We start from the raw sequence: 144,179 nt of genomic DNA, 5'->3' as shown, positions 1-144,179 counted from the left end.
TAAATTATTTTTCCAAATGCAGTTACACACAGCCTTCCCTTCTGCGAGCGAGAGTTGGATTGTAATGGCTCTGGGGCGGAGGCTATTATTGTGGCCATTTCCTCCCACTTGTCGCAGTTGTAGCTGGCTAGCAGAGTGGTGTTGGCAATTCTTGCCTGATATGCTGCCGAGGTGGCAACCTTCCTACCGAAAGTGTATATTTTTTTGCTTTCCTTTATCGAGGGGGGCCTCTAATGAGGCGTTAACGCCCTTTTTCTCGTGGTGGTAACGGCCAATGAGTCTGACTTTAATTGACCCCTAATGTAGAGGGGGGTCAGAGGGCGCTAGCTGGAAACATTTTTCAATACATGGGTTTACCGCCCCTGTTAGGTTAGGGGTTACCAGAGAGGGTTGTATCCGCCTTTGCACAGATTGTAATAAGGGGATATATTGGGTTGCTGCTTTGTCACCAAATAGGTCTTCAACAAAATCTTTGTCGACATGACTTTGTGTCAGAATTTGGAAGTGATCAGCTGCCTTTAGGAGCATGTCATTGAATTGGATCTGGTTATCTACCGGTGAGTGCCACCAGCGGTTCTATATGGTCTCGAGACGGTATGACAAAATACTTCATCATTATATTAATGGTCCACCTCCCCTATGTCCCCCGGATCCTCGGAATCCGTATTTGCTCCAGTCTCCCAGAAGCTTTAGTTGTGGTCAGAGTTCAAACTGGTCTGGGTCCTGTTGGGGGGTGTCTGCTTGAAGGGTATCTGGCTGGGCTTTTTTGGCAGGGGCGTTGTGACAATGTCACCCCCACTAGCCGGTGGCATGTTCTGGAGGTTTTCTAGAACTTGAGGGTGACTCTCGAAAAAATTGGCCATAAAGGACATGCGCTTCATGACTAGGTCTATATCTTCAGCAGACTACTGTGACTAACGTGGGATAGTTGGAGTGGAAGGTAGCATCCATGCCTGGATGATGATTATACATCATCATCCAGGCATGGATGGCCATACACGGGCTATGCCTGAATGATGATAAAACTGAACTCATCCTAAGCGCCTCCACTACTCTAAAGAAACTAAGCCCTGCGTATAGCTCCTTCCTGATCGATGGGAACAGCATCAAAGTGGGACAAGAAGTTAAAACACTAGGCTTTTACCTGGACTCTAACTTCACTCTCAAAAGACAGGTAAACTCCTTGGCCTCCTCCACAGCGTACACGTGCAAATTGAGCCGCACTGCCAAACCCTTCCTGTCAGACACTAGTTGCCTCACCATCGCTAGAGCCCTCATTCTGTCCCGCTTGGACTACTGTAATGCCCTCTATCTGGGATCCTCTAAAGCCACCACTAGCAAATTACAAACTCTTCAGAATAATGCTCTTAGAGCAGCCCTGGGCATCTCTAGAAGAGAGCACATCACTGAACACAACCAACAGAACAACTGTGTCTCTATCAAAGATACAATGACCCTAGAAACGGGGTCCCTCACTCAAACCCCTTCACAACGCCGCCCCTACCTATTTATCTGACAGATTCCATAGACAGTCCTCTGAAAGACCGACAAGAACAGCTTACAAGGACCGCCTCTCTATCTCTTACTTTAAACGTTCTACAATAGGGGGAAACAGTTTCCGAGTGCAAGCAGCTAAATTGTGGAACTCACTACCGCCTACTCTCAGAAGGGACCTGCCTTATCAAAGCTTCCGATCGAAGGTAGTTTCATGGTTGAAAAGTAAGCCTCAAACTCATGCTGGTGCTTAACCTGCCCCTTTACCCGTGCCTGCTGCACACTCTGTAACCAACTGTGCTTACTTGTATATATGTACATTACCTTGTGTTTTTACTTTCATTGTGTTTATGTATATCTTTGATTGCTGCAACTAAGCTTTGCATATCCATGTAAAGGCTGCGCCCTGTTACCTTAGGGTATGTTCGCGCATTACAAATAAACAAGCTCAGGTGTAGGCTGCCTCTTGTGCTTTATAGTTTCAGACATAGTTCCCTCTCCTTGGGTAACTCCTTCTCCTTATGGGATTTGTGGGTCTTCGATGTCTGGTGTTTTGAAGTCCGCCATTTCAGAAGTCTTCCTGGGACATGTTAACAAGATGAGAACATTTCGAAGTCTGCTTAGCCCAGCGCTTAATTTTACAGTCCTTTAAGGTTTTGGGCTTAAAAAGCTTGCAAGCTTTACAGTGGCCCTCGTTGTGATCCTTCGGAAGACAGGTTGCACACCCGGTGCAAGTCCTTACAGGGAAAAATGTTATTACAAGTAGGACAACATTTAAAAGGTGTATTTTCCTATTGGAAGGGCAGATTGGCGAATAGATAGGGTAGAAGGGGAAATATGCATTCTCTTAGCTCAGCTAAAATATGTACCACACCAAACTCTCCCTACTGTGTGGGACGAGGCCCAGAGCGGCCTTCCGAGGCTGTGTGGAAGTTCGCCGAGGCAAGTTCTGCAGCCAACGAAGTTTGTCCTCGAAGCCGTTGTCGAGGACCGGCTATAACAGGACAGAAAGAGTAACTAGCTCTAATTTTTTGCTAATAAATGGCGTTAGCAAAAAAAAGGAACTCCGCTTTCAGCATCCGACAATGATAGCGGAAAAAACAATCTGAGGGACCTTGACGAGTGAAGGACCATAGGTACATAGGACATCACACTAGGGATAGTATTACTGGCACGCCCGGTCAATGTCCCTTTGAGTTTCGAAAACAAAAAATGTAATACTCTGCGGCTACCACTAGATGTCAGCCTATGCATAGCATGTGACTAAGCAGATACAAGCCTCAGAAATACGATTACGATGAGTAGTGTTTGTAATCCTATTTCTGAGGCTTGTATCTGCTTAGAGTCACATGCTATGCATAGGCCGACATCTAGTGGTATCCGCAGAGTATTACATTTTTTTGTTTTCGAAACTCAAAAAGGGACATTGACCGGGCGTGCCAGTGATACTATCCCTAGTGTGATATCTCCTGTACCCATGGTGCTTCACGTGTTGATAGCCCTCGGATTTTGTTTCTGCCATGAGGTAGCATGAATTATAGCGCAAGTACAGATGTAATAAAGCAGATAAGAGTAGGTAAAGCCAGAAAACATCTATGCACCTTCTACTCCTCCACAGGGGAGAAAGGGTGGGCGCATGTGAATCTAAGTAAATACAAGTATCAGAAAAATTATTATGGTGAGTAATGCATCCCTTCTAAGGCTTGTGGATCTACTTAGATCACATGCTATGCATAGACTAGTGAGCAGTGTCTGGAGAAAAAGGTGGGTTGTGAGAAGGTTCAGTGGCAAATAGATGTTTTAGCACTGCTTGTCCCACCTGTGTATCTGCTTTAGAGTAAAAGTATGTATGGAACTCCATGTAGCTGCTTTGCAAATGGTGTCTAGATGGAAGTTTGCAATGAAGGCCAAAGTAGCTCCGGTACCTCTTGGTGTGAAAGGCAGTTGTTTAATAGGGAGTGGCAGATCTGCATGCATTTCACTATCCATTTGGAGATGGCGTTTTTAGAAACGTGATCACCTTCCCTGCCATGTGCCATTGAGACAAAAAGTTGGTCTTATTCTCTTAGCGGTTTTGTCTCCTTTATATAGTAAAGAACCACCCTCCTTACATCCAGTGTATGGAGGTTTTTCTCTGCGGAGTTTGGAAGATTTTGAAAGAAAGCGGGTAGTTCAATAGATTGGTTAACATGGAACTTGGATATGAATTCAAGTGAAAACCTAGCGTGTGTTTTTACTACCAACTTGTTGTAGAGAAGGAGCCAAGTACCCCCACCTCAATCACTTCGCCCATATTGCTTATCTGCTGGAAACCAGAATATGACATGTACAAAGCCATTTGAACTACAGATACCAAGGAGAATCCTGGAAGCAAGGCTCCCATTGAGACAACCATACCGCCATATGAGACAGTATGATGGCTGTCCGAGTGATAGTCCGGAAGAAAACAGGACAGTTGCAAAGCAAAGAAAAATGATTACATCACACAAAGTAGACCTGACGTATGAAGAAAGGAGATGCAGAGACCATAGAATGAAGGCAATTCTATAAGGCATCAAGAAAGTATCAAGATCACTGACATCTTGGGATCAAGATGAAGAAACTTATGCTACAGAAATAATGAAGATATCAAGCTATTTCACATGTGTTATTATGCAAAGAAACTCAAGCAAACTAGTATTCTTGAGGCTAGCTTTATAGTAACTAGAGTGCGTCATGCGCGTGTATATATATATCAGTAAAAGATGGATGTTCCCACTACGTAAGATAGAAGTGCTGAGCAAAAGAAGGAAGGCCGCTTTTTCATTTTCAAAGTGCGGCGCAGTTAGAAAAGTGAATTACAGGTGAAACTCGGAAAAGCGAGGTTGGATGAGCCAAGACCATAATCAAACTGGGGTGAGTTGACATTGAATACAAATCATGCCATAGAACGAAGCACCTGTTCAGAAGGCATGGACAAAAACAAGACAACGTCAAGGGTCTATTAAAGAATAGCATTTTAATGCACAAAGCTCAATTTCGTGGTCTTCGGTCACGTGGGGAGAAGACGTTGAATGAGCATGATGGTCACACCCATGCACGAGGGCAGACTGTGCCTTCACTCCCCTGAATTCTTCAGTAGCTAGGAACATTTCCAAGGACGGGTTCAAAGCCCTAATTGACTGCAGACCACTGAGGTGATGGATGGTCATGATAATTGGTGGGCAGCACGGTTAAGATGAGCTCCTCAGCACCTGGACGCTCAGCCTGTCTGCTGCTAAACGTAGGTTGGGAAGGTACCGACGGAGGTTAGAAGCTAACCAATGATAGAGGACCGCATGATCAAAGGTCCTATAGTTACTTAGCCAATAGAACGTCGTATATTTAGGGACGTTCATAGTGACATTTTTGGGAAGGGCTTAGTTGCCGCACCTGATGTTAAGAAGCCGATCACTATTTCACTGCCCCAACGAGTATGGCTCGTATACTTAGAAGATCCGTTTAGACCCCATCACATTCACTCATAGGTTTTTAAGTTTTGGCACGTAGGAGGACGTAGTGGTACAGAGGTTAACATAATCAATGACGAATATATACACTATAAAAATGTGATTTTTTTATGACATGCTTTGAGATCGTGATGAGACGTCTGCTGATGTCCGTTGTAGATAATTGATATTCCAGTTATCCTTTTGTCAACTACCTGAGATGTTTAAATTATTCATGTTTGAATAATTTCTGCATTCCCATCTATCTTAAAGGTATTGCTATTTCATCTTAAAGGGCTGGGAGATCCAGTTCTTTGTCTTTGTGGATAACAAAGCAAGGGTCTTGCACTGACACAGCTTGTAGCGCACCAACCCTTCTTATGGAGGTGATGGCTATAAGAAAAGCTGTCTTGTAGGTTAGGTGTTTAAGGCTGAATTTGTGCATCGGCTCGAAAAGATGGCCTATGAACTTTGAGTGTACCACATTGAGATCCCACCCTGGAGGCGGGTTGGAAATGGGGGTGGGAGGTAAAGTCTCTACTCCCTCGATGAAAGCCTTAACAGGGACTTCCCACCAAGACACCCGATTTTGTCGTCATGTGGTGTATGCGGACAGAGCCGATAGGTGAACCTTGATTGAGTTGAAAACTAGGCCAGAGTCTAGTAAGTGGAGCATGTAGTGAAGAATGTGTGATGGAGTACAGTCAATAGGGTTTACCTTTTTTTGACTGGCACCATATTACAAACATTTTCCATTTGTTGAAGTAGAAGTGTCTGGTGTTAGGTATACGTGCCTCCTTGAGGATTTCCATACACCTTTGAAGTCATTTTAAATGTCTAAACTAGGACTTCAGAAACCAATCTGCCAAGTTCATAGAACTGTGGATGTGAGTGTAATGTTGTCCCACCGTGCTAACTGAGCATGTTGAAGGGGCACAGGAGCTTGATTGGTTTGCACATCGCCAGTTTGAGCAGATCCGGAAACCAAGGCCGTCTTGCCCACATTTGAGTCTAAAGGAGGATAGCCCCAGAGGGAAAAGATCGAGACTAAAGTTGCCACTCGTGTTCTTTGGGTAGGGGATCTCTGCTTGGAGTCTGCCAGAGAATTGAGTTCCCCTGGAAGGTGTTGAGACACTAGGAACATGTTACACTTGAGTGCCCACTTCCAGGTTTTTTTGGGCTAGCCTGGACAGACATGGAGTGTGCCTCCCTGCTCGTTTATGTAAAACCTGGCAGTGGTGCGGTCTGTGAGGACTTGCACTGTTTAATGCACCTGAAAGGCTTTCAGGGCCTCGAGTACAGCTAATAGCTCCAAAAGGTTGGTGTGATTTTGGGCTGCGAGCTGTGTCCACAGGCCATGTGCTGTGTGGTGAAGGTAATGGGCTCTCCATCCGGGAGTCAGATGTCTGTTGTGCCTACTGCTTGCACTGGAGGATTGTAAAAGGGTTTTCCTTTTAACATTTTCCTTTGACCACGTGCATAGCACTTGTACTAGCGTTAGCAAAACAACCAGTAGATCGTCCCACTGACTGCTTGCCTGAGACAAACAAGTTACTTACCAACTGGTAACTTCCTTTTGATTGGATGTTCCTCCAACGTATTCCACATCTTTGACATGCAATGTCCACAGCGGTGTACTTCGGAATCTTTTTCGGCAGAGGGCGTCCTGCGTCGATGACAGTGGGTCGATGTCCCTCGAAGGCCTCCGTCGAGGGTGACGTCACCGGATGTTATAAATTGGACGCACGGCGCCCGTAGCCTCAGTTTATGTTTTTTCCTCCATAACGTGTGACCTGCACATATCCAATGCCTGTTTGACTGCACATAGCCTTGCGAAAACTTAAGCTGCAATCGCATAGGAAACTCTCTAGAGGGGTAGGCTGGGAGGGCGATGTGGATTACGTTGGAGGAACATCCAATCGAAAGAACGTTACCAGTTGGTAAGTAACTTGTTCTTCGAATGGATTGTGTCCCCCAACGTATTCCACATCTTTGACAGACTCCCAAAGCAGTACCAGAAAATGGAGGAGGGAAAGAATTTAGAATACCCAATCAGATGGCGGAATAAAGAACTGCCTTTCCAAAGGCCATATCTTGACCATGGATTGTATCCAGGGAGTAATGTTTAACAAAAAGGTGTGGATAGAAGCCCATGTGGCTGCATCACACATTCCTAATAGGAAATCCCTGCTGTAGGGCTGTGGAAGTAGCCACGCCCCTAGTGGAATGAGCTTGCAACCCTTGAGGAGGACTCTTACCCACCAATCAGTAACATTCAGTAATGGTGAGAATAATCCACCTGGACAAGGTCTGTTTGGTAACAGCCTGGCCCATCGGTGTCCAGCATATTCCACAAAGAGTTGATTGTCCACTGTGACCCTGGACATCCTAGAAATATAAAAGCTCAAAGCTCTCCTAGAGTCCAACTTCTGGAGTCACTCCTCTTCCTTACCAGGATGAGGATAGAAAGACGATAGAACCACTTTCTGGCTTAAATTAAATTCAGACACACCAGTACAACCCGATCCTTGTGAAACACAGTAAAGGGCGGCTTAGATGAAAGTGCCTGCAATTCACTCACTCTGCGAGCAGAAGTAACCACAACCAAGAACACTGTCTTGAAAGACAATCTCAAAGGGCAAGAGTACAAATGTTCAAACGGAGCACCCATCAGGAATTTCACAACTACATTCAAATCCCAAACCGGCACCTGGAAAGGGGACGGCAGGAACACAGTGAACCCTTTAAGAAATTGGGACATCAAAGGAATCTTAAAATAAGAACATTATTCAGACGAGCGCTTGAAGATGGACAGCGCAGCCAGGTAACCCTTAATGGCATGGTATCCACTTGAAGGCCCCTGTGGGCCAAAGAAAGCAAGAAAGACAAACCCACTAATGGAACACTGTAAAGGATCAACATTTTGTCCTCTGCACCATTCGTAAAACTTACGCCAACGGCAACAAAACAGGGATTTTGTTGCTGGCCTCCTGGCCAAAAGCAATACCTCCATCACATCATCCGGGAGGACCCAATCCTTATACCTCAACCTTTTGGATACCAAGCCTGAAGGTTGAGGGTCCTGACCTCTAGATGGAGAACCTGACCCTGAGCACCCCCCTTACCCCTTCCCCAGCATGAGAGCAGATCGTCTCGGTAGGGAAGACGGCGTGGAGGGCCGATGGCCATTTCTAGAAGGTCTGGGCACTATGCTCTCCAGGCTCAACACAGACCAATGAGGATCATGTGGGATCCGAACCTCCTTAACACTTGAGGAATGACGGGGACTGGAGGAAACGCGTACAGAAGTGGTAATGACCAATCCACTACGAATGCATCTCCTAAGGCTCCTCTCAGTGGAAGTTACCTTGAGCAGAATCTCTCGCACTTCCAGTTGGCACTGGTGGTGAAGAGATACACTTGTGGGGTTACCCAAAGGTCGAAGATCTCCAGAAGGACTTCCTGAGCCAACTCCCACTCGTGAGAGATCGTGCTCTGCCTGCTCAGAGCGTCCGCCGCTGTATTGTTCTCTCTGGCCAGATGACCTGCCGAGAGAGAAATATCCTGCTGGATTGCCCAGAACCAGAGCTGCATTGCCTCTCTGCACAATGGGAGTGAACCTACCCCCCCCACTTTATGTTGAGTTAATGCATGGCCACTGTGTTGTCCATCATGATCAGGACACTCTTCCATCGCACAGGCGGCAGAAAAGCCTTCAGGGCCAGCCTGATGGCCCTCAGCTCTAACAGGTTGATGTAGACTTTGGACTCCGACGGAGAGCAACGACCGCTGGCGGTCAAGTCTTCGGCATGAGCTCCCCATCCCGTGAGGGAAGCGTCCGTCGATATAGTCACCTCCAGCCATGGTTGCCAAAACGGCTCCCCCTTCATCAGATTTCCAACATTGGCGCACCACAGAATATCCTGGGAGACCAAGATTGGAATCTGAACGGGATCATACATCATGCCTGAGAACTGGGACCACTGCATCTTGAGGACCCATCGCAGGGATCATCCTCAGCCTGGCCTCTGGCACCAGAAAAATGCAGGCTGTCATGAAGCCGAGCAACCTTAAGAATTTGAAAGCCGGGAGACTCTGGGCATGTTGAAACTTGTCCACCATCTGCACAATGTGATGGAGGCAAGCACTTCCAAGGACGTGTCCAACACAGCCCCTATGTACTTGAGCTGTTGTGAAGGAGTCGGATGCGACTTCTTGAAGTTGAGGCAGAAGCCCGGCTTGTGGAGGGAGCGGCAGGTGATACTGAGATGATCCAACGCTTGCTCGGGAGAAGGCGCACGGATCAGCCAGTCGTCCAGGTAGGAGTAGACGTGAATCCCCCTGCTCCTGAGATACGTTGCCACCACCAGCACCACCACCACCATTAGCATGGTGAAGAGCCTCGGGCGGTGGTCAATCCGAATAGCAGGACCCGAAACTGAAAGTGAGAGTCGCCAGCCGCAAACCTCAGGTACTTCCCGTGCTTGGGATGAATCGGCACATGAAAGTAAGTATCCTGTAGGTCCAGAGACACCAACCAATCCTGAAGTTGAAGGGCCTGGAGGACTTGAGAAAGAGTGAACATCTTGAACTTGTCCTTCCTGAGAAGTTTGTTCAACAAAAGCAAGTCCAGAATGGGTCTCAATCCCCAGTCTCTCTTTGGAATCAAAATATATGTGGAATACCATCCCTTGTTCCTCTCCGCTACAGGCACCAGTTCTATAGCGCCTTTCTCCAGCAGGGTGAAGATTTCCTGCACAAGGAGCGGATCTGGAATCTTCAAAAAGATTCCTGGGTGCATTGTCGTGAGGCCGCTGTAGGAAGGGAAGGCAGTAGCCGTGGCCTATTGTATCCAGAACGCTTGCATCCGAAGTAATAGCTTGCCATTCTTTCGAGTTGCTGAGACAGTCTGCCCCCAACCGGCGAACCATGGGACAAGGCCTCATGACTGCATTGGAGCGGCAGCGCCTGAAGGCAAAGAAGCAGCTGCCTGAGCGGCTTTGGCACCTCCATTTCCCCCTCCACGGGTACTTTTACGTTGACCCCTTTGACTGGCAGCTCCTCTCGTTCTACCAAAGGAAGAGTAGTAACGAAAAGAACCTCCCTCCACTGCTGTTCCCTAGGACGAAAAGGTGGAGGTTGACGCACAGCTGCGCTTAAAGATTTCGCTGCAGCTTTTGAGGTCTGCAACCTCTCAAGGCCCTCGTCATCCTTGCTGCAAAACAAATGCGCGCCATCAAAGGCAGGTTCAAAAGATGGGCTTGCACATCCGGAGCAAAACCCGACTTCACAACCACACAAATCTGCGTATAACGGTGCTCGCAGCCATGGACCGGCTAACACGGTCGGCTGTGTCCAAACACGACTGAAGGGATTCAAACATGACATCCTTGCCATCTTGCACGAGAGCAAGGAACCCATCCCTTTCTTCCCCTTCGGGAATATGCTCAGCCGCAAGAGAAACAATTCCACATAGTTTGTGAAAATCTTGCCAAGGCACAAGGGGAATTGGCTGATTTCAGCACCATACTCCCAGCAGAAAACACCTTGCGTGCCCAACCGTCGAAGTGATTGTCGTCCCTATCAGGAGGGATGGTAAGGTACGCCACCTGCCTCGAGGTGGCCATAGCCGCCTCATCCACCAAACTCTGGGAAGTGTGGTGAGATGAAAGGTAGCTGAGGTTGCTACCGAAAGGGTAGAATTTTATTGTTAACGATTTGTTGACTGCTCAAAGCCAAGCAGCCACTACCCTTTTGTGCAACATCAAATGAAATGTTAACACCAGGTCGGAGGACGGACCTTGATCCAAAGTATCCGTTAAGTCATCTTGAATAAAAGCTTCAGGAGCACTGGGCCAACCAAGGTATTCAGTTACTCTAGCCATCAGTCTCCTGTAGGGTGACTCAGCATGAGCCCCAGGCTCAGGCCTGCCAAATTCCACCTCAGGAGAAGTGTCCAAACCACTAGCATCATGAAGAGATTGCTTCAAGTCTTCCAATTGGCTATCCCCTGAAAAGAAAGGAGCCACATCAGGCTCAACTGTCATGACCCACATCCACATGGGCCAGGAGGGGTCTCGACTCGGGTGTACAACAAATTTAGGCATCCTTTGCCTAAGCCCTCTTGGGGCCAGTCCGGGCGCCTTTGGCGCCAGGCTCATACTTAATAAAAACTTGTGTTTAGGGAACTACTTTACTTCAAGTGCCAGCCAACATGGAGGCATCCACATAGCTTGGCTCCTTGGAACCAAGGTATGCGGTATAGTGTTTTGGATGTGGTACCCTAGGAACTACTTTACCTGGACTACTTTCTTGAAGCTATTCAAACCACATCCGACTTGGATAACACGCTTCGCGTTACTTTGCAATCCTGCAACGTGATGCTCATCGTGTTCAGCTGTACCCACGAACCTCGGAAGAACAGCATCTGTAAAGAGACAAAATGACATCGTTGGCAGCAGCAGCTTACCTGTAGTTTTCATCGTTAGCTGCCCACAGCTCCTGCCAACAGCATCCTAGGATCAGTGTGTCTCCCGGACCGACTGATCTGCAAAAAAGGAAGAAACAAGACAGACACTTCAACATAACGAACTGTGCCGAAAAGCTTACCTCGCAAGTCGCCCCTCGACCAGCATTGCCTCGGGATTTCATACACCGGGTGACCACCGCGATCTATGGGAAAGAAAAGACAACAGGTTAGCAAAGGCAAGGCATCATAGCACTGCGCATAGCGCCTACTTACCGCATCATAGGGCTCTTTATTCGCCACCATTTACCGGCGAGACCCAATTCAGTCAATGCATCACATTGGACTTCCGCACACCTAAGGAAGAGAAAGACATTTATTAAACCAAGAAAGGCATGCAAGAATAACAACAATATACAACAGCAATAAGACCTACCTGAAAGACTCAAAGCGGGCCGGCATCAGTGAAGTAATTAGATCGCATTCGCCCCCAAAGGACAAAGCGCCCCTGTCAAGAAGGCAGGACAGAGAGCACACCAGAATTAACAACAAGGTGAGGAGAGGTCCAGAGGGGCTGCGGGCATACGGGGTGGTGGGGGGGCTGCTTACCCCAGTTGCCCAGTCTTGAACATTTGTCTTAGAAAATGTCTCACAAGTTGCGCTCTCCCCCACGTTTATGTTGGAGGTGTTATTAGCATAGGTACATATACTGTTTATGCATACAGGTAACCAGAAGCTATATACATAAGTATAGTCTCCGTCAGATAGTTTTAGAGGTTTAAACGCCCGGAGGTCGGCCCAGAGAGGGCTGAAACACGTGTTGGGCGTGTAGTGTTTGTGAATAAACCTCTAAAACTATCTGACGGAGACTATACTTATGTATATAGCTTCTGGTTACCTGTATGCATAAACAGTATATGTACCTATGCTAATAACACCTCCAACATACACGTGGGGGAGAGCGCAACTTGTGAGACATTTTCTAAGACATGTGTACACTTTTTTGGAAGGGATACCGGGAGAATCACCCTTCTTTGCCTCACTATTGCAGCTAACCTCTCGGACTAATCCAGTTTCACATTAACTATTTAAATTAGTGCGCAACCACCCATATTAGGGACTTCTTCCCGGTTTAGTTCACTACTGTCTTGAACATTGCCCACCTGTATTCCAGGCAGAACTTCCCCGCTGGTCACACCTGGGAACCGCAGAGAAGGATACCAGAGTCCCTACAGCTGGGTGGCGTCCCCATGGATACCAGGTGAGCGTAACATCAACGGGGTCAAAATCCAAATCTTGACCTCTCCTCCAGAAGGAGGTAAAAGCCTCGTCTCGGGACAGCCGAGGGTCTGAGTCCGTAACAGGCTTTACAGACTTTGAAGTAGCCTTCCTTGGAGGATCCACAGTTATAGGCATTTCCAATGGTAAATTTCTGCCAAAAGGGCCCAAAGGCGCCGATGGCTGTGGCGTCGAGAGCGTCAACGGCTTTGGCGTCAACAATAGCGCCGAGGGCTGGTACGAAGGCAAAGCTTCGACGTCCGTATCTGACCTCGAGCCCTTAGCAGGTTTCTGCGGTCTCGCTGGGGATGAGGACCGAGACCTGGAAGCAAGTTTCTTGCGACCATCCTGAGCCTTGTCCGAACGGGACCTCAAAGGTTCCCGATGAGGATCGCGTCGAGGACCCAAGCCCGAAGGCGCACGAGCCACAGATCGAGACTGTTCCTTGCCGGCTTCATCAGAAGGCGTGGACAGAACTGTGCCTAGGATTGGAAAATCGCCATCATCTGCTCCCTGACGGCAACCCCTTCCTCTGGAGTTGAGGACTTTGTTGGACAAGCCACTTTCCTTGCGGCTCCATCCTCCGAGGAGGATGGGGAAGGCGACCAGTGACAGATTCCATAAATGCCGAGACGAGGATGACGAATGGCAGGAACCACTCCGGGACCGAGATCCCCGGGACTCCCGACGCGGAGCGTTACCCCTCGAACCATCGGTGGACATCCCCTTAGACTTACGGGACTTACTGGGTTTAGAACCCCTACCTACCTGAAGCTTCCCCTTACGCTCCCGCTAGGCCTTAGCAGTCAGCAACGGGCATTTGGAACAGTTGTCGCTGTCGTGACTCTCGCCCAAGCACCACAAACAAATGCAGTGCGGGTCGGTAATAGACATCTTAGACTTGCAGTCCCGGCAAGTCTTGAAGCCAGAACGCGGAATCGGAGGAATCGAAGACGACATTCACGAGGAATACACACGGCGTGCCGAGTCTCTGAAGAAAACACGTTTGCGGAAAAAACGGAATTGAGGCTACGGGCACTGTGCGTCATATTTATAACATCCAGTACCTTCGCCCTCGACGGAGGGCTTCGGGAGACATCGACCTGATGCCATCGACGCAGGACGCCCTCTGCCGAAAAAGTTTCCAAAGTACATAGCTGTGGACATTACATGTTAAAGATGTGGAATACATTGGAGGACATAATCCATTCGAACATTGTTTTGCTAACCACTCTTGTATTGGGAGCATACGCAGCCAGGTAAAAGCATGAAGCCATCATCCCGAGCAGGCGCATTGCAGATAAGGGTATACTGGTATTGATGGTATGCGTAAGTGCACCACTAATACCTTGGTGAATACCCTTGGAACGGAGGCAATGCCGAAAGGTAGCAACTTGAATTGGTAGTGTTGATTTGCTATTTTGAAGCGCAGGAATTTTCTGTGCGCTGAGAACATTGGACATGAAAGATGCATACTTTCATATTTCAAAATTTCCATGTAGTCCCCTTGCTTTAGCAGTGGGATTACTTCTTAGCGTAGTCATACAACATTTCTGTGGCTTGAAATACGTGTTCGCAGGGCACATTGTAAGGTCTTTCTGTGGCACAAGGAAGTGCTTTGAAAAGATACCCTTGTTTACCTGGTTTGCCAGGACGATTTCTATGGCGTCCTTAGTAGCAGTGCTTTGACCTCTTCCAGCAGAATGCGCTATTCCTCCTGCATCGTTGGTCTTTGTCGTGGTGGGTGGTTGGGTAGTTTTTGTATAAATTCAATGCAAAAGCCTCTCGTCACGGTGGAAAGTACCCACTTGTTTGACGTGATCGCCTCCAATACGTGGGTAAAATGAGAACTGTGACCTACTTGAGGCCGGGGGGTGGGTGGGAGTCAGAGTCCTGGAGCGGGTGGTCTTTGCTTTGGTGGGGTGGAGCCTCTGGTGGAGGAGGAGGATCGGCCTCCACTTCTTGAACTTTTGTGCCCCCTTTGAAAATTTTGTTGGGAGGATTGCCCCTGCGAGGAACCCAAAGAAAAGGCACGCCTGCCCTAGTTGTAGTTGGAGGACCGCTGGGAGTTTTGTCCTCTAAAATGGTGTGCATTAAATGTGCCTCTCTGCACAAAGGGTTAGTTTGTGAGCTGTCCCAGGGATTTGAGTGTGTGTTGTACTCCTCTTTAGCATTTTTCAGTGCGGTCAACCGCTTTCCCAAATAAGGCGTTAGGGTCAATTGGCATATTTAAAAGGGTGGCTTGAGTTTCCAGCTTTAAACCGGATTGACGTAGCCATGCATGGCGCTTTATGAGGGTACCCTCAGCTACTATCCGACCTACATTATCTGCTGCGTCCAGATTCTTTCAGGATGCAGCTTGCCACCAGTTTACATTCGGCTACCGTTTTTAAAAGCTGTGTTTTTAGGGGCTCTTATTTGTTGCGAGATCTTGTCCCACTTGTGGCAATTACAACTCGCCAGGAGCGTAGTGTTATTGGCTATCCTTACTTGGTAAGCAGCAGAGGAAGCTACTTTCCTGCCCAGTGTGTACATTTTATTTGCTCGCCTGGTCTGGAGGGGCTTCGGCAGAGGTGAAAGGTGTGCCTGCTCTTTTACCTGTGGTGGTCACAATGAGAGAGTCTGGCTTTAGTTGCCCCTTGATGTACAATGGGTGTGACAGGGCTTGTCTGAACATTTTGTCAATACGAGGGTTGACTGCCCTTGTCAGGTTGGGGGTAAGTAAAGCAGGCTGAATACGCCTTCGGATCGATTGGAGCAGTGGTATGAACTGTGCTGCATATCTCTTATCCCCGAGGAGGTCGGATAACCAGGAGGCACAAGTCGACAACGACTTTGTAGAGATTTTAAAATGTTCTCCAGCTTTTAAAATAAGATAATTATACTGTAGCTGATTATTCACATGGGAATCAGCCAAAGGCAGGTCAAGATTGTATGATGTATAATATTGGTCTGTATCATCTATGTCCCCTTGGTCCGTTATTGAGGCAGGGTCCTGCGAACCTGAAGTGTTAAAATAGTATAGATCGTCGGGTATGTTTTGAGAGGTACTAGGCTGGGTAGTGTCTGGGTGAGGCCTTTTGGTGTTGTACTGCTTGTTAGCTGCTTCGCCTTAAAGGGCCCTTGGAGGCTGGACAGTTGATCAGGGTGTTGATCAAAAAATTTAACAAAAGCTAGACATTCTCCTCATTGCTTAACAAATTGTTCAGAGGTCCATTGAGTGGGGTTTAGTAAAACTGTGGGAACAGGGGTAGGGAAAGCTTTTGATGTAGAGGGTTGTTTGTGGTGCATTGCCCCTGAAAGCAGAGTGCTCTTTATCCTTCAAAACAGGTGTTTGAGGATGGGGTTGTTGATACATGTTTTTTAATGAGTACTCATTTTTGAATTATTAGAAAGGGCCGTTTACTCATCTTTCAACGCATGGTCGCCGGCACCAGAGTACTTGTTGGATTTGCTTGCAGTGTCAAACAGATTTCAGCGTCGGTTTTGGGGGCATGTCATGTGGCGATTGCGATGGCCCAGAGGACAGGGACTTTTTGGACCTTCCCTTCAACACTGTGTGTGTGTGTGTGTGTTATCGGTCGACGACACGATCGACTGTCGCCCGTGGGGTGTGTGTTTTGTATAGTGTGCAGTGTGGGTGCTTGAGCCGCCGGGTGTCATCTCTATAGCAGAGTCGCCGGACTGCCTGTTGGAGTTGGGGGCTTGCAGCAGGAAACCGTTGGGTCCAGATTGCGCTCGGCGTCACTAGGATGTCGATGCTGCCATTGCTGGAGGCTCCCTAAACGTCCATGGCAGCCTCTGCCTGCATGACATGATGGGCCCAGCATTTAGTTTTCGGGGCCTTTAGTGCCTTGGGCTGAAACAGTTTGCAGGACTTGCATTGTTTTTCGGAATGGTCACTAGGAAGGCAGAGATTACACACACTGTGCAAGTCCTTCCAGGGAAACTTCCTGTTACAGGCAGGGCATCATTTAAAATAGTGCGTCTTCCGTAGTATGGAGAGATAGCAGCTCAGTGATGTAAAAGTAAGAATAGGGAAATAGGCCTTCTCTAAATATTAATTATGACCTCCCCACATTCTACTGTGCAGGGCCGAGGCCCTTTGGGGCCTCGGTAGGCCACAGTTAAAGTTAGTCGAGACGGAGGAGTAGTTGTCAACTAATGATCTGGTCTTCGAAAGCCGTCGCCGGAGTTCTTGCGGTTTACGGCCGTCGAAAGGATAGAAAGAAAGTCTAAATTTAAACTTTGTAGAAGTAAAGGAGTTAGCTAGAAGAAGAAACTTTGCAACTTGCGTCAGACTATGATGGCGGAAAAAAACCATCTACGGGACCTCGATGCGTGAAGGACCATGGGTACAGGAGAAGTCACACTAGGGATAGCATTACTGGCACGCTCCGTTGACATCCCGTTTTGAGTTTCTAAAACAAAAAATGTAATAATCGCGGCTACCACTCGATGTCAGCCTATGCACAGCATGTGACCTAAGCAGATCCACAAGCCTCAGAAATGTATATATTCAGTCGAAGAACTTAAGTTGCACTAATAAAAACCTAACAAACGCAGTCATTTAAATGTAGGGAATGGTAAGCTTATGCAGTTGGCTCCTGCAGGTTTGAATTCAGAAAATAAACCTTTCAAGGATTCTTGCACTCTGCTCTGAACACGTGTTTGTAGTCTTCTCAGAAGATGGATGTACAGCTTTCACTGAACACGTGTGGGCAATTTCCAATACACATGTAGGTGCTGGTTCTAGTCTATATATCTGTGCAACTATCAATTGATGTATGCACGCACAACTTTAAATGTGCCAGTGTATACTTTTTAGTCTACATGTGTTTTTGGACTGGAGATTTAATCCTCTCCAGTAAAATTAGCATGCTACAACCCCCTACCCTTTCACATTACATTCCTGCATTCAAAGACCAGGGACTGCAGGTTTAAGATTTTTCACAGTTCTCCAAGAATTGAATGCAATCAGAGCGAATTCTGGCCTTCACAACATGACATTTAGGGCTAGATTCACAGCAGGTTCAAATTTGCATGAGAATGCAACAGGCAAAAGTGGGTTGACTACACTACGGCCTGTATGATTCTATGCTGGCACGCATAAGCCAGGGATTCTAGTTGGCAGTGCATAAGTTTACAAAAAACAGCCTGCATTCAAGTTGCACGAGAGGGGCAATTAACTCCTAATGTTAAAAATTGAAATTTTGTTTTCTGTACATATGTTTGGATTTGAATGTGTGAGGTTAATAAAATTATCATATTCTGTAGATCTGTGTGCAGGATTACATGCGTGAAAGATCAGGGTGTGAAATATTTCTGAGATAAGATTTTTCCCAAAATCTTTCATAAACACTGCACAAAGAAAATTTCATCCCCCACCACCCTCACACATTCTATCTACGTTTTGCAACTGGTCCAGTGTTGACATGAGCTTGCACCACACAGCTAGGATTTTTTGTAATGATTTTAAAGTTCAGACAAAAAAAAATAACTTTTCCTCCATCCAAGTGTATGCCGACTTCAGCCATAAAATGGCACTGTTGATACATGGGAAATGGGCTCTTGTCAATTTTTGATGAACATAGAAAGCTCAACTGGGCTTTTTTTCTTAGCGTAAACAACCCTTTAATTCATTAGAGAGACACCAGCTTAAACAGGATTCAAGTAAAGAAATCTTCCATGAATACTGTAACAAGGCTTAGCTCATGAGCAGGTCTCATGATTGGATTCCTAAGGTGGGGGCAACTTGGATTCCTAAAACTGGAGTGATATAATATGGCATTTATAACACGCCTATACACAAGTGTTTCAAGGCGCGACGAGGCAAGGGACGGGAAACCGAGGGAAGACAGACAATTTTACTAGGCCAGGTGACATTGAGGGTTTATAGTCATAATGTAGAAAAAAAAATGTCGATTTACAAAAATGTAGAAAAAAAAATGTAGAAAAACAATGTCGAAAACCTATACATATAATGAAAAGAGGCAATTTTTAGAAAAGAAAATGTTGAAAAAAAATGTCAATTAGCACTATCAATAAATAAACAAACAAGAAGAGTATCATTTACTAGGGGGGTAAGGGAGGAAAGGAATAATACCTCTGAGGAAGTGCAGCTAGAAGTGGGACTTCTTAGAGACATCTGTGATGTGAGGAGAGAATTGAGTCGAAGATGACCCCGAGGTTTTTAGCCTCGCAGCTGGGAGCAGGAAGAGGGCCAAGAGAGGCCGCCCAGAGTGTGACAGGAAAGAAGGGAGCAGGTGTGCCGATGAGGAGAATCTCAGTCTTACTGGCATTAAGGCAGAGATCATTGGCGGCACACCACTCCTGGATAGCAGACAGGCAGCCAGAGATGCGAGGAGAAGAGGTGGCTGAAGGGAGCCTGAAAATTAGCTGGGTGTCATCCGCATAGCACTGAAAGTTGGGACAGAGAGCGGCAATGCATTGGGCAAGAAGTGCCAGGTATTGGTTGAACAGCCAGGGAAAGAGGTTAAACCCCTGGGGAACACCACAGGTAGAGAGAGGGATAGAAAAGAGGAAGGATCCAAGTTGGACCTCGGAGGGTCGATCAGAGAGGAAAGAAGTCATTCAAGCCAGGGCCTCACACCGGTGATACCCAGGTTATCACAGAGACGGTGAGCAGGATGCCATGGTTGACTGTGTCAAAGGAAGAAGAGAGATCAAGTAAGATGAGGACACAGGGGGTGTTTGAATCAAGGTTGGAGAGCAGGTCTTCACGGATGTTAAGCAGAGCAGCTTCCGTGCTTCTGGCAGCTATGAAGCCAGACTGATGGTCATGAAGACAACCAACAGATTCAATGTGAAGATTAAGCTGGGAGATGGCCAGCTTTTTCAGGAGTTTGCCCAGGAAAGGAGTGATGGAGATTGGGCAATAGTTAGCCAGGCAGGACAGGTCGGCAGACGGTTTAAGAGGGTGCACAAGGGAGTGCTTCGGGGGGGGGGGGCAGACTCCAGTGGCAAAGGAGTGGTTGAAGTCGGCCAGAGCAGGAACAAGGGGGTCAATATGGTCCTTGATGGTTTTGGAGGAACAGGGATGAACCGGTTTTGATGAGATTTTCATAAATCGGACTGATCTAGAAACCTCATCTGGGGAGAATAGGGGAAAGGCAGAGAAGGAGGGAGGAGAGGTGGCTGAAGAAGGGCCAGAAGAAGAGCAGGGAGTAGAGGGAGGAGGGAGAAGAGGAAGAGAGGACAGGATGTCCTGAGTTTTGGAGATGAAATGCGAAGCCAGCGCCGTGCAGAGGGCCTGGGCGGGGACAGGAGAGGTAGAGACTGCAGCAGGATTGGCCAGTTCTTTGCAGTGAGGTGAACCTTGAAGTTCCCCCTAGCAATAATAGGAATATGTCCGGTCCGGTTACCCTTTAAATACATCCATCTATGATTTTTGTATAGCGCGACTCACCCGAAGGCCTAAGAGCGCTCACATGACGTACAAAGACACAGATTAAACCAATAGGAACGCCTCCTTAGATTTTACCTTTATCAAAGAAGGTCTTCAGATCCTTCTTAAAGAAATAGTGACCGTTTTGTCCTCGGCAGGACAGGCAGTGCATTCCACAACGGTGAAGCCCAGACAGCAAAACTGGTACCTCCAAGCAATTTCAGGTGGAAACGTAGACAGACCAGAAGTGCGTCTTTGTTGGATCGCAAAGTTCTTTTAATGGGATTTCTTTTAATCCGAGTGCATAGGTACAGAGGGGCGTCACCTGTCAAGTACTTGTAGACAAGGGAGTTTGCCTTGTGCTGTACTCTATGCTCTACATGGAGCCAGTGCAGCTTCAGAGGGGCCTCTGACACGCGTGCTCGCTTACTGAATCCACATACTGCATGAACCGCTTCATTTTGTACAGTTTCTTGATATTAGCCTGTGAGGTACTGACCAGTAAACTGTTACAGTAGTCAAGCTTTGCGTCGACAGTGGCATAAGGCACTATCGCCCTGTTCTGCTCAGACAGATACGGTCTAAGATATGAACAAATTGCTGTGGCCGATGAGCGGATGATCTCAGATGTGCCACATGCTTGTTTGATGATAATTGAGAGTTTAGGTAGACTCCCAATGTTTTAATGTGCTGGGAAACTGGAATAATGTTGCCTGCAATTAGGAACTGACAGAATTGGGGGTCCATTTTCTTTAGCATAGTACCAGTCCCAAAGATTAGTAGTTTAGTCGTCTCATTGTTAAAAGGTAAAGAGTTAAGGGCCATCCATGACTAGATTGCCAAGAAGACTTTGTTGACCATTTCCACATCTCTGGAGTAGACCCCGACAGTTCAAGTAGAATCTGGGTGTTGTCTGCATAATTAGAGAACTTTAGGCCCAGACTATCCAACAGGTCACATAGGGACTGGATATAAACATTAAACAGCGGTGTGTCTGGTTGTCATTTTTGAATAATCTCGCTTGTCTGGGCCCAAGAAAGTATCAACCATTTAACAGTAGTATCCGAGCATTTCCCAATTGTGACAAGCCGATCAATCAGCAGCTCATGATCCGCCAAGTCAAAAGCGGCTGCCAAATCAAGTAACCGGAGCAGTATTACCTTACCTTTGTCAAGACTTGACAATGATTGTTTTTAAATCCAGCTGCGCTGTTTCCGTACCGTGTTTAGAGTGTTCTTAGGAGAATTCTCATAAATGTGCTAATTCCCTTCACTTTAGAGACCCCCAGCAACTTTGCTGGATTTTGAGGACTTGATTTTTTTTTACCTAGAAAGAGTGAGCATTTTTTCCCACTCCATGTATTTTGATGTGTGTTTAACTCTTGTGTTCTTTGATTATGGAGTTTTGGATAACTCCATAGGCATCATCTTTTCATGTGTGTTACGGTAACACAAGGATGTCTCTTTTAGACTTCCAAAAGGTTTAAATACCTTCTCTGGGATAAACTACTGTTTTCCAGAGAATGCAAGGTTAAATTGACTTCACTAGTCTTTAAATTCCTACACACAGCACACACTATCTTCCTATAGAGTCCTGGAGGGGTGTAACGCTCACCTGGTTCCCCCGGAGGCGCGGGTCTTGATCTGGCGAGGATACTGTCTTCAGTGTTAGGCGCAGGGTTCGTTTTGCTCCCGGACTGGGCCCCCTTCCCACCGACAGTTTAAGCTGAAGAGAGAGATGTCTGCAAGGGTAAACCAAGGTATTAGTGTTTGGAAGGTTCGGAAAGTTCCTAGCCCCTCTCGCCCTTTTTTTCCTCGTGGAACTGGGTTGATATTGCGCTTACCTTATATAGGTAAATGCCGGGCTCTCCATCCTGCGTCTTATGCAGGGGCGCTGGATCCAGTTGCTTCACTGGATGCGAGCTCTGCCTCTTGATAGCAGAGGATTTGCTGAGAGCGAAGACGCCGTTAATGCACGAGCGTGCCTTGTAAGTATTAAAGTTCCTTTTGCCTCGTTTTCTTCTCTTTCAGAAGTCTTAAAAGTCTATGTCTTTCCCTTTTCAGATGCTGTGACGATGAAGATTATCCTTCTAATGGCACGTAAGTAGAAAGACTGCACTAGCGCTGGAGAATGCTCCGTAATGTCTCTTTTGTCTTTGCAGGTGCTGAGGTGCAGCGCGAACAGATTGAAAGCGAGCATAACACAGGTAAGCAGTCTTGTAACTAAGCGTTACTAACCGATGTATCTTGCCTTGCAGGTGCCGGAATGCAGCGCGAGCTGAGTTGGAACGGGCGTAACACAGGTAAGCAGAACTTGTAGTTGAATATTACTAACCGATGTTCTCTCTCTTTGCTGATGTCGGATGCCGGAAGAGAAAGGCAGAAAAAGGCGCCTTGGATGCTGCCGTTGGATTAGGTAATTAGATTCACTGCCTTTACTTAACCTAACCTGTGCCTTTGTTTTGCAGGAGCTGCAGAAGACTGAAGAAGACTGCAGATTGGATTCCAGCAGGTTATTTCGTGTTCACAGGATCTGGAGCTGGAGGTTTCCTGGAGCTGACACGGTGAGCGTCCTGCTGCAGATGCAGAATAACGCGAAGCACGTGAAACCAATCGGGTGTGGTTTAAATAGCCTTCTGTAGTGCTTAGAGGTCTCCTTCCACGGCCCCACCCAGGTAAGAAAAGAGTTCCAGATTTCTAAAAGAGTTCCTGTGTTCTGCTTCCAGGGAGTGGCTCCTGCTCCACCCAGACAGAAAAAGTAGTTCCAGGCAGAGAAGGATCAGACCACCAGTTAGCTGGTAAGTAAGCAGCATGGTCTGCTACAGGTAGGTCCACCAAGCACTCTTATCCAATATGAGCCCGGCGCTTCCTGTGCCGGGACCAGTCACCATCATGAGCCTGGCGCCGCTGGCACCAGGACAAGGTCCAGAGGGTCCCTATAGGGACTGGCTGGTTCCTGGGATCAGAGTCATGGGCCTGCTTCCAAGGTCGTGGGGCAAGTCCTGACCCCTTGGGAGCAGGGATCATGACAAGGGGTTACCTTGTATCCCCTGTAGCAGTCAAAGGCTACCCTTTCCTATAGAAATGGCTGGTGGCAGTGGTTTTACAACGAACACCGGTAGCTAAAAATCACGGGAGCCATGTTTTTCCAAGATGGCGCCTTAAGCCCCTTTGTTTAAACAGGCCCTGGTCTTTTTTCACCATTTCTTTTTGGAAAGGTCCTTCTAGAGTGTCTGTGCGCCAAACCAGGTTTGGTCCCTTTGTTCTTACGCCTTTGGCAGGCTTCAGGACTGAATACCGTCTCTGGCGCCTGAGTGTCTGGGGTGAGCAGGAAGTGAGGTAGGTGCCCGAAACTCCCGGTGCTTAGTCTCCTAGGAGACCCAAATGCACTCTGGCGTGATTGGCTGGCTGACTGACCGGGAAGGACAGCCACCCTGCTGGGTGAGTGACAGCTAAACTGGAATGAAAGGGAGAAAACTGTTTAAAAGGCGAGTCTCTTGGCTTGGAAAGCAGAGTCGACCACTGGAACGAAAGAACTGAAGACTAGCTGGAAGAGGACGGCTGCTGCAACTCCTGGACCGTTGGTTTGCCCGGTGAAGCTGCAGGTCCGAATTGCCAAGTTCATCTCGACAGAGAAGCCCCTTCAAGGACGATTTCTTCCTTTCAGTTGGTGGGACCAATCAACTCGTAAGCCACCTGGATACCATTCTCTGAGCTGGTTAGGATTAACCAGGGGGGGTGGGGTGGGTGACGGACACCAGCTTGCTACTCGAACCGAAGATCTTCCCTTTTGCAGTGCAGTGCAAGAGTACCCCGATGTCATCCCTCTTGTCCCCACGACTGAGGCACAGGAACAGTGAGATCTGCAGGAACTGCCAGGAACTAACGTCTTCAGCTGCATCTTTTCTTCATATTAAAGGTACTGTGCCAACCCAATTGAGAGAACTTACCTCTCGCGGAGAAAGTTTGTGGAGCTTGTCCCACCTTGCAGGCCTTATCAGCTTCTTTCCCAACATATGATTCTTTTTCGTACAAACTACTTCTGAGAACTTTGGCAAAGACTTTACCCTTCACTACAAGAACTGCTCTTTCCTATCCAAGACACTAGCCCATTGACCTTGGCCTAGGCCTATTGAACTGAATCGAGTCCTCTAGTGAACTAAAACTATTTGCACTGCCTAAGAAAGTATTTGTGATCTATTTTATTAACTTGTGCCTTTGTACTCCCATTTAAAGTGACTGAAATGCCTTTTTGCTCCTATTTCAGGGGAGCTTAATTTACTCAGAAACTTATTGGTTTGGTACTGAAGTGTGTTTATGTATATTAAGTTGCCTCCTTCTAGTGAATGATTTCTAAATGACTAATAAATTAATAAGTGTTTTATCAAGAAACCTTGAGTGTAAGTGTCTACTTTAACCCCTGTGATTGTAAGACCTCTGTGTAAAATAGTTTACTGCTCACATTCCCTCTTTTGATAAGCCTAGCAGCTCAGCTCGCTACCAAAAACTGTAGGACAGACTTATATCAAAGGTTGGTTTTGCTTACAACTGTGGAATCCTGACTGGCTCGACCCCAGTATTTTATGAAGCTCACTGAATTCATAATGCTGTTGATAGGCAATTTTGGCGAGGATTTTCAACAAGAAAGGTACGTTGGTTATAGGGCGAACATCGGTGGTGAAAGTTGGATCCAGGTTAGCCTTTTTGAAGAGCTGAGAAATCCAGGCTTCCAACCAACGGTTTGGGACCCGGGCTTCAAGAAAATATGTACTGATCAATTTTGTAACCCATGGAAGCAGTGGGAGCATACTGTCTTTAAACAAGGAAGCAGGGTGTCACATTTGCATGAGACTGGTTTCAGTGTTTGCACAATATTTTGAACATCTAGCTCTTTGAAGGAAAAAGGTGCAATTAGGTCTGGCGATTCTTTCATAGCAAACTGCAATTGGTGTTTAACCCCTTACTGTCTCGTCCCCCACCCCCGCAGCACAACGAGCTTGGCAATAGCATTTTGATGACAGGGAACTTCGGAGGCAACTCCTCCTGAATGTTTCGACACCATCCATCATCAACCGAGAAACTGGGGTTTGTGTTTTATCCCTCTAGTTCATGCAGGATAGAGAAAGGTTCACGCGAGCTGGATTTAGCAGTAGCAATTCTGTCATTGTAGTTCACGTGTTTGGCTGTCAGAATGGCTTCAATATATTTTTTGACAGCAGTCTTATAAACTGGAGATGTGGAGGCACAGGAGTTCCTTCTCCAGCTCCTTTCAGCTGAGCGTAATATTTCCTAAGAGCATTTATCACAATATTAAACCAATAGTTCTGCTTAGATGCCTTTTTTGGTAGGATTATACATCGTGGGGCCAGGGTATCAAAGGCACTATGAGTGATTGTTCTGAAGTATTTAGTAAGGTTTTCCAGAGACGAGTCGTTAGGTATACTTGCTAGACGAGGCAGCAGCATGGATGAGGAAGCTGCTGAGGGCACTTTACTGGTATTTCTACCAAGGAGAGGTTTGGTTTCCTACTGGGAGGAAAGAGACAGAGTGGGCAGTAGAAGATCGAAAGTGATACATGAGTGGTCAGACCAAGCACAGGCATCCACCCTAACAGGTTGGATGCTGACATTTCTGCATGCTGACAGCATTTCTCTAAGTGAAACCCATGCAAAGGAAAATACTTCTGTAGGGGGACTTTTTACTTTATTTTAGTTAAAATGAAACATATGCTAATACAATCATAAGATACATCACAGGTTCATAATTCACAAGTGGATTTTTCTTGAGGTTTGAGCCCTAAACAGGTCCTTAAGCCTACTGAATTCTCTTGGATGTAAAGGCACTCCAAAGATCTAAAACTTGTATTTATACATATGTACTGTTCGAACTTTCCCGTGCATTTTGCATTTTTCTGCATATTCCTAGATACTAATGTGGCATTAGTTAAAATGTGCAAACTGCAGTTTTATCTTTAAAGCATAAAATCAGGTCTTGGAAATGGTTGCAATCCGAAATTCACACTATAAAAAAAGATTCTTGGGCATGGGCACATCTCGCACTTTTCAGGCATCGTTTTAATAATGACAGCAAGCAAGATGTGCAATGCAATAGGAAAGTATACTTCTGCAAATAGCACCTTTCTTGCCCTTTCAGAAAGGCTTTTCTCTGTTCCCTTTATTTTAGGGCATTATCCTTTACTATAGTTTTCCCTTACAATAACCAGGAAACTTTATTTGATTTAAAATGACCATAAAGAACAAACAATATAACAAAATCACATTTAAATAAACTTAACTCATCAGCAGCTAGATTGACTCCCTCAGCTACTCCCACTCAGGATTTCTGTGATCTTTTGACAATCTTATTACAAAAATTGAGACAATTCATATTAATATTGCGAAGGCTACTACTACTGGCTCTAATACTGCGATTGAAACATATGCTTCTATGAACCAGACAGCCTCAGAGGGTTGGTCTTCCTTCCCGTTGTTCACAGAGTCAGATGTTCTCACCTCTATTCATCGCATTAAGTCTAAGTCCCCCTCAGATGCTATTCCCCTAGCCGTTAAAGGACATTTCTCTTCAACTGCTCTGAATTTACTAGCGCGGTTAATAATTCATGTCAAACAGGCAGTATTCCGTCTGATCTTAAGGCTGCCACAGTGATTCCTTTACTTAAGAAACCTTCGCTTGACACTCTGGTGCCTTTGAACTATCGTCCTATTTAACTACTTACATTCCTTATGAAACTTGAGTCTTTTGTCTCTCCCATGTGGTCATCCTATATGGAAACAACAAGGCTTTTGGATCCTGCCCAATCTGGTTTTAGGCCAGGCCGGGGGACAGTGTGTGTCCTGGTCTTAGTTTTTGACAATATGGCCAGGCTGGTTGATGTAGGAGGGGTGGGTGTCCTGTTTCTATTCGATCTTGTCAGCTGCATTTGACAACTTGGACCACCCCATCCTGCTTGGCCACCTGGCTCAAGTCGGAATCTCGGGCCAGTTGCACACCTGGTTTACCTAATTACTGGCCAAGAGAACTCAGACTCTTTCACTTGCACCGTTTCTCTCCACTAATTTCTCACTTCTCTGTAGGTGACGTTTTTCTCTCTCCTTTTTCAGCACCATGATGCTCTCAGGAGAATGAACGCTTAATAAGTTTACTTAACATACCATAACAAAAGGAGAATATTGCCATAAAAAATTCTGGAAATAATTAGTTATTGGACCTCTTGAGACTGAATGAGAAGCGAAAAACAAAATGGCTCAAAATCAAGTTGTTGGCTCCAGAAAATCCCCTTCGTTTTACAGGGCACTTCACTGTAAGACAAAGGCAATTTTCTGGCGCAAACTTACTTTTTAGCTAATGTGCATACCCACAATGCTTTGATGATGTGCCTTAGAAGTGGAGGTGAACTTTCAGCAATGGCTACTAGCTGTTACTGTGGAGTGTGTGGCTTGGCTAAAATGGACTAGCCTACTTTCATATTTCAGGTGAAAGGGTTTTTCAAGCCATTTCAAACCCACCACACACACACACACACCCATCAATTTGGGGATTTGATTCCATCCCATTAATTTGGGCACAGATTTTGAGCCCTTGCCGCTAGAATAATCTAACATGATTTGCCAATTAAGCTTAAGTTTTCTAGCATCCATAAAATAAATTAGAGTTAGGTTTCTGGCAAACCATAGGTGTGTGTCCTGGGAGGACGCCTCTGCATACAATAATAGTGCAAGTTACTTGTCAATGTCTTTAGAAGGGATAGTTGCTGCTAATTGCAACACTTTCCATCCACGAATAGGAGGATTAAATATAACCATTACCAAAAGACAGGTCAGGCATACCCCCAGGGAGGAAACAGTTCAATCCTCTCCCCTCGAAGCCCAGACCAAACGGACTCAAAAGTTCATGAAGATCTGAATTATAGTACTTCTAAGGAATTCTGCAACCAGTTTTTAAGAAGCTAGTCCCACAAAATTGTTCTGCCCACTTAACTCAATACGGTGCTCCAGTTCATAAACATTATGTACAGTCTTGCTCATGGCAGCCTAGCCCATTTCTTAATCTTCAGGTACAGATTAAAATGCTGCTCTACGATTTCCAACTTTGTTCTAACCCCCATTGCACATCCAGTACACTTGCTTCAATGGACCCAGTTTCCAACATTCCATGCAGAAATGTCCCCATTATTCGGTCCTAAAGAGCCTAGAAGATTTAAAGGGATGGAATGCTGCAGATTAGTGAGCAATGATGAATACAACAATGATGAAACATACGGTCTCTATGTTATATATTGTTCTGAAGCCAGGCTGGCAGGAGTCGTGGAGTTCTCTAAAACATTATTCTGGAGCTTTGTTGTTTTGCCTCAGAAATTGCTGGTTGGAGTGAGGTCCAAAATATCCTGCCTTGGCTGGTGCTAGTGTTGCCTTTAAGACGGATTAGATTTACCGCTGGAGCTCAAGGGATGATCACACGAAAACTGGCGCAATTTTCAGCAATTGCTATATGTGCGCATGCATGAAGAGGAATTTGAGAGGCAGCTCATGCCCCTGGTGTGTGACGCTGGGCACAAATCAAGGCTGTAGTGCAGAATCTTCATTTTGAGCATGCCTGTTAATTAGTCCTTTGTGCTTTGCTGGAGAAAGCAGTATAGTTTGGAGTTTGGTTCAGGATTATTTTAATTTTTTTGCTACACTAAGTGCGTAATGTGTTTCTGAGCAACTGTTTCATGCCATCTCCCCGATCCAGCTATTTATCCTACAACATGACTGATAAAAAATGTAAAAAATATGCATCCATGAATGTTGAAATTGTCTCAAACGGGATAAGTTACTGCCATTATGGCCTCGAAGCGCTGTAAGAAATCACATATTTAAAAAAGTGTTCAAGCATTACCTTTTCAGAGCCTGCACTCGCCTCTCTTCTCGTTCACTGGCAAGTCTATCTTCCTCTGCACTCAGTCTCCTAAATGAGGAAACATGCAAAGAATTCAAACAAAACCTTCAGCGAGTTAAAGCCGTTGTTCATTTACATTTTCCACTAAATTAAAAAACATTCAGCATAACTTTAACTAATAAACATGGTCAGTAAAACAAACCTATATAATCTCTAACACAAATGACTTCACATCAGAAGACACTGCATAATTGACGGTTTCTATCTTTGCCATGATAGCTCTCAGGTCCTGCATGGGTGTGAATTCTCTTTTTCATGAACTGCTTGCAGAGCACCTTGTGAAAGCAATCAAAACTTTCGAATGAACGTTTTCATTTCATAAAATTGCCTACTTGGCTAACTCCTACCATAAGCACTTGGGTAGCGATGGAACTGGAAAGGGAGTCCTAAGGGCTCGGCTCGGCCACCTCCGTGGTCGAGGAGAGAGGGTTGTGTTCTATGCTTCAAGCCCAAGATAGAGGGCCTCTTCCTCCATCTTTCATGGGCAGCTGGTTGAATTGTTAAATGGGCCCTTCTATATGTATATATGAAGAAAACTTTTCAAAATTAAAAAATAGGGAACAAGGTACTTCAAGAGAGGCATCGGTTAACTTTTTGATCAAGGAGGGAAAATTACAAAGGAAAGGAGCTCGGTATTTACGAATGGGATCAGGGAGCCTTCTGGTGTATGTGTCACCTTTTGCTCCAAGGAAACTGAGTGAGAATTGATGAAGACAATGAGAACAGCAGTCAAAGCAGGGATAGCCCACGGTGCTCACCCGGTCTATTGCTTGGACGAAAAGAAGGGTTACACATGACATTGCCTGCAACTACATCGGTCTGTTAAAAAGAGCTCACTTTAGATTGGGCATTTAGATTGCGTCTATACACAATGTGTTTCAAGTCAACAGCATGAGAGAGAAAAAAAAAAAGTACTGAAGTACTTGTCAGCAGGAAATGTGTTTTCCACCAGGGATGTGCTGCCGTGTACGCCCCTGTAGGATTTGTAAAAAACAGTTCTATATGGAATATGCTACTTCAGAAACACATGAGTGAACTTTGATGAAAAAAAAAAAGAAAAGGACATTTAGTAAAAGGAAAGAACATGCAAAAGAAAGAAAAAGAAAAGTTAGAATAAGGAAAAGACAAAGCAGATGGAGGACACGAAAGGAAGATACTAATTAAGAGTGAGTTGCACGCTGACAAATGCTGACTCGAAGAGCAGGTGTGTAGCCCGTAAAAAGCCCAACAACCTAGTATGAAAAAGGGGAGAGGAATTGAGCAGTCCATCGAGGAGGTGGACCAGAGGAGCGGCCCTGACAGAGCCTGCCTGACACAGAAGAGTGAAACACAGACAATGGGTGAATGATCAAACTTCTCTGCCAAGGTGTTCTGGGGCCTTTTACTTCACATCCCGAGGTGCAGCTTGACCGTTTGGAGGATGTTCCACTTTCTACTGAAGTGCTGGACTGGAGCTCTACTCGCCCTGCTTTATGCACATGTCTAGCTCTCCCTCTTGCTCCACACATCACAGCGTCCTCAGCCTACATTACCCTGCACCAGCACTTCAGATTTCCCAGTTCCATTCTGCCTCACCAGCCATCGGCGTAGATGGGTTCTCTTCCCATTCCACACGGGTTCTTTCCCAGTCCCCCTCCATGCTAACTTGCCGTGTAACGGGCTTTCCACAGATTCTCTGGACTCCACCGCCGTTCTCAGATCATGGACGGTTAATCTGGCGACAGGACAGAACCGTTTGGATTCACCCTTTGCCGATGGCGCACTTAGCGCAATACCTGCGCACAGCTTCTACACCCAACTAAGCCACCCTTTACCTATGGCTTTTTCATTTCCAGAGGTCACAGTGCTGTAGAGCTCATCACCTGACTGCAGCCAGGGACAACAAACATCGCTCAACCATTTATCCATGTTAATTAATCACACATCCCCCTCCCTTGCCTTTGCCATCTCGCTTGGAGTGTAGAAGCTCACTTTTGCAGAGTCCACTTTGGTCCGCAATATGGTTTATTTGCTTTACCTCATTGATCCCACTGCTCCAACCAGTGTCAGCCACTGCTTATACTCCCCTCCTGGACTACCATGCTGGTCGCGGTCTGTTTTGAGACCCATCTCCAGCAGCCTTGATGTCACAGTTTTAAGGGGTGTTCAGGATTACACCAAGATCTCTGTAGTACGGCTCGAAGTCTAATCTCGCTGGTAGAGACTACAAGGTCTCCTGCAAGGTCCTCTTCATCCATCTTGTGGCTTTCTGGGCCCAAAACAGATTGCACGGTTAGGACTTTAGTTGGTTACCTCTCTCCTGGTCCATCAGCGGCTCTTGCCCAGGTTATTGCATAACATCTGCATGTGTTGGCACAGGCTTTCCTCGGAATAACCACCATCTGCTTAATCGTCTGCCGCAAAGTAGAGTGCTTATCTACCAGGGTAAGCCTCCATCCCAGAGACAACATATGTTCAACAGTCTACTGCGTGTGTTGTGAGGTCAGATTCCAAAAGGCATTAGAATGTAATTGCAGGCTACAATAGTCGTGCTGGACCAGCCTTAAGTTATTCAGCCAAATTCATGTCTTCAAGAAGCAGACACAAGTCCTGTTTTCTTCCTGGGGAGATTTGAAAAATCATGCCATGGCTTGCTCAGACTATTGCCTCCCAAGCTAGTATTTATTACTCTCCGAGAGCTGCCTTTCCAAGTTATTCTCCTCATCTTGCAATTTTAAGGACTCCTCATCACAGACCATCAACCCCATGCCCCCCAGATGCCTGCATTGCAGCACCTCGGTTTTCACCTGCGACTGGCCAGTTTCCATGTCTCCTGGCAATCAGATTAGTTTCCTTTACTTAATGTCCTTCATGTGGATCACAGGATATGTCCTCTGGCGAGAGCTCAGCTGAAGCTGCAAGGTGATGGTTGCTAGATTCCTTGTCGATTGTCTTACACTGGTTGAGTATACAGGGTTTGTGACTAGTATTTTGTCAACTACATTGTAGAATCATCCCTTTTCCCCATCCCACAATCACCCTGGACAATACACTTGCCCAATGTTGGGGTATACCGCTCACTGCCACTCAGACGGTTGGCGAGTTCCTGCGTCTTGCTCTGCTCCCTCGACTAGCTCCACTTCGAATAGCGCTGAGCATACTTCCCTCAGACCCATCGTTTGAGTCTTATTGCAGGTCATCATCCCCCCCCTTCCATTCTCAACACCTCAATGTCAGATATCCAGTGGACCCGCTTGTCTCCAACTGGCTCCTTGAATCTTCCATGTTAGTTCTGGCAACAGGACAGCATCACTTAGATAATATGGAAAGACCGGCGTCTCATTATGTTACTCAGTTTATTTCCACTCCAAGAAGCAAAAATTTATCAAAAAACAAACTCTCCCAACAACCTTAATGAGAAGCGTAGTTCAGACCAGCAACAGTAAAAGGACCACCATTCATCCTCCGGCTTCCATAATGAAATCAAATCCTGTCGCTGCGCAGTTCCATTTCTTTGCTGCTGGGAGCACAGGTATGTTTTCTGTGAACCCTTCTGGTGGTTAGGGTAGAATGTGTTAGAAGAAGTTGCGAGATATTTTGGCACTTACTGTGCAAAGAGTTAGTGAAGAGTAATTGGCCTGCTGAATTATTTAGCTTCCCGACAGCTTTATGTTAGAGGGAACTCCACTCCAGTCATGATGCATACCATTCTTGGGGGGGGGGGGGGAGAGGGGCTCACAACTTTAAAAGCATATTTTGGAGCTCTGTTGACTGTAAGTACATAAAGCAGCCTCTCCGAGCCTGGGGCCAGTACAGCAGAAGCTACTCTCCATGAAGACCTTGCTCAATGCTTCACCAGGTCCTCAAAAGGTAAGGCATGCCGAGTGCCTTATCCTTTCTCTAGAGGAAGTCTATCGTGCAAGGGACCACTCAAAAGGGGACAGAGTGGAGACACTAGGCGACGAAGGAGGCATCACTAGGACACCCGAGCTGGAATAAACATGCAGACTCGTGAGCCCCTTCCTCAAGTAAGTAGATGCCTATGTAGCAAGCAAGAGAGGAATACAGACAAAGACCCTCAACCTGGAGGAAGAGCAAGAAGTGCAGCAGAAAGCAGAAGAGGCGAGAACTCCCCCTGTAGCAGATTGGTTTCCCTCCACTGCCTCATCACTAGAGGCATCAGAATCTGACAAAGACAAGGGCCTGCAGTATGTGATGGACAAGATAGCATCGGGGGGCACCAAGCACCCTCAAGTCTTTCCACAATGAACTCGAAGTGTCAACGATTATGGAGAATTATTTTATTCCAGAGGACATAGTCTACCTACTCATCTTATTTGGGCAAGTCTGAAAGAAGGGCGGAATAAGTCAATGCATCTGCATTAATGCTTCAGCAAAGAGGCGAGTGCAATACAAGTCAGAGTGTGCCATATCACCCATTTGGAAAAAGTGACCCCCCGCTCAAGAGCTGGACCTGTGAATGCTTGCCTTCACAGGAGACTTCATCAAAAGGTCAGATAGGCAGGGCTCCAGATAAGGCGAATACCAGGCCTTTTTACACATGAAAATCTTGTAAATACGCCAGCTTTATCATTTTCGTGGGTACATTTACACACAGGTTTAGAGCAGAGGGGCAGTGGGGCAGTGCAAATGTCAGGTTACTTGACAGAAACCAGAAGGCTTCTTGTGATTTGTATCTGCATGGATGTAATTGCAAGCCACCTCTGAAACAGAATGCATTTCTCTGAAGCCTTTCAAAAAAATAAACTGCACACTGATAAAACGAATGGTTTCTTTCCATTCAGCTTCAGAAGCACTGTGCAAGTTTTCCTAGAATTATTATTATTTTTTTTTTTTAACAAGTTATGCTTTTTTCCAGTTAAAACAAACCAGTATTGCACAATTGTATTTTTCAGAGTTCCGGTGCTGTGTGCAAAATCATGCAGAGGCAGATCATTGTTAGACTTCTAATTGAATGTCTAATTATAAAAACAGTGTGTAAAATGACGACTATGCAGTCTAGTTTACATCCATTCAACCTTGCAGTCAATGGGGTACATTACTATAAATGGTCAGTGGCAGCAGTCTTTGCTCAAGGGTGAGTAATTGTCATACACTGATCACAGGTGTTCTAGCCTCTCAAATCTTCAAGACTACAAATAAAACATCCAAAACCTGACTCAAGAAAGTGCAAGCGCTGTTCAAACACAAACAAATTAAAGTTACATTGGTAATTGAAATAGAAACTCAGCAAAACCTCTCCCTGTGATAATCCAGATAGGTATTTAACTTCATGTAGCGCTTCATTAATGGTTTGTCATACATCTAGGTACTGTGATCATTATACCTCAGTCGATAACTCAGTTAACCAACCTCTGAAGGATGTTAACCAATAAGATAGCTCAGCCGGTTGAGCACTAGTTGCTGCAATCTCTGCGTGATCTGTGGGTTGCGGGTTTGACTCCCGGCAAGTCCAACTCAGCCTTTCATCCTTTTGAGGTTGATAAAGGAGTACCGGCTTTGGTTTGGTGGTAATTGTGATAAATATGTTCTATGTACAGCGCTTTGCCAAAAGAGCTATATAAATAACCATTTGACCACTATATTAGATATAGAATTTAGCATGGAGTCCTTGCCTCTCTGCACTGTTTTATCATAACATTGGCAAACCATTAGGAAGCAATAGCTCCAGGAAATTAGGACTTTCATTAAACATCAAAAGACAATTCTGCTATCGAATCTCAAAAACACACAATACAAATTCATGTATGCTTTACTATATAATTGGCTAGGTTTTTGTGATTTCAACATTTAAATATATACAGGAGAGATGAAATGGCCAGAAATAATGAAAGGTTTATTCTGTCACAATGCAGAAAGCTGCCGCATAGCAATGATTTCCATACAGTTTTTTTTTCACACGTCGGCTGGATGTCGCATACATTTTACTCTCTTCCGAAGGAGAAATGTCATTTCTACTCTTAAAATCACATTTACTCTCAAAGTTTGAAAATAGAGTAAAATACTCCCACCTCAAAATCGTATCTGGAGCACTGCCGATAGGTCTTGGGGGGCCCGTCAAGACACATTTCTTGAATTGGCCTCCAGACAAACATTCTGGCCAAAAAAGTTGCCCATAGAGTTAGGCGCTCTGATCATCTTAAAAGTCTACCCGGGTGGGCCCAGAGATCGGTCTGTTTATTGGGGAATTCTAACCGTGGCCTCTGCACAGAGAGGAGGAGCATAATAATTTACATAGACTCCAAATTACTGCACCCAACGGTCTCAGAGTCAAGGCCGAAAGTAGACTGATTTACTCGTTCGGGGCCCATTTTCTTTTTTTTTGTTATTTTTTTTTTTATTGTGTATGGTTACAAAATTAACCATTCACAAACAAACAGGACAACATTTTTTCCATACAATAAATAAAAACCAAAAACACAATTTTTCCTTAAAATAAATCCAATACTAAAAAGAAAAGAGCTTCCATAAATGGTCAGTTGTACACAATTTGGCCTTTCTACAAGGGAAACGTGTCAGACATCTGGCCCCAGGGTAACACTTGCCAGAAATTACAGGTCTAACTTACAGTTCTCCAGCAACTTAACTACCGCAATAGTCTTTTGTTGGGAATGACCATCAATCAAACTTTCCCAAAAGTGGGCATGTACCCAATGCGTTGATTCAGAGACAAACCTGCTGAAGAACTGTGGTCTGGCACCTCTCGTACCTTCACACTCCATCATCAGATGTTTGATGGATTGATTTTCTGGGTTAGAACAGGTCTGACACAGATTTGACGCTAGGGCCCCCATCCCTCTTCTCGCTAAGATTTCCCCCGTATGTAAAATATTTAATCTTAAGCTCAAGAATGTGTTCCTCAGTCTCCAGTCTGGGAACTTAAATATTTTTGAGGAAACCCAGCTTTCTTTCCAAATTTATCAATAGGAAAGCGTTGATCCCAGTGATAAATCAGAGTTCAACAACTAGGTTTTATACAGACACTCCAAGAAAGAGGGGCTCCACCTACAAGACGTAGACTAACTGGTCTGCGAAACTCAATCTGAAGAATGCGTACCTCACAAATTTGATCTTCCTGCTGGACAGCAGCTTCCTTCAAATCCTTTGGATGGAAGAATTTTGTTATGTTTGTCTTCCCTTCATGCTTTCCTTCCTTTTTCCAGGTGCTTCAGAAAAACCACAAAGTAGTGGTCGCAGCCCAGTGAAAACAGACCATTTGCATGATGATGTACTTGAACACTTACCTACGTGTGCCAAGACAGAGACTCTCCAGTGAGGCGTGCACTGCAGTAATTCTGTTGAGCCTTGGTTTAATTGCAAACCCAAAGAAGATACAGCTGGATCGTTCTTGTTGCCATGAGTTTCTTGGCAGCATGGTGGATGCAGTGTCCACTTCGCTCCGCCTGTCGGACCTTAAAATTAGAGCAATCACCAATCACGAAGGATTCACGATCTCCTTGAGCAGGCGGGAATTTTGTGAAAAAAATACTTGCGTTAATCTGCTGGATTCACTCTTGAGCCTGTGACCTGTGCAGCAGCAGCCCTCATTTCTACTCGTTCTCATTCTGAAAAACGAGCCGCCGGAGGCTCCTACAGCCACGGACTTTCCACACGCTTCCTGGAGGAGGCGTGTCCTACATCACGTGACTGTATCACGTGACTCAACAACACCTGAAAGGCCGGAGGCTACCACCCTTGTGGCTGTAAGCCCGGTGGAAATAAGCCCACTGGCTGTTATACGGCTGTTGTGCGCTGGTGGCGCGTAAGTGGGTGGGAGACTGCGGAGGCAATCGCCTCTTTGATCCCGGCCCGCGGCAAGCCCTGTTAGCACCGGGACCCGCATTGACGCTCCAGCATCCCGGAGGCCCAACTCCAGTTTAGCACCACCCAACACCAAATGACGCTAACAGCTGAAGGACCACAGACTAGAAAGAAAACTCTCCAACACCGTCGCATGCTCAACCCTTGGACAGGGATGAAATCAACAACTAGCACAAAGGTAAGCAAAACTGCTGGCCGAGTTCTGCTTGCATCTCTTACCCTGCCAGCTGCTATATCCGCAGACCACTTGGAACAACCCTCTGCCTGTCAACTACCTAACACAAGTCAAGCGGTATTGAGACACGAATGCACAACCGAAGATCAACCCTCCAGGCGCTCTTGTTCCAAAGACCTCGTTTCAAATACCAACTTAGCCACTGCCACTGCAGTAAACCTACTCGTGAAGCAGATTCATCAGGGAACGCATGGGCAACCAGTATACTCATTGAGTCAAGAGCATCATGACGCCATTAGCAACGATGTTCTAGAAATCCCCGCGCCGGCTGCTTCTTCTCCCGTCCCTGTTGTCACTCCACTGCCTTTGCAACTAACCAACAACAGGAGCGAAGACACGCCAGCTCAGCCTGCCAGTGCTCATCTTGTTGCGACAGCGCATAACAAGCTGAGCCTGGCTACGGCCACCGAATACCTAACCTCGGACACGATTTGTGATCCTCTGATCCATCTAGCTCCTATAGCGCCTGATGCATCAGTATTCCAACCCCAGCAGCACTTTATGGTGAGCGACGACGAACTTTTAAATTTGCCAAACGTCGAGGTAGCGACCCGCTCTTCATCCTGCACACACGCTGTGAATTCAACTGACTTATCTATACAGGAGAAATCTACGACAACGGTCTCTACAAAAAACCTGCTTCAAACTCTACACCCCTCAAGACCTGCACCCAGTCCTTTTATCTCCTTGCCCTCATCCAACGTGGCAGCTATACCTGCTAAACGCTCATCAGAGCACCAGGGCCAAGGAAACTGTAGTAGCTATGCATGCCAAGCCCCTGAAGATCCAGAAACGCTGAGACCTCCGAATAGACTTCACCCAACCTCGTCCGCACCAGTAACAACACAAAAGCCATCCGGCTCGGAGTGTAGTTCGCTCGCTAGAGCAAGACGCCTACAACGAATTGCAGAATTAAAGGCAAACCTTCAACAACTGTCACCATTACAAGACCAACACACTGCCCAAGTAAGCACTCCATTCTCTACAAACAAGTCTTCCCATGGCGAAACTTTACAATCTACTCTACCTCGAACTTTGTCACCTATTAATTCGAAGTTTCATCTGGATTGTTCCATTTCATCTTCAATTGAACAAGACGCCACCTCAGCAAATACTTTGCACGCAAGCATCCTATCCGACGTCATTACGCAAATCCACAACAACGTCCTTGCAGCATCTGCTGTTGCGTTAGCGCCCTTTACCAAACTATATGAAACTCTACAAACCCAAATATCCGACCAAGGTGCAATGATTCAGAATCTGGTAAAACAAGTAGACAAATTTGATCACTTTACAGGCTTTCTCCAAACGCAAATGGAAAAAAACGTTGACCAGACAACAAGATGGCAAGAACGGCTCGGCGATTTGGCCGCCAGACACCACTGTCAAAATGACACACTTACAGAAGGCCTGCTGGACGCAGTAAAATGGATGAGGAAAAATGTCAACTCGAACTCCACACTGCATACAACGTCATCGTGTTTAAAATGTTCCTCTACGGCCTCAAAGGATCTCAGATATCAGCCCGAAGAGCCAATCCTTGTGACAACTGATGCAAACGCCCCTTTAAAACCAGACGTCTCTGTCGTTGCTCCAACTCCACTGGCGCACCTCACGCATGACCATCAGACCGATCAACTAAGAAACACTTGTCTTACAAACTCTCAAGGAAAAGGCGTCTCTCTCCTGACGAAGCGTGCAGCAAACCCTGCGGAATCACTTGTTCCAGTGAGCTTTCAACCTTCCTCATTTAACATTTTTAGCGCTTCTGCTAAAACAATTACTATGGCGAATTCAAGTAAGAAAAGCTTAACTACCGATAAACAGAAACGTTCTGAAGACGGTCAAAAGGAACCCCAACAAAAAAAAAAAAAAAGTCAGAATGTAAAAAAATTCATAAGAACTCTGACCACTCCAAAAAAAACTGGTTTCTTCGAACGCAAAAATGATCATCAACAACCAACTTCTTCACAAACTCAAGCGCCGGCCCGGCAAAAAGAACAGAACAAAGTCATGACTAAACAATCAGCAAAACGACGACGCATAGACTCGAATACTGAGAGTCCGGTTCATTCAACAAATGAATCTTTTGTAGACCTATGTGATCTCTCTACATATTTAACTGGAAGTGAAACAAACAATTTTTCCTTTTATGAAGCCACGCCAGTAAAGGTCGCCAACAACCTGGCGCCGAAACAAACTTCAGTGAACGAAAAACTACATAATCAACGTCCTTGCGAAATTCCAAAAAAGCGTCCCCCAAACGTTGAAAACACTTTGCCTTTATCTGTCAGCCAAAGACTAAATCCAAAGCTAACATCAAACCAGAGAAAAACTGATTTACACTTTCGCTCTAGAGTCCACAGTGACACGTCAAAACTTGCAGCAACCCCATGGAAACTCCGACTTCAAAACATTCTATCTGACGAACACGAATTAAACCTAAATAGAGCTAACGTTCTAAAACTGTTCGCTTGTGTTCCTCAACTTCGGCCCATAAAGACTGATGACATTAAAATCGTTGAATATGCAACAGAAAAATCCACCGACCAAGTAATCTTACATATAACCTCGTGCTCTGCAAAAAACATCTTATTGCAAGCTGCCGAAGAGTTACTAGCCTTTGGTTTTGACATTACCTTGGAACCAGATCTGATAAACCAAACTAAAAACCCGATCAGGAAGAACAACGCAAAGAAACCTGAAAGAAACATCAGTCGAACGCCCCTACGGAAATCACTATCGCTTCCATTTAGATCTCGACAAGAGTCGGTTTTTAAAACAAGATACGACGGAGGTGAACAAGAAGTCAGCAGAAGAAACGATCATAACCAACGGCAATGAGCGACACAGACACTCCTCTGTCTGATCTCCTGGAATACCCGTGGTTTTATGCATCTGTTCAACGATTCTGTAGAACTCTCAGATGAGGTTTTCATGATCTGCCTCCAAGAAACATGGCTCCGCGAAGCACCAACCAAAGATGGATTCAGTATCTTTTTGAACCCTGCGAAAAAAAACTCCAAAGGCCGTCCTTTCTCAGGACTACTAACTATGGTTAAAATTTACAACTGGATGTCTCCAATTGTTACAATAAATCCGAACCCCTTTGTGCAAGGAACGATTATCCGTTATGATACGAAAACTCCAAAGACTTACAGCCACTTACTTGCAATTAACAGTTATTGGAACCCAGCAAAGATCTCCACAACAAACTTTATTGATTCAGTCACAACTCTAATTGACGATGCCTTTCTTAATTTTACTGACCTATCGGTAATAATATGCGGTGACTTGAACTGCAGCTGGTTTCAATTTAACCCTCATAACATGGAGAACAACCCCATACCTGAATTCGAAGTATGTGAACGAGGCAAACAATGGTCTCGAGCACTTGCCTCACGAAATTGTCAAATGGTCAATGGAAACACAAAGGGCGATCAACCATGCAGCACAACCTGGAAGCGACTCCAATGTAGGAAAACACTGGATTATATTTGGGCCTCTCGAAATATATTCGAAAGGGTGGAATCACTCGAGGTAATCCCGAAGGCCGCTAGTGACCACGACATGTTATGCTTAGCATTACAGCACGAAACTCCCTTTCCGGCTGAGACTTACGAATTACCTCTATCGATAAATGCTGCTGGAAATCGGCTTAAAACCAATGGCCCGAAAATCCTGAAACTAGTCTCCGACCTTGATGATTCTAACAACGTCGAATATGTTCCCCTGCTGGCCGCGTTCCTACCAAAACACTCAAATTCAAGAATTCATGGCAACGTTACAAAACATCTTTACAGCAACAAAATAGCTGCAGCAAAAAAATCATTAAGGAAAGATATTCGGCTGATAAGAAAGTCCAAACACGATCTAAACGACCTACAAAAGGAGATAAAAACGCGTCGCCAGGCCTACAGAAACTGGCTTAAATCTCACTCTGTGATTATCGAACAAGACAGAGCCGAAATCATGTTAAAACTAATAATCACCAAAAATTCTCGCGACATATGGGCCATACTAAACAAAGGAACCACAAAAACTAACCCAAACATGTCAAATGAAATTTCTAGCGCAAAGTGGGTCGATTACTTCACAAAGGTATATGAACAGCCGCTTCAAGACACCCAAAGATCTTATAGCTGCCACTTCTGAAGCCTGGGAAATAACACCTTCACAGGAAGATCTAGAAATAGCAATTGGAAACCTAAAGAATTCAAGTGCTGCCGGCCCAGACCACATCTCCAACATTACATTAAAAAAACATAAACATCATTGGGCCAAATTTATGGAAACTTTATTTCGACAAATTTCAAAATCTAGAAAAACGCCTGCATCATGGGCCAAGGCCATAGTTGTCCCAATCTATAAGAAAGGCAGTCGAGATGAGCCCTCAAATTACCGGCCCATTGCCCTACTAGACATGATGGGGAAAATATTCGGATCATTTCTTCGCTTGAAACTGACGGCCTGGGCTACCAAAGAAAAACAAACAGATTGTCGACAAACAGGTTTTGTCGAACAAGTTGGTGTTGATGTAAATCTCACCCTGTTATCCATTTTAAAACTAGAAGCCCTAAAAGCGAAAAAAAAAATCTTTTTTGCATTTGTTGACCTCAGACAAGCATTTGATGCAATAAATCGCAGCAAACTTTGGTCTAAACTACGAGGGTGGAACTGCCCAGCACAACTTCTAGACCCCCTCATCGCGTTACATACTAATACAACAATACAAGTGAAGGTGAACTCTCAAGGAACACTCACAGAGCCGATTCCAACGCATAAGGGGGTCAAGCAAGGCTGTCCCCTTGCTGCAGAACTATTCAAACTCTTTATCTCCGATTTACCGCATTGGCTTGAAACTGTCCATTGTTTCTCTCCAAAAATAAATGGATCTTCTATTAAATGTCTTGTATATGCCGACGACATTGTACTGATCGACCTAACCCAGATTGGCCTACAACATCTATTACTTAGCTTGAACACGTACTTAGAAGCCAACGACCTGCAACTAAATACAGACAAAACAAAGATCATGTGTATTGGAAAAAGTCTATCGAGGAAAGACAAGAACTTTAACTGGGTAATCGAAAAAGCAGAACTAAAAATTGTATCATCTATAAGATACCTGGGCATCCTGGTTAACAATTCCATCTGTGAATCTGCATGGACAAGCGATCTTTTAGAAAGAGCAGATAAACTAGGTCGCCAAGGAGCCAAAATTAACAAAGACTTTGGGAAATTCTCAATAGTTCCACTACTAACATTCTACTTGCAAAAATGTATCCCTACCATAACTTTTGGCGGGGCGACAGGCTGGAACATCAATCATTCTCTGTGGCAACAACTCGAAGGGAGGTTCTGGAGACGAGCTTTGAGTCTTCCAAAATACATTTCAACTGTAGCTCTGAGATACGAACTGACGCAGAACTCCCTCTATATGACAATACTATGGCAATCCCTATCATTTATGAGGAAAACACTACTTGGTTCACAAATTCCAGCTTATGGAATTTTTGCAAAGGAGTCTAAATATTCACAATCAAACATATTTCAAACATGGAAGTGTAAAATAAAAACCATCATGGAAGCCGCCAACATCTCTATAGACGAACTGATCAATCGTCCTCAGCACGCAAAAAGAAAACTCGAAACCTGGGACTGGATATCAACTTATGAGCTTCGTGCAACTCGGAAAACCACCCTCCCAGACTTGACGAGCATGTTGAAACTACACTCCCCTCCGACGTATCTTACATCATGTCCATCTCGCTACCACAGGAATCAATTCCTGAAATTTAGACTGAATGTTCTGAACACCAGAGAATCATTATGTCAACGTCGATCTAAAGTCACTCTCTCAGATAAATGTAGGTTTTGCAACTCAGGTGAAGTAGAATCATTAAAACATCTAATAACATCATGCACTGACCTAACCATTACTCGAGAACTACATCTGCACTCCTACAAACCCATCTTTTATGACCCAGACGAGTGGTGGGAAACAGTTGCTACCGGCCAAAACATCAAACTTACATGCAGTATAATAAACTTCCTAGACGCAATCCTGAACACAGATCAAATCTGAGGCCAAGAGACAAGAGTTCATTATGCATGAAGAAAAAGGATAAAGAAATAAGGGAAGCGGAAATGTCAACATCAACTTAAATTTTAATTGGTACACAATAGCTAAAAGGAGACGCTCTTGTAACAAAAGTTTGATACATGTATTAAACTGTAGTTTTACAAAAAAAAAAAAAAAAAAAAAAAAAAAATCTGACAAAGTCTTCCATACAGGTGAATTCCTGGGGCACCTTCACTATGCTCCTCAAAAGGCTCAACACCCAACATCCAAGGCGAGGTTTACACTACGATCATCAGGCTGATAGAAGAGATATGGTTGGAGAAGTCCTGGTGTATGGATCGCATGGAACGGGCGAGCGATCTTTGGGCGATCGCCGGAACTAGTGATAGTCCGAATTCAGTCAGTGCCCTGGCGACAGGTGGCAAAAGGTCTCCAAAGGAGACCAGCATTTCAATCACTTGGACTCTTATCTGGTTCCATCACAGTCTATGTTGGCAGTGGGCAAAGAGCAAAGCTGCTTCATGTTACAAATGGACAACATATCCACAGATTACCCACTTAGGAGATAGAGTACTTGAAAAGATAGCAAAAGGGTTTTGCCACTTCAGCCTTCGCTGGCATATCTCATCCAGACAGCATCTACCCGTGCCTGGTCTTTCAAATAAAGTCACCAATGGGCACGCAGATTCTGGTCATATTATAGTGACTGGTGCCTGAAAAGACAACTATTTGAGGAGTTGGCGAGAACGCGAGGGTCTCTGATCATGGATCTGTTTGACACCAGATTCAATTGTCAGCAAAGTGGGTTCTATGGAGACTGGACCAGAGTGGCAGCAACAGACACCTTTGTCCACCTTTAGGAAAGAGATCAGAGTATGTATTTCATTCATTCATCATTATGCCCAGGACAATAAAGCAGCCAAGGAGACAGAGGGTGAGACTAGTGCTGATCTCCCCCTGGACGACTCGTGCATTGTTTTCGGATCGGTTGAAACAGATTCTCCAACCCTTGCTTGCCATAATTTTCTTCTTCAATATCCTGACCCCTGGATTCAGTCACATTCTGCGGCTAGTGGCCAGGAGGATTTCAGGCAGTCCTGGGGAAAGCCATGCATTTCGAAAGAAGCCGTTAACTTCCTCAGCAAGTGTTGGGTGCCCGGTACAGCCAAATCTCATAAAAACAGCCCAGGCAGCCTGACGTAGCTGGTGTCTTGAATGGCATTTGCATCCAGATTTGGCAATCGTTTTAGTAGTGAATTTCTTATCCCTACAAGCGCTTAGGATAAAGTGTACAGGACCATCAATATCCACAGACATGACCATGCCCTAGTCGGGGAGCATGCCCTGGTCTGGAGGTTGCTGAAAGCTATCAGATGTTAAGCCACCACAACGAAGTACTACACGCTATGAGAGGTCAATAATGTGTTTAACTAGTTTACCGTCTAGCTGGATAACCGGAACATAAATTGACAAAGCTCCTCTGTATCATCTCCCGTAAAATAGTTTGACGTTAGAGTCTGAAAAGGATAAATTAGGTCTTTCATAAAAATGAACTTTGGGTTTTGAGACATTGGAATCTGTATCAAGGGTAACCACTACCTTTAGTAGAATGCAACATGAAGCACTTTAGAAATCCCGCCTGTGCCGGATCATGCTTTTCAACCCAAGGCAGGATGCCCATAGATATATGGTTTAAAGAGAATGACCAAATATGGTTCACCTACAACGCTTCACTTTGGGATGATCAGAGCATTCAAATACAAAATAAAAGTCTGCATTGGTTAAGCTGGATTCATCAGGGTATCTTAAAAGTAGGGGATGTTGTGAGGGAGAGCAGAGTGTTGGGGTTCGAAGAGTTGCGATTACATTTTGGGCTACACAGAAATGACTTGAACCGTTACAGAGTAAAGGCACTGCTGATTGCAAGAATAAGTATGCTGCATAGAACACTATAGCCAAGAACCTGTAACCTATTTGGCAGAATAGAACGTAGTGTGTCCACCTACATGAATATAATGCCCATGGAACCTGTTCATTTAGACTTGGACAACATTCAGGGAAAAATGGGCAGAAGATATTCGTTTGCAGATATCTAAGAAGGTTTGGGATGAATTACTCAAAGTTGGTCAAAAGGCAAAAATTGATTCAGGGGTGAGATTAATAAAACAAAGTTATGGGGCGCCTGTATTGGACTCCGGCCCGAATGTATAGATTAAAGTTACTTGAAGAGGACTCGTGTTGGGGCGAGGCGGGGTGGAATAGGGAGAGGCACCTTCTTACATCTACTTTGGAGTGGTTCATGAGTATGCACGTATTGGAGGGAGATACTGGATTGAATAGATACGATTGTGGGTATTACTTTTCCAAGACCAATTGAGCATGTCGTTTTATTAGTGGGTGATGGGAGGGGTTCAGTTGCGCGAAAGTTTGACTGGATCGATAATGCGTTGATTGGTATAAAATGAATTCTAAGTAGAAATGCTAGTATTGTCTAAATATGAGAAAGTAATGATGATGAATAAGGAACGTGAACATCTAGGTCTCTTGTCAGGGAGCCCCGTCAATAAGAACATGAGTTTTTTTAGGGGGTTTGTGTTCCTTTTTTTTCTACTGCTGTGGTTGTGTGTACGGTGTTCGTCCACCGTTTGTCTGCTTATGGATTAGAACATGTTGACAATTATTACCTTCATAATTAGTACATATTTATATTGTTATATCAAAATAAACTGTGCTATAAGATACTATTTATCTCATGCCTTAAGAACTTGGAGTTTGTATTGAAATTATATAGTTGATGGGTGTACGAAAATCATAAAATAACTTTTTTTAAATAAAAGAAATCCCACCTGTGCCAGATCATGCTTTTCAACCCAAGGCAGGATGCCCAGGGATAAATTTTTGTTGACTACTACTAAATAGTTTCCAATGGATTCCTACTGCTGCCATAGGGGTATTTTTACATTTCCCGGACCGCTATTCACACATTTCCAGCAGTGGGTACTTATTTTCCCTGGCTGTGTAATGCACCACCCACTCTCCTTTCCCTGCTGCTCCTCGTCCACATATCTCAGGTGCACATAACGCTCTGCTTTCACTCTACTTTTACCCCAGTTTCCGAGGCTCTAGCTGCCACCCCCCTCCCCTTCACTTGTAGACCAGCGCAGGAAATGGGCCGGAACAAGACAGGAGCGCCGCTCCATCCCCAGACCCAGGGGCTTGCCCATGACACTCGCAGATCTGCTTTGAAGCTGTGCTGTTACACGGACGTACAGCCTGTGCTTCAACGAGAAGGCTGTAGCGCTGCCAAGCCTGCTCATTGAAGCTCGATAGTGTGTGGTGTGTCGAGAGGGGGGGGGGTGGGTGATTCTCCATGAAAGCCCAGTTATCACATGCACGGGCAACCCACGATTCAACAGACACACTTTCAGTAGACTCGGCACAGGAACCAGAATGCAGAAACAACCAAAGCCGCACATCCTTGTAGCAGCTGTCCAAACTGGCATGTACATCCTGCAATGTCAGAATTTGTTTCCGGTGTGAGTAGTGTGAGCAAGGAAAACTGCAGATTCCAACTTCCATTGTTTGCTCAATAGGGTTTCTTACCAAATCACTAGAAGACCCGTTTCAAATTTAAAAGTGTGGATATTCTTATGCTCCTATAATGCTCTTTGCTTTTATGCAAATCGACAGAATTGGGTTCTATGAAGAGATACTGTATTGCAAGACCTAGCCTGGGGTCACGCCCCTCAGACCAGCGCCCCTCCTCCTCCCCCCGGCCCCACCCTTCTCCCGCGGCCCCACCCCTCCAAGGACGAGTGGGTTCCCCCTGTAAATGTTGACCGTTTGCAGCACTGCCGTAGACCCTCAAGGTCAATAAAAACGTCTGTCTTTACGAATACATCTTTTACGTAAGCTTCCTTGTTGTACCTCGTTAGTATTCAACAGCCGCCGAGTGCATCCCCGGACAAATCACACCCTTAATAACAAAACGAAATTTTCTTCGGATTCACACTTCATAATCAATGACTATGACGTCAGGTGACGTCACTTCTCAGAAACATTCAAAATCATGATGGGGACGCAAGGTTTCAAACTCTCCTTTCCCGATATTCTTCTCAAGAAGAACGTTTCTCGGGATGTTTACCGAGGATCCTTCAATAGATTCTAAGCATCTAAGAAGGATTTGAATATAAAAAAGTCAAAACATGGCATAAAATGAGGCTAGGCATGCAGAACTAACAGGGTTGCCAACAGCGGAGCTTCATTTGTTCGGCTACGTTAATATTGCAAACCCTTTCACTGAGCAAACCACGTTACCGATATGTAAAGCCCATTAAGTGAAATATACGGAACATACATCGACTTTTTATCATCATCACACATGTTTACTGACGTTTGAATCATGTTGTAGTGCTGGTTTACTGTCAGATGCGGTTATACAGGGAAATGGTGACATCTAGTGGTGAGCAAGCAATCATCTAGGAACTCCTGCAGTTTATTATTTTAATTCTGAATTTTAGCACACTTACAAAGTGTTGAATCACCATGACTTGCGGGAGCTAGTGAACTTTTCATTATATGAATTTTGAATGAGTAAGTATAACGCAAATCTTCTATATAAATAAAAAACAAAACATTACCAAGTATAACCGGCACTCTTGCACAAAACCTCAAATGATAATTATTTATTTTGCTCCTAAAAGAACCTTTACAAAAACAATAGTATACATATGCAATATTATATCGGATACATAAATTACGCAACAATCAATACATAACTATTTCCCGCACATTGTTAAAATAAGAAAAGGTCATCCTTTCTTTATACAAACTTAGTTACAAATTAAGGACTTACAGTACCTACAGTAAAAGTAATGGAAATACACCAAAAGTGCATTAAGGGTGAACATAATATTGAAATAAGTGAATAGATAAAATGCAAATTTAAGAAAGAAATTTGATGATTTCATAATGTGTTTCTCGATTAAAATGTGGGTACCAACCCAAATTAGCAAATAACTTCTCGTTTAGGACGTCAAACTTACAACCTGCACCTCCCAATTAAAGCTAGCTCTGTATTCTGTAACAAAGTGGACCTCCAGTACTTCAGGTAAGTTACAGGTTCCTTTATTGTCCATGTCCAGTACTCTTCCTCAAGACACAGGGATGGTAGGGGACACAAGATGACAAGGGAAAAACACCGGGCTCACCCCCACACCCATCTTCTCAGCTCACTCTTCTCCTCTCACTCCAACCGTCACTCACAGAACCCTCACACCAACATTCCACCTCAACATTCCAAGAGGTGATGTCACACACTGAAAGCAGATTACTACACATCTCCCCCCCTTAGAAACACAAAAGCCAAATACTACGCCAACGCTTTACAGGGAAGACAAAAAGGAATGACAAGGTATTGTGACCCACCCTGGACAGACCAGGCACCTACGACCATATCACACCTCACTCCAATACACCTAACCTGAAACCACACAGGTAGATGCAACCAAAGGTCAAAAGATCGACAACCACGCAACCATAGTGACCAACCCTAGCACAACCAATGCCAGGCACTAAGAACCCAATGCAGTTGAAAACACATGACCTCAGATGCGCCAGAACACTTGCACGCACCCATACCGTGCACTCTCGGACCAAACACTGATAACATTAACCATACATAACATGACATAGCAACAAGCATTAATGCAGGCATCAAAAAATACAATTCAAGATTGAAAACATTGCATAACACATGTTGAAAACATTGTACACAACATGTTAATAAATTAATGATGACCTCCCCTGCAAAGTCCTCAGATGTAAAATAGCACTAAAAATATGTGCGTAGACAATGTCACTGTTGCTTGCTTGAAATCAGAGTTCCCAATGAAAGTTGACAAATGGACCACCACCCTCAAGTCCATGAGAATTCAAAACCCCACAATTTACTTCTAAGTAAGAATGCAACCCAATCTATAATACTAGGATTTAACATAAGTCCCAGTAACGTTCCATCCAGCAGGCGAAACATTAATATAGCTCTGGCATTTACAATCACAAAAATGGTTAATCAGTACACTTCCGAGGAGCATTTAATTACAAACCTCCCACACCAACCCTTCAATTTCAGAAAGGGACCACCCCGAACGCCCTATGCTAGGGTACAGATTTCCCACAGGGCCACAACACAGTGACACCACAGGAAACAAACAACGGCCTCAATAACATACTAACTAAGGGCACCCCACAGGATTAAACTAAGGCGCTTGATACCCTACAGGTTACATGGGCCACTACACATAACATGCACCCATACTCATGCACACGGCCCAAAACACTAACCTGACCAAGATAAAATGTCAGATAATATGGAACTCCTGGACATCACCACCAAAAGGGGCCGGCATAACAGCTGTCAGGATACATGTTCTCCTCTCCGGAAGTACCTCCCGGCACAGACTTGTTGTTTTTTCTTTTTTTTCCCTTACAAGTATGCAGCTGTAGCCACGTCCATTCGGCACTCATATGTGCAACATAAGGCAGTTCATAGGCATCCACGTACATATGGGGTGTTCCGAACACACCCACTCCCTGGCGAGTTCCTGCTTCCTTAGGGCCCGCTGGAAACGAGGCTTGTAACGCAGGAAACCAACGTCCGCGACCTTTGGTTGTAACTGGGCAAGCCTCTTCCAGCTGAAACGTCACCATTACTGTTTGATCGCGCAGGCACAACAACCAAGGATCACGTGACTGCTGTAGGAGCAGCGCCCCCAACTGTGACGTCACCACAATAAAGGAAGCACTGGCCAGGCAACACCTCGGGGACTGCTGCCTCACCGAGATCAGGCGCATCCTGAATGGAGCGCAGGCAAGTGCTCGATCCCTCGACTGAGACGGGACCGCCTCCTCCTCCTTCCTCCAGACCGCGACCACGGACAGCTGTCCACACGCCGGATGAAGAGCGGGATCATGACACGATGCCGCTCCGCCCACCGACGCCGCAGCAGGAGCCGGCACCGCAAACAACACGAACCACGGGAACATGTCCTGCCCACACATCAAGGGAAACACCACTACAAATTCGCCGCCGTGCCATAAGGGGGAACAGCGGGGAAATAATCCTCTGCGCCACGCTGCCGAACGCAGCCTCCTCCTCCGCAGCTCAGCGCCCACGCTTTGGTGCTCTTAGGGAGCCGCTTCCCCCTCCTGGACCAACGCAACACGGCAGGGCCTCCTCCAGCCCGGACTGAGGAACGCTCCTTCTCCTGCCGATTCTGCAGCACAATAGTCGCGCTCAGAATGAGCGGCAACCACCAACAGCCGGGCCCGCTCCTCCGCATTAATACTGTCCACAAACTAACGAGACGTCACAGGCGCGGACCTCACCGATGACAGCAATCTCGACTCTCGGCCAAAGGGACACAGGCCCGCCTGGGTGTGGGGGGACTCACGGGGGCGGTGTTCCCGAAGTGCTGCACCCCCCCCCAGCAGCGCCAACGTGAAGGCAGTCCACCTACCATCCCATCCTCGTCGCCAGTGTAACAAAGTGGACCTCCAGTACTTCAGGTAAGTTACAGGTTCCTTTATTGTCCATGTCCAGTACTCTTCCTCAAGACACAGGGATGGTAGGGGACACAAGATGACAAGGGAAAAACACCGGGCTCACCCCCACACCCATCTTCTCAACTCACTCTTCTCCTCTCACTCCAACCGTCACTCACAGAACCCTCACACCAGCATTCCACCTCAACATTCCAAGAGGTGATGTCACACACTGAAAGCAGATTACTACATATTCCATGGCTAGGAGCCGGCTTTTGGGGTCGGATTTAGATTTCAGATACTATTCACCTCTCCTTACAAGAAGCTGACCTTTCAATGATACCAAACCCAATTCAAGTCTTGGATACTCTACCAGAGTTGAGGGAGCCAGTTTGAAGATCTTTTTTCCAGAAGTTGCCCTCCAGTATATTAAGTCAATTGAAATCACAGCTATTTCCTCAAGGCCATACAACACCACAGGGCAAAAACGTGGTTCACACAAGAGGATTATGCCCTCAAGGAATAGCCAGCAGTTGTTCTTGCATATGTATCAACCATATGCGTTAACCGATGGGCCTTCCTGTGAATAATCAGTACAGGCACTCAATTTCAAGGCCAAGATAGACCTACTTCTGTACATACTCCAGAGTGCCCAGGCTTGTCGTGAAGACTGGGCGGTTCACCTTCCTAGCAGCCGCCAACATGACCTTAGTTTTATCCATGTTGATCAACAAGTCGTGGTCTGCGGCAAATGGTGCAAGCGCCTCAAACCCACCCTTCGCACCACAATAGGTATGGTTGAGCAATACTAAAATGTCTGCATACAACACGCAAGGCACAGTAACTTCACCAATTCATGGGCTACATCCAGTTACGATAGTAAAACGCAATGACAGGTCGGCCAAATAGATGCTAAACAGGGGAGCCAACACACAACCTTGCTCGACTCCCCTGTTGATCGGCACCCAAGCGGACATGGCACCAGCGTTGTTGAGCTTCATTCGCCCCCCACCCCCACACCCCCCAGTGTTCGAGTGCAGGCCCTTAAGGATGCACATTAGCCACCTCGGGCATCCCAGACCCACCATCTTACGCCGCAACTCATCACGGTTGACACAGTCCAATGCAGCACGGACGTCTACAAAGATGGTTTATAAAGCAGGCCTTCCTTTAGTTACTGCTGACTGGATCAACCTGTCCAGTCCAAGGCCCTAATCCAAGGCCCCAAGGTATGTCTTCAACAGAGCCACATACTCTCTTCATCATTCAATTTCTTTCTCATTAATCGTTTGGCATCGTGAATAGCGATAGCAAACGTATTTATGTGTTGATTATCCGTTTCCACCAGGTACATTGGTTTACTGGAACCCGTTTCGATGGCAAAGTTTTTTTAGCCATTCCTCTATTTCATTTGCCCTTAATGCTGCCAAACAAGACGAGTCACCGACAGCAAACTGAGAAGAGAGGAGAGGTTGCTTTTTGACTATGGCTAGTGGTTCAGCGAATACAGTTACCAGCGTGGTTTGGATCAATACCACTACAACCTTGGGGTATAATGCTGAGGCACAGCCCGTCATATCAACGTTAAAATAGTACGATCACAGAAGGTACTCTGGAGTAGGTTTAACTAATAACATTCTCCATACATGCGTTGTTAACGAAAAAATAATCTAATGTAGATTCCCTGCTACCCATTGCCCATGTAAATTGCCCGAGACAGCCCTTAGTTCTTCCATTAAGCAATGCAAGGTCCCAATCCTTCAGGAACTGGACCCACTGCCTGTCTTTACTGTTACCTTTTGTTGCAACGTAACACTTTCCTGATCGATGTTCTGAAAGAGGCACACTTTTCATCATCCATGCAAGGGCATTAAGGTCGCCACTAAACAGAAGTATTTCATTATGAGGTATCCCGAGCCATTCCGCATACATCTCCTCCAAGTATCCATGTATGGTTTCAAGGAGAGAAATATCCGGGTTGATGTATACATTCACTATTAGCATGTTACATTTCAACTGTCAAATCCACTGCCAGAACATTACTGTTAGTAGTAGACACAGCAATACTGCGCGATTCCAGTTTTTAGCTGACCCCAATACCGAGGCCCCCATATTGTCTACCACGTGGACCTTTGCCTGCCATTACTTGGTACAGGTGATGACCATCAAAACATATTGACGAATCAAGCCAGGTTTCTTCTAGCAAAAACATGACGTACGCAGGGACATAGAACCCTTGCCATACAGAAAATGACACTGCCCCCTGGCATTTCAGCTTGCAACACTAAGTTCATTTATTACCAGCCGGCTGTTTTGTAAAACTACCCAAATTCAGAGTTTTAGACACCCATCATAAAGTCTCATTTTCATTCATATGGTTGTCATGCAGCGCGACTGATGTGCAGGGCCCTTCTGTGTCCTTGGGGCTGTGTACCCCCACATCTCTCATCCTGACCACTGTCTTTCTAACGCACTTACTTGGCTCACGCACATCTTGCGCCTTGAAACACTTGTGTATAGGCGCGTTATAAATGCCATATCTTATCAGTGGTTGCACTTACGTTCTTCTCCTCTTAGCACTTACCCTGAGCACTTCTCCATTAGCATCAAAAGCACCTTTCCCTCCCCCTGCACTTGCACGCGCTGAACACTCATAGTAGGTTCGCCCCCCACTTCTCTTTATTCTCATTATTTGTTTGTACTATTAATGCATTTATTTATCCTTCTGTAATTCATTTTCTTCCACTGTCCCCACCCTGTTTGCCCTGTGGGTGCTTTGAATCAGTTTTGCTAATTGTACAAGCGCCTAATAAGTGACCAAAAAATAAATAAAACAATTAGTTGCTGAATACAAGGACGGATACCCATTTGGGCATGCCACCAAAGGGTTAAATACCTTATTTACAATGCTGAGCGTATGGGGACGCAGATTAGCCTCATCTGCCCTAACGGGCTGCTTACAGCAAACCATAAGTTTGAATCCCAGTTTCAGCAGTACTCCTTCACAAGTACAAAGCAGCGATGCCTCGGCAGGCGAAGCAAATTCGATCAAAACCCAATTAGTGGAGCTATCCCATTTGGGAAGTTCAATGTTTAGAAGCTCCTTACTGCTAATCATAGATAGCCAGGGGATATTTTTCCACATGGCGAGTAAAAATAAAGGATTGAAAAATGAGCTGTCCACGTAGGGGATAGCTCAAATATCTTCACCAAGTTACCCAACATAGATTCAGGAGTATATACACAACTTGAGTTATGATGACTTACTACATAGTGCCCCCGACAGTAAAGGATTCAAGAGGAAAGGCGTGTCAAACACACTCACAGTATTACAATCTCTCGGTGTAAATTCCCCACGAGACAAGGAATTTAAAGAACGAGGGGCAGCAATGTTCGATCCTCTGATTTAGATCTACAGTATTTTTACTGGAATCGGGTCTAGACTCTGGATTCACTGTATTTGTATTTATTGTTTTTATAGAGCGCTTTAATCCAAAGCGCTTTACAGTTTAACAAGAATACATAGAACATGGAACAGTAGAAACAACAACAATATATATGAATCAAACCAGTAAAACAGTATGTAGAACAATTTGCCTACGAGGATGAAGGGAGGAGGTGGCGGAAGGAAAGAAAGAGGGAGAAGGTGAAGGGAGTAGAGTGAGTTTGTAGGAAGAAGGGAGCGTTAGGCGAGAAGGGGGGGAAGGTAAGGAGAAGTAAGACAGGGGTACAAGAGGGGAGAAAGGGGAAGGGCAAAGGTGTCAGGGAGGAGAGTGAAGAAGTAGTGATTTGAAGGAGGAGCAGAAAGAGGAATAGGTGGGGATGGAGCGAGTAGAAAGCAGTAGGGAGTTCCAGTGTAGGGGAAAGAGGAGCGGAAACGAGAAGCACAAGGGGGAGGGAGAACAGAAAGTAAAATGAGATCGGCAGATCGAAGAGAGCGAGAGGAGGTGTAAAATGAGAGAAGAGAGGAGAGATATGGAGGGGCAAGATCATGAAGAGATTTAAAGACAAGACAGAGAAAGTTACATTTCAATTGGGAGTGGAAGGGAAGCCCGCCTAGGTACGAGTGAGGAAAGGACAAATTGGCAGAAAAATTCACGATCCACAGCGCTTGTAAGTATAAATTAGACAAAGAGGGTCAAGGCTGCAGGTATCTGGGTAGTGTGGATATACTGCCAGTATAATTCCACTGAGGTAAGTACAATTGCAACACAAACAAGTCCCAGTTTCACTGCGCCAAGTATAGCAAAATAAAAATCGGGAGTCCAAGTGAATGTATGAAAGAACAGCCTTTAAAGTTCAAGGTTTAGTACAAGCAACAGCCCAACACGTGTTTCGAGCCTTCCACGGCTCTTCATCTGAGGCTTAATAGGGATACAGCCTGAAATTTAAGCTGAAGGGACAATGCCCAAAAAGTACTCAGAAGGCTTCGCAATTGCGGTTAAAGCTGGTCGGCTGTTGAGAACGATTGAAGAAATCAATGCGCAGGTAAGAGGGAGTTCGACTCATGAGGAGAGAGAAGACCGAGGGTACGGATGGCAGAGTGGTAGAGGGATTTGAGTGGGGCGAGATGGGAAGTAGGGAGTCCAAAGAAGAGAATAGAGGCGAGAAAAGATTAGGGAGGAGATTAACAGTTTGGTAGCATGGAAGGAGAGAGCAGAGCATACTTTACAAATATTGAAAATGTGGTGGCGACATGAGCGAGAAGGGAGGGAAATATGAGTAAAGGAGAGGGAAGAGTCAAAGTGAATGCCTAGATTACGAGCATGGGCGGAGATGGGAAGATTGGGGGAAAATGAATATGAGGGGAAGAGGGAGGAGGAAGTGTGTTAGAATGTAAGAATAAGTCTTCAGTCTTGTCAGTGTTAAGAGAGATAGTGAGATGACATCCAGTGTTTAATGGCGGTAAGGCAGGAAGAGATTTAGATGCAAGTCAGAGGTGAACGAAGAAAAGGAGAGGAATAGTTGGGTGTCATCAGCATAGAAAAGGTGAGAAATCCCAAAGGAAGAGATGATAGGGGCAAGAAGGGAGATGTAAACAGAGAAGAAGGGTCCAAGGACACAGCCTTGTGGAACGCTGTAGTCCAGAGGGAGAGTATGGGAGGTACGACCACCCCAAGAGACAGCAAAAGAGCGGTGGGAGAGGTAAGAGGAGATACAGTTGAGGACAGAGCCCTTGAAACCAAAGGAGGAAAGAGTAGAGAAGTAAGGGGTGATCTACAGTATCAAAGGCAGCAGAGAGATCGAGGAGGATGAGGATCGCTTACACTAGCGAGCGGTTAAGAGGGAGTTAAGAACATGAGTGAGAGCGGTCTCAGAGGAGTATTTAGGGCGAAAACCAGATTGAAGGGGGGTGGAGGGGAAGAGTGGTTAGTGACAAAGGTTGAGAGCGGAGAATAGGCTAATCGTTCTAGTAATTTAGAGAGAAAAGGTAGAAGTGAGATTGGACGAAAGTTGGAAGCAAGAAGAGGATTGGCAGAGGGTTTCTTCAGGATAGGGACAATGGTGGCATGCTTGAAGGCATAAGGGAAGGTGGCAGATGATGGACAAGTATTGAAGAAGGAGGTTAGGTAGGGAATGAGCAAGGGGTAAATCTTAGGAATAAGAAGGGTTGGGATGGGATCAGAAGGGGCGGCGGTAGGATGGGATTTGGTCAGGAGGAGGGAGACGTCGGAGGGAGTGATTGGAGAGAATTCAGACATGCATGCCGAAGGGGAGAGGAAGGAGCGGGGGTGGAGGGGAATAGGAAGGAGAGCAGTTCATTTTTTTGCAGAGAGAAAAAAAAAAAAATCAGCCAAGTCAGAAGGAGAGAGAGGAGACTTAGGAGAGGTCAGGAGTGGGAGGTGAGAGAAGACGAGAAAGGGTTTGCAAGATGCATCGAGGATAAGAGGCTTGGGAGTGAAGGAGGTTAGAAAAGTAGGAGCATTTAGCAGAGTTAAGGCAGGAGTCAGAGAGTGATAAGAGAAGTAGGTGGTTTGGTTAGAAGGGGTGGGGGATTTGAGCCCACATCGCTCAAGGCGACAAAGGAGACGACGCATGGACAGGAGGGGAGAGCCAGGGTTGGGAAGATTTGCGAGTAGGGCGGAAGGATGAGAGGGGATAGAGTTGATCGAGACTGGTAGAGATAGAGGAGGACAGAGAGGATAGGGAAAGATCAGCCGGGAGAGAGAAGTCAGAGAGGAGGAAGAGAAGACCAGGTATCAAGAAAGAGGGAAGAGTTAAAATTACGGAGGTTGCGTCAAGTAAAAGATATGGGAGAGGGTAGCTGAGTGGATGGAGGGAGACAGGGAGTAAGGGAGAAGGAGAGCAAAGTATGGTCAGAGAGATAGTTAGGTAAAGAGGAGACAGTTGAGGAGTAGGTGGAATTAAAGATGAGATCAAGGGAGGAGCCAGAAGAGTGGGTAGGAGAAGAGGGGAGAGAGAAGGTAGGAGCCGAGAATGGATAGAAGAGGTGAGGGCTGAGGGGGGAGTAGGAAGGTGAAGGTTGAAGTCACCAAGTACAGTGAGGGGAGAGGGGGAGATAAGAGAGGAGGTTGTCATGGACGTCATAGAAGGAAGAGACGGGACCAGGAGGTCTATAGATAATTAGAAAGGAAATAGGGTGAGGGAAAGTAAAGGATTTATACAAATATTCGAAAGAAGGGAAGGTAGGAAGGGACAAGGAGGAGGTAGATTAAAGGTATTTAGGGTGGAAAAGAAGACCAACGCCTCCATCACGACCAGAGGAACGAGAAACATGAGAAGAGGAAGGGGTGGTGAGAGGCAGGGACAGTAGAGATGTGAAGAGGGATCCAGGTTTCGGTTAGACAGAGGAAATGAAGGTTAAGGCGGAAGAACATGTCCATGACAGCTGCAGTCTTATTGCAGAGGGATCTGGCATTCCAAATAGCTATGTTGATTAGACTGGGGGGGGGGCAGGGGGGGTGGGGCACACCATCCAGCGAGTGCAAGTAGATCCCAGGAGGATGACGCCAGCTGGTAGTATGACGAAGGTGCTCCGGAGCAGCCAGCAAAGGCCCAGGACGCACGCTCTGGAATGGAAGCGGGGAGGGCTGCCAACGAAGAGGTGCCTACAGAGCTGGATGGAGTCCGAATCTCGGCGAAAACTTGATCCAGAGGTGCTCGGAAGGTAAATATGCAGGAACGGTAAGCAAGACAGCGGGAGAAATTGTTTTAAATGCCGATTTAAGTAGTTTGATTCAGCCCGATATGTGGAGATGTCGGTTCAGGCAACCGAGCTTCAATGCCCCACTGCAGACACAATATGGTTAGCAACAGAATTGGAAGGGTCAAATGCACCATTTGATGGATTATGTTCCGTATTCTGACAGCTCATTGTGCTAGGATATATCCATTTGTCTAGCGGCCCTCTCAACGACACTTGTCTCAACGACCCGTCACTCGGAGGCGACGCTGACAGGCTGAAAAGGTCCGGGTACCAAATCTGCCTCGGCCACGCCAGGGCAATGAGTATCATCCTGCATTGGCACTGTGAGTGTGTTGCCTCGTAGCAGGACAGGAAACGCATACAGGAACAGGCCTTCCCACGGGAAGGAGAATGCGTCCCCCATGCTCCTTGGTTGGTGGAATCTGCTGGCAAACCTCTGGCATTTGGAGTTCACCGCTGTCGCAAACAGATCGATCTGATGCCTACGCCACTTGACGAAAATGCGATGCAACCAGTTCTATCGAAGTTCCCACTTGTGGCAGGAGCGCAACTCCCTGCTGAGGGAGTCTGCAATGGTGTTCTTGACTCCCACTAGGTGAAGAGGAACATCTCTTAACCGACGGCACAGCGCCACAAGTCCTGCGCTTCCGTGGAGAGCACTGGGGATCGAGTGCCCACCTGTTTTTTGATGTAGAACATTGTGGTCGTGTTGTCTGTGAAGATCCTCGCCAAACGACTTGAGGGCCCAGAACACTGCCCGTAGCTCCAGAATGTTGATATGGAGATCACCCTTCTCTGGCAGCCACAGGCCTCTGGTGTACAGATGTCCGGTGTGGGCTCTCCAGCCTTCCAGGGAAGCGTCCGTAGTGACAGTTTCCTGGTAGGGGGGGGGGGGGGTTTAAACCCTGTTCCCCGGGCAATGTTGGCGCGGATGCCCCGAAACACTATAGCCCGAAGGAACTCTTAGTCGATCAGGATCTCCTCCGTGAAGCTTTCGGACACCTGTATGCAGCGAGAATCCAGGAACTCCTGAAGAGGATGCATCTGTAACCTGCAGAGCTATATGCAGGATGACATCGTGCAGAGCAACAACTTGATGGTTCGCACCGTGGTGGTGATCATCGACAACAGCCCCTGCACCTTCCCTTGAATGGCCGCTACCTTCTCCTCCGAGGGAGATGCCAGGCAGGACACCGTATTGAGCCTGGCTTCTAGGAACAGCACGTTCTGTGATGGTGTCAAGCAGGACTATGGATAGTTGATGGCAAATCCCAGATCCGTCAGCAGCTGGACGGTCGCCTCGGTGTGTCTGATGGACAACTCTCACGAGTGGGCCTGGATGAGCCAGTCGTTGAGGTATGGGTATACGTGTATACCCTGTAGATGTAGATGGCCAGAGACCGGTGGCCAGGTACTTTGTGAACACTCTGGGGGCCAACTTCAATCCGAAAGGTAGGGCCTTGAACTGGTAGAGCTGGCCCTGCACTACAAAAACGCAGAAACCTTCGATGTGCCTTATGAATGTAGACATGGAAATAGGCATTCCTTCAGGTCCAGCAATGTCAAGAAGTCTGCTTACCTCCAGTTGGTCGAGCACGTGCTGCAACGTGACCATGCTAAACTTTTGGGACATGAAGTATTGGTTGGGACGTCGCAGGTCTAGGATAGGTCTCCATCCCCCGGTCTTCTTTCTGACCAGAAAGTATCTGGAATAGTCCCAGAGCCGTTGGGGAACTACCTCCATCACCCCTTTCTGCAGCATTGCCCACACCTCTTCCAGGAGCTGAAGAATGTGCTGCTCCTGACAGGCAACCAGAGGGATCAGCAGACACTTGCGTTGAAACTCCAGGGTGTGTCCCTGGGCAGGAGCGTCCAGCACCAATCTGTCGGTGGTGATCTTGCACTCGCTGACGAACTTAGTCGATCAGCCACCCATCAGGGTGCATGCATGTGGGCCCGACGTCCTGGCCGGTTCCGGCCCGTTTTGGAGCTAGCACCTGGGCCTGCGGGCGATGGCAACGCTGTCCTCTGCTATCGTAGACCTGGGAAAGGTCTCTGTAGGCTTCCTGGGCCGTGGATCTGGAAGGCCGACGGTACAAAGAGGAGAAACCCTTGGAAGACCTGCTCGACTTTTCCTCTGGAGGAACAAATAGAAGCTACTGGAGAGTGCCCAAGGAACGGCCGTCTCCGTATCCACCTTGATGGCCTGGAGGGACTTGACGACCTTCACAAACAAGTTCTGCGTAGAAAGGCATGTCCGACAACTTTGTCTGGACTTCCTGCCGAAAATGTGTGGCCTTCGTCCAGCCTTTTCCACAAAGGCAGACACCGCCCCACCCCCTCCCCCTTCCCCCCCCCACCCATCTGCCAAAACCCCATGTTGTGACATCCAACGTCACTGTAATGGTGTGATTGCCTCCATCCTCTTATCTGGGAGGAACTCAAGAATAGGGCCCAGCATGTAACACAGCTCCCGGTTGTACCCGGCTAGGATCGCCAGTGCGTTTGTCGCCTTGATCATGGACTCCGCGGTGTTAATCACCTTCCTTCCCATGGCGTCCAGCTTTTTCCCCTCACGGTCCAGAGGGACCGAAGACGAGGACAGGTTAGTTCCTCGCAGCAGCCGACACCACCGAATCCGGCGATGGCTATGACCTCAGGCACTTGGGTGCGAAGTCGGCACCGGGTACTACTACTTCAGCCTATCCTGTTTGGCTGGTGCCATGCAAGGGATTTTGATGAAGTCCAGGATCTCATCCCACACGTCTTCCAGAAGGGGTACTGCCATGGTGGTCTTCCTCCTGGATCGCCATCACCATGGTGTGGAGAGTCAACAGGATGCCCATGGATGCGTCCCTTGGTTGTGTAGGGAACAACGGAGCACTAGGCCCTGAGCCATCGTCGTCCTCGTGGACCGTATGGCCAGACTCTTGGTCGTCTGTTGGGGAGAGGTCCATTGGTTGAACGCCAACCTTGGAGGGCTGTTTTTGGAGCCTACTCGCTACCCCCGCTTTTCTTCCCTGAGGGTTTTGAACCAGAATCTTGACCAGCGCCTCTCCCTCACCACCCCAGGGGCGCTTGCAGCTTGTGCTGCCACCTCAGCGACTGTCGAACCTTGGAGGCAGGAACACCGTTTGGCCATAGGAGCCACCCTCTCCGGACCGGCAACCTACCTCCGTTGCAGTCGTCACAGCAGGTGTCGACGAAGTGGTTGACAAGGACTTTGACTATGCTGGTTGAGCCAGCTTCGGCTGCGCAGCCGCCTTCTCCTCCTCCGTCCTGGGTCTTATCCGATTTCTCCCGTAACTTGGCCAGGGTGGACGACTTCCTCTTTCAAGAGGAGCTTGATGGTAGGCTGGCTCCTGAGGAGAAAGGCGATCCAAGCTTGGATCTGCATCAGCGGAGAACCCATTGATATCGAACTTTAGGTTCTTCGCCTCATCTTGGACCCCCCACAGATGGGGCGACATCAAAGGACTTTGACCTCTTCCCAGAGGGAGACTGCTAATCAGACTGACCGGTCCTGGGCGAGGTATGACCCTGCTCGGAGCCTGTGGCAGAGGCCTTGTTCATCCTTTTAACGCCTGTGCCAGATACCAACTCCTTGGCAGAATAAAGCAGTCATTTGTTTTGTGGCATTAAACTCAAATGCCATGGCCCTCTGTAGGTCTACTGGGGCAGCAGTCTCCAGTCTCCAAAACGTCTGGTGGCCATTTTACATGTTCGCCATGTTCTTTCTGTTGGTTTGGTTTGCAGTCCTTTTTCCTCCCTTCCTGGTTTACCGTTTCTGGGTAGGAGACTTAGATAAGGCAAGGTTTTCTACCCAGTTGCGACATTTGACTTGTTTTCCCCCCTACTTTTTTGGAGGGCAGTGTAAATCATGCTATTTGTCTTTGTAGCTGCTAAATGTTGCCAGGGTGCATCGCTACAGTTCGATATCAAGTTGAGTGTGGGGAGGTGCTTTTATTGAGGAGGCTCTCCCAGTCACCGACTGGTTACTACCGCATCGATCCTCTTTCCCTTGCGGAATAGGAATGTTGTGCTATTGAAGTGTGTGAGTAGTTTCTCTGTGGAGAAAAGATGGTACAGGGATGGCGTTCTCCCATAGTTTTTCTGAATCTGATCAAGTCTTTACTGGGCCTTGGGGTGTACCGATTCTCATCTCCAGATACAAGGCAAAAAGGTCCCATTGTGTTGCAACTCATTATCCCATAGCTTCTGGCCTTCTGACAGCCCACCTCAGATAAGAATTTGAAGCCGAGTATTTAATAGTTGAAGTATGTGCCAGTCTTAACAGTAAAAACAGCTGTCATGCCACGCACCTATAGGGCTGTTGACACCGATGCTCCGAGTAAGGTCACAGCGGGAAGGCGGTGGAACTCTGGGACTGGATGGGAATGTCAGATGGCGCTGGAATGAGATGCAGATTATCACCACAATTGTTCTTTCTGGCACTAGAGACCTGGTCCATATCAGTATGGAACAGAGGTTGTCATCAAAAGACTACAGAAAACAGGACCCTGTCTTACTAGAAGCCATCCATGCATCACCTAGTGAGGACAAGCCGCACCTTTAAAATTTCTTCCAAGATGTACTGGCTGAAATGCAAAGCTATGTGGCTGATGTACTCGGTGTTGAAGTGTGTTTTAGTTGGACCTTAATCGCGGTGGCTTGATGACCACCATGAAAAACTCCATCTGTCGCTAAAAAGACTGGAATATGTTACAGGAGAATATGTCACCTTTTGTGGGAAATACAAAAAAATTCCTGGCCTCTTATCAATCATACATTGACAACATCCACCTTTACATTCAAATCTCTGTAGGGACCTACTTGAATGCTCTTAAGTATTCTGGATGGCCAGCAGTGATCAGCAAAACCTGCCCTGGGAACAACTAATCTGGAATCTCCGGTTCCCCTTCCACATTTAACTGCAAGTCTTTCTACACCTTCTATCAACATTTGGGCTTACCGAAAAAAGAAGCTGGCTAACTAATCTTTGGCTGCAGTAAAATCTGTCCTATCGCTGTTGGGTGACCAGACGTCCCAGTTTTGCCCAGACCGTCACAGAATTAGGCGCTCTGTCCCTTCGCCATCAGAGTTTTTTTTTTTAAACAATTTTTATTGATTTTAACAAACAAAACCAGCAAAAGAAACCAGCCAGTGAACATTAATCATAGCATTGAGTATTATGTACAGCATCATATGTCCACCGCCTCCCAGTTACCCTCCTCCCTATCCTGAGCTTACCCCACGTCACCATCTTCCCTCGCTTTATCTGGGGGTTAACCTCCTCTGCCCCCCCACCCCTCCCAAGGAATCATTGTCTTCTGAGCAGGTTTGGGCAGACACAGTCAGTGTAGCCACTAAGTGCCTCCAAGCCATCAATGTCTCTGCTTCTTCACCGCCCCCCCACTCTGTTGACTGCTTCGCTCCACATCACTGTTTCCGCATCCACCCATTTCTACAGGTCGTACCACCAAACTTCTACCTTTGGTCTATTGTTTGCTTTCCAGCCCATGGCAATTCTGCGCTTGGCAATTATATAAGCCAAGTCTGAGTTTACTCACATGTGCCAACTTGCGAGGCCTAGAAACCCCCCCCCCCACCATGAACGCCCACAAAGATTCCACCTCCAGTTTAATTCCCTTCTCGGTCAAAGGGTGGGTGACCTCCCCACAGAATCACCTAATTTCCGGGCACGCCCAGAACATATGCATCATTCCTGCATTCACTTCTGCTCATTTAGGACATGTTTGTATTCCTGCATTCTTGAACCGTGCAATCCTCTGAGGGGTCATATATGCCCTATGCGCAATATATTACTGGATTTGTTGCAACCTCGCGTCCTGGACACTTATCTCTGAACCCTAACCCACAACCCATCACTCAGATTCCCTGGCTTCCTCTTCCCAGTCCCATCTAACTGGAGCACCTCCTTTCCTACCCTGGACATCAGCAGTTCGTAAATTCGGGAGACCTCATGGCCTCCGTCTGATATATCAAATTGTTTCAATGGCTGTGTAGGGCTGACCCTCTAGTACTGTTTCTAACCACGTGTCTTTCACTTTCCACACCAACCTAGTAGGAATGATATACTGTCCCCAGTGTAGACTGGTATCACCTACCAGTGTGTCAAATTCCACTGCCTTGACATCTTGCCATGCATCCCCCTCAATGTTGCTATAACGATCGGTTCCCAATGCCTCAGGATTATCTTCAATTGCTCGTCCACTCTAATCAGTGCCACTAGCGGCATTTGTGGGGAGCACGGGGGTCGGGTTCTCCATGACCTGGCAGGCCCTCTGCCAAATCTTCCATCCCAATTCTAACATTCTTGTGCACCCATTTTGTTGCGATTTCGGCAACCATATCCACTCTTAGAAAAACGGGGCACATTCAGCACTCAATCTGGACTCCGATGTGGAGTCTTCTGATAGCCACCTGGCCACATATTGTAGTTGGCTGGTCAGATAGTAAATCTCGAAGTTGGGCAATTTAATGCCCCCTGCCACTCTCCCCATTATGGTCAAAGGGAGCTTTGCCCAGAACCTCATGCTGTTTTCAATGTTAGCCACCGCCTTCTGTGTTTTGTTTGTATTCGGCTTCGACCGTGTGATATATATCAATCCCCAGTTGTCTAAAGGTTCTCGTCTCCCTATGTATTTGTAATACCGGCAGTTCCTCTTGTGGTATCCCTCTATATCTACCTAGGGAAAATATACATGATTTCTTGGAATTCATGCCTGACAGCACCGCAGATCACTCCATTATTTCCGGAATATATTGTAGGTTCTCTTCAGGATATCCTAAGTGCAACAGCATATCATCAGCATACATTGATATCAGCAAATCAAAGTGGGGTCTGGGAATCACTCCACGAGCACAAACACAGCCCAATTACCTGTTCTTGGGTGAATAACCCCTGGGAGAGACTACCAAGTCTTTAGCTCACTGTCCCTTTCACAGAGAAGAAATTTCCCCGCATATCAGTCTTTGTCCTGCCCAGGGGCAGTCCAGCACCGAAATGCTAGGCAATTCTCCTCTGAACAAGAATACCAACAGCAACCCCATACACGTGTTTCAGCCTTGTTGGGCATCATCAGTGAGGTGAAGCTGTGCCTCTCTAAGAACAGTGAGCAAGGGGTCCACGTCTGGATCGCCCTGGTAATTTAGGGTGAGGCCCAAAGTTAATTTATGCAAAACAAAGGGGTGGGTGGGGGTTCTGTGGTACTCTTGTTCAGAGGAGAATTGCCTAGCATTTCGGTGCTGGACTGAACCTGGGCAGGACAAAGACTGATATGCGGGGACATTTCTTCTCTGTGAAAAGAACAGTGAGCTAAAAAGACTTGGTTGAGACACTCCCAGGGGCCATCCACCCAAGAACAAATCAATGGGCTGTGTTCGTGCTGGTAGAGAGTTTCCCAGACCCCCTTCTGTTTTGCATACATTGATATCACGTGTTGCCCTCCCTTCGTGCTGATCCCCACTTCTCTGTATTGTTGCCTCAGGTATATCGCAAGGCGTTCCAGTGCTAAAATAAACCGCATCGGGGACCACTGCATACCCGTCTAGTGCCCCTACCGAGTTGCCATCGATCTGAGATGGTCGCTCCTGTCCTGACTCGGGCCAGCGGTGTACTGTACAGCAGTTGTACCCACCTCAAGTACGTGGGCCCAACCGCATATTCCTTCAAGGCCGCCAACAACCAAGGCCATTTGACAGAGTCGAAGGCATTCACTGCATCTAATGAAATAATTGCAACTCCTGCGAGTCCATTTCCGTTTGTTCTATGGCATGATGGAGCCTTCTAAGGTCGTTGGATATACTTCTGCAAGGGACATACCCAGTCTGATCGGGATGTATGTTTGTTGATAACAGGTCTCAGCCTATTCGCCCGCAGTCTGTGCTTGGCTTTTTAGGTGCAAGAACCGGGATAATGATCACCTCCCAGAGACTCTGGCAGCGTCCCCTTATCCAACGCTTAATTTAGCATTGCTAATAGCGGGGGGAGAAATTCCGCCTTGTATGTTTTATAGAACTCGCTAGAGAGTCCGTCCGCCCCTGGAGCCTTACTAGTGGGTAAAAGCTGGATTACTGCTTCTAGTTCCTCTAACGTGATCAGAACCTCTAAGTTCTCTCTCTCCGCTGTCCCCAATTTGGGAAGGCCAATATCCGTCAATGTTTCCATCACATCAATCTCTTCACCCTCTTCAACGTCCTTATACATTTGCTGGTAAAACTCTAAAAAGCCCTTGTTCACTCCTTGAGTATCAAGTATTTGGCCATTCATTCCCCGTACCGCTCTAATTGTTGGTCTGGGTGTCACTCGTATATAACCAGACTAACAAGCCTGCCTGGCTTATATCCCCCCACATGCGGTCTTTCTACGTATTTTTTTTATAGTTCATGTTGCATAATCTCTCCCAATACTCCCTGCAATCTTGTTGCAATTGTCTTATGGTTCCAACCTCCTCAGGGGAATGCCCACCTCTACGCATGATTGTCTCTAGTTTCTTTTCTGCTTCATGTAACTCATGCGTTATCCCACCTTGCAGACCTTTCGATTTAGATATTGCTTCTCCCCTCACCAGAACCTTAAATGTCTCCCATAATGTGCCGGCCGATTCTACACTTCTGATGTTATGTTCAAAGTATTCCACTATTTCTTTTTTCAGGTCCTCCTTAAACACCATCTTTCAAAGATTCGGCTCAAAGTCTCCATGTCGGGATACGTTTTGGTAGAGAGTATTGCCATGTTATAATCAGTGGCGAGTGGTCTTGTTAGGTGCATCGACCCACGTTCAAGTTATTATGCTGCAACATTTGGTGCGGTGGGCTAGAAAATACAAGATGGCCGAAAAGCCCACATTTGCGCCAGAATCCAGGAAAACCACGCAGTTTTTGCGCACACCAAAATGGTCGCATAACCCGCCACCCACCAGTGCAAGCGTGATGGGCCAGAAGCGCCATGAGTGAAACGTGGTGCGAAAGGAAAAACAGCAGTGCCTGTTAGCTCAACAATCGCTTTGAAATCACCTTTGTTTCTGTGAATGCAAGTACAAAATGCCTATTTCAAACATTGCAAGATATTCAAAAATCTTACTGAACACCAGCAGACATCTGGTAGAATGAAGTCTTGTGTGCATACCAAATCTGGAAAGATGAAGAGCCTAAAATAATGTTCATAACAAAACTGGCTGAGCTGTGGATGTCAGCAGCTTAAGTGAAATGGGATTTAAAGCCACTAAAATCGTAATGTTTAAAATAAATGAGTGACCTACTTTTGAGTGTCACATAGGTTGCAACTGTTTAAATGTCATAGTTTTGAACTTCGAATCAGCATTCTAGCTGCATGTGTCAAAATTGTAAGTTTGATTTGAATGAAGAAACGTGGGAACAAAAGTGACCTTTGGCTGAAGCCTGGCTTAAAAGGAACTGACTTCTGCCCAGCAACTACCCCCGACAGGAGTTGAAACTTGCCCAGCTTCTGTATTCACAGGCCTGGCTGCATTCTGCTGCCCCCACCAAAAGGAGATCACACCTCTCTGACAGAATCAGCAGAGGAGTACCTGGGACTGCAGGAAACAGAACAATGAACTTTCCTTGGCTCAGGCAAATGTTAAATCAGGGGGTTGTAAATGGCTTCCTCTTGGAAGGAAATCGGAGGGGCACTGCCTCTGTGAGCCAGCTGAGCTTGGAGGAAGTGGACAAACCAGAAATTCCCCCATGTGCTTTGGGAAACCACACCCCTCTGGGCCAGGGCATAATTTTAAGAAGATGGATAATTCATAGTACAACATTGTCAAAAGTATTACAATAATATTATTCCTGTGATTTTTCTGTGCACATTTTAAGAGGTGTTAGGAATCTGTGGCATGTACTGTGGGGTAGTAGCAGAAAATAGGGTATTACTCTAAATGTCTGTATGTTAAAAATCTGACACTTCATCTGATGCCCATATTCCTTGCGCACATTTGTGTAAATTCTGGAAAAGTTTAGAGATTGTGTTGTGGATGAAAAGGGCAGAATTCTGTCAGAAGTGAACACAACATCTTACAAAGACAGGGATCGGATGGTTTGGCGCTACAGAAAATATGTTAACTGGACATGTAATATTAGAAAAATTGTACATAGATACATATGCATTTAAGTCAAAAATAGATTTGTGTGCAAAGTGACAAGGGGAGTGTTCTTTCTGTATGCCATAAAAATGATGTCTCATGACAAGGGATGACTCACAACTCAGTTCCCTAGTCAGGCGACAGAGAATCCTAGAGCCCATCAGGATCCTCCGAGGGTTGGGCATAGAAAGTCAGCCTTCCCACCCACTTTCAAAAGACATAAAAAGAACCACTGAGACCCAGGTAGACACATTCACTTTCCACTTCAAACTGATTTCTTGCGAAGCGCCTTGCCAGAAGACTCCAGAACCAGAACTTAGAATCCATACTTCAGAACTTGTAGCAGAGGCGCCTAGTCCACAAGCTTAATCCTTCAGAGGCCTCAGAATCCAGCAACCTAACCAAACTATTAAACAGCCGGGCTGCGCTGTTCGCTACTGGCTAGAACTTTTGTCGGAACTAGAGACCCAGACCAGACCGCGGTACCAGTACCAGACCCAGAAAGCAGAGCTGTATCCCAACCGCAGACCAGACCCAGACCAGATCGCTGTGCAGTGCCAAGAACTTTTGCCAGAACCAGAGATCCAGACCAGCAGAGCAGAGCTGACCCAGATAGCTGTGACTTCAGAACCACCCGCCAGATATCCAGTCTAAACCCGTTGACCAGATCTGCGACGAGGCCCATTCCTTCCCAAATTAGGAGCGAGTATCCAGCCAGAGCTGTGCAAACCAATCTTAGTTTAAAATAATCTCATCCCATCCATTTCAACCTATTTAGAACGGCATAGAAATCATGTGTCCATTCTGTGATTTCAAACCTGTTAAAGTGTCATTTGTCATTTGAATCTTACTTTATTTCTGAGAATCTACCTCCACTAAATCGTCCCTATCTTTTGAACTGCATGTCCTAGGAGCGAGATTTAACTTTCATTTTAAAGCTAAGAACCTAAGCCAACAAGCCCAAAACCGACTTTCTACGCCTTATAGTTTTTCTGTAATCGCGATCGGCGCAATCAGAAAAAGTGCCGCGAATTGCAAACTAGCTCAATCTCCCCACACATAAAAAAAATAGCTGTCTCTTGCTTGCATTGCTGAAATTCGTTTTTAACCTGATAATCCCTCATGAATCATTGCTAGTGTTGACCTGAACTAATTCAAAAGTAGCCGTCACCTACCCTGAATCTCCCATTAGGGAATTAAAGTCATTTTTAGCATATTTTTCACTTATTTGCTAATCACAGGTAAAAGTATTTCTGCCTGTTTAAAAGCATACCGGTTGCTCCAAGCTTGCTAGGGTGGGGAACTGGAATTTTTATTGCATTTTGATTGTATTCCTGAAAACTGTGTGCACTCCTTCCATCTCCTTATATTGCATCAGTGGGGAGAGGGGGGGGGGGGAGTGAATTGCCACAAGGGGAAAAGTGATCATATTATCTCTTTTTAAAACCATATCAATTTATTTCTGTGCTGCATTCTGTCCATCATTGCTTTTCCTTGAAACCATACAAAGTATTCTCTGCTACCGTATCCTTTCTATACCAACTCCCAAGTAATTCAAGAAGTGTGGTAGTGTAGTATTATCCATTGTTGATCACTGTCATATTCATAAGTGCGATATCAAATATAATTTATTCATAAGTGATTATGAGCTATAGTATATATATATATATATATATATATATATATATATATATATATATATATATATATATATATATATATATATATATATATATATATATATATGATACATTACTCACCGTAATCGTATTTCTGATGCTTGTATCTGCTTAGATTCACATGCTGTGCATAGGCCGACATCTAGTGGAAGCTGCGGAGTATTACAGTTTGTTTTTCGAAGTCGAAAAATGGGCGTCGACACAGGGCGTGCCAGTAATACTATCCCTAGTGTGACGTCCCCTGTACCCATGATCCCTCACGCGTCTAGGATATATATATGGTTTAATTCTTCAAATAAACCTTTTAATTTGCAAAACAAACCTACTTCTTGGCTCAGTGAGGTCAGGGGGATTCAAAGAGAGGGGCGTTATACAAGGGTTTATCATCCAGATCTATGAACTTGTCATAAAAATATATAATAAGGGCTTCCCTTGGGCATCCCAGACTAGGCATTGACTTAGTTGAAGTGCTTTATTGAAGTCACTTAACAGTCTGAGAGGACTGCACTAGTTCCCCTGTCAACTCCGGATCAGCAAACATAGTCTAGACGCATGTGTAGGTTATGTGGGGCCGAATAGTGAGAATATTGCCCATGTTGAAGGTGGTGCATCCTCCAAACGTCTAATAGATTAAAATCTCTCAATAGGCTCTTCAGGGTTTTAGCTGCTGGGGAGGGCTTTTCCATCTTCCTGTCTGATCTATTCACCTTGGGATCTAAAGTGCAATTAAAGTCCCCTCCCCATATAAATGCATCCCCAATGTATGGGCAGATCTTGGTGTATAAGTTCTTGAAATAGCCTGTAGCATCTTGGTTCAGGGTATACGTGTTAATACTCAACTCGGTTTTCCACTAATCCCATTATTAGCACCATCCTCCCATCTGGCTCTATGATAGACTAACAGTTTAAAAGGGACATGTGGTGCAATCTACGCAATAACCCCTATGGTGTACGCCGAATATGTTGCTCCTATGGTGGTCCCTCTCCATTTCCTCCCTATCACTTCCTGTTTTTCTTTTGTAAGGTGAGTTTCCTGTAATAAAGCGATATCAATTCTCTGTCTCTACAAATACATCATGACCTTATTTCTCTTCAAATAACCATCGAGCCCCTGACATTCCAGGTCGCCATCGTAAGGTACCCCATCTTATCCATACCCTGTTCCGCCTCCATCTTCCCTTGTCATCCGCTGCATGTGCAGTGGTGTATAGGTGTAAGCTCGCTCCCCAACTGACTCCCCAACACCCTTCCCCACCACCCAAACTACCCATCCCCAACTGTCGCCCAGCTCCATTCCTGGATCTCAGGCTACCCCGCATCTAGTCCATTCTTGGCCTCTGCCGATACTCTGAACACAGCAGGGGGATACCACACTACTGGTATCCCAACTAAAACTAACTATTGGGGTAAGGACGTGTTTCCCCTGCATCTCCCGCAATTATGCCACAGTTTACTATGCACGCCTGTCCAATAAGCGCCACCTGTATCTCCTGCTAGTCGTCATTAGTGCAAAGGCAAATCTACATAGCCCAAATCTACTTTAACACAGTCACGTTTCAGCAGCTCGCCCTAAACTATCGTTCCGTGGAGTGTTCCACTAAAGTCTGTAAGATCATTATCAACATATTCTGCAATGTACATGGTGAAGAAAAAGCAGGGTCACTTAGCCTCATCTCTCATGTCCTGGTCGTCTGCATGGGCTGAGAAATTCAAAGTATCCAGCCATTTCGCTGTGTCTTCTGGAGTCTCGGAAAAAAAAGGGCCTTGCCTTTGTGCAAGACTTATATCTTCACTGGGTAAAGTAGCATGCATTTCAGCACTGCCCACCGTAGCCTTTGCTTCGTGGCCACGTAATTCAAGTGTTGCTTTTGCAACTGGAAGGTGTAGTCCGGATATGCCATGATGAACTCTGACGCTCTACTCATCGTTCCTCCTTTCTGAAAGTATTCCAATATCTTTTCTCTGTCTCTGTAGTTCAGGATCCTCGCGATGATTGGTCTAGGAGGTGCTCCAGGTGGTGTTTTTCTTATCGGGGCACTGTGTGCTCTTTCCGCTGTAAATCCCTGGGTGAGTGTTTCTGCACCTATCACTTGCAGTAGCATGTTTTCAATGTAGTTCGCCGGGTCCAGACTTTCCTCCCCTTCATAAAGTCCCATTATCCGTATGTTGTTTCTACGGGCCCTTCCTTCCGCCTACTCTGCTCTATGTTCCAAGTTACGCACTTGCTGTTGCAGCGTGGATATCTCTAGTGTTGTCCGTACAGGAGCTTGCGTTGGCTTTGACTTCCACTTAAAGCCTCCCCGTGCGCTCTGCCACCGCCCTTACGTCTTGACGTAGTAGGTTGACATCCACTCCAACGGCGTTGATCTTGAACTCCAGGGATGTCCTGATCTTTGTCATGGCTGCGTCTAGTTTGGACTCCCAGGACACTTGCAGTGCCGCTATGGCTTCCAGGATCCGTTTATCGCCTCTGGTCGGGCTTGTGTCTTCTTTTGCCTCCTGTCCACTTGATTTAGGAGTGTCTGTGTCCTTTATCGGTCTTGCAAAGGTGTCTAGCAATGCCTGCTTCGGCCTAGATTTAGTCTGTTTGGATGACATTTCCACTCCAGTGGACTTGAGTGGCAGTGCCTGTTCTGAGTTACTTCTCCATGTTGGATAGTTTAGTTTATTTGTAAAGCGCTGCCAACCCGCGAGTAGCTGGGCGCTAATTCGTTAAGTACAGCAGTGGTTACAGAATGTTGCACATACAAGTGAGAATGGTACATTCCAGTGTGCTTCGAAGGACCTGGTTACAGAGTGGTCCTGGGAGAAGCATAGTATATTATGACAGGGCGGTTACAATTAGGTTTGCAGTACGCATAACATACATTCGATTGATCAGGCGGATAATAGAATAGTTTCAGAAACATAAGTGCGGTATCGTATCTGTCAGGAAAGTCTAAGCCTTAGTCTGATTATTGTTGGGTGCTAAGCAGATCCTTGACTTTGGCTCTAAATGACCAAAATGAGGTGTCGGCTCTTATAGCTGTGGGCAGTGCATTCCACTGTTTGGCTGCCTGTACAAGGAAGCTTATTCCCCCAGCTGTTTCCAGGTTAAACTTTGGTATATTAGTTGGTGAAGGTAAGGTGATCTGGTAGGTCTGGTGGAATTCTGTCTTATGAATTTGGCTGAGAGGTAGCATGGGGCCATCTGGTATAGGCATTTGTGAGTAATGACCAACGTCCGCAATTTAATTCTATCACGGATGGGGAGCCAGTGGGATTCCTTTCAGAGTGTGGTGATGTGTGCCTTGCGTGGAAGATTGAGAGCGCAGCGAAGAGCATTATTTTGGATTATTTCTAGTCTGTTCTGGTTGTCATTAGTAGAGCCCAGGAATAGGGTGTTGCAATAGTCCAACTTGGACAGTATGAGGGCTCTAGCCAGTGTAAGCAGCCGTTGGTGGATAGGAATGGTTTGCAAGCATTTATGAGTTTGTTGGTATAGGCTGTAGCTGAGATGGTGGCGTTAATTTGGTTTTTTAAGAGAAAGTGTAGAGTCAAGGTACACCCCCAATGTTTTGACTACTTTCGACACTTTCATGATGTTGCCATCAATGGAGAAGGATTGGCATCTTGAATCCAGTTTGTTGAGGCAATTCTGTGATCCGACAATAAGCAGTTCCGTCTTACCGTCGTTTAAGCAGAGGCTATGGGTGGCCATCCATGATTGGATCTCAAGATAAACCTTGTTCAGTTAAGCAGCATCCTCCTCATAACTCGCCGTTAGGTGAATAAGGATATCCCTTTGGGCCTTGATCAGGTGCGTTGGCGTAGTCGCCTAGTGCCCGTAGGCAGTTCACGGTCTTCTTACCCTGCTCTTGCAGGTGTACCCTCCCGCCACTATGGGCTACTCATCTGGCATCCGCCCTCTGGTCATCCGTGTTGTGGGATCCAGTGCGCAGGCCGGGCATCATTTCCAGGTTACTGTCATAGGTCAGTCGCAAGGTGGGATTCCTGGATAGTATTTACTCCGTATCAGCTTGTGGTTCGCTGGCTCAAACTCCTCTATAAATGAGTATTATTAGCCCTGCGTTCTTTTGGCAATTAATCTCCACACACTCTGCTGGAGTTCCACGCACACTGGGTGCTTCGTGTCTCAACGGGTAATAAGCGGGACTCGTACCGTGTCTCGTTTTACACATGAAGTGGTCTTGCATAGAGTTTCCTAGCAGGGCACCATTTTCACTCCTTGACTTCTGTCTTGTCGAGTGCTGGTCTTAACATCGCTTATCTTGTTGCTGGGTGCACTCTGGCGTAGCAGTGCTCGTTTGTTCAGATATACCTGGCACCTCGGGCTGTGTTGACCATTGCTCTTGCATTAACCAAGTGGGGGCCCAAATGTTAAGTGGGCACATCGACCTGCATGCACTCAATGTCCAAGAGGCCATCCGCTGTGTGCTTATTTCACATTCGTAGGCAAGACACCAGCCCCCTCCTTAACTTAGCCAGGGCACGAGTGTCTCATAAATGTCCTACTTTCAGATGCGTGCTCAGTGTTCGTGGACTAGCTCTTCGCGGCTCGGGTGCGCTGGATGTTGTGCCGGCTCCGGGGATTTATTGCAACACTCCTGCCACAGTGTTGTGCGGCTGTGCCAGACACACTCAGCGATCTGGCCCGGATGCAGCACCAATCAGCGCGCCAGGATCGCTCCACACCCACCGTTATTTCCAATATATGTGGCGTGTCCATAGCCCTTTAACTTCCTACGTTGTGCAGGAGCACCACGGCAAAGTACCTAGATACGTTCTTCAGTTGCAACAGTATCATCCTCTAGTAGCCATTTCACGGTTGGGCTTCATGGGGAAGTGTCCCCCGCAGTATAATGTGCTCGAGGCGGAAGACGCAGGCGCGTCCCTCGGTTTGCAACGATATCGCTACTTGATATCAGCCGGGCTCTTTGGGGGAGGTTTGATGTATTGCTGCAATGCGAACCTGCAGGACACAGACCTCACGCATGAATCCAACCGTCGCAGAATACAGGGCTATGACCCATGTTCTGCTTCTCTGTGCCACCAGTCAAGGCTCCCAGCACAAGCTCACCTTCTCAACGCAGCAGGGCTACAATGTACCAGTCACAGGCCTCCGCGTCAGAGGGTGCCGAAACGATCACTCGCGCACCTCCAGCCTTGTTGTCAATCATTGTGGATGCAATCCAGAGTCCTGTGGCCACGTCGTTAGCCTGTCCCTTTGTTCTCTGCATCTGCCATTTTGGGACCGCCGAGTCGCACTCCGTCACAAACTTCTCCTGCTGAGATCACACGGGGTCCCAGTGCGCAGCCAGCGTGAAGTACCTCCAGCTTTGCTTGATCCCTTTACATGAACATCAGTGTGATTATACGGCTCCGGGATCGCATTACGTTTGCCTTCTGTCCGGATCTTTGTAGGATCTGCAGGAGCTACTGGGGAATCACGTCCTCCTACATAGCTTCCAAGCCACGCCCCCGTCGCCCTCAGAGATTTAATTTAAAAACCATGTGCCGGTTTTGGGAAAGGTAGGGTGACCACTACAGAAATGCAACAATTCAAGCTGACATTCTTACATCATTAACAGTTTATTAGCTCCCATGGTCCCATTATCACCTTTGCCTGATCTCGAACACCCCAGGGTAGCCTCCGGTTTTCGATCATAGCCATATGCATTTACTGATTGCACCACGGGGACTGTTTAAGAATTAAGCATAGCAAAAGCCTGTAACAATCAACACAAAAGCTCCTCAAAGCGCTCAAGTGAGGTAGAATTTTGCAGTTTATGTACAGGAGGAGTTTGGAAATACTTATTTTAATGTGTGATCATGTGGCGGCGGTGCAACGGAGTGGGAGGAGTTTGAATGGCCTGTGGGCTAGTCCTACTTTTATGATTTTGGCCAGTCCCGGTTTTTTATTTTCAAAATCTGGTCAACCTATATTCGCTGCTCCTTGGGAATAATCTAGTCCCTAAATGCCCAGGGTTCAAAATTGCCAAGAGCTGGGAGCGATTTAGATCCTGTTTATAGACCAGGGGGGAGCCTGGTTAGTTTGAAACCAACAGCTATCAGGAGTTACTTTTGACTCCACAGGCAAGGAATGCTATACAAAAATAACTGATATTAACTGTGTGGGTTAGGGAATAAGTATATAAAAAAATAATAAAGGACTCAACTAAGGGACATTTGAAGTATATTCCATAATAGAAAAAAAAGTAGTTCGTATCTTGTGCACAAGATATATTTGCTGCGGTCTAGCTCCTGGTTCCCCAGAGGCAACTCCTGCCTATCGGGTGATGCCAGATACCCAGGAGCTACTTTTTTGCTCCTGATCAACAAATCCTAATTTTAACCCCTGCATCCTGCGGTGGCACTGCTGCTCATAGTTCTGCAATACAAAATCGATTGATATCAACCAGGAGACATACAAGATTCCCCCCCCCCCCTCCTTCACCAGTCCTATGCCCAAATACACAACAAGGGGTAGTAGACTCTTCAGACTCTCTGAAGTAAATTAATGTCAGAAGCCGACCCTCAACAACTGCAGTTTAGGGCCCCTTACAAAACGTTCCTCTTAAGAAGCTAGAAGCTACGTCAGGATTATTCCTGGTCTGTCCTCTGCTAATTAGTGCCAAGAAGCAGTCAGATCCGTAGCACAAATCATCCCATTTGCTCTTTTTACCCCATTCCATAAGTGGGAGCAGAGAATGCAGATTTGCAGTAAGCACTAAAGGATATAACCAGTGCATTTCATTGACCTCCTTTATTTTCTATAAATTTGTCAAGAGTTGCGTGGTACAATTCTTGAGCCGCTTAAATAATGAAGATACAATATGTACATACCAAATAATATTGAAACCATATTTACCTGTGTGAACGTTTTTTACAGCAGAAGCAGCAGTAACAGCAACAGACGGCTAAACACATCAGGATCAGCCCTGCCAGTACAGCAAGTGTGATAATGAATGCCTCGAAGTTCACTGGAAACAAAAAATATAAACAAGCAGATAAATGATCCCATGCGATGTGCCCTGATTCAAAGGCAGTAAGAGTTTAGAAGTACGAACAAAACAAACATTTTTCCATTGCGCAGCATATGCCAGCTCTGCAATGGAAGGGGCTATGCACAAACGTCTCAACGCATCACATAACCGCCAGTGTTTCAGCTGTGCATATTCTGACACAATCCAGGCATAGAGTACGTTTTCCAAGCAGAGTTTATAAATTATAAAGCAAAAAATAAAAATGGAGTAATATCTTCAACATTCCTTTCAGAACCTCTACCTACAACCCAAAGGTGGACCATTTTCTGTTTATGAATAGCCCCCATGGAGTAGCCTGGATCTGTTTTTGTAGTCAACATACAGGTTTGATATTGACAACTTGGTATGGAGCAGATGATGGGTTGGTGTATTTTTGTTGCCACAAAAGGTTACAAACAAAAACAAAATAAAAATAGAGGATGCAGAGCCGTTCCAAACTGGATAGGTTTTAGTCTTAAAAGTGCCACTGTGTGCACATCCCTTTTGTAGGCACGATCCATTAGATCGGTCAGGTAGAACATTTTCCAGTGTGTTCATAAAAGAAATACAAAAGGTTGACAAACACAATTAATATAAATTCATATTTAGGTATTGTGAGATAGGTATGGTGTCAAGAGATGAGACAGACCACAGATTTCAAGTTTCAAAGAAAGTTTCATTGCAAATATCGGGATAGTGTAATGCCTAACATTCTATAACTAAGGTAGGGAGTTCTCCTGCCTAAATAGAACTAAGGGAAGTCTGTGTCCAAGTCCAAATGAAGTCTGTCTGTCAAAAACATATGCTTATTGTCACATCTAGAGAAAACGTGGTATTGGGTTTTAGCCAACAAAAAAGTGTTCAAAAGTAAAGTTTCAGCTGTTCTTAGCTCAGAGTTCTTTCTTGGGTTCCCTTTCCCATGTCAACACAGCTCTGATGGTTGCTTGTCTCCACAATGCTCTGTAAAATCTTGAGCCCCCTACACACCCCCCTCCAAGTTCAGTACAGTATAGTTCACACAAAAAGGAGGTCTTGAAGTTCCCCTCACCAAGACAGTGATTCTTAATTCTTTCGGTATGCAGTAATAAAATCGTGGCAAAAACAACACCTGTGCAAAAAAAACATGGCAAAAATGCTGTGGTTTGACCCGGTAAAGGTGCACCCCATTATACCATTTAATGGGAGCAGGGGTGTCCCCCGCCCTCCCTTAAATGGTATGAGTCCGGGGATTGCAAGGATGTCCCCCCACATCCTTTACATGGATTGCGGCAGCAAAACCACAGCCTTTTTGCTGCAATATTTTGTGTCCACAGCCATTTTTGCTGCGATTTTAACACATGGAACCGTTTTTTCAACTCTCAGGGTTCCCTTCCCCGAAATTTCATTACAGCACATACTGCCTTCATCAGTTCAATGGTCAGTACAAGAAAAACAATAGGTCTACCTGACCCACCTTCTGACTTGCTTTCCAAATTGTTACACAGTTCTTTAGGAATCATTTCCAATGTCCTTGCTCTCTGGTCTAGGCGCAGTTGTCAGACCGCAAAGTCCACCAATCACAGGTTGCACTATCATGAGTTCCCTTAACCTCGTTTAGTGCCTTCTCAGGTTCTTCTGCCTCAGGCTTCTGACTTCACACGTATATGCAATTTGGTTATTGTAACACTCTTCTGTTAATGTAACACTCTTCTGCATCAGTCTTGTTTTACCATAGACTCCTGGGCCTTTCTCACACGGTTTGTTAGAGTACTTAAATGATAGATCAATATTCCATATGATTCGTGGTAGGATCTGAGACCTTGGACTTTCCTATTGATTTAGGGGTTTTATGCTTTTCTTTATGAACATGGGGTTCTGCAGAGGTCTTTATGTTGTTTTTCCCCTTTCCCATGACTAGAGGAGTGTTTCCCAGTGTTTTTAGGGGCCTCCGAGGCAGCCGACGCCTCGCGTCGAGTTTCGGAGGTGGGATTCGAAGAAGGACGCCGAATCTCGGGAGTACGGTCAGACGCCTCGCATCTAGCCTGTGGAGGATAGAGGGCGGAATCGTCAACTGACGATCGGGCCTTGGGGGCTTATTGATCGTGCAACACCCTTATCAACCGAAGATGGTTGGGCTTTGTCATGAGGCGAACAGGAACGCCCAGACGACAAAGATTTGTTGGACCGCTCTTTTGGTGTCGTCCGGTGCAGATTGCTCGACACGCGTGTCGAGTCTCGGCCGTGGTTGATGTGCTTAGTGGAGATGGAATGCGTAGCGCTTTTGCCACCGGGTGTTGTCCCCACAACGTGGCCGCCGGACAGTCCTTTGGGGTCGGGGGCCTGCATGCGGGTGCCCGAAGTCACCCCTTTGCCCTCGCCGTCCGATTCGGTGGCGTTGCTGCCATCACTGAATGTCCCCTCTACTTCCATGGCCTCTAGTTGCCTGGCGTAGTGAGCCCAGCGCTTAGTTGAGCGGTCTTTAAGGGTTTTCGGCTTGAAGCGCTTGCAAGCTCGACAGGTCGCCTCGGGATGGTCTCGTGGGAGACAGATAGCACGTATTGTGCTTGTCCACCCAGGGAAACTTCCTATTACACTTAGGGCAGAATATGAACGGAATACTCTCCATATGTTACAAAGTGGCAGCGGGCGGGTATATGTACGAAAAGGTGGGAAAGAAGCCTGTATAACCACCCCCCACTCTCCCTACTGTACAGGACCGAGGCCAGAGGCCTTCCAAGGCCTGAAGTCCGTCGTGGCAGTCCTCGGCGGCTGGCTTCCTCGATCTTCCCCGGCATCAATCTTAGGCATACGGTGGAAGTGAAAGGGGGAACTATAAACGGCTAAGCGCCCTGTTCATTCAACGTCCCTTTGAGTTTCGAAAAAACAAACTAATACTCCACAGCTTCCACTAGATTTTGAGATATATATATATATATATATATTTATTTATTTTGGTAGTGGCCATGTAGTTCTGGTTAAGTTGCTGTTTCCATATGAAGAGCACTTTTTGGGCGGCTTATAACTTCAGTCCCCCGGGCCGAATCCTCACCAAACTATGCAAAAAAAGTATATGGCCCACGCTGAATTTTCTTGCAAAGTTTGGTGAGGTTTGGTCCAGGCGGGGAAAAGTTATAGGGGGCGGGGGGTCCCAAATTTGTTTTTCTCATAGACATAATGGGGGAAAAAAAAAAACTTTGCACACGCCTACAGCCCAAACCGCTGGACGGATTCACACCGAATTTGCGACAGGAGTGGCAGCTCGGTCCAGAAAGCGTGCTTTTTTTTTTATTTTGTGTAAATCCGTCCAGTAGTTTTTTTAAATGACCAAAATGTAAAGCAAAAAAATGTGCGATATCTATGGCAGCTCCGCGGACTCACTTCCCCGTTCAGTCCACGGACTGGCCTCTAATTGGCTGTGTTGTCCGCGGACCGGCCTCTAATTGGCCAGAATATTTGCAGACGTTTCAGTGTTCCGCAACACTGGGTGGGATGCACCCACTGATTGGATGGTGAGAAAACATGAAATGCATCCGTTTTCTTGAAATGCCCGCCATCTTGGATTCGCAGAACAGCGCAGTTTTTTTTTTTTTTTTTTTTAAAGCAGCATTTAACTTTCCAAACTCAACAATCTCTGGGGAGGTGGGGGGGGGGGGATGAGGATGGGATAGGATATGGCCATAAGAAGCCAAAAAACGGGTTGTTTCACCCCCGAAAGCCTGCGAAAACTCCAGATGCCCTAGGACAGTCCTGTGGTGTCCTCGGACACCCCAGATGTCCTGGGGCAGTCCTGTGGTGTTCGCGGACACCTCAGATGTCCTAGGACATCTGTACCTATTTCTGCATTACAGGGTTGGGGAAAAGCAGTTTTTGGATGGCTTATAACTTTTGCGCCACTCAGTGAAACTGCATGTAATTTTGAAATTTTTTTCTAGGACTAATGCTGAATGGTTTTGCAAAATTTTGTGGCATTCTGTCAAGAGGGGGGTCCCAAAATATTGTAAAGGCATATAAATGTGGTGTCATTTGACGAATCTGCACAACATTTGGCAAAACGATTTTGGATCTAGATATAAATGGTTTTCTAAAGTTTGGTGGGATTTACTCAAAAGGGGGCAAAATTAGAGGGGGGTCTCAACATTTTTAGATGGCTTATAACTTTGTTGCTATTTGACGAATGTGGACAAAAGGTTTGAGAAAGATTATAGACCCAACCTTCAATGTTTGTGAAAAGACTGAATGGATTTTGTCAAGAGGGAACTAAGTTATGACTATTGCATGTACATATATTTTGACACTTAAAAAATAAAACATGGGCGGGTTTCGAGCAAAGTCGTGAGGAGCATTGGCAAGGACATTAAAGCATATATATATATATATATATATATATATATATATATATATATATATATATATATATATATATATATATATATATATATATATATATATATATATATATATATATATATATATATATATATATATATATATATATATGGGGGGGATTCTATTTTGGGGGCGGTCATTCGCGCTTGATACCTCCTCACTTTAACACTGACTGGTTTCCAGGTTCATCTGTATGCTGACGACACCCAGATCTTGGTCTTTTCCTTTGTTCATGACACTATTCACTCTAGTCTTTACTCTCGTCTTGTGGCTCTCTTCCTGGATGTTTTCTTGGTTTAACTTCTATACAAAAATTATTTTTAAATTAAATCTTTTCCTTGCGCCTCAAAAATGTCCCCTCCTCGGTCCCAGTTTCTCCCCTTATCGTCTCAAGCACGTAACAATGGAGTCTTATATTATCCCTCCTTTTCCTGGCAGACTCAAATTTCCTCAGTAATCCGTTTGTGTCATTTGCATTTATTTAATATGAATAAGATTCGCCATTACCTTACTTTTTCTTTCGGCAAAACGCTGCTTCAAACTTTGGTTTTGTCTAGTTTGTATTATTGTTTTTCTATCTACGGTCGTCTTCCTAGCATTTGCCTTAACCCCCCCCCCATTTATGTTCGCTTCTGCATTCTGTGGTCCAGATTCTTTTTCATCTTCCTCCTTCTCCTATTTCTCCAAGGACTGGGTGCTGCGTCAAATCTAATAGAAGGAACTCTGCCAACTGGAAGCAGAATCAGGACTCACCTTATCCCTTGAGAAACTGTACTGTGTCTGACAACAACCCAGGAAAAAAAAAAGGACACCTCTGGTTTTGCTTGGAATCGCTTGCGAGCTACACGAATCCCGGCATTGCCGCTCCTTTTCAAGAATCTTTGTGCCAAGTGACGTTGGCACTTGTTGAGCCACACCACATGCAGGACCCAGTCTATAAGCTCACCAACCAGATTCTGAATAGTCACCTCAAAGCTCACAGATTCCTTATCAATGCAGTCAATCCCAAAGAACAAGACCCAAAAGGTATCTGCATTGGTACTTCACCCCCCCCCCCCTGGCCTGGTTTTAAGGGCCCTAGTGACATTCAAGTCTGAACTCTTCACCTACCTAAAAGGCATACTTTGAACTTGAACACTGCTGCAGGGACTATTGCCCGTCTACACCACCTCCAGACCCAAAGTGCCCTCTTTCATTCCAAATGCTGCATATTCTGTCTTCTTTAACAGGGGTGGGTTATTAGTGTTGGTTAGTGCATTTGCATTTTTTGTTTGATCAAAATCAATTTTTTCATAGAACATTTCATTTATTTGGCATCACGGTGCTGTTTGGATGCTTCTTTGATAACTTACATCCCCTCAAAGAGGGAGGATGCAGTTTTACATATATAATTGAAATCACTCAATATTTAGAAACCAATACTCATCCCTGTGCTCCTGAAAAGCAGTAGTCATATAGTCAATCACTCCATAGGTAAAGAAATACCTTCTGTGATAATGTTGCCCTTGGTGCTCCGTGTGTTTGAAGGGAAGAGACAGGGGCCAGGCCCCATAACTGGTTATGTTTGACATGGTGGCAGGATGGAGAGACTCATCTCTTCTCAACCAGAATGCAGGGGGCTGGAGTCAGGGAACCATCACATGACTTACGCTGCTGCTACTGCCCCTTTAAAGAAGGCTGTGTACTATAATCACATTCACAGCCCCGGTAAACCAGGACCTGCAGTATTTGTGATATTCCTGTAGAGCTTACCAAGGCAGAATATCGGGATAGTAGATTTGCTGATCCCCAAGTGAAGGAGCAGTGGATCACAAATCAGATAAGGCTCTCGACGACTGACCCGCAAAAATGCACAGGTGATTCTGCCATGAGATGTGCAAACAAATGACAAAAGTCTGAGCGGATAGATTTAGATGAGGAATGCCCAGTGTGAGAAACCTGAAGGTGTCTCACTCACTTACTAGTCCCCAGGAATCTGTCATCCAAGTGGCCAGGACATGGCTTTCCGTATTGGATCCAGTTCCTGGGGGGTGGATCAGTGGGGGAGGATAACCTGGAGGAAGGGGTATTAGAGGAAGGTTGAGACGTGGTACCCCCCCCCCCTCCTTGTAACACCTTTTACCCATCCTACCCTGTAGGATATTTAGAAGCTCTAACAACCCCTCTTTCGACACAAACGCATTCACACTGTGACAGACGACGGACTAACACCAGAGCCGTTTACCTGACATGTCTCAACACAAGGGTCAGGCAGAGTCAGATAATTAACAGTAAACACACACACACACACACACACACACACACGACAGGCCTTTGCCTCCCTGTAAGGCAATGTTTGTATGCAGTACCCTCTGGGAAAACTACAAACAACTACGACTACAGGTATAGGCAACCCAACCTTTAGTATAAGCTTGTACTACACAGTTTTTGTAGCGTTTTGAGCAGCCAGGCGTATCTCAAGAGGGGAAATGTGAGCTGTGGTGGAGTTACAAAGATTCAGAGTTACAGATATTCAAATAAACTCTTTACACTCAAGGTTTCTTGGATAAACAATTAATAATTTGTCAGTTATAAAGCCTTCTTCAGAAGGGAGCAATAGAATAGTAACACAAACATACTTCAATACTGTACACTCCGAGATTCTGGATCAGACAAGGCCCTTTTGGGATGGCCCACAGACAACCTACACCGACAGGTGACTTCAGTAACAAGGGTGGTGGGGACATTAAAACCTTACTGTTGGCATACAGAATACTCTTTAAAAAGTAAGTAAAAGGCAAAAGTTATTAGAACACAAGAAATACAAATAGTCCTAAGCAGGGCAAATACTTTCAGATAGCTCTGAGAAGAGTCATTCAATAGACTAAGCCAAAGTCAATAGGCCAAAGTCTTTGTATAGGATGCAGCACTTCAGGTAAGTACATGGAAAAGTCTTTGCACAAGTTCTTAGGAGTCTTTGAGAACAAGAAGAATCAAATGTAGGGCCACAAGCTGATTAGACTTGTGAGTTGCAGAAGTTACAAGCTCTTTCCACAGTAAGAGGCAAGTTCTCTTAGGATAGTTTTACAGTACCTTAGTAAAGAAGAAAAAGATGCAGCTGGAGACTTCTGTCCCTGTACAGCTCTGCAGATCTCACTGTTCCTGGGCCTTAGTCGTGGGGACAAGAGGGAGGCTGTCGGGGGACTACTGCACTGTACCGGCGCCGTCAAAGCTGGCAACCGGCAAACGTTACTTCCAGTGGCCGTTTCACAGTTCAGCTCCTTGAGGTTTAGCAAATAGCAATAAGCCCGCTTCCTTGCTGTCAAGGTGGACTTTCCTCACATCTGAGGTCCCACACTCGGCTGGGGAGTGGGATGCGAGGGGGCGGGGGGAATCAGGCTTGGACAGTCCTACTTCGTGGGAGTCCGGAGGATCTTCCAAAAGCTTTAGGCCACCTTACAAACGACGCACACAATCTGGTGTCCCTCTCCCTGGCTCTACGGTTTCCTGCAGCAACTCTGGGGAAATTCAACCAGCTCCGAGATCGGTGTTTGGGTGACTTACTTGGGAGTTGATGGGTCCTACCAACTCAAAAGGAGAAGTCGTCCTTCGCAGGGCTTCTGTCGATGCGAACTTTACGATTCTGACCTGCAGCAGGGCTTCACCGGGCAAACCAACAGTCCAGGAGTTGCAGCAGCCATCCTCTTCAAGCTCTTCTTCGGTTCCTTCGTCCAGTGGTCGACTCTGCCTTCCAAGCCAAGAGACTTACCTTTTATTCAGTTCTCTCCCATTTATTCCAGCCTAGCTGCTACTCACCCAGCAAGGTGGCTGTCCTTTCCAGACAGTCTGCCAGCCAATCAGTACAGAGTGCATTTGGGTCTCCTAGGAGACCAAGCACAGGGAGTTTCAGGCACCGCCCAGACAGTCTGCCAGCCAATCAGTACAGAGTGCATTTGGGTCTCCTAGGAGACCAAGCACAGGGAGTTTCAGGCACCGTCCACACTTCCTGCCTACCCCAGACACTCTGGAGACAGAGGGGGGTTTCACTCCTGAAGCCCGCCAAAGACGAACGAACAAAGAGACCAAACCGGGTTTGGCGCGCAGAGAAAAACTCGAGAGGGACCTTTCCACAAAGAAATGGCGAAAAAAGAAGACCGGGACCAGTTTTAACAAAGGAGGGTCAGACGCCACCTTGAAAAACATGGCTCCCGCGATTTAACATTACCGGAGCTGCGAACAGTTCGCGGTTGGGGTAAATCATGGTAGTTCATTGTAAAACCATTGTAAAACCACTGCCACCAGCCATTCTGAGAGGAAAGGCTAACATTTGACTGTTACATGAGTAGACATAGGGGATACCAAGTAACCCCTCCAGCACTCCATTTTAAGATGGGGTGTGCTGGGTCTAGAAATGTACAGGGCTAAGTGAAGTCAATTTCACTCCACTGTTCTGGGAAACAGTAGTTGATCCCAAAGAAGGTATTTACACCTAGGGAAATATGAAAGACTTCCCTGTGTCACTGCACTGAAGGTGCTGTGCGACACAATTGTAAAAGAGGATGCCTATGGAGTTGGTTAGACTCCATAACCAAAAAGAAACAGTATAAAATCAAAGTAAATTACGAGTGGGAAAAGGGTCTCGCTCTCTACAGGTCCTCAAAATCCAGCAAAGTTGCTGGGGGTCTCCAAGGTAGAGGGAATTAGCACTTTTGAGAATTCTCCCTAACACTTCCCCATAGGGATAAAAGGCAGAGCACGAGAGAACACTACGAGCAAGGTCAAACGCACGAGAAAACAGCTACACAGGACCAGCAGATCAAACTGAGGAGAAAGGCAGCGAGACCTGGGACGGACGACAAAGGGGGAACTGCCCCTGCCCTTTTTAACTCATACCCGCAAAGCCTCCGAAAGGGAAATCATAAGACCGGGATTCACAAATGGCGCATGGAATAATCAATGTCAACTATGGGGGGCGTGGCCAGCGCGCATGCCGTAAAGGACGTGTATCTACGAAGCTCCTGCCCGCGATCCTTTGGACTACTGCAACAGGCAACTACGGCCAAGAAATTCCCTGCAAAAATACACGACTGGAAAGAGAAACCTCTCCCCACTGCAGCGATCCGACCTCCGAACAAAATCGGACTCGACAACACCCTGGACGAGGCGAGCAAAGAGACGCCCCTGAGGATCCAAGATGGCGGCGACCGTTGCGATCCCAAGCGCCCCCTTCTCGACGAGCTAACTCCCAGCTCCTGGGCTCGCTCTCGGCCCCCCGGGGGAGACACTGTGGAACTGTGCGACGCCGCGACCTGCAGACCGTGGACCTCCAACTGCTTGGAGTGAGCAGGGACCCTGCGCAGCGAGAGCCGGAGACGAGGGCCTCCTCTCGCTGCCCGACAACACAGGCGCTGGGCCCCACTAGTGATCGAACGCGAGGAGGAGGGAATCGACCCTCACCAGAGGCACGGCTCTGGGGCCAGACCAACGGACTGAACCACGGAGACAGGCCTGCGACACAGAACAACGACCCCCAACGCCGATAACAGTGAGTGGCTGCCTTGCGCCCCCCCACCCCCCGGTGCTGCTATGGAAATATAACGAGGGCACCAGCCCAACCGTCGGGGCCTGTGGGAAGGGGGACCAGCTGCCCTGCCCAACATAAGTCATCCCTGATTACGGCGACACTGAACTGCTTGAACCACACCACACGGGGGCAAGACTCAACGCTGCCAGGATCAACCCCCCCCCCTAACATCACCGGAGGCTGAACCTAACTAGACGCGACGATAACGCATGAAGAGGGGGGGCCCCAGCTCCGGTTCCTCACCGAAACTTAGTACCGGGATAGGCACCCGACGAACAGTGGAGGCTGGCACGGCGGCCCAGAGGGAAAGGATGTCTCCGCCTAGAACCAAACCGAAATCCATGACAATGGACACCTACACGACGGTCAGGCCAAAACAGCTGCCACAATCAGACCCTGTACCCACCGATGAACCATCACATACAGCAGCAGCAACTAGTGATACGCTAGTCCTTCAAGCTATTGCAGCGCTCCGCGCCTCCATTGAAGGCAAGATTGACGAAATTAAAGTGGAAATGCAGCTCATGCGACAAGACGCACGCAATCTGACCGAAAGAGTCAACGCCAATGAAGCCACTCTACAGGTCAATGTTAAGAACACCACAGACCTGAAGAAGCGAGTCCTAGATTTAGAACACCAAGTGGCAAGGCTGGAAGCGCGATCCGAAGACGCAGAAGGCCGAGCACGACGCAACAACATCAGGATCCTAGGTGTTCCCGAAGATATGGAAGGCCCGGATCCCACAGAATTCATAGAGACAATGCTGCAACAAGAAATTGGCGCAGGAAATCTCTCGCAAGGGTTCTCAGCAGAACGCGCCCATAGATCCCTCCAAAAGCACCCTCCACCGGGCTCACACCCACGCCCGATCATTGCAAAAATCTTAAACTTTCGAGACAGAGACAATATTGCGCTATTCCAGGGAAGGAGGTGAAATCAAAAGACAAGACTCGTCAATTGTCATATACCCAGATTACACCCCCGCAGTACAGCGTGCCAGGAACTCATTCATAACAGTAAAAGCGAGACTCCGCAAACTTAATCTGAAATACATGCTGCTCTACCCCGCTCGCCTCAAAGTCCTTTACAAAGGGAAAGCACTCTTCTTAGAGACCCCAGCCACAGCAAACATGTGGCTCGAGCACAATAACTTAGCAGATGATGGAGAGGAACCGCCAAGGACTAACAACGGATAAAGCAGGAAGCCACGAACGCCATCACCGGCCGTCAACTCCACACAGAGGTACAACTCAGCCAATTTAGACCGTAACACAACAATAGCGATATCGGGCAGAAGCACGAGGCACCACACACGACCACGCCAATGGCCGCCCCCCAAAAGAGATGTGCGAGTCAAATGCTTGCACGCAGCCTGCACCGGAAGGCCTGGAGAGGCCCAGAAGGCTCGGGAGCCCCCGAGCGCTGCAAGTTCTACGCAACTGCTGGGGGCAGTTCACAGTTAAATGGTTTAGTTAGCTCATTCATTAGAATGAGCGTTGAAAAAGTTGATAAGTCTCCATACTACATTATGCCAACTGCAGAGAGGGAATCGGGAGGAGGGAACATGCTCCAGGAACCCGGGCGCATAGACAAAACTCCTCACCAGAAACACCCCGACCACGGGAGCCTGCGTAAAAAACTGCAACCACCACAATACCCCCCCATGACATGGCGATGAGAATAAAAATTATGACATGGAACGTAAGGGGCCTCGGCACCTACCTTCGAAGGAACAGAATTAAGTCCTGTCTGCACAGAAAGGGGATAATGATAGCACTCTTACAAGAAACACACTGCACAGCAGAATCCACCACCAAACTCCAGGAACACTGGGGTGGGCAGGGGTACGGAACTTATTACTCCAAGTACGCTAGAGGGGTCTATACCTGGATCCATCCCCAACTCCCATTTCAATTAAAGACAGCAGTAAAAGACCCAGAGGGCAGGTTCGTGATACTGCTCGGAAGCATAGAACAGCAAGAAGTTTGCATAGTGAACTCTTACCTCCCCAATAGTAATGTCCCAGCCCACCTCGATTCAATGTACGCTAGAGTCACACCACACAGAGATGGCCTTTTTATTTGGGGAGGGGACTTTAACTGCACCCACAATCCAGATCTAGACAGATCCCTACCCTTGCCTAGGACCCCATCAGCGGCTACGATCTCACTAAACGCAGTAACGGATAGACTAGATCTGGCAGACATATGGAGGGAGCTACATCCACAGACACGCACCTATTCTTACTACTCGTCCCCCCATGGCCTCCACACAAGACTAGATTACGTCTTCGTAGGAAGGGAACACCTACCCCAGATGGAGGAGGCACGGTACCTGGGTAGGACGATCTCTGACCACTCTCCATTGGTGATAGAGTGGAACCATGCCGGCCCACGACCACCCATTCCCATGTGGCGAATGCCGGTGGAAGCCCTGAGGGACCAAGCTTTTAAAGATGAACTTCAGGACTCAATAGACAACTACATAGAGCTAAATACAGGGAGTGTAGAACACGCAAGCACCATATGGGAAGCCCTAAAAGTAGTAATACGGGGTGGTTCAGGAGGGGGAACAGGGGCTGAGTCCGAATCGGGGGCCAGAGCCCTCGTAAAAATGGCAGAATGTGGGTAGCGGGAGAAGGGTAAAGGGTCCGATCAGAAAGTCCTGAATAGGCTGGAGCTTAACATGGAGGATTGTGGGTGGTGGGGATGTCCTTTTGGTTAGTGGGTCTGTCGTGCTTTAGGAGGGGGCTAAAATGTGGTGGTCCTGGGGATGGGTCCTTGGGTGAGGTGGGTGTGCCGGGAGAAGGAGTTTAAGGGTGACATGTTCTTGAATGCCTTCAAAGTCGGGTTCCCTGAGGGATTTCCAAATGTCTGGAATTTTCTCTCGTTTGAGCATGGTTTGTGGTTGGTTCGGGGAGGGGGGGGTTGGTTTACAAATGGTTGCTGTGGGATGGGTCTTTGGTTGATCTAACTGTAGTACAGGTGAACCGAGTCCCTACTTCCCACCGTGGTCTTGTGAGTCAAGGCCTCGGAGTGGTTTTTAGGCAGCTGAAGCAGAGACGGATGTTAAAGCTGGCACTGCTTGCATTGGCTTAGCACTTCTCCCTCGTCCACCACAAGGGAATCTTCTCTGACCTTTGACAGGCTTGTCCTCTTCCAATTGAGTAGAAATGAAAGGACTTACCCCTCCAGGAAGATGAGCCATAGTAGGGGTATAGAGACGGTATAATGGCGGCGCAAAGGGATTTAGCCACAGCTTTTGAGGTCTGCAGCTTTTCCAAACTGCCTTGCTGCCAAACAGCCTCGAGCCGTCAAAGGGCACGTTGAGCAGTCAAGCACGCACATCTGCTGCAAAACCTGACTTCCCCAACCACGTAACACTGCTAGCTGCCATGGATATGCTGATGCTGTCTGCAGTATCCAGACCTAGCTAGAGACATTCACCAATTGCCTCCTTACCATTCTTGAGGATTGCCAGGAAGCCGTCTCCTTCCTCTCCTTCCGGGATGTGGTCAGCCGCCAGGGTCGGAAAGGCCCCTCGGCTTGTGGCCGGGCCGAAATCATCCCAGGGATGTGGGGGCCGGTTTCTGGCCATGACTGGGCCGGTTTTGGAAAAAAGAAAAAAAAAAAAGTTTTTTTTCCCTCCAAAACACTTTTTTTAATTTTTTTTCCAAAACCGGCCCAGTCATGGCCAGAAACCGGCCCCCACACCCCAGGGATGATTTCGGTTTTTATATATATTAAACAAAAAATTCTTCAAAAAGCCCTTCATCCTTCTTAGGTCAATAAATAAGTACCAACACAGGTTAAGTGATATTGTATGCATATCTGTTCAATAAAAAAGTGCTTAAGCGTAAGTGCTATACAAGAACATCATTTGGCCTTGGACGTCTGCTTGGATTCACAGTAATTTAGTGTTCTTAGCAACAATGCTATTTGATGACACGTCCTGTTTTGTCAAGGGGTGAAAGGTCGCGTTTCATTGCTTCCCGGGATTGGGGTGGGGTCAAATGACATCACTTCTGGTGATGTCATCAGATGTCAAGGGTCGTGAGGGATGGCCCACTTTTTTTGTGGCAAGGGGTGGGCCACTTTCTTTTGGGTGCCCAGGCTCATTTCTTGTCCACGTCTGACCCAGTCAGCTGCCAAAGCTACTCAGTTCCACAGGGTGAACGTAAACCTTGACAAAGTACAAGTTACATTTGTTGATTTTAATGATATACTGCCAAAAAAAAAAAAAAAAAAGACTCGCCCAGGTATCCACTCTTGTATCCCTGTCAGGAGGGATGATGCGTATGCTGACTGCTTGGTAGATCTAGCAGCTAGAACCATCAAACTTTCTGGTGTTGGATGTTTAGTCAGAAAATCTGGGTCACTGCTGGATGGTCTGTATTTTTTGACAAAAATGTTCATTTACTGCAGCTGCAGTTTTAGGTGTCTCCCAATTTGCAGAGACCCTTTTATGTAATGCAGTGTGAAAAGGCAAAATTGAATTTTTCTGGGGACTCTGGTCCAAGATGTCCGTCATATCATCTTGTTCAAAAGAAGGAGTAGGCCTGCTCCAGTCTAAAACTCTAACCTTACTCATTAGATTTCTATATGAAGATTCAGCATGTTTAGTGGATCTGGTTTTCCAAACTAACTCAGTAGAGGTATCTAACCCACTGGCTGACTGAAGGTTGTCATTCAAGTCCTTCAATATGGACTCGGAGATTAGGTCTTGTGCCAAATTAGGAGTGCAGAAATGTAGCCCAAATGGTGGTGTGTTATCAGAAAGTTGAACTTCCTCATTGCTGGCCGATTTATTTTTTTGGGTACAGGTTTGAATATCTGTTCCTGTGTCGATCTAGAAAAGTAGACACCCCTCGATCATAAGCCTATGTATTATGTTGGCCGAAGACCAACCGTCTCATGCATCTAGTATTAGAAATATATAGCCATAAGCTTGACTAAGGTGCAGCCACTTTGAAGCGACTGAAATCGCCATTCTGTTTTTCTCTAACATTTGCTTTTTGCCTCATGTAAAACTGCTTTGCTGAAATGTTATTTTGCTTCACTGGTGCACAATGCAAGGCCGCGAGTGGCATGTTGAAACATAACGCAGTAACTCAGACAGAAATGTCCGGTCCCCTCCCTCGCATATCCTTGGAGAGCAGCAAGGCATTCTAATCAGTACAGCAGTTGCCAGCTAGTCTCGGTAAGCACAGTAGAAACGCTAGAGCGAACATTAAATGACTTGAATTATTCTCTTCTTTGCGGCCCCCCCTTCCCCGAGCCCGGTACAGCCCTGGAAAGCAAGTTGACCCCCCGCCACACGAATAGAAACTAGGAGATAGCAAGGCCTGGAATGCGTCTCTCCCTACGCACAGCTTGCTTGCAGAAAACAGAAGCATTGTGTTCTTTAAAACACAGACTTGTCTGTGGGCTTACAAAATTGCAAACTGTTAGACAATGAATGTTTGAAGGTGTCAAACTCGTCACCATTGTCAATCATCGTGCCTAGTTCAAAGGAAATACAATAGGGGCAGTATAAGTTGTCAAACTGATCACTAGATGCTTGTTTTGTATATATGTAACTGTTGTATGAATTTCGCTCTCTTGCGTCCCCCGAGGTCTGATAGACCCACGTCGTGGGACCAGTTGGCCAACTGAGACCATTTGTTTGCAATAAACCCTAGATTTTGGGAATACAACCTTGTGTCTGGCGTATCAGTTTGTGTGTGGTGATTGTGCCTTGTTTCCACAAACGAGGGTCCCTCAGGGGCCCCTTCACACTAGCTTCAACAATTTTGAAGTAATCGTCGATAATAACTTCGAAGTCAGGATCGCCTTAGTCTGCATCGACTTCGATACCAGTGTTGACGGCGCCGACTGAGTCAGCGAAGGAGTAGACATTGTCGACTTCTTGTGCTTCTTCGATGGAACCCTCGATGGACTAGGTGCCCGACTCGAAGCCCTCGACGATTTTTTTGTCAGATCGAGATCTTTCTCGATGCAGCACAACACGGGCTTAAAGCTCGGTTTTGAAGAATTGGTCTTAGACTTCCCTTTGTGGTCTTTTTGCAGATCGACAGGGGCATGGGCTTTCTGCTTGTCCTTAGAGGGGAGTCGAGGCCGCAGTCTCGAAGAGCTTAAGCATCTTATTACATAACGCATCCCACGGAGTCCGATCTTGTTAGACACCCGATTACCTCAGCAGAGGAATCACTGGAGGTCGAAGGCGACCTATGACGCTGTTTCTTGGCCTTCTTCAAAGACGACGAAGAATGGCGTGATCGACATCTCGATCGAGACCTCTTAGAATGTTTACGTTGAGAAGAATCCCTCGACTCAAGTCTTTTTTTTTTAACTCTTTTTTTAACTCTTCGACAGAGACTTCAAAAGGTAACCTCCCCACTGCCAATTTACCTTTAAACTCACTGAGAGCCTTTCGGGTCATCGCCTGACAGGAGCCACAGTCGGGAGGTACGATGCACGGAACCAAGGCACCACAGACGTACGCGGTGGGTGTCAGTGATCATCATCTTCGATCCACAGTCTTGGCACTTTTTGAAGCCCAACTTAAACATCGATGGTGCCGACTAAGACATTTTTCCGATAACGAATGATTTCACAGAAGAACCGAAGCACACCGTAATTCTCTTGAAGTGTTAGCTCTGAAAAATGTAAATGAAGCCAATGGGCGCTGTGTGCGCTAGTTATACAGAGGATGACGTCAGTCAAACGGAGGCCCTCGAGGGACATCGATTCGACAAGATGGCACACAATGCACCCTTTCGAGAAAAAATTCCGAAGCAGCTGGAGAGATTATGAGGAATACATGGGAAGACACAATCCATTCAATTACAGTTATAAGCATGGAAAACAAATACATGACGTGCCAACATGAGTGGTAATTAATGACATATTCAAAGTAATTCCTACATCCAAACCATAGTAGCTTGTGTGTGTTAATGGCTGTGCTGGAGATCCACATTGTGAGAAAATGTTCATTGGTACTTACACCAGCAAACACACCATCGGGCATCTGACAGTGCGCAGAGTGATGAGGGTGGAAGAATGTTTCGAGCAGGGTAGTCCATACACGTCCGATTAGTATTACACCAAAGGCACTGCACAAAGGGGGAAGAAAAAAATAAAGAACAGGACACATTAAAATTACACAAATATGAGTAAAACTATGTGTGCCACTTAAATATAAAACATTTGGCAGCACTTTCCTCTTAAAGGGTTCTCAACATTTTAAGATGGCACAGATGATTACATTTCACAGTGGCTAAAATAATATATTGGAAGTTCAGAGGGACATCCGTGTTGCTCAGTCTGCCACATTCTTGAAGCCCTTAGCAACCTAGCTGTAACATTCATACAACACCCTCTTGATCAAAGAGCACCACTAACAGGAAACACTTTGAATGAAGGGTTTTAGCTGAAGATCAGAACATTTAGGGAAAATATTAGTTTCAGTGGCTCTAAGACACAAAGCGTCAAACTGTGCCAAGCTCATTCAAAGACTGTGTACCCTTGCATACACAGACAATAGACTGTTAGGATGCAATGTCTTAGCACATGATGACACAGTCATCAATGGTGGGGTTTGAACTGTTTCACTGCTAGAGAGGAATAGAGCAAAGCACTAGTAAGAGTTTCTATCTTTGGCAAAGAGAAGCACAAACAAACCACTAGTGTCAAAAGCTCCCTGCAAGAGGATGTAAGTGAGCATTTCTAATAATATTCCTGCTTATCCAAACACCCTTAAGCAACGGTTTAACACAATGCTGGAAAGAGAATAAGCAGCACGCAAAGTCTTACTTTCAAAACACACCCATGTTCCTTCTATCATGGGTGCATGGCCGATGCCCAGCTTCGCTCTGGGTGCAGCTCAAAAAAAGCATTAGCAGGTTCTCAAGCACAGCCCACAGCAGATACCTGCCATCTGCTTTCTCTAGTAAGAAAACTAAACTATACTAACTAGCATCAAATCAATATGCTGGTCTAGCCCAGTTTACATTAACCCCAATATGTGAGGGTGACAAAAATAATATCGTTTTCCCTCTAATGATTTTGGGTAGAAATCTCCAATGCTAAGCCTCTTCTACCTTTGTAGTGTTCACATTACCCTCGAAGGGAGAGAAACATTGCAGTATCATTCGCTTGTCCTATAAAGGATTATGGGTATGTAAATGTTCATGGCACTGCTCATACCTAGAATTAGGGCCATAATCGTGATCAAATATGCTTTTCAGGTATTCTGCATACTTCCCAAGTTCCATTGGCACAGAAATCGTGATGATTCGCAAGGATCGTCACTTCTCCCCAGGGCATTTGGGGGAGCCATGAGGCTAGGAAGGTGCACCCGCTACCCAACAGTCCCCCTAGTGGTGATATAATACGGGAAGACCTCACGGGGAGGGATTCTGGCAGAAGGAGGATTACCTAGGGCATATAGCCAGTTAACCAAGGTAACACCCCAACCTTCCTTAACCCCACCCCCTCCATGCCACACATTTTCGAGAGTACAACAGCCACAACAGAAAGTACCAAGACGTAGAAGAGCACAGGAGACATAACTATTACCAACTGTGCTAGTACTGGTACAAGGTGGCCCTGCGGATGCATGAAGATCAATCCATCAAGACCAACAAGGACTTTGACAATCCGCCAGGGCAGGACAGGCAACAATGTAGAAGAGGACTGAAGACCAGGTCAAGCCCAGCCTGGAGAGGCAGCAGGTGTGGAAGCCATCCAGAGCAGGAGTTTTAAATCCAGTCAGCTGACCGGGGAATGCTGAAGAGCGGAGGATACCAGCGGTGCGGGGAGAGAGTTTGCATGGGTCCAGCTGGAGCAGACCCTAACACGAAGCATGAAGAGAGCCGAGCAGACCAGTAGAGCGTGGAGACGCCACGATGCTGCAGAGGAGAGAAGCCTGAAGAGCCGGAGGGACGCGCCCCAGTCCCAGGAAGCCACGGTGGCATACCAAAGTCCCAAAAGAAGGTAAAGGAAGGTACAAGAGACCCGGAGGAGAAACTGTGGGGTTTAAACTGTTTCCCCATTATTCCTTGTCCCTTCGCTTATATTGTTTTTGGTGTATGAGAGGCAGACTCAAGAGTCTCTCCTCAGGCTCAGTATTAAAAATCAATCTATTGGTAAGGGTGCAGTGAGCATTCGAAGAGTCCTTCCTCGTCGCAGTGGCAACAATTTGCCCACTGACCACCAATGAAGTGTCTGGGACAATAACTCACATGAATAAAGGAAGGGAGTTATTCCACATGGCATCCTTTCGGCCAAAGAACATTTCTGGGAACACCACCCAAATACCAGAAGAAGGGAGTAATTCTCCTGGAGAAGGAACCTTTCTGTTGACTTATTCTTTAGTTGTAGTTTAAAGGGATAGAAGTATGCTGTGACACAGGACGGTGGAGTTTGATTTCAACTGACATTCTGACAAATCCTTTAGTATTCGTTTGAGGCAGGGAAACACCTCATAGAATAAAGGGCTAGTGAAGGATTATTTTCTTGATAAATAAAAAAAGGTTACCAACCAAAATGCCACACTTGTGTCAGCATTCTTCTTCGACACACTTACAAAATTAATAAAGGCTTTGGGAATTCAAGTCACAACAGTATATCCAAGGTTTTGCAGAGTATTTGTATAATCCTGCCTGTTAAAATGTATTTCTAGAATATGGCCTGCAAGACTGATTTTAGGTCACCATAGTTATGATGAACAGGGAGTGCTGGGAGGTTAGTCAAAACCCAATCAAGGCATGTGGGTGAGCAGTCAAGGCTTAGTCTCAGGAGAGTGCGAGTGGCCTCAGCAGGCCACAATGAGTCCCCACAGTATGGCACACAATAATTCAATTTAAATAGTCTAGTATATAAATACAGTTATTTATTATAGTCCTTTTGAACACAGTGGAAAAAATGTATTTATTTTTTAAATTGTATTGTGCATTTTAGTTTGACAAACTTTTATACACTTAACCCATATCATCCTTTCCCTAAAACAGATAGAAGAAATACATAAACTGTATAAACGCTAGTCCTTACACTTCTACCAAGAGCTTGACCAAGTCGTCCTCATTGATGATCCAGTATTAGCTTGTTTCACAGTGTTCAAGCTTACGTGTCAATTCTTCAGCTGTATTCAAAAGACTTTACATTTTTGCCCTTGCTCTTGGTTGGCCTATCGTGCTTTTCTTCGATTGCCCCATCAACAATATTGTGTTGATCTTTCTGTAGGTTTTCTAGCAGATTTAATCCCGCACACATCAGGCTGAAGTTGTCCCCATCTAAAAACATTAGCCAACAGTCATCGCTTGTCAACGTTTGATATTTATCAAGACACTTGCCAAGAAATGTTGTTCTCTTACCTATTGCTTTTGGGCAGTCGAATAGTAGCCGTTGCAAGGCTATTTTGGCAGTTGCATAGTCTGCATTGTCCATTTACTCCTCTCCTTCCTGTCCTATGCAGATATTCGTTGTTTGGATATATGTTCAGTCTTCTACGTAGTAATTTGTCACAATGCAGTTGACTGGGACATTTCTTTCTTTCTAACCATATGATAGTGTCCTTGGAACAGATTTCGACATTCTTTCAATGGAACGTATCCAGTCTATTTCTTCCAGCTTCAATTTATCCTTTCCCGAGTTGGTTATTAGCTGATTTATGGATCAAATCAACGACTTCAAATGGTCCCTACACCTACTTTTCGACTCTTTGTTTAACCCTTTCCCATAACCTTTATTCAACATTTCGTAGCCTGGGGCTGGATGTTCTTCAGATATTTTTCTCAGGAGACTAAGGCTTTTCCACAGCACTATTGTCTAGTGATTGCAGACCCAATTCTCTGTGGATCGCCACCATCGCAATACTCTTTGGGTAATCTTAGAACTGTCTTCCAGAATTTCCCTTTGAGGGTTTCCCATACCTTCCAAGATACACTTAAGGTGGCATCCCCTCCATAAGTTACTACAGGAATCACCTTTTCTATGTAAAAGGAACAGAAGTGACATCATTGAGATTTTTCCGTATTGCGCATGCAGTATCCCTGCTGGAGATGCCAGCTGAGCCACTTTTTTTTTAATGTAATTCATCATGTCTTGGCAACTGATGATTGATCCCCAAGTATCGAGTGGCTTGCATCTTCTCTAGAACTTCACCTTCAATTCTCCACTTGAAGGTTTTACAGCAAGGGACCTTATACGATCCAAATGCCATGATCTTTGTTTTGGTACCATTTATTGCTAGTTTATTTTTCCACATAAACTTCAGCAATATAAGAAGGCGCTGGAGTCCAATTTGGGTTCGGTCCAGGATTGCCTATGCAATTATATGTAGTTCAGGATTGTTAATTTTCGGAGGGAAGTGTGAGGTTGATCTTTTGGAAGGTCTGCTATATAGAGTTGCTGCAAGAGTTGCACTGTTTTGTTGTCGAATGATTCATAATGTAATTTTTGCTCCCAATGTTTGTTGTTGTTCACTGTATGAGTTGTTCCATTGTACAGTGCCTTGGTGTAAGGCGCTCTATAAATAAACAAATCAATCAAGAGGACAACCTGGCTGGACTCCCTTGTTGATTTTAAAGTTTGCAGTGAATGCCCCTTTGTTGTCGAATATCGATGAAAGATTTGGTGTCTTTATGTAGGGCTTGGATGGGACCCAACAACTCCTCTGGACAACGCGCTGCTCTTAATTTGTACCACATCTTCTGCTGGTTTACTCCAGCGAATGCTCGTTTCATACACGTATAGACTACCTTTATTCCACATGGTCTCGATCTTTAACAAGGATTATGAGAACAGGTTTAATTCTGTCCCTGTACCTTTTGTGAACCCTGATTAAAAGGGGTCTGTTATTTTTTTTTTATATTTGCCCACTGTGAGAGGCATTGTTGTAAAAATGAAGCAAACAACTTTCCTATCACGTCCAGCAAAGCGATGGGTTGAAAATTTGGATTTTCTGGATTGTCTCTGGCGCCTCTCTTGAAGATTGGTATTATTAGGCTTGTGGTCCAAGACTTTGGTAGCTTTCTGTATTGTCACTTTCTCAAAAGCTGCACTTATGAATTTTGCCCATTTCGCAGGGTCTGTTTGTACCATCTTATTTGATAGCCCATCTGGGCCTCCCGCTGAAGACTTTAGTTTTTTTTTTTTTTTCCTATCTTCTCAACTCTCGTTTCAATCTCCCAGATTCCTTCCTGGTGTTTATTTGGTATTAGATGTTCCATTTTTCCATCAAAAACTTCCAGTAAATGGGCTATCCACTTTTCTTCCGAGACCCCGCAGGCTAGCCGGCTTCTCCGATTCAGCATTATCCCATTTATAATCGCCCACATCTCAATGGTGTTTGCATTTGACATTACTTTCAGAATCTTTTCGCCTTGATCTTGTAGGCACAAGCCTCTTAGGCGGATTGCCCAATTTCGGTATTTCTGCTTCCTAGCTTTTATTAGACGCATGAGGTCATCTCGAGCAATTTTTTTTTTTTTCTTTTCTTTTAACTGCACAAAAGGTCTTTCCTCAGTGACTTTCGTTTGTTCACAACTTCGATGTATAGGTTTCATCAGAGGATGCCTTAGCCCTGTTTTTGCATCCTAAATTCTTCGAGGAGACTCTCATATGTAGGGTCACTCGATTTTGTTATCCGTTCTCGATGCCCATTATTTACTTTTGTTGGGACTACACCTCAAAGTCGAAGGTTGTTGCATCCTTGATTTATTACATAGTCTTGTCTGCAGATGTTGCTTCTGCGATCGTTGATTAGGTTCCATGAAAGTTTCATAATCATATGAGCACTTTTAATTTGTGGTATCACTTCTAACCCATATATATCTTGTTGAGGTAATTTCTTGACATCAATATGTAGTCTATGGTCGATTCGTTGAGTCCATTGGACCACGTGGGTTTACCAGTCATATCTCCTATATGCCCGTTTAACATGTACCTAACTTTCGAAATCATTTCATTCGTCCAGCGTTTTACCAAAGGGTTTTCAGCTGCAACATTATAGCTCATTTTATCAGTGCCCAGGCAGTTTATGTTCAGATTGCCACATATCAGTATCATTGCGTTATGTTGCCGTCTCTCGGTGTCCATTATTGCCGAAATTGCTTTTTGCATTTCTTGCGCATTTATTTTACTGTGATTCCAGTAGCTGTTAATCACTGTTAGTACAATTGCTTCACTTGAACCCTTGTGTTCTAGGGTAACCCACAAGATACATGGATTGGGAATTCCTTGGTCAAGTATCCGCAAATTGCTACTATGCTTTATTAAAATAAAGGAGGCCCGAGAACGGTCTGCCAGCAGTTCCTTTTTCTGCAGGATTGCACACCACATTGTAGCCATCACAGATTGGTGCAATGGTTAGCCATGTCTCCTGCAGACCTATTATTTGGGCTACCTTTAAGTTCGCGAGACTTGAATTGAAAAGAGGACTGAAGCCTCTGGAATTCCACGAGATCAAATAGCCTTCCTCTTAGATGTGTACCTCGTTGCTAAGCTTTCCTACCATTGTTTAATTTTGACACTATCCATGTCCAGTCTGAGACTTTGTGTGATGTTCTTCCATGCTGCGTGGTGATTTCCCGCTTCTCTGTTTTTACTGTTTGTTTTGTCCATGCTGTCTTTCACCTGCTGGTCCAAGTTTGTGTTGTATGAGGTATTTTTTCCTTTTACCTCAATGAGAGTTGGTCAAGGCCCTCTGGTGACCAATCGTAATCGGTCATTTCAAACCGGTTTAACAATTTGTTGTTCTTTGAAGTAGGGACTCTTTCACCAATCGTGAGTTGATCCGTGGAGGATCACACTGTCAGTTCTTGTTTCATCTTTTTATTCAACTATTGCGATATCCTCTGAAGCGATTGGATTCACAGTATTCAATGTCATGACATTTCGTCTGTTTAAGTTCATATCATTCAGTATACATTCCAATACTACTTTTTTTGTTTGATGCACTGGTGTGCGTTTGTCTTTTAAGTGTTGATCCTGTTTTGTTTGTCTGTTCTCTTCCCTGGTCCTTTTGGGTTCCATTCAATAGTTTTTTTGGTGGCTGATTTCTATTTGGCCTGTAGCCAATTTTTCCTTCCCCATTCTTCCTTGTCCCTTCGCTTATATTGTTTTTTTGGTGTTTTGTGCTCTGCGCCTCGCTGTTTGTTATTATTGGCTCCTTTTCTCTTTTTCCTCGAGTTTGGAACTCAGAATGTCGCTCTTCACTAGGTCTATCAAACGTCTCCTGACTCTGTGGGGATTCAATGGAGGTTCCATAGGAGTGTGTATGATGGTCTCTGTTCGACCTTTGGTGGAACTCTCCTTTTCAATCTCAACTCGTCTTTCGGTTTCACCAATGTAAAAGGAAATGTTGTCTATTAGGTCATGGTCGTCTGTCTCATCTGACCCAGCTCTTTGATTCGGAGTACAAGTTCCATCTCTCTTCAATTTCCACAGGGTCGGTTGTTGAGCTTCGAGGGTCAGTCGTGTTTTGAGGATTTTCTTTGAATTTAATTTCACAGTTCGGGGAGGACAGGAAAGATTCCTCAAAAAAGCTTGAGCCATTTGATTCCTGCAATTTTTCTGGGGCATAGTTTTCAGGTTTTTTTGCTTGTGGGTTTTCTGGCGGTTTTTTGTTTTGCTGTTTTCATATTGCCTCTACTTCCATATAGATCTGAAACACAGGGTATGTTTCCAATTGCTCAATGTTTCTTGTTGGTCACTTTTTTCTTACTTTCCTCTTTTTCTGATACTTTAGCTAGTTTGGTAGTCTGTCCTAGGACTCACTATGTTATAGCTTTGTGTAGAAATGCTCCTGAGTATCGTGGCTATTGACTGTATTTCCCTTCAGATCTAGAATTGATCTTGAAGGGCTCTCTTGAACGTTCATTATCCAATGTGTTGGTATGTTCTTTGTGGCTTTTAACTTTTGATGTCCAGTACATCTGCAATGGTCGGTTTCCCCCTCTGCCATAGGGTCATGCAGTGGCGTTTCTCCTTTACGCTGCTTGTCAGAAATTGCTCGCATCCATTTTATTGAGTCCAGTAAAGCATCCATTAGAATGACGTTTTCCCCGTCTTCCCCCACTGGCTGTCACTTAGACATTGCTGCCAGTTCTGGGATACCTCTGAATTCAGTCGTTCTTCGACCTTTGCAGTGAATGTTTCCAGATATGACATTTTAGTTAGGATCATAACTTGTATTGCAGCATTGTCCTTTATATTCCCTCTCAATACCTCATACAGTTTAGTGAATGGCGCCATTGCGATGGTCATGGCAGCCATTACATGGTTATGAATTTGAATTCCAGCTGCAATGGGCAAATCATTTTTTTGGGTTCCGCCGTTCTGAGGGCGCTCTTCCAACTTTGAGTTGTATTCTTCCATGGTTATTGCTCCTCCTTCGGCTAGGTGTTGCTTTTGTATTACGTGTGGTGTGGTGCGCTGGTTATTCTCATGTCTGTTGATCCAACGGGCATCTCGTTCTCTCTCATATGGTTTCCTGTTTGCGTCCTGGACCGGCGTACGGTTTCTGCTAGTCAACCAGTCTTCCGTTATCCTCTTGACTGGCCTAGCAATGTTTTCCATTTGTCTTCGTGTGACAGTGTTTTTTTTCCTACTATCCTCTGCCATTACTGTTTCATTTTGTCTATGTTGCTTTGTCATGCTCTTAGCTAGAGCGATTATTTCCACACTGTGTAAGTTTGTATTTGTTTCGGTAATTTTCTCCTTGAGGTCCTCTTGAACTTCAAGTTCGCTGATGACGAGTTTGTCTGTTTTTCACTTCATTGTCCAGTGGCATCACTTTCCCCTGTCTTGTCATTTTTAGTATGAAACTTGAGCGATGATCCGATTTCTTTATATTTTTCTGAGCCATCATTAGATCGCCTGTTGAACGCTCATTAAAATGAAAACTACGCTGTTTACGTGGATCGATGTGACATGGCGTAGACATTTGTCTAGCTTAGGTAGTTCCGTCTGACCGCAGGTGCCTGTCTTCTTCCCTGTTTCCATCGCCTTTGCCGTCTCAGTCACCATCTGCTTCTGACACAATGTTGGTTTCTAGGTCTCCCTGCTTGAAACTTAGACATGTATTGTTCGTAGGTGGACAGTTTCCTGCTACCGTTGATGGTAAGAAAGATAGATTACTCTCGTATCGCGAGAGTCTCCCAAAACTTCTGATACTAAAGCGCAGGGTGGGTCTTCCGTCAGGTCCAGAGTACGGATGCTGATGATTATACTTTCCTTGTGGCTTGCGGACATTGGTTTTTTTTTTAGGCTTGTGATTTCAATATGCCTTTTCCACCGTGGATGTCAACTATGGGGGTGTCGGTTTGCGCTTCCCCCAGCCCCTTCGGATAAGTCCCTCACCTCACTCGCCTCTAGCATTTCTGCATCTGTTGGGTCCATGTGTGGGTTTTGTAGGGGTAGGATTTATATATCTGGTTTCGTTCTCACTCTTGCCCTTTCCTGTAGTTCTGTCCCTCTCAGAGGAGTGGGTGTTGTAAGGCAGTTTGTTTACATTTTCGCACGGAGGATTTAAGCCACGCGCGTCAGGCACTTCCAGCATACTCTCACCTTCCTCACGTCCCTTCAGCTGCTTTCTTCCAGACGTCTCAGCAGGAGCCTGCCCTGCGGTTCGCGTCTTCATCTGGTAAAGCCAGGTGTTCGGCCGGATAAAGCCCTCGCCACTTTCTTCCATCCACTTGTTGTAACTGGACGACTACGAACTCAAGCGTGGCGCTTCGCGTCGCGAGTCTGCATTTAAAGGAGGTACCAATTTAAAAATCACAGTAGAAGGTCGTGGCTGCAGCTCCTCTCACAATGCAAATATGCACAAGTTCACTGGAGTAACTGGACTCCTACGGACTCACGCGCACTCTTACAAATATACACTGTCACCACAGGTTCATATACACCAAATAACTTAATCAGTAAAGCAGTTAAGTACTTCAGATGCAGTAAATGATGGAACCAAATCACAACAAATGTCCAGTGTCCTAACTTAAGAAGCCCAAACCCTTGTGCTCAAAAGTCACAGGAACCACAATGGTGTCTCTGTAAGAAGAAATCAATAGGCTTATGTTGGTGATAGTTTAAAGTTCTACAACAATTTTACCAGAGGTAAGCAAGTGTTTCTTTCTTCCCAGACACACGTCAAACCGATGGGCAGGATACTCGAACCAGGTTAGATGACCAGAAAGCTCAGTAGAATGGAATTAGGAGACAAAGGTACTTGTTCCCAATGTTATCCTATGGAGGAAAGTAATGGGCGGGGGGAGGGGGATTGGATACGGAAACCGCGTTTGATTACAAAGCCCCCCCCCCAGATTTACCAGATGATGGGGTAGAGGGGCGGGAGGGGGTAATAAATACATATAATTCACTGGGGGCTCGATATTCTGTTTGTTCCAGTGAGAGGTGTCCAGAAGTAGCAGGTTCAAGGATTCTTCAGTTAAATGGAAAAGCAAGATGCAACCCTTTTTCGAGAAGAAATTCAGAATCCACCGATGCAGACCCCTTCAGGACACTTCACAGGTTGAAGGAAAGGGAGTTCCAGCAAGGTCTCCTCACTCAGGAGATTACGGGTGCCATTCTAGTTGCTGTCCAAGCAGCTGCTCCATGACAGGGTCCTGTGAAGGTGAAAATCTCAAATTCGGAGACAAGGCTACCTGTGGCACAAGCTGGCAACCACCAAAGTTCCAGACTCGAACGCAGAAAGGTGACACTTCTGGCTAGGTAGCCCACAAGAGGACTGGGAGTCCAGAGACACCTCCAAACGCTCAGGAGGGCAGGATCCTCAAAAAGGAATTGACACTTGTTGGCCTCACTAGTCCAGAGGCTGACGCACAACTCAGCGTCTTCGGAAATCATGCAGAGGAGCAGGGCTTTCCCCAGACTGGCTACTGGAAAAAGATGCTGGGCCACTCCCTCAGCATAGATTTTGGCGATTTTGGCCCAAAAGATGATCTGAAGAAATAACTGCAGAGGATGTCTTGTTATTGAAGCAATGGTCTGCACCATTCAAACAGCAAGCAGTTGTGCAATCAGGGACAACTACTGGTTTCACATTTATCCCAGTCTTTCCGGCACCATGGATGCAACACACACACACATACACACATACATACATACATACATACATACACACCCCACCTAACCCCCTCACACCCCCATAACCCTAAGGTGCGGTGTGTAATGTAAAAAAAAAATAGTAAAACAGGGAAACAGTTTCCCCAGTAGCGATAGTCTGAAGAACATAGTGTCCTTATAACAATGAGCAAAAGGCAAGGAACTTCCCTTCAAAAAGTCTGGGCAGGGTAGAAGTAAAAAACAGCAAAAAGAATGGGTTCTATAGGAAGCTATGGAGAAAGTAAGCATAAATAAAATGTTTCGGAAAGGGATGTTAAAATCGTGTTTGCCTTGCAAAATAATTGTGTACATGCACATTCCTGACAAACAGTGTTATAGAATATTACAGTAAGGCTTCAAGTATGTTTTTGCAAGTACTTTGGTTATACAATTATCACAGTGAGCGATTTACTGTTACACTTCCCAGGGGCCTCCAGTTTTACTGTGACTAGTCAAATAGTGTTACAGGCCAGCATAGAAGCAGAGGGGAGAGGCAGGGGACAGTGGGTGGGTGGTGGGGGTTGAGTTTTGTCTTTGGTTAGGGGCTCATTCCTTGTAGGGGCGGGGGCTCACACATTTTCAAAAGCCAAGTCAATTGTTTCTGTAGGACTGGAGCACATGCACGGTTTGCATTGAAGTACTGAGACCTCTAATAACCGTCTAGGAAACTGGACTTGAGGTTTATTTTCTGTGCTTAGCTGCCGAGAAGGTTTTTATATAATCACTCATTCTGTGTTTAGAGCCCCTAGCATCTCCTCCATGTTGACTGTTCAGAGTGAATTGTAGGACACCATTTTACAGAAGCAGGTACTGCATCTGCTATACCACTAAGAGGTGCAGCAATAAACTTATTAGGCAAGCCTAACTTTGTTTAAGGGGCTCCACTCCCCCAGTGATATACTACTGCAGAAACGTCCCTACGGCGAGGCTTTAGGGGTGGATGTCAGCACAGCTCTTGTATCAAATGCAGTTTCATGGGCAGATATAGTTAGTTAATGGAGTGAATACCAGTTACGGTTTGAAAAAGCAAGCCTTGGGGCATGGCTTGGCGGGGATTTGGGGGGCCCTTGATGCAAAGATCTGTGCCCCACCCCCCCACCCCACTGCAGTAACGGGCATGATGCAAATGAGGAAAAGGGGGAGAATCGGGGGGATTGCAAGCATTCAGAGATTCATTTGTCTCCCCTGAAGAGACACTGAAATGAGCAAAATTCGTCTCATTACTCCGCGAGATCTCCAGAAAAGTGTTCAGGCCTAAGAACAAAGTACTCCTGAGGCAGAGCGGAAACGAGGCTGTCTGGGAAGATTGCTTTGTGCGAAGTACAGATAGGAGCCCTGGAGAGGAGGCATTCTTGTGGGGACCCTGGAGCCTGCAAGCCAGGTGCTGCGGGAGACCTTTGGTTTCTGCACAGTGTTCACTCTGCATTGCTGAATGTGGGAAGCTTTAGATTAAGGATATGCTCTTCACGCCCCCAATTAGTAGTAGAGCTGGGATACGTGGATGAGCAGGAGGGCCATTTCTGCAGAAAGATGTGGTGATGCGGCTGTATGGAGTGCTGGTAGGCGAGGAAGGCTGGTACAACACCAGGGAACATTCTGCTGAAACCACCCGGTCATTGAATAGCAGATTGTCAGCTGAAAGGATGACTTCTAGTTTAGGGGATACAGCGAAGCATATTTAGACCAAACCTTCTCTGGCCTGCATCTTGGCACCCTGTGGTTTTCCAATTGTGCCTATAGTCGAATTTATGAAGGAGCGTGAATCTACCACAGAGGGAACGCAAAGTGCAAACTTAAGACAACCTACTATAGAAAGCTCTGCTTCCAAGGCTCTCCTCTGCCCAGCTGGACACACCTGGTCGGTTAAACTGAAATCTACTCTGCCATAGGCTCGGCTAATAATGGCCGCCCTAAAACATCATGAACAGACACGCCCTTCCAAAGTGGCGAGCCATCCTCACGCTCCTGAATTAGAAGTCAACAAAATATTTAACGGATGATCATGGCGCAGGTGCGCACACAACCCCTGCTGGAAGCATTGTTGAATAGTTCTCAAAGGTTTTGGAAGTTGCAGAGGCTACACAACGAGTGGAAACCTAGTTTTATTTATTGTATTGTTCATTTGTAATGCGCTCAATACCAGCAAGGAGTTTCTACGCGCGGGATCGGGATTCAGACCTGTGTGGTGCCGAGTTGTCTTGCTTCCAAGACAAACGCGTTGCCACCGAGATTCCCTTTCTCCCTCGCCTGGCCTTACAATGAAAACAAGGTGCCCGAAACAGGTAAGGGCGCAATAAAGACTGCATTGTACTGGGTCCCCAAAGACAGCGTGCTAGATATTCTAAAGCAAATATATAGCTCTTGCCATTACCAACTATTTTAGTGAATGTGTGTCCTCGGGAGATTGTAACAGAAAATACTTGGTAAGAAATGAAAGCTGTTCTGAGGGTAATGTTTTACACATCCACAACTAGAGAGGCTCAGAGGGTCAGTGTAGAATCAAACGTGCAAAAACGGAAAGAGGAATATAAAAAGGGGCGGGGGAATCTTTAAAAGCCTTTTTAAATTCGAAAGTAGCTAGAGGCCAATATAACAGCCCAAATTCTATTGCGAATTCAACACGTGTAGTACATGCCCTAGGGAATACGGCTACCCCGGTTTTGGCCTATAAATTACATCAGAGTAAAACTAGGATGCATAGCAGATGAGAAGGGGAATTTACAATAGGGTGAAGAGGTAACGGTGAACATTCTTTTGAAATATTTACAGTTACTGATGTCAAAAGAGGATTTAGGTAAGACTTCGTAGAAAACTATTTTTAGAATCTCACAATTATCAGCAGCAGACCAGCTGACATATACCACCTTCTCTCCAAGGAATAAGTAGCTGGAGCAATCGCATCACATCTCCACAGAATTCTGAAGTCCCAGGTTCGGAAGACTTTAGACCTTTATTTATGTAAAACTCAAATCTAGTTTAGTGGACCCAATGACATCACTATTTTCTCCTGCAAAACAATCGCCTAGTCTTTGGCAGATTCTACAACCTTAATGTTGAAACCAAGAAAGGATGCAACAGACTGCGGTTCCCAACAGCTTATCACGCGGTTGGACGCTGAAATATAGTCCCGAATATTGGCAATGTGCTGAATGAAGGTGCTCCCTTCTCTTCTAGAGGTTGATCAAACAGGATTTATTATTGACCAAAATGCCCGGGATAGCATTACAAGGTCAATAAACAGGACTGAGGGTGGGGGTGGAGGGCCAGGGAAATGGAGTGTTCAGCAGTGGCTACTTCTGCAGGAGTCTGTCCTGATACATTTTGGTTTCACCATCACCGTCTTGTGGCCAATGCTGGATTTGACTTCTAGGGACTTCACTGATTCACGGTACGTCACCATTTCTCATGGTGGCCCTGCATCATGCTGTTCCCATCGTCATCTTGTATCCAGGCTTGCAACATTATGTGTTAATACTGACTTCTGCAATTGTATTCGCTCTCCCATCTTGCTTTCCACTCTTTTTGACTGATTGCTCTGTTCTCTCCTCCTCTCCCTTTCCCTATCTCCTGCCCTCCTTCCCTTACTTTCTTCTATGCACTTATCAGAATTGTCCCTGGATCTAGTATGATAGAAACCTCGTCTGTCTCCTCCTTCCCCTATACTTATCCCTCTCCTCCCCTCCAGCACTATCTGAAATGTCATCAGGTCTAGTACGATAGTCGCTTGTTTTGTTCCTACCTTTGCTTTCTGCACCCTTCTCCGTCACCTTTTGTTTTCTCTGGCTCTACCAGAAATGTTGTCAGGCCTAGTACGGTAGTCGGCTGTCTGTTTCCATTTCCTTCCCACTCTCCCCCTCCCCCTGCCCCTCCCCCTCCCTTCCTTATCTATGTCTTAGCTCTTGCACTATCTGAAATGTAGTCAGGCCGAGTACGATAGTTAATTTCACATCCTTACTGTTCATGGTCTGTAAGAATGTAATTGTATTGTTCCTTGCCTTGAAACACATTGTCTATAGGTGCTATATCAAACTATCATATCATGGGGATATTAGCATTAGATGCCAACAACACCGGGATTCAGTCACGTCTTCCCGGGGGAGCCTTTCCCGGTGATCCTAGGGAGGTGAGCCCACTATGCAATACCCTCCCTAGGAGTAGAGGGAAGCACGACCTCACCAGGCGATACCTCCCCGCCCCCACCCCTTCGGGACAAGGACTCCCGTTCTGGTGAGGAACTCTACTGGAAGACCTTATGCAGAACAAGCTGACATTTGGTAGTGCCATATAGAATCCATGAGAAGTCCTGAAAGGAAACACAGGTTACTGAGAAGAAGAAAACTACAAGAGTAATACAGAGCACCAGTAAAAAACAGAAGGACTTTGATGTTGCGTAGGGATGTTGCAGAAACGCGTCATTAAATTGGAGAGGCAGAGACATGAGAGCAGGAGAAGCCCAGGAGTTTCCATCAGCTCCGCTGGCTAAGCGGAGCTGATGGAAGTCAGGACACGCAGCTGCCGATGCAAGAAGGGAGCTGGCGTGCGAAAATGGAGAGCAGAAGCAGGTGGCCCTCCAGAAGGACCAGAGGTTCGAAAAGCCAAAAGGACTGGAGTAGGGACCAAAAAGCAGCTGAGAACTAAGTGGTGGCGTGACCAAGAGTATGTGGAACACCAAAACCACTCATCTGAAGGCACCACAGAGTGTGATCGGGAAAGAAGCGGAAAAGAGCCAAACCAAACTGACAGTATCGATGGAGAATCCTGGCCTACAAGGGGGGCCCGGTGACGCAATCCCCAAGACATAAAAAGGTAATGGGGAGAGCGAGAGACCCAGGGAGGGGACCGGAAATAACAAACCAAATACTCATCCCAGTAAAGAATAACTATTGAAAGAAAGTGAGAATCATAACTGGAACGGTCATACTTGTGGCAGTAAAACCCAAGAATGATTTTCTCAAAGACAGATTGTTGAAAATCCACAAGAAGAATGAGAATTGTAATTCGAACAGTGTTGTTCATCCTAGTCAAGCGAAAGATTGCACATTAAATGAAGAGGAAGGTTCAGGGGCGTGGCCCGACTGGTGGCTAATGGAGGTCTAACCCTATGGCTCTGCAGCCCTGCAACGCTAACCAGCCTACTGCATGCCTTCAGAGCCATCATCCATAACTGCAACAAATCGAATATACCATTCAGAAGTCGTCACTCAAGTGAAGCTGGCCACAGAAGACCTGCAGAGCTTCACACTCCCCTGAATTTTGCTCTAACCTGCTCGGTGGCAGAGTCGGCAACAGAGAAAGAAAAATGCATCCGCAACTCTGGGCTGACAGCGATGGAGGGATGTAGCTATACAGCACAGGAGGGCATCCAGTGGTGCGCCCAGGCGCTGGAGAGGTGCCTGCCAGCCCCCAGACCAATGAAGAACGTTGGAGCCGAGAGCCCGGGATCGGACAAGGCTGGTCAGGACCCGCGGTAGCACAGCAGATACCCTGGGCACACTGGTAAAGGTGGAAGACTTTTCTGTCCCTCATCCCTCTTCTGGGAGACAGGCACTGCCCTGACGCCGCGACAGGCAATCTGTCTGATTTGACGGTTCGGGAAGCAGCGTCCCTGGACACCAAAGATACAAGCTCTCAAAACAGCCAATCTAAGTGGAAATGTGAGGAATGAGAGGTGGGGTAAGCAGCCAAAGGCCCTCAGAACATTAAGAAACCTGTACTATGAACTGGCGTGTATGGAGCTTCTCTTGCTCTAGTATTTAGTGGAGCTACAACACCTTAATTGGGTGGTGAGGGGAGTAGCCTAGGACATACAAGCCTACCCACCCTGGACAGCGGAGGTACTGTCCACCCACCTACTTACTGATAGCCCTGTGAGTAGTGAGCCTGGAAGCGCAAGCATTCTGGTGAATCTCTACTAGCAAAAATTGGTGACCAGTGGAAGCTTGTCTGGAGCCTGAATAGTGTGCAAACCAGCACTGCAGGCAAAGATAAACAGTGTTGCGGGCTACCCAGCGGTTTCCTGGTACACATGAAACTACTTTGAACACACCCCTCCAGTGGAAAGCTTTGTGAACCACGCTGTCATGATGCATACCCCCGGCCATCAGGGCCAAGCCCATCAGCTCCGGAAGCAGGCATCCAGATACTTAATAAAACCCCAACAGCCCCGGCTGGGGGCTGTTTGGGTTCAGTCCTGGCGCCTTAGGCACCAGGCTCATCATGGAAATCAGTCCTGGCGCCATAGGCGCCATGCTCATAGACTTTACTTACCTGATGCAAACCATGCTGCTAGTGAGTCCAAGCCAACGTGAGGCCTGGATGGGGCTTTTTTTCTACAGGGACTATTTTTTACTCGGGCGTGGTTCTAGGAAACTTCTTACCTGGAACAACTTTGGAGGCTATTTAAACCACGCCCGAACAGCAGCACACGCTTCGCGTTATTCTGCATCCAGCACAGCAGTGTAACACTCATCGTGCCTGCAGTCTGCATCCAGTCTTCTGCCACGCCCGCCTCAGATCTGGAGCTCCTAAAACTAAGGGGAAAGAAAAGGACAAGATTAGAAACAAACTATTTCGAATTCCTCACCCGATTTCGGATCCATCTCGCCTCTGGACCTGGAAAGAACATCATTTCAGTACGCGTCGAATCTCCAGCTGCAGCGCCGCGCCATACTCACCAGTCCTCGCAGCATTTTTCGATTCCTCGCAGCATCTTTCGATTCGGCGCTGCCTCCATCATTTCTTCGCCGAACTCCGGCACCTGAGGGACAAAAGAAAACAAGGTGAGCCGAGAAAACCAACAAATAAAACACTTATCATAGACTTACCCGATTACCAGCGGAGGCATTATTCTATAACTCCACATCTTCATGTGCCGCACATGCAAAGAGTGAAAACACCACGTTAAACACTGGCAACATTTACCTGACGGTGTCGGGTAATCCAGACTCTTACCCGAGCGCCACCAACTGCCAACTCTCCCACGCCTTCAAACCAGTGAAGTAACTGGCATCAACGCGCCCCTGCAATCCACGCAGCATGGAGAGCTCATCATTTAAAAACATAAGGTGAGGTTCCTAAAGGGGATATCGGCGGTGACAAGAAGGGAGAACGAGAACAGTGGGAGGGGGCTATCACTCATATCCACGGGTGGCTAAATCCCTTTCTCCACTTGCAGGAGACTACTTCTACGGATCAAGCAGACGAGATTAGGCGGGCCAGTCCAGACAGTCATCTCGGCACTACGCATCACGTTGGTGGAGACAGCAGCTGTCCGGGTCCGATCGACGCCCCTGTGGGAACCAAGTGAGCGTAACACACATAACCAGAGCAAAAAGTAATTTTGAAACCCTTCCACTCCACCCCACCCGGATAGTGCTCGGTATGCCCCTTGCTAGAGGAACTTATGGGCATGATGAAGTCAGGCAAAGCTAAGGAGAAAACAGAGACTTCCATCAGAGACATGCTCCAACATCCAAAGCCACCACCAAAGTCATCACCAGCGCTAGAGGAAGCCCAGCCCGCCACTAAAGGTGACATCCTGCGTCTGTTTCAGTCCCTGCAAAGGGAGATGGCGTTGACAGCAAAAGATCTAAAGAGCTCCTTTCAAGAACTGTCTCACACCGTACAGCAAAGATTGTATGTAGTCCCCTGTGGGAGACTGCACCCGCCTTGTCCTCTTGGCAATAGTTAACCCAACCTTTGGTATAAGCATGTACTACACAATTGGTAGAGTGACTGAACAGCCAGACTTCTCTCAAGAGGGGTCAATGTGAGCTCTAGTGTTTTAACATTAGATTCACAGTGACAAGTATCCAAACAAACTCTTACTCTAAAAGGTTTCTTGATTAAACAATTATTTATTAATTTAACAGTCAGTTGAATAAGCCTTCTTTAGAAGGGAGAAAATATATGTAACAAAAATATACTTCAAAAGACACACACAGTTTCTTTAATTCAGTAGATACCCATTTGGGATGGCACACAGATACTTCCTACACCCAGAGGTGACTTAAATAACTAGGACACAGCGGACATGGATATATATCACTAGTACATTTAGAGCACTACTGAGTTAGGTGCCAAAAGGAAAACTTTAGAGGGAGAAAACAATGATTAACAAATATTCCTAAGTAGGTAAGCACTTTTGAACCCCCAATGAAAAGTAAATTAACCCTTTCCCAGCTACACAAGTTAGTGAATGTGTGACTTTTGTTGAAGGATATTTAACGCACAAAGTCAGAGGATATAACAGTCTTTCAGGGAGCCAGGAAAGTTAATGCCAATTTAACAAAGTCTAGGGTAGCTGAAGCACTTCTTGAAGGCAAGTAAAACGTCTGGCACAATGTGTTAGAAGTCTTTGTAGAAAAATGAAATCCCAGTTGGGCCGCAAGCTGGGAGGCTGGTGAGGGGCAAAGCTGCAAGCAACTCTGCAAAAGGCATCTGGCATCTGAGGACAGGCAAATTACACAACAAGAGGCAAGTTCCTTAGTTTACAGTACCTTAGGTCTGAAGAAATGGGTTCCAGCTGGCTTCTGTTCCAGTTGTAGTATGGCAGATCCTGTTCTCCCTGGGCCTCAAGGGGAGGTCTGGGGACTCCTGCGCTAGGGTTCAAAGGTCGGCTGCAGCAATGGGCAAACTTCAGATCAGCGGCACTTGGCGGTTTCAGCTTCCCACGAATAGCACCACTGCGGTTCCCTGATAACCTATGGACTTTCCTCGCATCTGGGGTCCAGCACTCTGTTGAGGTGGCTCAGGCTCGGTCAGTCCTGCTTCATGGGAGACGGAGGATCTTCCTGGAGCTCGGGTCCGACTTAAAAACAATGCACTCTATCCTGGTGTTCCTCTCCCTGGAAATCGGTTCCTGCAGCAGCAGTGGAAGTACAGCCAGCTCCGAGAGGATGTCAAGACGATTTCGCTTTGGGGTTGATTGGTCCCACCAACCCAAGGGCAGAAGTAGTCTTGCAGGGCTTCTCTAGTCGAGGTGAATTTGGAGCTTCAGCACTGCAGCAGGCCTTCACCGGGCAAACCAACGGTCCAGAAGTTGCAGCAGGAGTCTCTTCCAAGTTCGTCTTCAGATTACTTCATCCAGTGGTCGACTCTGCCTTCCAAGCAAAAGCCCTCGCCTTTTATGCAGGTTTTTCCCCATTAATTTGCAGCCTAGCTGTCAATCACACAGCAGGGTGGCTGTCCTCCAAGGACAGTGAGCCAGCCAATCACCTTTGGGCGCATTCCTGTAACCAAGGGGATTAAGCACAGGGAGTTTCAACATCTCCCTCACTTCCTGCCCTGCCAGACACGCTGGAGCCAGAGGCGGGTTTCAGCAGTGAACCCTGCCAAAGACAAACCGAACAAAGGGACCAAATCTGGTTTGGCGCGCAGAGTAAATCTCAGGAAGGACCTTTCCAACAAGAAATGGTGAGAAAAAGACAACCAGGGCCATTTTGACAAAATGGGCACGCATGGTGCTTTACCCCCGGTAGAAACACAATGGTAGGAAAAAGTAAACCACTGCCACCAGCCATTCATTGTAGAAAGGGTAACCTAAAAATGTTACATGAGAACGTAGACAAAGGGGATACTATGTAACTCCTCCAGCACCATATTGTAAGATAGTGTGTGCTAGGTCTAGAAACATTACACATGTAAGTAAAGTCAATTTCACTTCACTGCTCTTGGAAACAATAGTTTAACCAAGAGAAGGTATGTAAACCTTTGGGAAATCTGAAAGACTTCCCTGTGCCACTGCACTGAAGGTGCTGTATGTCACAATGTAAAACGATGATGCCTATGGAGTTTGTCAGACTCCAAAACCAAGAGTGGGAAAAAGGTCTCTCTCCAGGATAAAAATTCATAAAGTCCAGCAAAAGAGTTGGGGGTCTCGAAGGTAGAAGGGAATTAGCAAATTTCTGCAAATTCTCCCCAACAGGGCAGAAGCACTGGAATCTCACCAACTTACAGCGGAGAAGATGCCGAAAATTGCGCTCGCAGGAATAACGTGCGCATCAGAGGAGTACCGAGAGATGTCCACGACCTGGAAAAATATGTCTGAGCTCTGTTCCAGGAGATTAGACGAGACGGCTGACCTCACGTTGGACCGTACACATAGGGTGTTCAACTTTCAGATGAGACAAAATCTTCTCCCTGATGCTCTGGTACGGGCCTACTTTTTCAAAACAAAAGGCCTCATCTTCCAGAAGGCTAGAGCGATGAGAGACTTCCTGTTCAAGGGATCAGCTCTTCAGCTGTTTCAAGATCTCTCCCAAGGGAGAATACAACAACGCAGGCTAATGAGGCGGCTGACCACTTGGCTCTCGGAAAACGGGATCCGCTATAAATGGGGCCATCCATTCCAAATCAAGTTCCAAATAGATGGGTCACAGCATCAATTTACATCTCTCAAGGTATCGGTGGAAACCCTGAAGATCCCAGAGGCGGACATACACTTGCCAGATGATCATGCCTTCGAGGCCTCTGCAACCCAATGGTCACAATCAAAGTCAAGGAAGAGTAGACGCTGAGAACGTAGGAGGCACGCAATGGACAAAAGAGAAAGGAGCAGAGATACACAGCATCCAGATTGAACGGGGAGGTTGATGGTCTAAGTCAATTTAGGTCCCGTAGGAGCCCATGTAGAACTGGAGTGTTTGAACACTTTGGAACTATGATGCTTAGTAGCTAAGGGCCAATGAAAGTATTTTTACCGGCACCAGCAAGCGGTTTAGAAACCATCGATACCTACAGGGACATTAGGAGTATGTGCCCTTTAAGCAGATTGCTTGATGTTGACCGCACACAGGGTTATTTTAGTTTTTGAGAATGAGATCACGCTGGTTCCCAAATCGGTACTTTGCTTCCTCAGCAACTAAGAAAGCAGGGGTAGCCATCTTAATAGTGAAGTCTCTACAGTTTTAACAAGTGAAGGCAGTGAGACACCCTGGATAGATATGTAGGAGTAATTTTGCGCATAGCTAGAGGAGTTCTCACAGTGTCATCGGTGTATAATCCCAATCAACAGCAAGGCCAGTTCTATACCCATTTGTTCCCTCAAATAACAATTCCAACAAGGGGAGCTAGTAATGGGAGGGGACTTTAATTTAGTGCCGGACGGTAGCTTGGACAGGTGTGGCTCAGTCTCCCGCTGAGACGACAAGAGCAGTTCCTCCCAAACGGTCCATGGGCGACATGAACCTGACCGATGCATGGCAGAACCTGCATCGCCAGCACCGAGACTATGCTAACTACTCACATGTACATCATACTTATTCCAGAATTTACCATTTCTTGGTGTCCTATTCTTCATTGCCTGGGATCTCAGCAGCCACTATAGAAGTAGCCCTGGTATCAGATAATTCCACTATCACGGTACACTTAAATGGTTATGGTCTGGGAGGCCAGAGGTTGAACGATTCACTACTTACAGACCCAGTCATATGCTCAGCCATTGTGGAAAGAATTACTCAGTACGAGAGGTGTCCATCTCAGGGTTTTGGGAGGCTCTTAAGCCCAAGGGGCGAAATGATCAGTATAGCCGCGGCTCGTAAAAAGCTACTGTTCACCCAGAGAGTCCGTGCTGAGGAGAGGGTGAGCAAATGGGAACCCCAAGACAAGCGAGATGGGGCTAGGAAAACATATCGGCAGCTCCAAGTAGCCAGGGCCGAGATGAAGGCATTGTAAAAAAGTCTCTGCAATCCTTTCCCCCCATATGGCAGACCCGTTTAACTCCTTTGCTGAGACAGGTTTGATGACACCTATGGGGGAAATCGACTTACTCTGCTCACTAAACTGGATAAAGACCCCATCGTGTGCTCATCCTTCCGCCTGATCACAATCCTCAACTATGACTCTCGAATCTATTCTAAGGTGTTGGCCACGAAACTGGCCATAATCCTGCCAGAATTGGCAACGGCGGACCAAACAGGATTCATACTTGGACGCCAAGCATATGACAATATCCGGCGTACAATTGATATTTCTGCTTGGGTACTAAAACATAAACGAGCAATGGCTTTACACTCAATTGACGCTGCGAAAGCGTTTGACTGCGTTGATTGGTCCCATCTGTCCAAGGTCCTGGAGGGGTTCGGAGTAGGCCCGCGCTTCCGCAAGTAGCTATTGGCCAACTTCGTATTACCATCTAAATGGGATTCTCTCTGATCCAGTACGTTTATATAGAGGAACTTGCCAGGGGTGCCCGCTGTCCCAATTATTGTTAGCCCATTCTATGGAACCCATAGCCTGCATGGTACGCCTGTCTGGAAATATTAAGGGGTTGGAAATAGCAGGCCACCAAAATAAATTGGCATTGTATGCAGACGGCCTCCTCTTATATATGCAAGTTTCCAGAACTATGTTACCACAATCACTATTTTCACAATTCTGCATGGTCTCTGGCTTCAAAATTAACGATACGTAATATTACAGAGTCACCATGAGAGGTTGCACATTTGAAGAGAGCTCTTCCCTTCTCGTGGGCTTCACAGACCTTGAAATATCTAGGAGTGACCTTGACAGCAAGGTATGCAGATCTTTAAACTGACAATATTATCCCACTTTTCGCTAAGGCCAAACAGGAATTAGTGAGATGGCGGGAGTATGAAATCTCCTGGTTTGGGAAGAGAACGTCTGTCAAGATCACCCTACTACCACGCTTACTGTATGCGTTCCGGGCGTTGCCAATCTGGATACAGAGAACGGCATTGAAGGAACTACAATCAGAGGCATTTAGTTTTATATGGTCCCGAAAGAGGCCGAGAGCAGCTAGAACTACATTGATGGCGTCCAAAGGGGCAGGGGTTCGAACTGTACCAGACATTGAGAGCCATCTCTATGGGGCCCAACTGGTGCAGGTTCTAGAGAGTCAGAAGGCGTCCCAGGTGCAAAAAATTAAAGACTGAATATTGAACAGAGCCTTGTGGGAACTCCTTTACACAAAACATGCTGGGTTTCTCCAAAGGTCTAAGAGGTGAGAGAGGCGGGCAGGGTCTTTTAAGCTCTAGAGTCACACTAGAATATTGGGACAAATCTACACGCAAATATGCAGGACATAATTTCCCTTTACTAGGACAGAACTCTGGCACAACAAGGAATTTCTCCCAGGGTTAGACAGGGGCAAATTTATTCGCTGGAAAGAGGGGGGGACCTACACACACACAGTTTCACAGAGGCAATCATTCCCTCACATTTGAGTAATGCAGACAGAGCTATATGGTAGAGGAGAGGGATAGGTTTGAGTATTTACAATTTCACTCCTGGGCAATTCAACCACAAGTAGCATCCCTGGGGAAGCGCAAGACTACTCTTTTCAAAGATTTGTTTATTGGTGACCCCAAGAGCCAAGTTAGCAACTCTTTACAAGGTGTTAAATGGATCCAGGTTTAAATCCTTGCATGCCTATAATGTCCAGGTGGGAATAAGATGTTGGGAAACATATAGATCTCACATGTTCAATATTTGGACGAGAGCCAACAAGACTTCTCAAGCTGTACACTGCAGAGAAAATAGCTTTAAGCTATTGCTCTGATGCTAACGTACTCCGATCGTATGCATACCACCCCCCCCAGCTGCTGGAGGGTTCCTTCTTCCACATGTGTTGGGAATGCCCACAAGTATACATATTTTGGCAAGCAGTAGTCACCCAGATTAGAGAAATATGTGGGTTTGAATTGGAGATGGACTCTCTGGGTTTATTTCAGGGAAATGAAGACACACAGAGACAAGTTAACAGCCAGAAGCTCAGCTCCAGACTACTTACCTTTTTCCTGGTAGCAGCACACTTAGTAATTGCACAACACTGGAAGTCGCACAACATGCCGGGTATAAAAGAAGGGTGGGCCTGAATGTGGCTGCCATGTCCAGAATTGAAGCAGCAATGTGGGGTGAAATGTCGAGGTTTTAGGCGCATCGGGCCCCGCTGATTACATTTCTAAGTGACTCTGATAATCCTAACATTCACCATAAACCCCACGAGATGTCGTCCTTCTCACTACTGTAGGGATCGCTTCACCTGAGCACCCGCACGTGATCTAGTCTAAAAGTCATACCTCACAAAATACTCAAACATGTGGATATATTTTTGATTTGTTTTGTTTTACTTCACTTTGACATGTGCTCTTAGATAGGATTTGTTTAAATTGTTGGAAAACTTGCCAGTTATGAAAATATGTTAGCGAGATGCTAATGCCAGATATGAATACTTTGAACCCCAACTTGTAATGGCATCCATGTTATGTAACGGACGCATTGCTATGCAGGACTCAAACTTTAAATGGTAAAAATAAAAAAAGGGGACGTTTCAACTGCGATTAAACAGAGGAGAGCTCAAAGAGAAAGGAAAAGTACAAAACAATACATAAGAGAACAGAATGAGAAAGGGAGAAGTTGAAGAGCTCAATATCTTAACTGTACGAACTGAAAAGTCGTCAAAGAAATACCTACAAATTTAAAAAGGAACTTGCTGAGAAACCAGCCCACAGGAGAAGGGAGCCATTCTCCTGTATTTTCATTGTTTGGTAGTGGCAGGGTCAAGTCATGTTAGTTTGGAGAGTAGACAGATCTTTTTGGACTTCCTGAAAACAGACGAGCACCCTTTCGGTTAGGTAGGGAAACCCCTTACATTAAGGAAAGTTAGTACTTATTTACTTTTAATAAATACAAAGTCAGCATATGGAAGATCAGAGTCTCTGTCCTTCTTCTGGCCAGTCACAGACTACACAAGCAATAATGAGCAAGAGTGTTGAATATCCAGTTTGGTGTTGGTGCACATTTAAATTTCAACGGATCAAATTTATTTCCCACCCATTTTGCATCTCTTGCACTCCTAATTGCAATGGCGCTTTGAAGCGACCACGATGTGGTCTTACAGTTAAACCAATAAACCAAATATAAAGTTAATGGTTGTACTTCATGGTATATGTTGAATACTCTGTGGCAGATAACATGAAGGAAGAAAACATTGAAGATTTCTGGCTGAATTTAAGCGCAAATATATGTGAGTGAGTTAAGTGTTGGGTGGAGCTTTACTAGCTGCCCACATTTCACCTACCAGAGTGTCATGAAACCATAGGCAGTTAATATCCTCATCATGTAAGGCACTTTTCTTGCAGAGCCCCTAACGGACTGATTGTCATTACAGGAGCATTCGCTCCACAAAAAGATGGCCGCTGCCTCTCCCAACTGCCTACCAGCAGGCTGTTCATTATCTGCACCCAGACAGTTCGCAGTGCAGGAATAAGGGTATTGAAACCCCCGACTGAAGCCCCACAATCAAGGCCCCTTCTGCCTGTCTTGGCCTGCCCAGGCATGTCCGGCACCCCCGGTCACCAAATCCATCCCAACCCTGGGGCCCATAATCACAACCTTCTGCTTAGCCACAATTCACACCCTTCCCACAGCTTGAGATGCTTTGCAAGATATGAAATACTCAATGAGTATCAACACGTCTTGCAAGGTAAGGTGATCGATCACTGCCTTGTTTGGCTGTCCTTCCTGCTACGACTACTTCACTTATGCTACATCATGCCCACTGTGATAAATCCAAAGAAGTCACTGTTTTCCTGGCCTCCTACCATGTGGCCCGGGGACAGCAGCAGCTACCTGACCCTGGGGGCTTGCTATAAGAGGGAAGATAACATTTTGTGGGGGGTGGGGGTGAGCAAGACATCCTCCGGAGGGTGGGGGGGAGGGAGGGGGGGGGGGGGGGAGATGTCATGGCCTCATTGAATGAGACATGGTGTCCCTCACTTTCCCCCTTCAGGATAACCCTCTTATACCCAATACTCTCATGGCCTATTGTCATAGGTCTCCCATTTCCCAAAACCCATAGGCCAACCTTACAACTCTGATCTGCCTTGTGAAACTCTTGAAGACACCTTCTCCAGCTCCAACTACCAATCATCCAGAACTGACTTGTCCTTAAAAAGCATTAAGGACGTGTATCCAAGTTCATTGTGCACTAAGTCAAGAATGGACCTCCTATCAAAATACTGGGACGAGGAAGAGTAACCAAGCAATGCAGAGCGGAGAAGGCAACAAGCCCAAGGAGCACTGTAGTTGATACACGTTACACATGCACACCTGTGACCAGAAAATGTAAAGAGCAGAAGCTCAGAGTCAAAGTCTGCTGCTGATGAGAGAGCTGCACATCTCCGGCCGGATCAAGAGACTGAAAGGCTGAGACGGTATGGGGGAGCTAGGTGGCTTCCGAGCCAACGAGAAAGAATCTGCCATGTGAAGACGACACGCTGCGGGAACGCCAGGAGCCGACGAGAGACTACTGGCCGTTCGCTGGTGTCAGAAAGCAGAGTCTAATGCACCGGATCCTGAAACTAAGCAGACGAGCTTGGCGAAAGCCCCGAGAGATAGGAAAGCCAAGAGGAAGCAGCTGCCAGAAGGAATCAACCGAAAGACAGTCACCGGCAGGCCGCAGGAGAAACCATGAATGCCAACAAGAACCAGTGAGTCCACCCAGAGACAGCAGGGACACTTGGGCGTTTTGGCCGCCACGCTGAACGCAAGCAATAGTAAAGAAAGAAACCAAGAGGGAAACGACGAGAGCTTGTAGTTAAAAGGGGAAATTAACTGCGAGTGAAAACCCTAAAAGTATGTGAATGTATTCATTGCAAGTTCATGGGAAACCCAGACAGGATAATATATCAATAAGTTACACCAAACAAAGTAAATGTGCAAGTCTGAGAGAGGGCAGAGAGCCTTTGTGAATACAAGAAGCAGTGGCAAGAGAGTATGACAAGCATTACTCACCATAATAGCCTTTCGGATGATTGTATCAGCTTAGATTCACATGCTTTGCATATAGTCCGACACCTAGTGGTAATCGCAGAGTAGAGCATCTTTCGACGATCGAAAGGGGACGTCGACATGGGTGTGACCAACACTATCCCCAACGTGACGTGCAGTGTACCCAAAATCCCTCACGCATTGAAGTCCCTCTGGTTGTGTTTTTTTCTGCCGTGAGGGAGCCTTATAGTCAGCGTGAGCGAGTACAGAAGAGAAAAGGTGTAAGAGGTCCATGTTTCTTCTACTCCACGGGGGGGGGGGGGGGCAGGGAGGCGCATGTGAATCGAAGCAGATTTAATCATCAGAAATTATATTACATTGAGCAATGCATGTCTTCTGATGCTTGTGAATCTGCTTAGAATCACATGCTGTGCATAGACTAGCGAGCAGTACCCAGAGATGGTGGCTGGATGTGTGAAGAAACAGTAACAAAGATGTCTTAGCACCACTTGTCCCACCTGAGAAGACCTACAGTGTGTATCTAGGCAGTAGTGTTGTGTAAAGTTTGTAAGAACTCCAGGTTGCTGCTTTGAAAATGGACTCAAGAGGAACATTTGCAATGAATGCGATGGTAGCACCTGTGCTTCGAGTAGTGTGTTCTAGGAGTGAAGGGTAGATCCTTCCTCTCCTACATCGGAGTTACGATGACCTGCCTACTCTTCACTTCTGAGGGTGCCCCTGCCTTCCTACATGATGTTGCTGTGTGTACACTACCATTTTGCACAGGAGGTTTGTCTGCCTTTATTGACCCTGCAGACCGCATTTAATGTCAAATTCGCAACATTTACTTTAAATTTACGGCTGCCACACATACAGTGAATTCCGTGGTCATTGTGCTCGCCTTTAATCTCTGTGCTGGCGGCATGCTCATTTAAAAAAGGCGTTTTTTCCTCAACTTGGCCATTTTCTTTGTGGGCCTCATGGTCATTCTATCATGGCCACCATGTACAGGCCGAGTTAGGTGGAGGCTTGTACCCACTCTACAATCTTCTGCATTCTAATTGGTACCTGGTTTCTCATATTGGCCTATAGAGGACCAACAGGCTTTCGCCAGCCCCCTTTCTAAAGGCTCCCGTCTGCTCCCTGTCCGCTACCAGTACGCCTGGGGCCTTCATGTACACCTGCACATGAGCCTCCACGATGCTGCAACCTCAATCTCCAAAGAAATCTGGACTACCTTGCCATTCACTTCCCCTTAACTATGGGTTAATCACTCCTTCTGGGCTCACTCCTACCCTCTCTTGACTTCTCTTCCTTCCCTTCTCGTCTCCCATGTGTACACTCTCGATTGCATTGCTTCTTACACCCACTGCTGTGTTTTTGCATTTTCGTTAAAAGTCAAATCTAGCTGTGTTTTGAATTTGCTTTGCCCTTTGTTTGCACTGCATGCTTATTCTGTAACCTGCTGGCCCAGTGACTGCACCGTCCTACTGCTAGCTGCTTCCCCGCCTCCCCCTCGCTCGCTACCACACCCATGGTGCTTTCTGTTTTTCCTATCTTCTCCAACTGCTTCTCCATCAACTATCCTTCCCTTCTCACCAGGTCTGGTAGGAAGAAGTTCAAAAAAGGATATCTTGGCCTCCAGCCCTGGTCTCCCCATCGCTGACACCTACTACAGCGCTTCCTCCAGACAGATCCTCATTGACATCCTCGGTCGTTCCTTCGCCAGAGCTATGGACTCTTCATAGGATCTCTGTGCTCAGTCCTTTCTCCTCCACTCCCATTAATGGGGGCACCTGCTGGGAAGCCCTCATGGCCCCCCCTTTGACTCCAAGGTCATCATTAAGGTCTACTTAAACAGTGCTGTCATGGTCCAAGGCCCTCAGGCCAATCTCCTCTTTGATAAGCGCTTCCTGCGCCTTACCGATTTCCTTTCATCTCCTGCTGTTCCCCCACCTCCCCCCCCCCCCCTTCTGCTTCCCTCTTGGCTACCATGCCCCCTCTTCCCTCCTCTTTTGCCCCCCCAACCCCATCAGCCTCCCCTTCACCTCTGCAGGGCGTACCTCTAATGTGTACCCTTCCCGGTAAGTCCTTCAAGGCTGGCAACTTTCTTCATCTTGCCACGCTCAACTGTCGCTCTGCTGTCAAACACTCACCTGACATATGCCGCCTCCTCGAACAATTCAACCTCAATGTCCTCGGTCTTACTGACACATGGTTCACGGCCAGCTCCGTCACAAGCTTCAACACCCTCCTCCCTGACAGCTACAAGATACTCTCTGCACCTAGAGCCACCCGGTCCGGAGGGGGTGTAGCCCTGATCTTCCCTGTGTGGATTCCTGCCTCCATCATTCCCACGCAGCCCTACTCCTCTTTCGAATGCCTTGTCTGCAGGTTCTCTCACTCCTGGCCACTCTTACCGTGGCTACTACCCATCGGCCTCACGGTCAAATCACCTCATTGCTCGGAGTGGCTGGGCCTCTGCTCCTCCCTTCTGGCCTCAAACACTCAACTCCTTCTTGGTCACATCAACATACATCTGAATTTTCCCTGTTCCTTCTCTGCACTCTTTCGTGACCTCTGCGATTCCCTCTCCCTTTCTATCCTCCCCTCTGGCCCAAACCACTCTGCAGGGCACACGCTTCCTCCAACCTCCCCCTATCTATCCCCATGACCACTCCTCTCTCCTGGAGCGATCATTCCCTCCTCTCCTCCCATCTCTCCCTTTCTACTCCCCAGGCCAAATCAACCCCAACACTGCCACCTACCTTCTCGGACATCAGACCCATTAGGCGTGGTCAGTTGAGGCCTTCGCTGCAGCCTTCTCTCCCCCACCTCCGCCTCTAGCGGACTCACATCCTGACACAGCCCTTTCCATGCTCTACTCTTCTATCTCCGATACTCTTGATGTTCTTGACCATGTCATGAGGATCTGTTTGAAGCCCAAAGCCAAGTGCAAATCTTGGTACAACTCAGACCTAGCCACCCTTAAATGTAAGTGCAGGGTGGCTGAGAGGAAATGGAAGTTTTCTTGCTCATCCTCTAACAGACTGGCCTGTCGCCTGATCCAAAAGTCATTACTGACTCTCTGTCCACACTAAGAAGAGCCCACATCCAAGCCCGCGTCCCTGCGGCATCTAACAACTCGGCCGAACTCTTAAAATCTGGAAGGAGCTGGCCAATCCTGCTGCAGTCTCTACCTCTCCCGTCGCTTCCCAGGCCCTTTGCACAGCCCTTGCCTACTACTTCATCTCTAAAACCCAAGACATCCTGCCCACCCTCTTCCCCCTCCCCCTCCTAATTCTGTGAACCCCGGCCCTCCTTCAGCCGCCCCCCGCCCTCTTTCTCTTACTTCCCCTTTTCTCCCCTGACAAGGTTTCAAGACAAGCCCGATCTATGAAAGTCTCATCAAAACAGGTTCTTCAAAACCATCAAGGACCACATTGATAACCTTGCTCCCGCCTTCTCCGATTTCTGCAACCACTCCTTTGCCTCAGTAGGCTTCCCCTCCCCTCTGAAGCACTCTCTTGTGCACACTCTTGCCCTGAAAACTATCACCCAATCTCCATCACTCCTTTCCTGGGCAAACTCTTGGAAAAGCTGCCCATCTCACAGCTTAACCTTCATTTGGATTGTTGGTTGCCTCCACAACCATCAGCCTGGATTTAGAGCGGTCAGAAGCACAGAAACTGTTCTACTGAACATCCGTGAAGACCTGCTCTGAAACCTTGATTCCAACATCCTTTCTGTCCTCATCTTATTCAATCTCTCTTCTGCCTTCAACACGGTCAAACATACCATCCTGCTCAACCATCTCCAACAACCTGGGTATCACTGATCAGGTTCTGGCCGACTTCTTTCCCCTCTGATCGACCCACCCGGGTCCAACTTGGGTCCTTCCTTTCCTCCATCTCCCTCTCCACCTCTGGTGTTCCCCAGGGGTCTAACCCGTCACCCTGGCTTTTCAACCAATACCTGGCAACTCTCACACTGCATTGCCTCTCTCTGCTCCAATTTTCAGTGCTCTGCGGATGACACTCAACTCATCTTCAGTCTTCCCTCTGACACCTCTTTTCCTGCTCTCATCTCGGATTCCATGTCTGCCATTCAGGAGTGGTGTGCCGCCAATGATCACTGCCTTAATGCCAGCAAGACGGAGATCATCCTCATTGGCACACCTTCACCTTCCTTTCCTGTCGCTCTCTAGCCGGCCTGCCTTGGCCCTTCTCCTACCCCCACCTGTGAGGCCAAGAACCTTGGGGTCAACTTCGACACCACGGTTTCCTTTTCTGCCTACATCTCCGATGTCTCTAACAAGTCAAACTTTCAACTGCACCTCCTCAGAGGTATTCTGCCTTTCCTCTCCTTCCCCCCAGAAGCTCACAGTCTCTCGAGCCCTGGTTCTCTGCAGGTTGGATTACTGCAACAGCCTCTTTCTAAATCTACCTGCTTCTATTCTCCACCCTTTGCAACTCATCCAGAACAGGACTGCAAGATTGTCCTTGGCTTCAAGCCCTGGGATTGTAGCTCTCCAGCCCTGAAATCTCTTCATTGGCACCCAGTGGCTGCAAGGATTAAATTCAAGACCCTTTGCATTATCCACAAGTCTTTCTGGGCCTGGGTCCAAATTACCTTCAACTCTCCCTCCGTAAATACCTTCCTTCTCTAGCTCTTCGCTTCCCCAACCCCTCTGGGTCAGTCACTTCTCAACGAAACGAGCTGGGGGTAGATATCCGTCTTCGGCTGGGGCCTCCCTCTGGAACAGCCTCCCTACCAGAGAACCATCTCCGGTTCCAGAAGCGCCTGAAGACCATCCTCTTCTTCTGCCTTCTGTTCTGCTTCAGCATTGTGCACCTGGTTACCCTCAGATTTCGGGCCCACATACTTTCCCACCCTGCCACTCACCCGCACTGCCTCCTGGCAACCCTTGCACTTGGATCTGTATCTGTAACCCCACAGTTCCCTCTCTTTCTCTGCACTTCTCAGACACCCCATGTCTGACCCTTAAACCTAGCACTTGCCACTTATTGGCTGCACTTCCACTTGTTTTCATGCATTCGTTTAACACTTTCCATTTCTCCCCTACCCCCATGCACTTTTCGCCCTTCCCCCGCGCTTGCGCGTTCTCAATGTCACTGGGACTAGTAAAATTGTTTTTTGTTCTCCCTTGATCCCCTCCCTTGCCTCGTCACGCTCTGAAACACTTGTGTATGAGTACGATACAAATAAAATATCAATATCCCTTAGTGCAATAGTGTAACACAGTGTGATGCAGTTTACGATTCACTTTGAGATAGCAGATTTAGAGACGGGGTCCCCTTCTCTGCCAGCTGCCACTGAAACGAAGAACTGGTTTGTTTTCCTTAGCGGCTTTATTTTTTCCATATAGTAGATAACCGCTCTCTTCACATCCAGTGTGTGGAGGCTTCTTTCCGCCACGTTAGTGGGGTTCTGGAAAAAGGTAGGTAGTTCTATGAATTGGTTTACAGAGATAAATGTAGGCGCCAAGCGTGGGTGTGTGCGCAAAACCACCTTACCTTTGTGAATCGTGACGAATGGGTCCTGAACTGAAAGGGCCTGCAGTTCAAAAACTCTCCTTACAGAGGTGATCGCCACCAGGAAGGCGGTCTTGTAGGCGAGTGCTTTAAGGCTAGCCTTGTGCATTGGTTCAAAGGGAGGCCCCATTACTCTGATAAGAACAACATTCAGGTCCCACCCAGGAGCTTGGTTGGAAATGGGAGGCTGAAGCCTCTTTCTTCCTTCCATAAATGCTTTAGTTGCTGGAATTTTCCACCACAAAACCTTGCTTTGGGAAGTGGTGTACGCCAAAAGCGCAACTTTAGAGAATTGAAAAGCAGACACAAATCTAACAGGTGGGTTAGGTACAAGACAATATCCTTAGGTGTGGTTTCAATAGGATTGATGCCCTTGCCATTACACCAGATGACAAGGTGCTTCCATTTGCAGGAGTAGCAATGCCTGGTGTTGGTTACCATGCTTCTCAAACTAGGTCTATACATCTTTGAGGGAATTAGAGGTGCCCGAACCCAGGCTGCTAAAAGAGTTTGAGGGCATGGATGTAGCGTTTACCCCTGGTTTTGAGACAGCGTGTTGTATGGGCATGGCAGCTTCCTGGGAGAGGAAGAGTGACATTGCAGGGAGAACCAAGGCTGGCAGGCCCACATTGTGGCCACCAGCATCATCCTGACTGGCTCTTGGTGCATCTTGTGCATTATTCTGTTGAGCCGGGGAAATTGGGGGGAAAAGCGTAGAAAATAATTCCCCGACCATGTTATCAAGAGACCATTCCCCTTGGAGCGGTTCTGAGGGTAACTGGAGGCGTAATCTGGGCATTGGGTGTTCTCCAGAGTGGGGGAACAAGTCGACCTCTGGGAAGCCCCAGTCAGCGAAGACATTGAGTACAATGTCCTCCTGTATCCGCCACTCGTGCTCTATGGGTAAAGGAAGTCTCTGCAGAGTACGTCAGTCAGTAGTTTGAGTTCCCCTGGAACATGTTGTGACTGGAGGAACATCTTTTGTTTGAGAGCCCACTTCCATATGTTCTGGACAGTTTGGACAGCCATAGAGAGTGAGTGCCCCTTTGTTTAAGTAATACAAGACCGTAGTACAGTCCGCGAGGACTAGAATTGTCTTCGCCTGGAGGTGTGTTTGGGAGGCCTTCAACACTGCTAGCAGGTCCAACAAGTTTATGTGATTGGATGCTACTAGTGGGGAATCACACGCTGTGCGCCGTCTGATGAAAGAGGTGAGCACCCCCACCCCGTCAGAGATGCATCTGTGGTGAGAGTGGCTTCTACTGCGGGGGTGGTGAAGCTTTTCCCCTGCAGAAGGTGTTCCCTTGACCACCACTGCAGAGACTAAACATGGGCTGTAGAGACAACCACCAGATCGTCCCACTGGCCGCTGGCCTTATACCATTGGCCTGAGAGCCACTCTTGCATGGGGTGCATGCGCAGGCGAGCGTGGGGAACTAGGTAGACGCAGGAGCCTCTCATCCCTAACAGTCGAAAGACTTTGCGTACAGTCCATTGTGACTGGCTACATAGTGAGGGATCTGGAACAGCATGTTTTGAACCCTCTGAAGGAAAGACAAGGCAGTCTTTGGTCCGAATTAGAGCTCCCAGAAACTGTTTGACTTGGCTGGGGTTTAGAAGACTTTCTCGTTGATCAGGAAACCTAGGTTGAAGAGGAGATCTACTGTCTTCTGGGTATTTGTTGGCATGTTCCGTACGAATCCCCCGTTATGAACCAGTCATTGAGATAAGGATAGACTGGGATGGACTGCTGTGTAGGTGAGCAGCTACTACCGCCAGTACCTACGTGAACACCCGTGGAGCTGAGGCAATGCCAGAGGGGAGAAACTTGAACTGATAGTGGGTGTCTTCTATCATTAACCTGAGGTACTTTCTGTGCACCGGCAACATTGAAATATGAAAGTATGCATCCTTTATATCCAATGTGACCATGTAATCGCCCTGCAGCAGCAGCGGGATAACTTCCTGCAGTGTTGTCATTTTGAATCTTTGAGGTTTGACATACTTTTCCAGAAGCACTTGAACCTCTTTTAGCAGGATGCTCAGGTGTTCTGGCGACATGAGTCTGCTTTTTGGTGGGTGGCATCAAGGTGATCGGTGAAACTCAATGCAATAGCTGTGGGTAACGGTCCTTCACCCCCACTGGTCTGATGTAATCACCCTCCCAGGTGTGAATGAATGACAAGCGACCCCCGACCGGAGAGGCGTGGGAAGGGACCTGAATAGGCGCGTCACTTTGAGGTGGAGGCCAGGGAGCCTCCAGGAGTAGCGTTCCTGTCTCCAAGAGTATGATTGTCCACGAAAGGAATGGCGGTAGTTGGAGCCTCCACGTTTGTTAGGGAGAATTCTATCTTTAGGCTAAATTTCCTAACCTTGTGAGTCCCCCAGCAGCTTTGCTGGATTTCTGGAGTTTGTTTTTTTCTCCTGCCAAGAGTGAGACTCTTTCTCCCACTCTTGGACATGATTTATGGTGTTCCTTTGACTGCTAATGTGTTTTATGGGCTATGGGGTCCTTTACTCCATAGGGTCTCATGTGTTTTTACTATGTGTGTTACACAGCACCCTCCGTGCAGTGACACAGTGGTGTCATAGTGACACCCCACCATAGACTCCATACCCTGGGACTGACTACTGTCTCCCAGGGCATGTAAAGTCACCATTGGCTTTACTAGTCCCAAATTATTAACAGAAACCGATACAAACCATCATTTTGTGGACGTACTGGTCGGGGCAATTCGATTGCCCCGGGGTCTGTTAGTCGAGGGGGCACGTCTCCGTCCCCCCCAATAGAGATTTGGCTGGTGGCAGTGGATACTACTTTTTATATTCGACCGCAAATATATCCCTGTGGGATTTTCCCATTGTTCGAGGCTACCAACTTTAATTATTTAATTCTCATAGCCTCGAACAAACCGCCGGTTTATTTAATATTAATTCGCCGGTTGGTATTTTTTGCCAGGACTCGATTCTAAAATGGCGTCTGTGCTCTTCTGTGACTCCAACCCAATGCGAGCCCTTTGTTCCACTTTTTTGGCAGGCTTCTCCACAGAAGCCTCCAAAAGTGGTGCCACTCTGTCTGGGTACCACAGGGTGTGTGGGAGGTGTTTTAGGCACCCTGGACTGAGTTACCTTGGTAACTCAAGTCGCACTCGTGTGATTGGCTCAAGTGGTGAGCCGGTCGGCTCACCACTTAGCATGTTTGATTGACAGCTAGGCTGAGTGAATGGGGGTGTGCTGCATAAAAGCAGGGCTTTGGTGACTGGAACTTCAGAAGTCGCCACAGGACCCAAGAATCCGACGAGGGAGAAGCTGAGCTGACCTACCACGACGACACGACAGATCTCCCGGCTGGAGAGGCTTCTTCCCCTGACTGGTGGGCACAACCAGTTTACCTTCTTTTCCTTGCATCCCAGGACGGCTTGTGGTCAAATTGCCCGTGCCAAGCACCCCGGCAACCGGATAGCCACTTACCACTGGACCGCAAATAAAAAGGACCGCTCCCTTCACCTGAGAATTCCGCGGCTGGTTTCTTCCCTGGAAGTGCAACGGACTCCTGTCTTCCTCCCCGACGAGATCCTCTCTTCCCCCGGAAGAAGCACCGACTTGCATCCGCTGCCAGGAACCACTGCCCCCGCTGGAGTATTCTCACCACTTTAAGGTACCGTGTCCACTAGGCCTCCCTTTCTAAAGATTGCTACAACGTAATAATAATCCCTTAACCTTCTGGACTGGGCTGGCAGCCTTGACCATCTAACTGGTCCCTTTCTTTTGGTCCAACTCTTTCTGAACCGTTTCAAGACTTTTGTGCACTTCAACCGTGTGACCTTGGACACATTTCGTTCTGATCCTCTTAAAGTGGATCCGGCCTTCTGAACTCTAACTTCACGGTTTTACTTTGCCGCCCTCTCTTGTTGTGTTCTTGTGAAAGTGTTGGGATTTGTTTCAAATTATATTCTGCTTTTCTCTCCCTTTTTAAAACGAATTATTAGAGTGCCATCTGCGTTAAGCGCTCACCGCTGTCTGAAAATAAGTGGGGCTTTACTTAAGACTTGTCTAAAATTCTTTTAAGGGAGTGTATATCTTTTAGTGACCGTGTTTTTGAACTGCTTAACATTAGTGCCTGTGTGTTTTACTAGATGTGGTTTTAAATAAATAATTATATCTCTTGTACACCAAGCTCTGGTCAGTGTTTACTTGTTCTACTGTGTTCTTTTGACCTATTGTGAATACTCTGTATACTGCCTAACTCTTCTTGAGGGAAGTCCGACTGCTCAGCCACAGCTACCAAGTGAATCTGTGTGGTACAGACTGCTACCAAGTGGGTTTACTGCCAAACACCTGTAGTCTTAAAATATGTTGTGAGTAACACATGTCTGCCCTCAGCCACGACTGCCAGCAGGTGTGATCAGGTGGGCTCTGGGACCTCTTGAAGGCCATCCTGGACTAGGCCCCATTGGAAATCACTCTAGCTCGCCAGGAGAGTTGCATTGTTTGCGATCCTAGTTGAATAGGCCGCAGAGGCAGCAATTTGTTTTCCGAGGGCATAAAGTCTCTTACAATCCTTATCCGGAGGCACTTCTGCCGTGGACAGTTGCATGGAGGGTGCCGAACCACGAAGTTCGGGAGGCGCTGAAGTTTTCGGTGCCCCTGTTGGCGTTGTGCGCTTCTGTTGGCGTTGTGCGCTTCTTCGATGACTGTTGAGGCCTTAGGGTTTGCGTATTTGGGTATTTGTGGTGCGTGTGTGTCCTTGTCGCCGGGATGTGAACTCCCCATACCAGAGCCATTTGGGAGCCTGAAGGTTCCGCCGAAAAAGTTGATGGCTTCCAATCAGAGCCATGGCTGCAGATTGATTCCTCGTCGTCCGAAGCGACAGCGCCAAAAGGGAATGGCTTTCGGCTTGCATAGCATAGGTCGTCTACCGTTTAGTCTGCCTGTCCTTCAACGCTTTCGGTCGAAAGAGCTTGCAGGACTTGCATGAACGCTCGTCGTGGTCTTAAGGCAGACACCGATTGCAAAGGTGATGGTTATCCTTCCAAGGAAACTTGCCGTTACACGATGGGCAACATTTAAAAGGGCGGAAATAGAGGAAGAAGGTAAAAGGAAATACATTCTTGAAGAATAAACCTAGGGCCCCACTGTCCCTAAGGGCCTGGCCGGAGGGCCGAGGCCAGGCGGTCGACGGTCACCGAGCAGTTGTGGATGTCTTTGGCGGCAGGAAGCCCACGAGGCAGTCGTCAAGGGATTAGTCGGGAGACAACCGTAGGCCGGTGGACACAGTAAGCAATATTATCTTACAAGTGTGTGATTACAAGAAGCCCTGGCAGGAGAGTATACCAGGCAGTTACAAGAAATTTGCAAAAGTTAAAAGGGTCCTGATAAGGAAAATCAGGACTAGAAAAGGATTGTGTTAACCAGGAGAGAAGGAGCACAACCATGGCAGGAAAGTATACCAGGTAATCCTGAAGAAGTGCAAAAACAGACAGTTTTGCATGTCAGTGTTGTTGCTGGTCAAGAAACACACAATGAAGTGTTGCTTGTGAAAATATCCAAAAAAGAGAAGGGGAGCCACCCTCTGGAGCAACGATCCGTTATCCTTGAACTTGTGTTGGAGCCATTTATACTTCCTTTTCTGAACACTTTTCTAAACCATCCAAGCTAAAGACATTCTCTTCACCTTACAATTTCGTTCATAGTGTGAGGGTCAGAATAGAACTTGGGACACAGGACAGTTTTGGTTTGGACATTCAGACACAGACAGACCCTTAGTTTTTGGTTTAGGTAGGGAAATCCCTCTTCAAGCAGGGTCAGAGGCATTTTCCCAACCCCTTTTATTTTCAATAAAAGTCTAACCAAAATCATGACACTTTGGTCCGAGTTTCATTCTTGACTCCTCACACCTCCCCATTTCTGCCGCTGACTCACTTTGGTCAGCCCCATGTGGACTCCTCACAGCGGAGCCCCATGCAGCAATGCACAGCCAATCCACTACTGTTGGTGAAAACATCTCACCCCAAATGTCCAGCCCCACCACATCAACCCCACCCCATTTCTGCCGCTGACTTACTATGGTCAGCCCCATGCCGACTCCTCACAGCAGAGCCCCCTGTAGCAACACACAGCCAATCCTAGAACATCCATTCTAGTTGGTGTGACCATCTCACCCCAAATGACCAGCCTCATCACCCCACCATATTCCTACCCAAACTCGCTTTAGTCAGCACCCACAACAGTGCCCCAAGCAGCAATGTGCGGCCATTCACAGATCGGTGGGGGTCCATCCCTCGCCCCCCGCCCCATGAACCTTGGTGCCTACCCTCTTCTTAACCAACCTCTTCTTCACACCTACCTTATGCGTACCAGGCACTTGAGGTCTCAACATCTTTCCAAGCTTTGTGCCTATACCCTAAGATCTGTCTCAACCTGTTGATAGATAAATTTGTGTTAGACACTGTCCACTGGAAAGCTCTCCCGCTGACTAATGGGCAGGGCAGAACTTTTTAAAATGCTCATGTGCTGCAAAATACCCAGTTTCCGATCCCCGCATCATTCTTTGGCAAGATAGAGGATACTGCGTAGCCTGCTTTGGAGAGGGGGACAACCACACATTGCCATTAGACCGCTACAGCGGTCAGTATGGGAGGGCGGTTTGGGACTCCCATGCCTATGGAGATATTACTGGGCAGCACAGCTCTGCGTGGCCAATGACTGGATACATGGGAATTCGCAACTTCCACACATAGCAATTGAAAGGAGTTGGATGGGGGGAGATAGAACCAAAACAAGTGCTCTATGGGAACAAACCTGGGGGAAGAGACCCTCCACAGATGATACACCATATTAGGCAGACCTGGGTCACCTGACATCAATACACTGGCTGGAAGAACAAACCAACTATAGTAGGTAAACCCTTATGGAACAATATAAACATGCCAAAGTACGTAAATTAGGCCACTTCAGCAAGCGGGAGGGACATGGCATACATGTCTTGGCCGACTTGTTATTGGGGGAGGTGGGGGAAAATGGGGGACAACTGGCTTCATTGGAATCCCTACAGACCACATATGGGCTCCCCAGATCCGAACAGTACCAATATATACAAATGACGCATGCCATCGGTCCCAATTCCCAGCCCTGGCAGAAGTTCCCAAATGTTTGCCCATAAAAGCCAACATATTTCCAAACCACATCGCCACAAAAGCCACACTCACCCTGTACAAAGTATTGACAGCATTTGGATCTGAAGAGCTATCCCAGCGCTGGGAGAATTGGATAGCAGACAATCGGGCCATTGGAACCGGAACAATGAGTAGAGGCACTCCTGTTCCCAAGGGAGATCGGTATAGAGGCCAGACTCAAAGTCTAATTTAAAGTTCTGCACTGGGTATACCGCTCCAGCATAGCCTTAGCTCGATGGGGGCTGATAGATTGGGACAATTGCCTATGATGTGGGATTGAAGGAGGCACCTTTTTCACACATGGTGGGAATGCTCGCGGATACAGGTATTCTGGGGCAAATGTCTCAGTAAATTGTCTAGGATCCTAGGCTCCCAAATCCTGAACGATCCCAAGCCGGCACTATTGAGTTTGTGGGGTTTTACCAAATATGAAAAAAAATACTATCGTCAACCTCACTGGGGCTAGCTAAAAGACTATCGCCACACTATGGGGGTTCACCGGTCCATCCACGTTTGGGCCAATGGTCTGCTGAAATAGAGAGGTGCATGGCTCTGTAGAGGCGGATATACAACTCAAGAGGCTGTCCTCAGAAGTTCCACATAGTGTGGCACAAGTGGGAGGGAGCGGGGTGAACCATGAAGCTAGACTAACCAAGCTGCCCTCCCCTGGCCGAAGGACCTGCTTAAACCAGGCCGGAGAAAATATGTCCTAACTAACCGCCATGATGTTTGTGCTAGTAACCGCAGGACGCTATGGGAGCTGGGCAGATGTCAAGCCGACAGCTAATACGTGAAAACAGGGGTGCAAAAAGTAACTTGGTAGGGCCTGCCCCTATTCAGACCAACTTATCTACGCCAAGCTACCACCCTAACCGCTGTGCCAAGAACGTTAACTGTATCTTGTTAAGAAACCAAGCAACCTATACCATGGTTTGCCAATTATGTTTATTAAATAAAAATAAAACATTTTTATATACAAATTTAATGAACAAGACACCATAGCCTCGAAGTCTAACTATCCAAGTTGGGGAACCTTGGAAAAGAGCAATGTTCCAAGTTAGACCCAGAAACACCGGCGCTAACCCATCTTGACTAGGTCATTAGTCCTCCTTGATTTTTTTTGTTTATGCCTTATACTCACCCACCCATAGGCATTCTAATAGAGGTTGACCGTACCAATTCACTTGTGTGTTCTTTTGAACCTGCATCACAAATAGCATCGATGACATTGTTTAAACCGGTTTCATGCTTTAGGTGCAACCAGCATGAAAGAGAGCATTTCCGACCCATTGTGTGGACGTGGCTCATGATCTGCTTTGACCAAAACCATCTTAAAGTAGGAAAATGCGTGCATACATTTTTGAGACAGGTTTTGCAAATATTCCAGTACGAAAAAACACTCTTGTGCAATATTGGTGAACTGATAACTATTGGAGTATTTCTTGTTGTCCCTTGCAGAGCAGAACCCATTATTTAAAAATATTTTGTGACGGTGTGCAACCTCTCCTCAACACTCCCCACCTACACTCCCCCCTTGCGCCCATTCCTCCTGCATTGGTTAGCTAATTACTCGCTGGCTCACTCGGGACAAGTCCAGAAAGATATTTACATCCCTGCAATTTAAAAATTCACCAGCTGCCACAAACAGTTTGCTTAATAGTATATAAAGCAAAAAAAGCTATTACACATACACAAAAACAAAAAAAGTACACCATGAACAACAAAACAGCTTCATAAACAAAACACTCACTGTGACATTTTTGATACACTGCTCACAGGAACTTCCAGATAATTGGGAACAAGCTATGGAGAAAAAAAACAAATTAAATACACTGGATTGACACATATGTGGTAAAATATATGAGAAAGAGAAAGCGCGAGAGACAGAGAGAGAGAGAGAACTATGCAATAAATAGTTTAACACAGCGAGTTCTCAATCAAAACAAATACAAATGTGAGACACACATTCTGTTAATATATTTCTTTAACAGTCCATATTTCTAAAAAGTAAAGGGAGATGTTAAGAAGAAAAGAAAACAAATATATTTACTACACAATTGTAGGAGTAACATGTTTTTCAAGTTGAAGCAAGAGACTAAAGAGTTTACAAACTGTTGCCTCTAGAGTAGTTGGTTCATGTTATTTTCCCTTCCTGGATTTTGGGCGTCAGGTGCAAGTTTCATGAACCTGGGTCATTATGATTTCAGGAATATCAAGCCTACATGCAGCAACAACAATTTTCTTCACAAAAATACTGGTACATGATAGGAGCTCCAAAATAAAGATTTTAACTAGTCAAAAATCTCCACTGGGGAACGGAGTCATTTTGGAGTTAGGAAGAGAGGTCAAGTAGGGATAGGAACAAGTTACTTACTTGTAACTGTTGTTCTCCAGCATGGGTCTGGCATGGATTCACATGCTCATGAATATTCCCCGTCGTCAGGCCGGGAATCCTCGGTATAGAAAAAAAAAAAAAAAAAAATATCAGTATCAGTTTTGATCCGTCTTTCTTCGTAGTAACCAATCACTGGTCTTTGGGTCATACTGCCCCCAGCCAATGACTGCCCTCTCCCTAAGCCCCGCCTCCGGCAGCCATCCTCAGATTTGGTAGCACGTAAAATGGCAGTATGACTAAGTGAAGAGCCGCAGAGGGGTAGACGGGAGGGTTCGCATGTGAATCCATGCGAGACCCATGCTGGAGAACAACAGTTACAGGTAAGTAATTTGTTCCTTCTCCAGGATGGGGTCTGGCATGGATTCACATGCTCATGAATAAGACAATACATAGCAGTACACACATGCACAACCACGAGAGGTGGCAACCGGCTCAACATTAAGCAACTCTCAACTCCTCACCTGGCTCACCTTAGGCGAACAGGTTGTGCAGCACAGCTTGGCCGACCCTGGACTCCTCCCTGGAGTCCCGATCGACGCAGTAGAATCTTGTGAATGTGTGCGTCGACCTCCACGTCGCAGCCCTGCAGATGTCCAGCAGGGGCACACCAGACAGGAACGCCGTGGTAGCAGCGATCGCTCTGGTCGAATGGGCTCTCGGACGGCCGGGCAGCTGTCGGTTTGCCAACCGGTGACAGTGCATGATGCAGCCGGAGAGCCATCTGGAAATAGGAAGTCTTCGAGAGAGCCTTCCCTTGATTCACAGTCCCAAAGTTCACAAACAGCTGTGATGTCTTCCGAAAACCCTTTGTGCGGTCCACGTAGAACTTCAACGCTCTAGCTACATCCAGCGAGTGCAAAGTCCTCTCAGCCGGCGACAAAGGCGACGGGAAGAAAACTGGCAACACCAAGGGCTCGTTGAGGTGGAAGTCCAACGGCACCTTGGGCATAAAGGATGGGTGTGTCCTCAGCACCACCCTCGTGTCATGAAAAGTCAAGTATGGAGGCTTGCAAGATAGGGCCTGGATCTTTCCCACTCGTCGTGCGGAGGTGATGGCTACGAGGAAAGCCGTCTTCCATGACAGGAACTTCAAAGGCGCCGAATGCATAGGCTCGAATGGGCCCCCCCCCCCCATGAGCTTGGTCAGCACCACATTAAGCTCCCACGCCGGGGCAGGAGCCTTCACCAGCGGGAATGATCGGAATAGTCCCTTCATGAATTCTTTCACCAGGCGATGAGACCACAAGGACGCCCGTCCAGTCGTCCTGGTATATCGGGAGATTGCAGCCAGATGTATTTTGATGGAGGCGTGAGCCAGTCCAGCTTTGGCCAACGACAGTAGGTACGGCAGAACTTGAGGGGCCGTAATCCGCAGAGGATTAATCTTCTGTGCACGGCACCAGACAGAGAACCTCTTCCATTTATGTCCGTAGCACGAGAGTTGAGGACGCCCTGGCCTTTGCAAGAACCTCTCTGCAGTCGGCCAGGATGTCGTACCCTCCAAACTCTAGTGCTGCAGGAGCCAGGCCTGCAAGCTCAGCGACTCCGGGTTGTGGTGAAGAATGGCGCCTCCTTCTCTGGAGAGAAGGTCTGCATCTGTCGGCAGCTTGACTGGTGGGGACGTTGACAAGTCCAGAAGGTCCGGGAACCAGATCTGTTTCGGCCACGCCGGTGCAACGAGGATCATCCTGCACCGGGACCTCTTGAGCTGGTTGATGAGCCAGAGCAGCAACGGCAGCGGAGGGAACGCATAAAGAAATAGGCCATCCCAGGGGAACGAGAACGCATCGCTCATGCTCCTCGGCTGGGGGAACCTGCTGGCCTGGTCGGAAGAGTCGATCCACTTGATCCTGGCATAGTTTCCACTGAGTGAGTCAGCGATCGTGTGTTTTATTCTGCCAGATGAAGAGGCACCAGAAACATCCCTTGGGCGACGGCCCAATGCCACAGATCCTGGGCTTCCTTGGATAGGGCTGGGGACCTTGTTCTGTCCTGCTTCCGGATGTAGAACATCGTGGTGGTGTTGTCGGTGAAGATCTTCACCACCTTGCCCTTGAGGGACGGAAGAAAAGACCTGAGGGCCCAGAACACCGCGCGGAGTCCCAAGATGTTGATGTGGAGAGACTTCTCCTCCAGGAGCCAAAGGCCTCTCGCGTGAAGATCTCCAGAGTGTGCTCCCCAACCTTCCAGGGAGGCGTCTGTCGTCACCGTCACCTGGTGAGATGTGGTCAGAAAGTCTGTGCCCGCCGACAGATGGGGGTGGGTACCCCACCACCAGATCGCCTGACGGAACGTCTCGTTGAGAGGGATCCTGTCCTCGAAGCTGCCCGTCGACTGGATCCAGCGGGCGTCGAGGAACTCCTGTAAGGGTCTCATCCAAAGCCTGCAAAGGCACACCAGATAAATGCAGGAGGACATCATCCCGAGGAGGGACTGGATAGATCTTACCCTGGCCATGTCCGTGGCCAGCAGATGCTGCACCTTGCCCAGAATGGTCCTGGTCCTTTCCTCCGACGGCGAGGCCAGCCACGCCACTGTGTCGAGCTTGGCTCCCAGAAACAGGGCGACTTACGACGGAACCAGGTGGGATTTTGGAAAGTTGATGGAGAATCCCAGGTCCGTGAACAGCTGGACGGTCTTCGACGTGTTCTCCACGGCGAGCTCCCTTGTCCTTGCCCGGATGAGCCAGTCATCCAGGTACAGGTAGACGTGGATCCCCTGTAGGCGCAGCCGCGCCGCCACCGGTGCAAGGCAGTTGGTGAACACCCAATCCGAACGGGAGGGCCTGGAACTGGTAGTGCCGCCCTTGGACCACGCACCTGAGGACCTTTCGGTGTCTTTTTAGAATGGGGATGTGGAAGTACGCATCCTCCAAGTCCAACGACGACAGGAAATCGCCCTCCTCCAGCTGTCCCAGCACATGCTGGAGGGTGACCATACGGAACTTCTGTGCCTTGATGTACTTGTTCAACCGTCATAGGTCCAGGATGGGGCGCCATACTCCTGTCTTCTTTTTTACGAGGAAGTACCTTGAGTAAACTCCGGAGCCCCGAAGCCTCTTTGGGACGAGCTCGATGGCGCCCTTCTTGAGCATCGCCCTTACTTCCAACAGTAGTTGGGGGACGCGATTTTCCTTCCTGGCCACGGGTGGAACGCGAGGGCACTTCTTCTGAAACTCGAGGGCGTGCCCTTGGGCTAGGGCGTCCAGCACCCAACGGTCGGTGGAGATGGACTCCCACAAGCTGACGAACCTCGCCAACCTGCCTCCCACCGGGGTGCTTCGGCGTGGTCCCGACCCCACGGTAGGTTCAATCTTGTTTGGAGGCCGCCTTGCCTCCTTGACCTCCTTGTCGACGACGACGGGCACCACATGACTTGCCACGTCTCCTGTAGGCTTCCTGGGACGAAGATTTTGCCGCTTGGCGGTACGTGGAGGAGCCACTGCCGGATCCCTTGGAGGCACCTGGTCTGCCTCCGGAGCTCCGAAAGGACGGCCGTCGTCGTTGGAGCACTCCCAGTGCCCGGGCAGTCTCTGTGTCTGTCTTGATGGCCTGAAAGGACTCATCAACCGCCTTCCCAAACAGGTTGTTCCCGTCGAAGGGCATGTCAAAAACCTTGGTTTGTACGTCCTGGCGGAAATCCGTGGCCTTGAGCCATCCTCGTCATCTCAAGCAAACGCCGTTGCCCAACTGACAGAAACCGGTGTCGGCGATGTCCGTTGCCACCGTGATCCGAAGCAATCTCCCCCTCCTGTAGGATTTCAAGGGCCTCAGCCCTTTTGTCGTCCAGAAGGAAGTCTAACAGAGGGGCGATTTTGAACCACAACTCCCTGTCGTAGCGAGCTACGATAGCCAGGGCGTTGGCCGCCTTGATAGTCGTCGCTGCGGATGAGATGATCCGTCGTCCCATCGTGTCCAACTTCCTGCCCTCGCCGTCCGGCGGGGAAGTTGATGTCGAGGCCGATGCCCCCCCAGCTTTCTTCTTTGCCGCCGCCGAGACGACCAAATCCGGGGTAGGTTGTGCCCGAAGGCACAAGGGGGCAGCGTCAGGGACCCGCTACTACTTCTCGTACCAGTCCCTCTTTGCCGGCACCGTGGCAGGGAACTTGAGGAGGGTGAGCCCCTCATCCCAAATGTCATCAAGAAGCGGTACTGCGAGGACAGTCTTCCTTTTAGCCTCGCGCCGTTGGTAAAGGAACCCTTCTTTCTTCTTTTCTTCTGGGCAGAGCTGAAAAAGCTTGGAGGCCCGGAAATCATGGCATGAAAGGATCCAATCTCGTCAGGTGGGGACACCCGAGCAGGGGGCGACGGGGGACACGTCCAGTCGTCGCCTCTGTCGTCATCTGTACCTGTCGTAGCCGTATCTGTGCCTGTATCATCCCCGTGGGTAGTAGACCGGGGGGGGGAGGGGGGGCAGAGAAGGCCGCAGAGGTGGGAGAGGTGGCGTAGGATGCGTCCTCATCCTCTTATGCGGTGGACTCTCCGAAGGTCCTGGCTCCGGTTCCCCCATCGGGTCTGGCTCAGGTACCTCCGTCGGGGGAAGGGGCAACCTTGTCCTCATCTCCGAGCATAAGGACTGAATTGCTGACAAAATGGCCACCGAGGAGTCTTGCGGCTCCGGAAAACACGGGCGCGAGGGCTCCTGAGGAGCCTTGTCGGCAACACCGTCGCTCTTGTCGCCCTCATCGGGATCCCTCCCGATGGGCTGGGCCTCTTCCATGACTTCGATGAGCTCTTCTTCAGAGGTCGTGTCCATATCCACGATGGCCACCAGCCCCTCCCCCACCTTTTCCAACGAGGACTTCGTGGGGGTCATCTCAATGGGCCTGAAAGACTCCTCCCTCCACAGTGGCAGGGAGACTCTGGGTCCTGAGGGCGCCTCCACTGGTGTAGCCTCCACAGGCTGAGCCAGGGCCGCGGCGACATCAGGGTGAATTAAGGCCATCGTCACCTTCTGGACGCCTGGGGCCTTCACCTTGGGGGGGGGGGGGGGGGGGGGGGGGGGAAAGGGTCCGAGCCTAGCTCCCTCTCTGCCGGAATCTTCGAGATCGACCGGGGCCTCTCCAGAAGCTTCGCCGGGTTCTCAGACTTCCTCTTACCCGAGCCAGAGCGTTGGCTTGTGGTTGATGGCGCCGGGGAGGATGCGCCCTGCCTGGCAGCCAAGGAGCCCGACCGTTCGACGCTCCCAGTGCTCGCGGACTCGCGGTGCTTAGCCTTTTGTTGGGCCCCCGTCGCCGGGGCACCCTCACAGGACTTAGAAGTCCGCTCGGACTTCTTTTTCTTCTTCTCGCCTGACGGGCTCTTCCCTTCCAGCCAGTTGGCAAGACGGAGGTGGTGATCCTTCATGGTCCGCTCCGACATGTTCCCACAAAACGCATAGTCCTTCTCCTTGTGCATCTTGTCCTCATGGAGACAGAGGCATAACGAATGCTCGTCCTCCTTGAAAACATTCTGAAGCTGGCATCCAGGGCAGGTCCTGAACAGCTTCCCGGGCGTCGAGCTTCCTTTCTCCTGGGCCATGTCCGGGGTAGGCCTCGGAACTTCTGGAATCCTCCAAAAGCGTAACTCGACGAAATCTTCACCCTTGAGGGGCGTAGAAAACTCCAAAACGGATCCCCGTTCGGATGTAGAAACGGTGGAGCTTGAGGCTCTATTTAACCGAAAAATCTCCTGAAAAAGGACAAAAACGCAGCAAAAGCTCGAGAGCTACAGCACGAGGACTCCCAACACTTGAACGTGCGGTAAAAATCTGAGGATGGCTGCCGGAGTTGGGGCTTAGGAAGTGGGCAGTCATTGGCTGGGGGCAGTATGACCCAGAGACCAGTGATTGGTTACTACTAAGAAAGACAGATCAGAAACGAAACTGATACTGATTGTTTTCTATACCGAGGATTCCCGGCCTGACGACGGGGAATATTCATGAGCATGTGAATCCATGCCAGACCCCATGCTGGAGAACTACTCAGAACAAACGACTCTCTAGGAACCTTAAAAAAGAAAGCTGGTGCAGAGCAATCGTTCAAAAGTGCAAGGCCACCACTTGAGCAGTAAGGAAAGAACATACTGTCATGGTAGAAGGGATGGTACACTGCATTAGAAGGTATTAGCATACTTGATAGACAAACATTTGACCTTTTTGATTAGACTGCATTTGTGTGATCGTTTTCTTGGTCAAAATAAATATATGGGGAGGGGCCAGTTAATAGGTTACGGTCGAGAAGGGTGGGGTGGTTGCGGGGGTCTCCCCACGCATTTCCAACACAATAATCAGGTGCAGGCATTACGAGAGAGCAATAGTAGAAGGTAGAGTAGCTTTTCCAACTCCACGTGGCAACAGAAGCAGAAGGCAAACGAAAGAAGAGACACCGGGTCCACAGTGGTGTGTAATTGGAATGCCAGTCCTGAGACGGTCTCAGCCTCGAGTTTGCAGCTGCAGAGGTCATGCAGCGGAGAGGATACCTTTTTGCAGCTTTTCCCACTGTCAGACGAGCATTGGTGGCGTACAAGCTCCAAATAGCTGCAGCAGTCAGGAGAGCTCCGAAACTGATTGAAGCGGGAGAGGAGGTCGTCTGGCCACACAGAGAAATCAAAGCAGCAGACCTGGAGGCAGCGATGCGAGCAGACTTAGATGCCAAATCCGGTGAGTTAATGGTTACACATTGTGACCCCTGGAGCGGTACGTAACCGCCTGCCGCTATCCCAATACAGGGATCTTAGTCTCAAAATTGAGATAAACAAAGTAGCATTTCAGAGGAGACTTCTTTTGAATACTGAACTTATGCAAAGCAGATAAATTGTGCTGTTGTGAACCACACTGATAAAAAAAGGCATAGAAGGCAGAACAATAACCAATGGGGTGCGATTGTGACATTGTGGGGCCTAATAAAAGCCAACACCGACAAGAGGGGTAAGGACAAACCATTATTGCCCAATCCAAAAGAATAACATCCCTAGGCAATTACAAAAGAACCAGAATTGCCAATTGAGAATGGTCAGCAATAGTAAAAAGTATTGCCCGTATGAAAAGGAGGTTCTAAAAGAAAATGGTTTAAACCCACATTGCCAAAGAACCATGAAAGTGAATAAAGACTTTCCATAATAACTTACTAGAAAGTTATAATTCTATTAGAGACACTATCAGAGCCGATCTCTGATAGTGTCTGAGCTATCAATATCTGCCCATTAGGAGAGGTCCTAAGCGGGGCTGTCTTTTCTTCGTAAACCTTCATGCATTTAACCAAGCAAAGCTTGGACTGGTCTCTAAATGCGGGGTAAGAAATCACCCTGAAGTTGCATTTCGTCCACCTGTGTATATGAAATACAATGCCATCAGGGGAAAAGGTCCTGCCCACCAGATCAAGAGCTCTGACGCCTGACTCTCCTGCAAGAGACCAGGCAAAGAAGGGTAGTAAGTTTGCCGGATAGGGCCGTACGGGACAGTTATTCGTTATGTGGCCATGACAGAAAAAGATTCAATACTTTATTAACGTCCCAAAGCTTGTCGTAGCGGGACGGAGG

Source organism: Ambystoma mexicanum, chromosome 2q (assembly GCF_040938575.1).
Source record: "Ambystoma mexicanum isolate Mex_15411 chromosome 2q, UKY_AmexF1_1, whole genome shotgun sequence".
Lineage (NCBI taxonomy): Eukaryota > Metazoa > Chordata > Amphibia > Caudata > Ambystomatidae > Ambystoma > Ambystoma mexicanum.
The sequence above is the reverse complement of the archived record's forward strand: the minus strand, read 5'-3'. Positions refer to the sequence as shown.